This window comes from Ceratotherium simum, chromosome 14, assembly GCF_057802395.1.
Source record: "Ceratotherium simum simum isolate JZ-2026a chromosome 14, ASM5780239v1, whole genome shotgun sequence".
In the NCBI taxonomy this organism is placed as follows: domain Eukaryota; kingdom Metazoa; phylum Chordata; class Mammalia; order Perissodactyla; family Rhinocerotidae; genus Ceratotherium; species Ceratotherium simum.
The window spans coordinates 46,895,936-47,040,114 of record NC_141913.1 but is presented as its reverse complement, the minus strand read 5'-3'; the positions used below and the strand labels follow the sequence as shown (position 1 = coordinate 47,040,114).

General features: G+C 42.5%; 3 protein-coding genes across 3 annotated transcripts; all 3 read left to right on the top strand.

Moving 5' to 3' along the window:
* Nucleotides 1-43,885: 43,885 nt before the first annotated feature.
* On the top strand, nt 43,886-72,898 carry LMAN1 (lectin, mannose binding 1). The gene is made up of 13 exons (XM_004422592.3): nt 43,886-44,129; nt 48,483-48,637; nt 48,721-48,828; nt 49,716-49,777; nt 51,075-51,174; nt 53,943-54,066; nt 55,702-55,760; nt 56,218-56,350; nt 57,977-58,170; nt 58,301-58,371; nt 66,955-67,108; nt 69,174-69,295; nt 69,591-72,898. Exons 1-13 carry the CDS (start codon nt 43,901-43,903, stop codon nt 69,625-69,627), a joined length of 1,548 nt encoding a protein of 515 aa, XP_004422649.1. The 5' UTR covers nt 43,886-43,900; the 3' UTR covers nt 69,628-72,898.
* Nucleotides 72,899-72,959: 61 nt separating this feature from the next.
* On the top strand, nt 72,960-101,449 carry CPLX4 (complexin 4). The gene is made up of 3 exons (XM_004422591.2): nt 72,960-76,091; nt 81,036-81,123; nt 96,241-101,449. Exons 1-3 carry the CDS (start codon nt 75,925-75,927, stop codon nt 96,466-96,468), a joined length of 483 nt encoding a protein of 160 aa, XP_004422648.1. The 5' UTR covers nt 72,960-75,924; the 3' UTR covers nt 96,469-101,449.
* An 11,241-nt stretch (nt 101,450-112,690) lies between these two features.
* Nucleotides 112,691-117,478, top strand: RAX (retina and anterior neural fold homeobox). Its single transcript, XM_087438831.1, has 3 exons — nt 112,691-113,142; nt 113,430-113,683; nt 116,518-117,478. The coding sequence occupies exons 1-3, from the start codon at nt 112,854-112,856 to the stop codon at nt 117,007-117,009; spliced, it is 1,035 nt and encodes a 344-aa protein (XP_087294957.1). The 5' UTR covers nt 112,691-112,853; the 3' UTR covers nt 117,010-117,478.
* The last annotated feature ends 26,701 nt before the right edge of the window (nt 117,479-144,179 follow it).

Genomic DNA, 144,179 nt, shown 5'->3' with positions numbered 1-144,179 from the left:
GAGGGGTGGGAGCCCAATGCCAGGGATCCCTCCCCATCTGACATGTGGTGGTGACCAAAGCCGGCCCTCACACCTCTGCCTCTCTCCAGCCCTCCGGAGCTTGAGTTAGTAGAGGCAGAGGGTAGAGGACTCGGCATGAGACCCCTGCTCCCTTCCAAGCAGCTGGGCCCACAGCCCTAGCCTCCACTGGAGTCGGGGAACAGAGAAAAACCAAGATTTAAATCAAGTTCAAGGTTAAAGTGTTTTAAATGAACGGGATTTTGTCTTAATTCCCAAAGGTGACTAGAAAGGTAGAATTTGGTCAGGATTTAACAAAAGGAGCCACGACCAAAAAAGAGGAGATTCACCAAAAGTTAAAAACCACTTTTTATCCCCAACAAATTTAAACTTTTCAATAAACCGGGTATAGATGAGATGCATTTTTTAATTAGTACTTTCAAGTCCACTTTATAGGTGCTTACTCGGGGTTCTACTTCAGTTATTTTTATTTATACATGGAGATCATCTTTTTTTATCTTTTAAGTCTGCAAAGGTCCAATCACGGTCCAACCCAAGTGCCCCAGAAGCTGTGGATCTGGACATTTAGACATGGTCCCTCATCTTTGTGAGATACAGCATCCTATCACCATCAACACTGTCCTTCAGAACTCTGCATTCTGTGTTCAGAAGAAGAGAGACATCTCTGCTGCATCTGTTCTGGTATTTCACAACTGATGTTGCCTTGGGGAATATGTGAGGAAATCCAGATGTAGGTGGAGATTTCCTTCAAGTGCCTAGGGGTGGGAGGAGTGAAAAATGAAAGATGTGCATGGCAAACCAAATGTTGAGGTCATTTGGTTTCAAAATGGGAGGGAGAAACACATGCATGCACCGATTTGCCTGCAAAGATTCACAATTCTTGGGCCTCAGGCCCATAATTGAGATTATGCTGTTGGCATAGGATGTGTCCAAGTATCTCCATAATTATTCTTTTTTTTTTTTTGAGGAAGATTGGCCCTGTGCTAACATCTGCTGCCAATCTTCCTCTTTTTTTCTTTTTTCTCCCCAAAGCCCCAGTACATAGTTGTATACCATAGTTGTAGAGTTATAGCTCTTCTATGTGGGACGCTGCCTCAGCATGGCTTAATGAGTGGTGAGTAGGTCCGCGCCCAGGATCTCAACTGGGGAACCTCAGGCTGCCGAAGCGGAACGCGCGAACTTAACCACCATGCCACCAGGCCAGCCCCTCCATAATTATTCTTAATTGAGGTGACTCGCTTTGGTGGAAAGTGGATGTAGAGGTAGGAAGAATAAAAGCAAAATGACCAGGTTTGACCAGGTTTATCTAATTCTGATTTGTGAGTTGGTGGAGGTTAGTCTGTGACACCATTGAAACATTTTATATGGATTTTATGACTTTTTAAATCTTTTAAAATTATTTATTTAAAATAGTATGATGTCTATTATATGATAATCTTTAAAATAATCTCAGAGGGTAGAAGGAATGAGTAGCAATATAGATAAAACAAGATTGTCCGTGGATTGATAATTGTGAAAGCTGACTGGGGGGCACATGGATATTCATTATAATATTCCCTCTACTTTTGTGTATGTTTGAAAATGAAAATATGTGTAATAAAAAGTCTTTCAAATTTGCATGAAGATTTAGTAGCTTAAAAAAATCATAGGCTTGCTATCAAATGGCAGCATTATCTATCCTAGGGTGGAGACCACGGTCCAGCATCCACCCAGGCTGCAGGTGCCTGTCCCTTGAGGGGAAGCTCTGCGCTGTGTCCCTTTCTAGAGGAGTCCCCATTTTACAGAATTGGCTCTGTCCCAGAGGAATCAGAGCCATACACTTGGGATGAAATCCCATCTCTCTGTTTTCCTTCCTTACATAGTGGGCCCAATATTTGCAGAAGAAGCCGAGTTGCCCACCCTTCACTACCATTCTGAGCAAGATTCTTCCCCTAGAAATCCCTAGTGGGCTAATCTTCTATTTATTTGGGGATTTGTCACAGTCATTTCCTGACCATCCCCATGGCCATAGGCAAAAGCACTAAGATTAGGTTCAGTCCCTAGTGAAAAGAATTTTTCAAGCCCCAACAAGCTAAAAACCCTTACATGGAATTTGCTTCAGGCCTCCTTCCACACTGCCGGGCCCTACAAATTTTTACCAGCTTTTGTCCACTCCCTTTAGCCCTGGACAACAGGGTGGAGGGGACTCTGGATCTCATGGGAAAAGATTTTCCATTTTTTTTCCTGTCCCATTGGTCAACCTAGTAAATTCTAATTTAAATGAATTTGGAACTTTGATTTTCTGCAAACAAACACAGCACCCACCGTGGTGGAAGGGTATTTCTGTCATTGGTGATCACCCAGCAATTCTTCCTCTTTCTGGTAACAGAATCTGCTTCCCCTTGGAGAACCCATTTGATGTGGTTGGGTATGGCTGACCCCACTTCCACCACAAAGGTGAACTATTCACCTACTGTGTTCTAGGCACCACCTGGTATCTCTGCTGCCAAGCGGTGCCTAGAACACAGTAGGTGAATGGTTATGAAATGAATGGATGAATGAGACTTTCTGTTGTTAGTGAAAGAAATCTTGGCTACAGTGATTGACTCATTAGTAAGTGTGTATCTCAGCAAGTCTCAAGCTTTTTGATCTAAGCACACTTTTATACTTTTAACTGCTATGGAGAACCCCAAAGAACTATCATTTATGGCAGCAAGTCATCTTTTCTGCTGCGTGGAGAAAGCTGGCCTGAGAGCGAAGTCAACGCAGAGGAAAGCAAAGCCAAGAAAGAAAAAAGGACCCAAACAAGATGATTTGAACACCTGGAACGTGACCAAAGTGAGACCTACCCCAAGATTTTTCAGTTGTGTAAGCCAGTGATTTCCCCTGCTGTCTAAAAGATAGTTTAAGCTGGACTTCTGTTGGAATTGTTGGTTAGTGCAGCATAACTTAGGCTGTCAAGTCATGAAGCCTTACGATGCTCAGCTCAAGACTGAATGATCATTAACAAAGGGTCCATAAAGGCTGTAGAACTTACAGTTAAGCAGTGTTTAGAACCTCTAATATACGCTGCCATCAGAAATTTGAGACATTTGTGAGACGTAATATTTGTGAGACGTAATGGTCCAGAAAAAAGGCTTTCGGTAGTGGTGAGACTATACCCCAGAGACAGTTCAAGAATGGGTAGGCTCAGGGACAGAGTGATGATGCTAAGCTACATGAAAGTTCACAAGGCCTCACATTAAGAGTTGTTTTTGGACATAAGGCACAAAGATGGAAGCTTCTGTGCAGAACTGCCTCAATTCCCTGGAACACATCCTTAAACTTGGACCTTTGAGGCAGAGACTGCTAAATGTCCTTAACCTTCCCCTTTAGTCATAAAACTACTGGTTTTTAGCCAGGCTCATGACCATCCAAAGTAAAGACTACACTTCCCAGCCTCTTTTGCAACTGGAGATGTCATGTGACCAGGTCCCAGTCAATGAATGTAAGATTTTCTGTTTAACTTCCAGAACGTGCCCTTAAAGGAAGGGAACATGCTCCTGTCCTCCTTCCTGCTGGCTGGCATTTAGATGTAATGTTGAGAACTTAAGCAGCCATTTTATACCATGAATTGGACCATTAAGGATGGTAAAGCAGAAAGAAAATAGAGCCAGAGTTCTTGATGGTCATGGAGCCATTGCACCAACACTTGGCTGCCTACCTCTGGCCTTGTATGTGAGAGAAAAATGAACTTCCATCTCTTTTAACTGCTGGAATTACTGATATTTTTCAGTTTTCTGGAATATGCAGTCAAACTTAATCTGAACTGACAAAACCCTCAACAGACAAATTCTCTGCAAGTGAAAACTGGCAAATCCTCACACCCAGTTAGGAGACCCTCCAAAACTCTGCCTCAGGTCTGGGAGGGACAACATTCCATGAGGTGTTTCAGTGAAGAGGAGACAGTTGTTCAGCCTCTTGCCTTTTGCCCCAGGGTTGGTGAGACAGATTCTGAAAAGATGGGAACTGGAGATATTTTACTTTCTTTGGCTGTGGCGTTGAGTAGCTTTGAGTGGCTGCTTGCTCTCGGGCTTTTCTTCCCATCCAAAGACTCTAACCTTGCAAGGGAGGCAGTTCAATGCTACAACTTACATGTTTGCAGGCTTGCTCTTGGGGAATCTGCTTTCCCCAGTCCCAGCGTTTGTAAGAAGAGACTCCAACACTTGTTAGCACCTCCAGGGGCGTCTGAAAGGGACTGCACACACCCCTAATAACAGAAGGAAAGTAGAGAAGAGAGACACTAGCCCTCTGGTTCTCAACCGGAGTGTGCATCAGAACCACCTGGAGGACTTGTTAAAGCAGGTGACTGGACCCCATGCCCAGAGCTTGTGATTCAGTAGGTTTGAAATGGGGCCAGAACATTTGCATTTCTAGCAAGTTCTATGAACCACGCTTGCAGAACCCCTGCATTACACCATAAATAGAAATAATATATAGGTGGCTCCTTTCGATATTGGTCTTCTCTTTGACCAGGAGAAGTATAACCAGAAAAAAATAATTAACATGTATCAAGGTACTCTACCCAAAAAACAGAATTGAAGAAGAGAAGGGTGAATGAAAAGAGAAAGAATCCTTCAGAATGCATCTCACTTTAAAAAACAGTGAGAGTGGGAGGAAAAAGATCCTTTCAAGGAGGCTCTGCAGAGGGACAGGGCAGTTCCGGTGAAGGCCAGGCAGTGGGGTTGGGTGGGGAAGAAGGAGTATGGGGGAAAAGGCTAAGGTTTAGCTATCCTATTGTGAAAGAGGTGGGTGGGAAACAAATCAATTTTTTTTAAGAACAGAGTTACTATGAAACTGTTTCGGCAAAAGCAAACACAAATCCTCTGTAATATACACCACTCAGAAAATTAGCATGTGCATCAAGACTTTATAAGCATCAAACTACTTAAGTAAAGTTTATTATTATAATTGGATATGATGTGTGGGCAGATCGTCTTCAATCTGTAGCCCTACACTTTGCTGGTAAGATAGAGAGTTGTTGGAGGATTACTTCCAACTTTTTTTTAAATGTATCAGAGCAAACAAAACTAATTTGACTAGTTCCAAATTTATATTAGCATCTCATTAGTTCAGGCAAGGATACAGAGTACTGCTAAATATTTTCTTTGTCTAAACATAGAATTCCTGCCAGGATGATATTTTGCTTAGTTTTCATTTCTTTCATATCTTGTGCTATTTCAAGATGAGACATGTTTGGAAGGTTTATTCAAAACTGTTGGTCACATTAAATTTAGTCACTTGAAAATTTTCTTTCTTTCCAAGGAGAAGTCATGTAGGACTTCTGCATTCATCTTACACCAAAAGGAGTTCCCATTCCCAGGAATATTTTGGAGTAGATGTTCAGAAAAACCACTCCTTTTGTGAACCTTAACATGTTGGATAAAATTTTTAAAACATCTTTTTCAATGCCTGATTGACCTGGTGGGAAACTAAGGGAATTATCTGGAGGTCAAAAGTGACAAATCCAGAGAGGCAAGTGGGAATTTGAGTTGGCATTTACCCCTGGGTATCTGCTAGTCCCTGGTCACCTGGAAACTCCATTTTAATGGACCATGCACGTGTGGAATACAAACAAAGTCTGGGACAAAATAGAGGAGTACTTTAATCGTGTCCCCTCAAAATTCATATGTTGCAGTGCTAACCCTTGTGACACCAGAATGTAACCTTATTTGGAAATAGGGTCTTTGCAGATGTAAATAGTTAAGTTTTAAGATGAGGTCATTAGGATGAGCCCTACTCCAATATGACTGGTGTTCTCATAAAAAAGAGAAATTAGGACACAGACACGCACACAAGGGAGAATGCCAAATGGAGATGAAGGCAGAGATCAGGGTGATGCTTCTACAAACCCAGAAATGCCAAAGATTGTCAGCAAACCACTGGAAGCTAGGGGAGAGATGTGGAACAGACTCTCCCTCACAGCCCTCAGAAGGAACCAATCCTCCAATGCCTTGATTTTGGGCTTGTATCCTCCAGAATTGTGAGAGAATCAATTTCTGCTATTTAAGCCACCCAGTCTGTGGGATTTGTTATGGCAGCCCTAACAAACTAATACAAGAGGTTGGGGTGGGGGAGGCAACTGGATTGGATGCCCCCACCCAAAGCCTGGACACACAAAGTGTGACATGCTCAGTAGGCAAAAGAAAGGGAGAAAACACCCACAGAGAAACCAGTCAAGATGTAGGCACCACAAACCTGGCTCGACACTACTCCTGAGATGGGAAATACTCTGAAAATTTTGTTTGAAATGATCCCAGGTTGGTAGTGTTCCCGGGCACCTGGCAGAAGCAAACACAAATCCCTCTGGATGAAGATACTTTCAACCCAGACCTCAAAGAAAAATCCCACGGATAGCTTTCCAAGAAACGTGAACCCCTGGTCAAAAATCATTAAACACATAAGGAAATAAGAGTGAGGGTTGATGGAAACAGAAAAGTACTGAAAGAAAACTGCAGAGAACACAGATATGGACATTTTAGATGCAAAGTATAAAATAAGTATTTGTATGATTTAAGAAAAAGTCACTGAAAGTAGGAGGAGGAACATGAGCCTGTCAAATCTGATCAGGGAGATTTGGAAAAGAACCCCAAAAACTTCTACAAATGAAAAGTATAGTCATTATTTTTAAAACGAAATGAATGGTTTAAACAACAGGTAAGATACAGCAGATCTGAGGAACTGGAAGAGAGATCTGAAGAAGTTACACAGAATGTAGACAAAAAGACAAAGATGTGGAGAATATGAGGGAAGAGATGTATGAGGCAATACGACAAAGACTAAGATACGACAAATTGGAATTCTAGATCAAGGTGTTAGAAAGAAAGTGACAGGACAATAGTTGAAGAGCAAATAGCTGAGAAATTTTCCTAAATTGTTGAAAGATGGTGTTTCTCAGATTCAGGAAGCCAAACAAAATGCAATTAAATAGAAAAGAAACTCCCCCTTATATTCACCATAGTAAAACTGAAGAACACCAGGAGATCCAAAAATACAAATATAAGAAAGACTAGACAAAACTACCATTATTTGCAGAATATATAATAATCTATTCAAAAAACCCAAGAGATCATAACAAACACGACTAATAAGAGGTCTCAATAAGGTGAGCAGGTACAGATCAAAATACAAGCATCAGTAGCTTTGCCATGTGCCAGCCATAAGCAATTAGAACATCATTTTTAAAAGATTCTGTTCATCATAGCAACCAACACTGTAAAGGATTCAGGAATAAACCTAACAAGAAAGGTATGTGGCCTTTGTGTAGAAACTATAAAACTTTCCTAACAAACATTTAAAAACAAACGGACAGGGCCTGGCCGGGTGTCATAGTGGTTAAGTTCTCACACTCTGCTTCGGCAGCCCAGGGTTCCCAGGTTCGGATCCTGGGTGCAGACCTACACACCGCTCATCAAATCATGCTGTGGCAGCATCCCATATACAAAAGAAAGGAAGATGGGCACAGATGTTAGTTCAGGGACAATCTTCCTCACCAAAAAATAAATTAAATAAATAAAATAAAATAAAAACAAATGGACAAATAGTGATAAATACCATGTTCATGGATAGGAAGACTCAATATTGTATGGTTTTCTATTTTCCAAAAATTAATATATAGATTCACAACAACCCCAAACAACATTTTAATAGGATTTTCTTTGAACTTGAGAAGCTCATCCTAAAATTCCTAAAGAAAAGTAAAAGCACAAAATTAGCCATGCCAATTTTGAAAACAAAACAAAAAAGAAAAATTTGCCCAATCAAATATTAAAACATATTATAAAGCCACCATAATTAAAAAGGCATAGTATTTTTTACACTAATAGGTGATTAAATGAAAAAACTAAACAAGGAGAGACTAGGTATCAGAAATGGACTTAACGTATATATCGAAATTTAGTACATAATCAAACTGGCACTTCAAATTGTTGGGTAGAAGGTTAATAAATATTGTTAGAATATAGGCTTTCCATTTGGAAAAACCAAGTTTTGTCCTCACTTCGCACAGGGCAATAGTTGAAGAGCAAATGGCTGAGAAATTTTCCTAAATTGTTAAAGACTGTGTTTCTCAGGTTCAGAAAGCCAAACAAAATGCAGCTAACACAAGTTAAATCCAATTAGATTAAATATAAACATAAAAACGCAAAAGAATTAGAAGAAAATGTTATATAAGAATCTATATGTAGTGACCTTACTGTCTGTGAAGCCTTTTTAATCAACCCATAAAAAATTAAAAGCCATAAAGGAAAAGATTTAAATTTGACTGCATCAAAATGTAATACTTTTATTTAAACGGGAAAATTTCTATATAACAATAGGAAAGAAGACAAACAATTTTATAGAAAGAAGGGCATAATGGGCAATTCGGGACAGGACCGTTTGATGAACATGAGATGCCCAGACTCACTAAGAATCAAAGAAATGCTAATTTTTTTAATTGAGATAATCTCACCCAAAAGAATGCCAAAGTTTAAAAGTGATAATAACAAGAGTTGGCAAAGATAATGAGAAAGGAAGATGTTGCTGGTAAGTATATTTTTAATGTGCATACCTACTACCTGGCAATTCGATGTCCTAGTATCTATCCTCTAGAACCTTCCACGTGTGCACTAAAAGGTATATACAAGGATTTTCATTGTGGCATTGTTTTTAATAGAAAAAAAACTGGAAACAAACCAAATGTCCGCTAATAAGGAAACAATTGCGTAAACTATGATATATCCATTCCGCAGAATACTTTAAAAAAACACTGAGGCTGATCTATATACTCTGACATTAAATTATGTTGTTAAGTTGGGGCAGAGGGAGAGAAAGCAATTTGAAGACTTTGTATTGTTTATGTAAAGATACACATAATACAATTACATATTTTCAAGAGAGGAAAGCAAATACACAGGAAAAGTTCTTGACAGATACACACCATTTACTTCTGGGGAGTGTACTTGGAACGCATGGAGGGAAAAGTTGGAGAAGTGAGTCAAATGACTTTATCTGTCATTTTTTCATTTGTATAAGGAGAACATATACATGAGTTAATGTGAAATTTGTCTTTTTAATTGGAATTTATCCAATTTATCTTTTTAATTTAATTTAATTTATGTTTTTAATTATCTTTTAATTGGAAGCAAATGCAACGTATGAAAACCCATTCCTTACAAAAAGCTAAATTACAGATTTATTCTTCTCTGCAACAAAAGAATTTGCAATGAAATCTATTTTGGTCAGGAGCTTCCTTTCCAAAGTGTTCAGTTTACCAAGATTCTATTCATGCATCTTTGCTCATCTCTCTGTGCTGTGCAAAACAAAGTATATCAGCGCACTAGAAATGGTGAGAATGGCAGTAAATCCAGCATTAATATAGTGGTGTGCTCCTTGTTTACAGGTGTAATATTATTCTAGCTCTCTTTGTCCACCTTCAACTCTCTGTTTATGAGGGGCAAGCTTTGGAACCAGGCAGAATTCTGCCATTCATTGACTTTGGGACCTCGCATAAATTACCTAATGTCCTAAGTTTCAGGTTCCACTTTTCTAAAACTCAGAATAACACCTGCTTCAACAGCTTGCTGTACGAAATAAGACAGAAAATGTGAAATTATTTAACGCAGTGCCTGACCAGCAACATCAGCTTTCCTACTGTAGTCAGTGGAAGGCCTTGAAAAGTCAAAGCATGCCGCCTAGCAACTGTGAACGTGAGCAAAGTGATTCAGCCTCTCTGAGTCTCAGTTTCCTCATCTGTGAAATGGGCATAACAACATTTTCCTTGTACGTGCTTCTCTGAATCATAAATGTAGTGAACAACAAGCTCAACACGTGGACCATAGTAGTTGTCATGTCAGTCTTTGCTTCCCTTCCTCTCTGCCTCTTCCTTCCCAAGCGTCATCTGCATTTCCTGGCTGACTCGGCAGATGGAGCAATTGAATTGCACAGTGACCCTCAGCGCAGCTGGCCTGAGTCACATCCCCATGAAGCAGCTGCCCTGTGCTGCTTTCGTTGGGGCAAACCTACATTCCTTCTTGACTGTTCGTCAGACGAGGGCAGCGGTCCTGGCAGGAGGCGGCGACAGTGGTGTCGCAATACTCTAAGGTTTCACTTAACACCAAGCCACCTGGAGGCCACAACAGATGCAAAGTCTGTCATTTTTCATGCCTACTGCAGTTAAGCCAAATATCTATTACTTTTCTGCTGGCTCTTGGGCATGCTTTAGAGGCACTTTCTTAGGGGCCAACTTCTTATCAATTAATATTCTGTCTATAAGGGACACTTTGTTAATTACCTGGGTTTAATGAAGTTTTTTTTTCAGCTTTTGGAAACAAGGAAAATATGTTGACTCTCCATTTTTGGTCTGCTTGGGGGAGGGGACTTTGATGTTCTAGGTTGGGTACAAGACTGGAATAGGATATTCGGAGGCAGCTTCTTATATGGGGCCACCTTTCCTACGCCAATCTTCAGAAGTTTGTGAGCTTGAATCCAGCACCTGACTTTCCAGGATCCAACAAACATCACCTGGTCTGCCCTGCTCCGAGAAGCCGGGTTAGCGCTGGACCGACATAATGAGTGGGGGACTGAGGTCAGGGCACCTGTGTTACAGCAGCAGAATGTCCAGCATGTGAGCAGTCACCAAAGCGAGCCAGGGCAGAGCCCATAGCAGTAACATCCCAGAGCACAATTAATTTCCACATTATTCCAGCACAGCAGAATTGTGGGGGCCACAAGTGCCATATGAACAGCACATCTCAACCCTATCAGACGCAATGCCCCTCTTTTATAACAAATATTTTGTAACTCTCCCCTATACTCTCCTAAAGTGAAATGTACAGATATAACTTATCTACACGATTATTATTTTAGTCACTCTAATGTCCTAACAGTGATATAAAGAATAAAGGTGAAGTCATTATAATAAATTAATATGTATTTCAATATGTGAATACTCAGACAGCTACAGCTAGAAGAGAGAAAGTAGTCCGACGCTTGTGTCTGTTCATAGAATTGCCCTAAATATGACGGCACAAACACAGAGTTAGAGCTGGTGACTCAAATACCACAAGCTGTGTTATATTGGTGAAGAACTCTCACTAAAGTTCCAACCAAATGTTAAGTATAATCATTCCTTAATTTACATAGAATTATTGTAGATTACAGCCATAAAAGATAAATTGTGGTTTTTTTGTAAAACAGAGTTAGGCTCTAGGCTCCTCATTCTTTGTGACAACAACCCGTCCATCACACACACACACACACACACACACGCAAACAATTTCCTAAACAACCCTTAGGGGGCAGTATTGCCACTGTTGGGAACTACTGGTGTCGGAGGCCAGGGAGTGGCCTGGGGAATGCCTTTAGCTGCCTTCCAGAATCCCTAGGAAGCATCAGATTCCCCAGGTAATTACCTAACACCTCTCCCAACTGCCAACTCCAAGACTTTTACACACCTGGTACCAGATTTGATTACAACACAGAGTAGAGACCTATCGCTGGTGGCTCTGCCTTAGATTTCTGTATGATGATGCCACTATCATCTCCGACCTCGGATGGAACAACACTGCAGCCCACCACAACTAGCTTGGGAAATGCAGGCGAAAAAGGATGCCTGGTTCATTCCCCCGAGCCACCTTCCACCCCACCCCTCCTGCCGGGCTACCTAAGGAAGGCCCGGAAGCTAGGCCCACAGCAGAGCCCCACAGAACAAGGCTGGCCCAGCTCTGCACCAGCCTCCGGGATTATTTGGCAATCTGGGGTGTATAGGGGCTCCTGGTTTGGTCTCTAGTTAATTGAATGTTCTGGTTCCTTGACAGATAATTCACAATCCTATTTGCTTTGATCCTTATAAAACTTTTCTAAAATTCATAAATTCACCCTTCACCCAAACAATGGTTTAGTTAGTAGGCAAGATTTGTTTTTCTTTCCTCTCTTTTCCATTTTCCCGTAATGAGGTTATAATATTTCTATTTAATAGAAATGCATTTAGTAAACACACAAGTCCAGTTTCCTGGTTTAATAAATAGTACATACTAGAGAACTGAGTTTTTGTTTTATGTTTAAGAATACTGCAACATTTCAGGTTCCTCTGTCTGAACAGTGTTCATCACGAAAGGTGCCTGTGTAGGCATCAGATTGTGTTTAATGTGGATTCTGATCTCAGGAAATCTCCTGAAAGCTTAATTGATTTTTTGTTTCAGTTGCTATGTGTTTTTCTATTACAGTAACTTTTTTTCTACAATAAATGTATTGTGTTCTGTGTCGGTTGGGAGTCTTCCAAGAAGCAGATGCAAAAATGGAATTCTACATCCATAAATTCCACTGGAGGAAAGGCCTGAGAGAGAAAGTGGGCAGGAGCCAGGACCGGGCGAGAGCTGTAAGTGTAATCCCAAGTACCTGTTGGTGTAACTGTGTAACTAACTAAATATTCACTAAATCTCTGCACAACTGACTACACGAAAAAAGAAAACAAATTGAATACTTTGAAGAGACTTGGTAAAAACAAATAGTCACTAAAACCTATTTTTAACCAAATCAGATATGGGTAAGATCACTATAAAAGTTTAAGGGAAATTTGTTAATATTTAATAGCATCCTACACTTCTATGGTGTTGTAGCGTCTCTTCAGTTTAAAGAAAGCAAAACTGAAAATCATTGTCAATGCGTTAAGGATGTGATTTGTGCAAAACAAATGATAAAGAGCTCTAATCAATGGATCCTATGGAAAGAAAAGACGATAGTTTTACATCATAAGATTGGTGTGAATATACATTTCCATGCTTTAAGCGAAATGAAAATGTTTACTTTTTAGGTCTATGATTTAATGGACTGTCTCAACTAATCAGCCAGCTACTCCGACCATGGGAGGCTTCCACATTTGTTAAACACAGTGCAACTGCATTTACCACTAATTTTTACATGTGAGATAATGAAGAACAAGATGTGCCTAGGAAGGAGAGAGTATGTGAAGGTCAATTTAAGATCATGGTTAGGTCCTTTCGTTCCATAAATAGTTGTTAAGAATGGTTTTAGAACTTGGACAAAATCATAGATGGCCTACTTTGATTTCACATCTATAATTTACAGACCTATATATAGTAAATGGCCTAAATATCTAGACCCCAAGAGATAGAGATCAGTCAAAGGGTTCTTATACTCTCCCACCTACCCTCTACCCAAGACATGCTAGGGATTATTCAGCTATCACCTACATTACATTTCAGCTCTCTGCTGAAGGAAGCATTAGTTTGAAAATTTGATTAATTCACCTTCAACCCAGGATTTTGTGTGGTTAATTTATTTATGCAGAATTGCCTGCAAACCCTTAACTGCCCCCCCCCAGGGTGGCATGGGGAAAGCATACGCTCTGAAGCCACACAGCTCTAAGCTCCACCACCTCTGCCTGCCGCCCACGGGCAGTGTGGTCTGGGCAAGCCCTTTGCCTACCTGAGGCTCCAGCTCCTCAGCTCTAAATAAAGGTCCTAATACCCACTTTGAGGTCTTGTCATGAGGCTCAGAGGAGACAGGTCATTAAAGCTCCTGGGTTACACTGGACGCCAGCAGTGGACACTCCCTCCCAGCTAGTTGAATCCTCACAGCACTGCAAAGTTGTGTTCTGGAAGAACCTTGGTCATTGTCCCCTTTGTAGACCTCTATTCTCAACACTCATCGTGCAAATACCATATTTAATCAACTCTTTAATGACATACACATTATTTCCCACTTCAACATCTACAAAATTGGATGTGTTACAAATCAAAAGTATTTTATAACTGCTGTCAACCAGGTGACAGTCTTCATGTATTTGTCATCACCTGTGCATCTGCCAACTTACTCATAGCTGTTCATATCATCTTCACTTCCATTGAGCTATATGAATTCTTGGTACTCACATGCCTTTTAAGATGGCTTCAAAAAAATTCCACTCTGATTCAACACTGAAACAAAAAATTATTGTGTCCACAAAAAGGCACAGAACTAGAACAGCTGGGCATGAATTTGCTATTAGTAAAGCCAATATTCTTTGATGGTAGTATGACGTCTATATTTTCTTGCAAATCACTTTAAAAGATTTAAGAAACGTAGATACCCACAAGCAAGTGAAGCAGTGTCACCTTTTGTTTACTGAGATACATGAAAAAGGATTGCCTACCAGGCTCCAAGAAATGCAGCAGAAGGCAGAAGAAAGGATGAAATGCCTCAGAATGGATGAAAGAAATGTCAAAGCAATGAGAGGCCAGTGACATCAATTCACGCATTGCAAAGGACTATTGTTAAGATGGTGTCAGGGCTTAAAGGGCGGTGGTTTTTCTTTTTTAGTGGTAGTTAAATTAATGGTGGGTCTTATAATGTAACATGGTATTTTCTCTTTCTTAAAGAAAATAAGTGAAATCAGCGTAATGTGAGTGTTGTCTCTGTTCTGAAGTCACATGGATATCCAAAGACCACATGAGAGGCACAGTTATAGACCACGGCGCCCCAGAAGGAGTGGTGGGTGGACGAGGGCCCTCTGCCTGCCTTCCTGATGGCTTTGCCTTTCATGGTTCCTCTTCCTTGCAAGGCCTAGCTGCTCCTCCTGCTCTGAGACACCCTTTTGTCCTGGTAATAACTCACCCCACCTTTTTTACTTTCCTTGCTGATTGGGTTCTGCCTCGTACAATCATAACTGTGTTGCTAAGGCACGATTGCTGCGTGCATATCCCCACCCATTAGGCTGCTTCTCCAGTTCAGACTTAGCTTCTTTCTCAAGGTGTGATCATGAGTTTTACTGACTCACCCACACCCTCTTGTCCAGGCTTCTAACAGCACAAGATACACATGCGGTGGTAGGGAGGGAGCAAGAATCTTCTGGGTGAGAGATCTGCGTGCGTGCTCTACAGCAACCATTCAGACCCTCCCCCTTGACTGGCCTATGGTTTGGGGTAAGATACTTAGATTTAGCATTTAAATAATCATTCAATATAAGGCAAGGGCAATAAGTTATCTGAAGTGACTGAGTGTGAGGCAGTCAACTTAGATAAATATTTTGATTATTAGATAAATATCATACACACTGCAAACAGATTTAAAAAATATACAGAGAACTACACAGGACACTATTCTGAGAACAACTTAGCACTGCAGGATGTTCTTTGTTCTGAACAGCAATTGTCTTCATCCAATAGGGTTAAAACTCCAGGTTTCATCAAGAGGCCCGGTTAAACAGAATGCCAAATAAACCAACAGTTCATAACTGGGTTTTTCAAATTCCTGACAGGTTAATTGTATATTCAGTGTGCCTTTCACTGGTTTCGGGCTTTATATCCCCTCTAAAAATGACATGAGGCCAAGTCGTTTGCCTTAGCCTGCTCTCCATGAAGCTGACCACACTCAGGACAGCCGCATGCCCCTCCTCCATGAAGCACATTACCATCCTCAGGATTGCAGGCTGGAGGCAGACTCTTCATGTCCAAGGAGTGAACCCTGGGTGCCCAATGATCCTCTCCAGCTCCCCCAAGTTCAGCTAAGCTCTGAGTACTGGGGCACAAGCTGTTGCTCCGTCTTACCGCTGGCCCCTGCAATTCCAAGGGTAGGGGAGCAAGCCCGGGAAAGACCGTGGGAACAGCAGAGGGCTCTTTGCCCAGTCACAGCTCACTGGGGGTTTTCACAGAAGAGCTTGGGGGAGAGTGGGCTAGACCTGCAGAGGGATTTGGGGGGCAATGCGAAGAAAGCTAAGTTTTTTGGTGAAGTCGGAGATGGGGGTTTCTGACCCTTTTAGGAGGAAGAGGATGTGGCTGAGAGTGGCACTAAGACACATTAATGCCCACATGCAGAGTGGATGCTTGAGAATTAAACCATCCATGAAGCAAGGCATTATAAATGGGCTGTGACTGTGGCCAGCATTTACTTTGGGCCACAGAGGTCTGGACTTGCTGAGCGTCATGGGTGAGTGGACGCCGGGGGTTGGAGCCAAGGAGGTTTCCAGGGGAGCCTCAGTGCTCTGGAGTGTTTTCAAGTTAATAAAAACTACCGCAGGGTCATCTGATGGCTGAACAGGACAATATAAAAAACCAGGCCAGATTCCAGGCCTAATTCTCTTTTTAAGTAAAGTTGGGTGGGCAGAGGCAGGGGAATTCCTATTAGTAAGTTTCATGGCACTTTCATAGTGAATTATGAATTTCACTTTGGAACCAAACAAAACAGTTTGAACCTACGGCTTTCTGAAGCTAGGATAACAGGCTGCCAGTGCTGGCTTTGCTCACCTCCTGAGCTGAGCCACCTACCCCCTTGTGGAAGAGACAAGGCGCCCCGGGGGTCTTGTTGCCCTGGCTCACCCCTTGAGGACCTCCTTTCTTCTCTTTCCTTCTTTTATGCACATTTAGTTCCCACAGGCTTTCTTTATCAATATTTCAATTGGTTGCTGCTGACCTATACTTGAATCCAAATATTTGCCCTATTCAGTGTGAATTGTGCATTCAGCCAAGCGCTTGATTATGTCTGTGTTCTTTTGAGCAAACTGAATAGGCTACTTGACTAGGTAATGCCGATATAGCCTGGTCATTAGTAGTTGTTAGAATTGACCAGATGCAACAGGGAAGGAAGGGGAGAGAAGAAGGGGTTTGTGTTCAGTTTTCCTTCCAGTGCAGCCATGGGGAGGAAAATGAAATTGTGCGCTTTCCAGGGCATAATTACAGACCGTCTCCATATTCTTCAAAACGGACACTTAGTCTGGATGAATCAAATGGGCCAGTAATCAAAAGATATCCCTTAAGGCTCACAATTTTGTTTTTTCATTAGATAATTATCTCCTGTGTATGAATATGGTATTTTTTTAATGGCAGCTAACACTCTTATTTTCATTGTTTAGATGAGGACACAAGAAATGTAATAAAGCCGCACACATCACTTGCCCTCCATTAATCACTCTCTATAGTGTCACAACGAGGGCAAGTTTCTTCCTATACAACCTGACCTTTTATGAGGGTTAAATGTCACAGGACTGCACAATTTATAACTATAATACACTGAACCGTAATTCATACAATCATGTGTCGACCTACAATGTGCCCGGTACTGAGTGGCTTAAGAAACACTGCATGTGAAATAAGAGTTAAAGTTCTTGGCCTTGATCCAAGGGAGGAAACCAGCAGAGGTCCAGGCAGATTTTGTCAGAAACGAGAGTGGATTTGAGATGGACATGAGTTTGGGCAGTGCCCCAGAACAGGATGTGGTAATAAGAATGCACCTGTGTGTTTGTGCTCGCCCTTGAGGAGTTCATAGGTCGTTGGAGAAGGCAGATGTGTGAACAGTGTAGAAAAGGTAGGAATGAGAATACCTGAGGCAAGATACCACGTGAATTAATTGTAATTATGGACCAAAACAAAATATGAACAAAAGGGCCCCCGCCCTCTGGGAGCTACAGTCCGCTGGAGGAGATAATTCATGGACACAAATAGATAGTGTCCAAGGCAGACTGTGTGCTTACAGGAACAACAGGTGACATGGGTATTCAGAGCTGGACGAGGTCGAGTCCAAGTGCACTGGGTATGTCTAAGCTTTTTTCTCTAAAGCCTTGCTTGAAGCTCATGGCTCTGACGTACCTGCAAGCTCACACCGTGTGTATGTTCAATTTAGCTAAAGAGTTTCCAAAATTCTTTAAGCCTGTCCCACGTAGCACTTTGATTACAGGTGGATTTGCTGCTTTACTCCTCTGTTTCTAATACGCTGATTGAAATGCCCTCTTATATAAAAGAGGAGCCGGAGGGAGGGACGTGGGTACTTACGTACCACTCATTGAACTAGACACTTCCAACTTTGTTTCTCACTTGATGATGAAGAAGATTTTCACTTACTCTTTGGTTCTTGGTTCTGTCAATGTTGTAAATATGTAATTCCTTCTGTAATTTTTGAAATGTATGTATTAGCTTCATTTTAACAATGAGAGATGAAAATGGCTTCCTGTTAGTGAGGTCGTCTTGACATCTGGTGTTTCTCTATGGTCAAGAACACCGCAGACTATAGGCAAGACGTTGAACGAGGCTGTATGTTTGACATTGGATTTGGGGGCGGGAGGTGGGGAAGGGGAGAGTGTCAGAGGAGTGTCTCAGAAACATTTTTTTCTAATAAATATCTAACAATGATGAAACTGTTATTGCTTGAAGATCTTCGGAAGAAAGGGATCATATGTATAAATAAAAAATAAATATTGCTCTAATAAGAGCATATTAGCATGACATATAATAAGTCACTATATTACTAATAATCATGATTGCATAAGAGTAAGGCTCATTACTTACAACGAGGTTAAATAATCAATTCGGAAAATATTTGTATCACACCTGTGTTAGTTTCCTACGGCTGCCAAAACAAAGTACCACAAAATATGCAGCTTATAAAACAGAAACTTATTATCTTGCAGTTCTGGAGGCTAGAAGTCCAAAATCAATGTGTTGGCAGGGCCGTGCTCCCTCTGAGGGCTATAGGTCTCTTTCCTAGCTTCTGGTTGTTTGCCCCCAATCTTTGGTGCTTATAGATGCATCACTCTAATCCTCCGTCTTCACATGACGTTCTCCCTATATGTCTTCACGTCGTCTTCCCTGCACGCATGTCTGTCTCTATGCCCTAATTTCTCCTTTTTATAAGGGCACGGTCATATTGGATTAAGGCCCACCCTATTCTGGTATGACCTCATGCCTGGCCGCACGCCCAGGTGGGTGAACAGCGCGAGATAGGTTGCTGAGAGACCGAAGAGAAGCCCCGGAGACGGCGAACGAGACATGTAGGTTTATTGGGAGTTACTTAACAAGGAGGTCCAGTGGCAGCCGGCTGGACAGCAACATGCGCCCGCCAACCATGGGCGGGGAGGGGGTTGCTTATGTAGGCGGGGGACACAAAGGCTATATGCTTGCAGGGAGGGGCTGTCCCTGGTACAACCAGCATTCCCAGGAAGAGTGGCTCACGTGGAGGGGCTCTGTGTCCCGTTAAGACATGATGTTCTTTGAGTGAGATAAGTTAAGATCCGGGCTGGCCAGGCCACGGATTGTTACACATCCCAGCAGCTGGGCGTCCTGCCCAGAAGGAAGCCAGAAGGACACATGGTTGCAGTGGGCTTGTGGGCTCTTGCTGAGCAAGCGAGGCCCAGGCCCTATACCTCATCTTAACTAGTTATGTCTGCAATAACCCTGTTTCCAAATAAGGTCATATTCTGAGATACTGGAGGTTAGGACTTCAACATATCTTTTGGGGAGGTAACACAAATCAACTCACAACAGTGCCTATTTTCCAATGGCCTTCAAGCAATTTGAAATCTTATGTGGCATGCATTGCCAATATATGTTTATAATTCTGGAACTAAATCCCACTGGTGTAATAATTTATTGATATTAGTGATGTGACAACAGACAGTCCCAAATTAAGAGGGAGTGCATAAAAAGATTCTTCACAAATCTTTCTCCTTTAGTTTCAAAAGCCCAAGGCCATGTCTAAAAGCTGCGCCATTGGAGGGAGGCAAGGCGAGCAGGACTCACGGAGGTGCTGTTACACATAACACTGCATTTAATGACGCGTGTTGTCCACATCACTGTGTCTGACATGTCAGGAGGACAGGAGGGCTCACAAGCTGAGCCAGCTGAGGCTGTAACCTTTTTCAGTATCTCTCTCTCTCTCTCTCTCACACACACACACACACACACACACACACACACACACACACAGACTCTGTAACCATAAATAGGGAAGGAGCAGGACACACTGCTGATTTAAGTAAAAGAATTCAGCAGCCAACACAGGAGAAACTTTCCCTGAGAAGTTAGCATAGAAGATCTGGTGTTCCCCAGCTATTCCAAAACCTGAGTGTGTTTCATGTTTTCAAGTCAAAAAAATAAAGGTCTTGATCAAGAACACACAGTGGCCATTTCAACAACAACCAAGCCCAGTAAATTATAATGAAAGGCCAGAAAAATATTGGTTGTCATATTGGCATGACGAAGTATTTACTAAAACAACTAATGTATTAATTAAGGGAGATATTTGCTTTGTTGATGAAGAAAAAAATTTTCTTACAAATAACATGCTTGGCTGTGACAACAAAGCTGAGGTTGAATATGTACAAATTATCTGATGGAGTTACATAGAGCTGATGTAGAAAACACATTTTTTTCCCCATTCCTGGTATTTTCTACAAGGTCAGAACTACTTGTATTTGATATTTGTTGCCCAAATATTTTGTAATCTCAAGGGCTCAGAAATGTATAAAGTATTATAATAGCACGCTTAAAATCTGGTGGTGATATTAATATTAAAATCTTTAATATCAAATATTAAATATATGAATTAATGCAAAATATATGAATTGATGCATCTTGGGACTTTTCCAAGGTATGGAAGGCATTTAGCTTGGTTCAATAAATGGTTATTAATAATACCATCCTTTCCTTATGAAGAGGTCCAGAATAAGCCACAGTGGCATAAAAATTATTTTGAGCTGAGAGCATTTAAGTTCCTGAAATCCTTTGTTTGCCTGAAAGTAGAGTCTTCTAAAAGAACTCAGTTGTCCTAAATCCTTTTCCCTGGAGCAACTCTAATCTCCTCTTGGAGAGAAGTCTACATCGCACTCAAACGCCACGACACTATCACACCTCCTATCTATTCTCCTAAGGACCCATTTATCTTTCCAAAAAGTCATTTGTTTTTCTTAAATGCCCTCTCTCGTTCTTCCCCGAACCTGTTTCTAAGAACTCATTTGTTTTCCCAAAATTACCCCTCCCCAGCCCCTATTAAAATGGTATATAAGTCCCCGATTCCTACTTGAGGCAATTTTCTGTGAATAAAAATCTGTCTTTTCTCATGCTCATCTATCTTTTGTCAGTTTTATTTGCAGGCCTCAATGACAGAACCTAAGAGGGTAGAAGAAAAGTTTTTCCTTCTCAACACTTACTCTCTGAAACTTGCAAGGCACTGTTTATATGTTTATTGTTTTCATGTGTTATCTCATCCTCACAAATGGGCTTTATTATCCTCATTGAACAAATGAGGGAAGTCACACTGAGAAAATGGAAGTAACCTGTTCATAGCAGAGGTGGGATTTTTAAAGCAGATCTATCTGACCCCAAGTCCCATACTCTTTCCATGGAGCCTCGATGTTGTTCTGAGGGTTGTTTCACATAATTTCAAGTTTTGAAGAACAAACTACGTGGTCTCATTTGGGTCTCTCTCTCTCTCTCTCGTTACTTGTGCTTAATGATTGAACACCACTTTGCATCCAGGAAGGCCTGCTTCGTCCATTTGTGAGTCACTGACATGTAATGAACCATGTACTATATGATTCTACATACCTATAGATATATACTCCAGCTAGGATAGGATTTAGTATGGCCTGGTGATGCAGACTGTCTTCCTTATATACAGATTGATACTGAGCCAATGTAAACACACTTGATGCTCTGGATGTCACCAAAAAGCAGGTCTGTCCTCGAAACCGCAGTACTGTGTGTTGCCTAAGCTCGCAGGATAGTGGCCGCTGGTCCTGCACTCGCTGCTAACCGCGACTTTTGAGTAAATTCCTCAGACTCGCTGAACCTCCGCTTTTTCACCAGGCACTTTACATCTGAGTCTTATCTCATAGGATTGTTGTTATCAAATGAGAAAATGTCAAGGAAAGAATATTTAGAGATTAAATCCCCAAAATGCTGTCACTTTAAAAATCCTTAGGAAGTGTGTTATTAGAGCTCACGGATCTGGTGCTGCCCTAGCCGAGGTGTTAGGTCAACCACGCGCTTGCTCCGTCCATGCACTTAACGGTTTATTTTCCCCTAGAAACAGGGACAAGCCTGGTGCCCTTCAAAACTCATGTTAGAAAGCACGAATAATAAATTATTAAGGGAACAAAGGCTGAGCTCATCAAAAAGCTATTGCTCTGTGGGTAAATACAACCCCACTGTGTATTAAACAAAAATTAAACCCCATTTTCTTTTTTATAGTTAAGTTGCCATCAATTCAAATAGAGAGAACAAGGCACTGGACACAGTTAATAGTCTGCAGAGCGGCCAGGCACGGCTTTGAAAGCATTTAAGCTTCCCTGAAGAGCTGCTTGTGCCCAATTATAACTCACTACTTACCATCTTCATAATTTAAATCTGTCCGCCCCTTAGGGGGGAAAATTTTTTGCTAATCAAAGCCATGAATGCACCTTTTTCCTTTTGACAGCATTAAATTAAAGCTAAATGGTCGGTTTTGAATGAGTTACTATGAAGAATAAAGGCATTAATGAGGTAATTTCATTATGGAGACTCATCCAGGCCTGTGTGAAAGCGAGGGAAGTGGAGAGGAAGGCGGGGGAGGAAATTAGGGTTCCTTCCACCCTAATTAATGTTTGGGGGCATTTAGTACAGGCACCAAATTAACTGCTCCAAAGAACTCTCATTGAAAAAAAATACATTGTTGCCCTCTCGTGTAATTAGAAGACAGTCCAAGAAGAACGCTGTGAGTATAAAGCCGGCCTTTAACCGCTTTGGCTGGTCCCAGAGAACTCGCCATTAGGGAGGCTGAAGTTGAAGGAAGCACTGGGCAGACAATATAGGATTGTTTAGGTGCTGGGCTCTGTGAGCGTAAACAGGTAGCCTCTGAATAAGGAATTATGAGACTCCTGGGAGGCCCGTCTTCCCAGCAAAACAGTCTTAAATGCACCCAAAAGGAAGAAAGAAAGGTGAATAGGCCCAGCAAAGAGAATGCTCAATGCTTGTCTTAAGTGATTACGTGAGGTTGTGCCGGCCTCTCTCATTGAGTTATCTTTACACTGCTTTTGTCTCCCCTAATTGGAGCTGATGAGGTGCTAATTGGAGGCCTTTTTTAAAAGCCCACTACTTTAATCATTGGAAAATCTGGGGAGACTGAGAGAGTGGAGTTAATGAGACAAAAAAAAAAAGAAAGAAAGAAAGAATATAAGTGTAGCTTGACAAAAAATAAAGCTGTCATTTGTGTGTGTCCAGGAGGCTGAAAGGGAAGGGTTTGATGGGAGAGAAAGCGGAGTGACTGAGATATTTTATTTTAAAATCTTTCCAGAGCATCTTCCCAGGTTAGCTAGAGTAGAATAATCCGGTTAGTCCAGCTATTTCTGCCCTTTAATTCCCATATTGGGCCTATATTCAGGCTGAACCCTTTATGTTCCCACTCTCTGGCTCCTTTTCAAAACTGAAGGGAGAGATTGTACAGAGACAGGCATGTGTCGTGCTAATCTTCGTCCCTCCTCTCAGAGTTCAGAGTGACAGTTCTCGAGCCCATTGGATGAGATTTGCCATTTCTTTTGGCTTTGGAGAGGACGCTTCAATTCAGACTGTCCTCTATATCACAGGCATGGACTGAAACACGGTTATGAAAATGTCTTCAAGGACTATGACTTGGGGAAAAGAAGGCAGAATTGACTTACCAACAGTGCTTCTAAGAGTTGAATGTATTCTGATTATTTGGGGGGAGGGGGCTTCTCCTGTATACTTTTTTGCGCTTTCCAAATCTTTAGAATAAGCTCGTATAACTTTTATCATCAGAAAAGTAACATTTTAATATCTTCATTCAAGGTAACTGTTTAAATTTTTAGGTAGCAAAGGAATCAGAACGGAGTGTGTGGCAGGGAGGCGAGGCTTGCTGTGGAAGGGTGGGCTTCCAGAAACACCTTCCCGAGAGCACTGGCCTGGCTCGCCTGCTCTTGCTGTGTAACAGGACTCTGCGGAAAGTAAGGACGCCATGGAGATTTGGAAATAAGCCTCAAGCAAGTGGGTTACAAGGCTCCCATTCAACTCTTCCTTCCCTGACCTCTTGGAGGATTTATAAAGTATACCAAGGATTGAGCACTTTATATATCATCTCATGTTGTTGTCAAACACTTCTCGAAGATTAATTTCCTGACACATTGTATCTTACTTTAGGGCAGTGACCCTGCAGTTTGTCTTCCATTCCCTCCTAAGTATTCATGTGCGGGTTACCTTTTCCAGGCTGCCTTAATGTAAAATCCAGCCCCGCTATAGCCTATCAGTCAAAGAAATATGAAATTGGCATGCCACAGGTCGGCCTGTAAATAGGAGCATGTGATGTGTGCAAAACCTAGTGGGATCGCATTTTATCCTTGTGAAATGAGTTGATACACGTCAAGTGCTTGGAACACTGCCTGGCACGCAGTTAGGGGCCAGTAATTGAAAGTCAACACAAGGAGACCGAGAATGAGAGAGGTAAACCTGGGAAGCAGACAGAGTCCTACAAGGCAAAAATGATTATGCAAGGAAAGAGATGCAGCAATTGGTTCGAAAACTGTAAGTGGGAGGAAGAGTTTGGTTGGGAGGAAGAGTTTGTTTGGGGGGAGATATGTAGAATTAACATCATTTGTGTTATTTATGGGCTGAGAAGGCAGCCTGCCAGTAGTATCTTGGCTCTAGGTCAGTGAGACAAGACTCCCCACGGGGAGAATCTTAGGATCGCAGTGCTGGAAACAGCCTTACAGGTGCCACTGTTCTGCAGATGAAGACATGATGTGCTCACAATCACTCAGGTCAGCGAGAGTGGCCAAGTCTGCACCAGACTCCAGATCTTAGATCTACCAGGTCGGTGCTTTTTTTCCCTAATAACATGCACCCCCACAGGACCAGGAACTGGCCAGGCTTCTCCTCCGAAGCTCCTGAGCATGTTAGATTAGAACAGAAGAGCTCTGCTGTCCTTTGCGTACACACGCATGCATTTATACCTGTACACTGACACCTAGATCTACAAGTCAGCCCCAATTTGGGGAAAAATCCTTCTTTAATCTTACACTGACAATTTGAACATCAAGAGGAAAGTCTCCACATGTCTGGGTGGCTCCCCCTCAAACTGACGCATTCAGTCACTCATGCACCCATGCATTCAGCATCCAGCAAATACTGGGATGCCTGCAAATTGCCATACATACCCTGAGCTGAGTGATGGGGATACGACAGTGAGCGAAATCGGACACAGCCTACCCTCATGGAGCTTATTGTCCAGTGCAGGAGGCAGGCATTACACGAAGATTTACACAAGGAATGCTTTGATTGCTAATGCTGTGATGAATGCTATGGAGGAAAAGTACAGTGTGTGATGCCAGAGTAGATGGACCTTGTAGGACACAGTCATTTACCAAGATCTCCAGGTGACGCTGAGCCAGGTGCTTCAAAAACCCTGAGCTACAGTCAGCAGACAGCAGCACCTCCCCCACAGCTGCCATTAAAGGAGCTTCTAATGAGTTAATGAGCAGTCTGAGGATGGATGGCGACTACGTTGGGGGAGGCGGGGCACACGGCAATCTGCAGAGCCTTAGCAGATGCTTCAGCAGGAGGCTGGGGATGCTGTTTGCCAGTTGGCTGCAGCTTCGGAAAGAGCAAGCAGAAGGGTTCATCAATGTGGCGTCTATCAGTTTAGTGACCATATTTTTTAAATAATAATTTTAAAAAACCAGAACAGGTACTCTAACAATTTTTTTGTCTTACAAATTAATTTGATAAAATAACTTGCACAGACACCAAAATTGAATTGAACCTAGTTACACAATTATTTAATTGACTTTATTGGAAAAATACCTTTACACGAGGTCTGCGGCATATGAGAACCAGGAATTAAGATCTTAGCATTTTAGCTTGAGTGGGGAATTTGAAGATTTTAGAGGCACACCCCCTATTTTGTTCGGGAGGAAGTGAAGATCAAGAAAGATAAGTGACTTCCTTAGAGTTCATGCCAATGGCAAGATTAGAGAAGAGGGCTCCTGGTTTACAACTCAGTGCCTCTTGAGTACATCCTGCCACCTGCCTGGCCCATGTATTGGTCAGCTGCAAACGTAAAATACACCCAATTAAACACATGAAAAGCTACACGTTACTACTAATGAAAGAAATGCAAATTAAGGCTCTATGAGGTACCACTTCTCACCTATTGGATTGGAAATATCTAAAAGATCTCATTAGAAGGCAAGAAAACTATCAAAGATTACTGGGATTGTATCAATAGGACTCAGGAGGCAACTTGAAGAGGCTCCCACAGGAATGATTTGAGCATCGTTGAAGATGATATTCAAGTGGATTAAAACGCATCAAATATGTTCAAAGCCATGAGTTATAAATGATAACAAGCAAACAAACAAATAGAAAAACAATGGTAGCCAACAACAAAAACATATAGGTCACTTTTGGAGGATGCCTGGGAACTAACTCTTCAGTTTAAAACTGGGTTAAAAAAAAAAAAGAATCAAGTGTTTTTTCCCTGCCCTGTGAGAACTGTAGATCAAAGTAAATAGATAGTTGATGAGAGGAAGCTTCTTTTTATAGAATCATCCAACTAATAAACGAAGAATAAACAATGGAATTAGAATATTGCCCTTTTATCAAACCTAATGCAATAATGGATCTAGGAAATGATCGTCATTGAATGCTCAGAACCAGATATTATGTGTCTCCTAAAGGACGTACACATTCCCCACTGCCCATGAACTATTCTTGCCAACAGTTCTGGCTGGGTTGGCCAGTGCTTCTGATGGCTCAGCATTCTCAGACATGGCCTGTGTTCAGGCCCCAGCAGTTCTCACTTACTCTTTTGCAATAAAATCCTAACTGATCCTCTAGCATCCCATGGTCCTCCAGTCTCCTCACTTCAAACCTCCCAAGTGATCCATGTAAAATGTATATTTGTGTGCATCTCTCCTCTGCTTTAACTGGTCAGTCCCTGTTGTGGGTTGAATTGTATCCCCCCAAAAGATATGTTCTACTCCTAACCTCCAGTACCTAAGTACGTGACCTGACTTGGAAATAGGGTCTTTGCGGATGTAATTAGTTAAGATGAGGTCACACTGGATTAAAGTAAACCCTAATCAATGACTAGTGTCTTTAAAAGAAGAAGAAAATTTAGACACAGAAACACAGAGGGAAGGTGTGAACACAGAGACAGAAATTGGAGTGATAGGGCCAGCCCCGTGGCTTAGCGGTTAAGTGCGCGCGCTCTGCTGCAGGTGGCCCGGGTTCAGATCCCAGGCGAGCACCGACGCACCGCTTCTCCGGCCATGCTGAGGCCGCGTCCCACATACAGCAACTAGAAGGATGTGCAGCTATGACATACAACTATCTGCTGGGGCTTTGGGGGAAAAAAATAAATAAATAAAAATTATAAAAAAAAAAAAAAAGAAACTGGAGTGATGTATCTGCATGCCAAGAAATGCCAAGGATTACTAGCAACCACCAGAAGCTAGGAGAGCAGCCTTTGCAGCTCATCTGCAGAGATCCCTCCCTCACACCCTATGTCAACTGCACCAAACCAGTCACAGCTCCTCAAGGGAGCCAGGTCTTGCACACCTCCAACCTTTCACATATTGTTCCATTTGGCTACAATAACTGTCATCGGTCTCCTGATCTCCTCAGATACCCCCTGATCTTTGGAGCCTCCCACTTTCTCCTGAGCAGACTTAAAGTCCTTCTGGACCTCAAAGCACTTTGTGCCCACCTCTTCCTTCATGTTTGCAGGCAGCATTGCAGATGATTCCCCAGCAGACGTGAGCTCTGCCATCACAGGGAAGACGTCTTACTCTCTCCATAATCCCAGTGCCCAGTAGAGTAATAATAATAGCAGCTAATTGGATTGAGTGATTCCTAAATTCCAAGCATTGTTACAAGTCTTTTCCATGTATTGACTCAGTTAATTCTCACAACTCTCTATCATTATCCCCATTTTACAGATGAAAAAACAGAGGCATGAAAGGTTAAGTGATTTGCTTAGTATCACACATAATAAATGGTGGTGGCATGATTCAAGACCACTCTCAACCCAGAGCTCTCATGCTCTACTGCCTCTGAGGACATGGGATAGTGGTGGGTGACCAGGAGACTCGACTCGAGTTGGGGGATGGGGAGCTGGGATGAACAAATGAACGAATATACAATAACTTCTCTTCATAGGTGTTTGTAATCTAAATCTAACAATTCATGGTTTTCCTATGTTTCCCAAGTTACCAACCCCAGAATTGGAAGCACAATTTGAGAATGTGTCTGAGTGATGCTGAATGGAATGGTAAGGGACCCGGTGGTTTCTATCTCATCTTCGGTTCACGAATATATGAATCCAGTTACCAAAATGGACTTTCTGTCCACCGTGTTCCCTCTGGCCTCGCTCTCTGACCCTCGATTTTTCTCTTGTACCTTTTTTCAGCTTCCAGACCTTAGCAACTGTTCATTTCCTCTGCTTGACCTTGTTGAACTGCATTCTACTTGATTCTGACCTAATTTAGCCAAGATCATTTTAATTTTAGCTTTCAACAAGGTACTACTGGGTCTCAAAGCAATGTATGTGCATTTTCAAGTTTTAGTATCCAGGTCATTGATGAAATGTTACAAAATTAAAACACAATTAGCAACCACCCACTAAACCCACAAATATCCCTTGAGGAAATACCATTTGGTGTATTTGCCACTCTTCTCCTTTACAATTTTTTTTTTGTAATTATGATACAATACACATATAAAGTTAACGATTAGTGACAGTTAGTACATTTATAACGTTTTACAACCATCACCACTATCTGGTTCCTGAGTGTTTTCATCATTCCTAAAGGAAACGCTGCACCCATTAAGCAGTCACTCTCCCTTCTCCCTCCCCCTGCCCCTGGCGACCACCAATCTGGTTTCTGTCTCTGTAGATTAACCTATTCTGGATATTACGTATAAATGGAATCACGCAATATGTGACCTTTTGTGTCTGGCTTCTTTCACTGAGTATGTGTTTTCAGGTTTCATCCATATTATAACATGTATCAGTACTTCATTCCTTTTATGACTAATGTCCCATTATATGGACATACCACATTTTGTTTACCCTTATCAGTTAGTGGAGATTTGAGTTGTTCCCACCTTTGGCTATTGTGAATAGTGCTGCTATGAACATTCATGTACAAGTTCTTCTTTGAACACCTATTTCCAATTCTTTTGGGTGTGTACCTGGGGGTGGAATTGCTGGGTCATGCGATAACTTATGTTTAAGTTATTGAAGAATAGCCAAACTGGTTTCCACAGCGACTGCACTGTTTCACATTCCCATCAGCAATGTACGAGGGTTCCTATTTCTCCACATCCTCACCAATACTTACTTTCCTTTTAAAAAAAAATTATAACCATCTTAGTAGGTGTTCCTTCGAGTCTTTTTAAAGCCCAAATGTGATTATAGCAGTGCTTCTCAAAGTTTCGTTACACCTGCAGCACTTGGGGATCTTGTTAAAATATATTTTCTGATCCAGTTGGTCTGGAGTGGGATCTGAGATCTGTGTTTCTAACAAACTCCCAGAGGACGCTGGTGCTGCTGGTCCATGAGATTCATTTATTGGCAGAGATCACAGAGAAGGATTACAGTAGTCACTTGCTGGAAACTCTCCAGTAGCTGCCATCTATGATTAGAATAAAATTTAAACTCCTCGCCATGTTCAGAAGTCCCCTGCAATCCTTCCAGCCTCCTCGTCTACTGTTCTCCAACTTCTGACCACATTCCAGTTATTCTGAGTTTCTCTTCTCCTCCTTAAACAAGCCACGGCTTTCCTGCCCCAGGGACTTTGCACTTTCTGTCTCCTCTGCCTGGGACGCTCTGCCCCTGATCCTTACTTGGCTGCCTCTTTATCTCACAGGCCTCAGATCAAATGCCTCCCCCATAGGGACGCTTTTCCAGAGCTCTCTCACCAAAGTGCCAGGTCCCCCTGCCCACCCAACCCCACCAGTCACTTTCAATCCCATCTCTCTGTTTGTTTTGTTGTTGTTTGTTTTTGCAGCATTTATCAACATCACAATTTGAAATTTTCTCTTTAAAAATTTGTTGATAGTTTTATCGCTTATCTCCCCCCCAATAGCACATAAAACACTGTGAGACCAAGGCCTCCTCCGTCTGGTTCATTGTCCCATCACTAACGCTTAGAGCAGTGCTCGGCACATATAGGTGCATAATAACTGCTTATTAAATGAATTCATGAGTTGATTACACTTTTAGGCCCTCCTCGCACATCTCTGTGGTTTTCAGATGTGGCCATGCATATCTGAAATTTAACCCAGAGAAGGTTGTAAATTACTACCATTATCATAGGCACGGAGCACCTTCCTGCCTACTTCCAGACCATTTCAACAGTCATCAGACAAAAGGCTTCAGTTTATCTCTGCCTCCGGATTGGCTTGTTCATTGTCTCTGCTCCCAAATCTACTGCCCTCCCCACCCCTGTACTTTCATATCTGTTTACAAACACTCAGAGAAAGGAAATAAGATGTCCCCTTACCTCTGCCTGCTCCAGTTCCCTTTGTAAACGCACGCAGCAGTGTGAACATCTCAGCCGAGTGTCATCTATCTCCAATATGAGCTTTCCCTTCCCCGTCTAATAAAATGGCCCGTTTTCCTGGCTCGAGTGCCTTCACTATACAAGGAAGTGTTTTGAGTTTTCCTGGGTGAAGCTGGCATGTCATTTTCTTTTTTTGCCTTTGGGCGTGAAGACTCTTCAGACCTTCTTCTGCGCCCAGCTTCACACTTGGTGATCTTATTTGGGTCTCAACTCCCCAGAGCATTTTGAGCTTTAGTCTCTCAGATAGGTTTCCTTTTGTCTTTCTCGGGGTTTTTTGTTTTTTTGTTGTTGTTGTTGTTGTTAACATTAGGCATTTGTTCCTTTATCATTAACACAGTTTCCTAAATAGACATCCAATCTTCATAAATCCCATCAGCCTTTACGTCTCTGTCTCACGGACTATTAAGACTATTTCCCTAAGACTGTGAAATCTGTCCTTTTCCAATTTAGTGTCATGTTTAAAGTGAATTATCTTTCCATTTCCTGTTATCTAAACCTGATCACTTTTGGATCACTTTCCTCTCTCACACACTCAAATCTGTCCTGATGGAAGAATTACCTCGGAAGGGTGTCTACCTTGGCAGATGCTAAAAACACATCCTGCTGGTCTTATTTTCCTGGTAAGGAGGTTGCAGTAGATCTTTACCAAAATATCCTTGCTTTTTATCCTTTCCTACCTTAACCCAGAAGTTCACTACCCTCTGCTTTTCATCTGTTTCTTGACTTGGTGATTATGAGCTAAAAATTTTCACTACCAATATTTCCTAAAAATCTGTCTTCTAGTGCTGTGTTTTAGTCAACCACGCCATTGGCCTTGGTGATAACTCATCTTTCTTATTACTAGCTCTCTTTCTTTTTACTGAATATCCAAGAACATATGGCACCAGACGTGTGTCCAGCTGTGTTTGTATCTCTCTGGGTTTTATGGCACGTCTCTGCTTGCTTAACTGTCTCCTTCACCAGTCTGAGCTCCTGCTGTCAGACACCATAGTTGTTCATCTTTGTGTCTCCAGCATCTAGCACAGTGCCCACCTCACAATTGATTCGTAGTAAATGTGTATAGAATACTGAATAAATATACCGTGACTTACAAACCAAGAGACACAAAACCAAGGCGGGTGAGACTATTAATGAACACTGAACGAGAACATACAGCTGAGTGTGAAATGCGTTTCAGTCAGTGTTCAAAGAAGGGAAGTGAATAAGGGTGCTCATAGAGTCGTAGAAAGCTTTGTGGAGAATGTAAGACCCAAACTTGGCCACTGGAAAAAAAGAGAAGCATTAAGGAATCAGCAAGGGTGCTTGAATTTTCCACCTGTCCCTCTTAGGTTTCCACGCGGGGCTGCCTTTGTTTTCTTCTCATCTCATCCCAGCAATGGCTCTTTAGGTCGTCTGCACTCTACGCTTCCACCTTTACCAACCTGGCCTAAAATCCTCTTATGCTGCTTATCTGTGCAACCTTATCTTACTTTTTAGCCCAGCGTGAGATATCAAAGACTGATGGACAATGCCACTTTTGTGTCCCCTTCCAAAGGTCTCTTGGGCCAACCTCCTAGCCTGGTGTGGTTACTGAGGCTGCAGTTCAGGAGAAACTAGGCTGTGGGGTAATAGGTCATAGGAAGCACTGAAACCAGAGGATTCAGCTGGAGACTAGGCTAAACTCATAAAGATTGGCAGAGCTTGAATTCAGGATAAGCTAATTTTAGATCCATAGGCTTGGTAGCAGAACAGTGACAATTATATCCTTTTTCTAAATGTTTTGCCTCTGCTGGCTTTGGAAGCATTTATTTTCTATCACTGAATCATTCAATAACAATATAATTGTTATTTCCATCTCCCTGGCTCGAACAGGCCTGGGAGCCAGTTACCATTCCCAGTTCATTAACCGACTGGCCTTCGCATTAACAGCCCCTCCATCAGGGGTTGCCTTGGAGACAAAGCTTCCTGTGGGTAATCCAAGATTATCTAGCTCTTTATCCTGCATGTGACCCTTAATTACTTGCTAAATTAGAATGGTTTTCTGAAAATCACAAGCGGAGGTTAATATGTTCTTCCAGAGCTGGTCAAGCTAAGATGACACTGAATTCACAGGGAATTCAAGTTACATGATCCCTGAAGGCGTCTCTTTGAGTAAGAAGATGAACTCTCCCCCTGGGAGGCACTGCCCCCCCATAAAGGCCCTGTCACTCACTGTTCCTCCGCCTGCTTTTCTAGTTGCGGTTTAATCCTCTCAGGACAATTCACTATGTCAACATGGAGCAGATTCATTCTGGTGCAGGATCCTGCATCCATTTGTCTTTGATAACTAACTGCTTTAAATTTAAGTACATATTTTTTATCGTAATTGCAGGATTTTGCTCTATGCATTTACTCAATTACAAGGCTTCATGTACCAATTTTGAACAAGCAAAGGAACTGAAGAAACTATTTAAAAAACCAGAAAGTAAACACTTTGGGGGAAAAAGTTTGAGCACCAGAGTGTCCTCCCTAACATTAGATAGGCCTCAAAGGGAGATTAGTGGGAAGGAGGGACTCTGAGAATGCATCTAATGAGATGCCTCTTCAAATGGTTTTTGCAAGTAAGTAAAATATGAGTAAAGGAGAATTATCATGAGAGCAGACATTTAGCATTACTAGGTTTTTATTCATCTAGACTATGATGAAATTATTGAGTGTAGTTCCAGAAGTTAAAAAAAAGAACTCTTAAAATTTTAAATATTATGAATAGTTCTCAACATTAAAGGATCAAACTAGAAATAATAGAGAGCCTAGAATCTCATAGGCTCCCATCCAAAAAGTAGTTAGGAAACTGAACTGAATTGAATGTGTTAGAAATAAACACCATTGGTGATTCAACATCTCAAATTATTCATTGAGATTTCTGAAGGAGTTGTTGGCAAATTGCTCAAGTCCTGTTGAATCAGAATGCTTGACTGGTTACATATAAAGCTGTCTGTATTCATGATTATATTCCTCAGCTGTGTACCACCTTTAAAAATATTTAAGTATCTATGTATATAAGGCACTGTGCAGCCTTCATTCTGTTCAACTGTGGTGGCCAGGGTAGGAATTCGCAGAGAAGTTATATGAAAATCATTTTGTTACATTTGTTCATAGCTAATTATGGTTTGTGTGAAACAACAGGAAATTGACTTTATGATACGCTTAGATTAGCTATCAGAGTGAATTGTGTTTAGAGAGAAGTTTGGTACATCTTGGAGTGGTTACCAAGGGAAACTGAGATTTTCTTTGACAGTGTTTTAAAGTAGTTTTGTTCAACATTTCTTGAAGTGTGTTCCACAAGACAGAAGTCCTGCAGTCTATTAATAAATGTTGTGCAAAAAGGATTCTGTGATCAAATAACCTTGGGAAATGTTGTGTTAAAATTAATTGGGCTTCACCACTAGACAACTTCTATGAACTTTCAACACTTTAATGTGCATATGAAAATTCAAGTCTCCTAAATTTATTTGCTTACAGAATTCTTATTTTCATAGTAATATTTATTATTTGGGAACTTACAGTTTTTGTTCTTATTACAAATGGCATTTTTTCGTATTTTCTAATTGGTTATTACTGGGTGTAAAGGAAGGCAACTCTCATATTTCTTCTGATAGTTTGTCTCTGAATTCTCTTGGATTGTCTGTGACGACAATAATATAATAGTATAATGTGCAAATACAGACAGTTTTGTCCCTCTCATTCCAATTCTTTTTTTTTTTTTCATTTTCTTGGACTATTGCATTAGCTAAGACCATCAGTACAATACTAAATAATATTAATTAATAAAAGTAATATAAGAATATTATTTCTGACTTTCGTAAAAATGGCTTCTAAAATTTTATCATTAAGAATAGTGTTTGCTGTAGATTTTTGATCAATTTTATCAGGTTAAGGAATTCTCTTTTATTCTTAAATCGCTAAAACTTCTTGCCATTAATGAATATTATTTTATAGAATTCTTTTCTGCATCTACTGAAATATTATCATTATTTGATGTGGTGTATTACATTAACAAATTTCCTAATATTGAAGCATCCTTGAATTCTGAGATGACATAGATGATTTCATAAATGATTTATACTCATGCTTTAAAACTCATAGTAAAACTTTACTCAGCATAACAAATTGGGTGAAAACCACTTTGATTTAGTGGAAAGGTTAAAGCAGCATCGTTTCTCATGAAATATTAATTTACACATTGGTCAGCACTGTCAGGGATTTTTTTTTTAATAAAGTTTTATTTACTTCAATTACATACTGTAACTGTGATAACAAGTGCAAGTACAATGTTGTTTTAACAACCAAGCCAACTAATCTGTAATTAGCAGCATATATTTCTCTTGAATAATTAATGAGCTAAAATCTCTAAAAACTTTTGCTTTTTGAAGCTTTCATGTACGGCTATGATTTTGCTTAGCAAACCTTTCCCCCTTAAATTATATAGTGGTCAACTTCAGCCCAACTCCGATTCGAGCAAAATATCCGCTGTTCCAAGTTATTAGAGTTTTACTGTATGCTTGCTGTTTTGGGGAGAGGAGAGGAAGAAACCCCTAATTCTGACCTAAATTGCTTGAAGCATTATTTGTCTGATGAGAGATTCACATTGCTGGAGGTTCATTGTTGACAAATTGCTCTCTTTCCAGAGTCATCTTGCCATGAGTGTCACAACTTGGAACATTCTGAAAGAATTCGATAGAAAAATCCTTTGCTTACTGAGCTAGCCAGTAGCTGACAAGAAGTTTTTATTATTGCCTCATGTCACCGAGATTTCTTTGAGCTTCCATATTGAAAATGCTCCAGCATTCCAAATATGTGCAAAAGATGTTGTCTCTAGGAAATGGATGAAAAAGCTCCTAAAAGCTCTGATGCAATTCTTCTTTAACATAGTGGAGGGGAGCGACTGTTCCCTATCTATGTGCACGTCCTCTTTCTTTAGATCTACCTTTGATTCTCAGTTTAAACGTTTTGCGTACTTTCCCTTTGACTGTCCTTTGTCATTTTGCGTTGGGAAATCAATATCTACAAATATTTATTCTGTGGTCAAATGGTGCAGGATATCACAGCTCAGATAAGAACATTTTCTGCCGCTCTCCAAACACTTCTTTCTCTCTTATTTTGCTTTCTGTTCTCCTGCCTACTTTTATTTCCTTTTTTTCCCCTCCTAACTGTGCCTTGAATTTGTCAAAGGATGAAAGATAATGTTTTGTCCCGATGGAGGTATAAAGGGTCATTGCTGACCTCTCATATGACAAAAAGTTAAACAATTCTTTTTTATAGTAAACAACAAATCCTCTTTCAAATGTCAGCCCTAATTTTACATTTACCAAATGTAAACGTAATTTACATTTTACCAACACTTTACATTTTGGGAAAATTCCAAATTTAAAAAATATATTAAAGATTGGAATGGGGTCAATTAGTCTATCTCAACATAGCAAGACCAAGAAAAGTATCTTCACCTACATTGACTACATAAGACAAATATTATTTGATAGCTTATGGATACCTAACCCACATACAACACGTTGGTACATAGGCAACCGATAGTAATACCTACTGTGTCAAATATAGCATCATTCTCCCTTCTCCTTCCTAACCTAAAATGCATCCAAACTAATCTTACCTATATTTTATTCATTGACTAAAAGGTAAACATGAAGAAATTAAATTGCAAATTTAGTTATAATTGGCAAATTCTTTAGCACTAACTACCATAACATATATAATATCATTAAAATATACCAAACTAATCATATTAGTTCTGCTCTTTCCAAATCTGTGGGATGACCCTTAGCCTATTCATAAAATGTCTGCTACTTACCTAAAAGAAGCTGGGCAGGTTTTGTTAACATAAAGTCAGCAAATAACTTCGGAGTTCACTGTCCAAATCTGACTGCACTGGGCATGTTTTCTTATCTTAAGGAGAAAATAGGAGATGGGAAGAACAGATGGACTATGTGTTCTGATGAGTGCAACCACGATGTGACTGATTTATTGGGGCTGAGATAGGCTTCTCTTTGCCATCAGTGGAAGAGTGAAGAAATGTCACTAGAATAGCTCATGTTTATTGGGAGCTTACTGGGTACCGGGGACTGAATTCTTTCTAAAATGGAATGGCATAGGTACTATTATTAATCTCCCTTATCTAGATGAGGAAAGCAGCTATAGAGAGGTTAATGCCTTACCCAAGACCACACGCTGGGAAAACCAGGAGTCACCCCCAGCCAGTTGACTCCAAAGTTTTCGTGCTTCATCACTAATTTATAATTGGTGAAAACTTGGAGAAGAGCTTTTAAGATGTCCAACATATTATTTTAGGGAGAGTAGACGTGTGGTTTGAGAAAGAGGACTGTTTCTTGAAAACGAAACAGCTAGAGCAAAGCCTTTATGTTAAATGAAACATTGGGTTAATTTCCTCTTAAATAAGCGAATGTGTGTTTATCACCCAGAACAGTGCCTGATACATAGTAGCACTCACACATGTGAGCTATCGTATCAGGATTGCAGGTGACAAAATCTGGAAACAATGGCTTAAATGAGTGAGAGGCTTATCTCAGAAAACAGAAATCTGGAGATAGGCTGACCTGGCTTGCCAGAGGGTTTCAAGGAAATCATTAAAGATAGGAGCTCCTCTGGCTTCCTGGGCCATCATTCTTAGTGGTCACAAGATGGCTGCCACTCTCCAGGCATTGCATACGCATTTCAGGCAGGAAGAAAGACAAACAAGGAAAAGAAAAGCCTTCACCTAGTGAGGTTTCACTTTTTTATTTGGTGAGCGACTCCCTCCTCAGGCATTTCTACCTACCTCTCATTAGATGCCCAGCAGGCTGGAGAAACGCATATTTCAGTTGGACACGTTGCCACCCTGACCAAAATGGGGTTCTGTTCATTGGGACAGAAGGAGGAATGGATATTGCGTGGGTGTTTAGCTATATCCACTCAGGCCATCATTACCTCAACTGAAAGTCAAGCCTAAGGAAATAAAAGATGGAGGATGGGATGTGGTGGGATGAGGGGAGAGACAAGAGAAGGTAATGCCTCACATTTTGAAGTTATTTTACTGTGTTGAGTTCTCTTTTCTTTTCTCTCTATTGCCCCAGCTCCTGTCTCACTCCAAGTACCAATCACCTGTCACCTACGTGTTCTCTTTCAACAAGAACCTGCCCCGTTTTTTCTCCTTTGAGACTACTATAGACACTTCTTATTTTTTAGGGCACTATCCAAACTCCTTAGGTTAGTATTCATGGCCCTCTGGAATCTCACTCCTTCCTAGCCATCCACATTTTCCTCCTACTGTTCCCCTACACGGATCGTGGGATCCAGTCAAATTCGTCTTCTCATTGTTCCCTAGAAAGAAATTGTGCTTTCCTGCCGCCATGTTCAGGACATTACTAATGCAGAGAAAGCCTTGTCCACCTTTATAAAAACTTTCCCCTCAAGGCACAACTAACATCTCACAGCACCTAAGAAGCCTTATCAAACCACTGAGTTTTGTAATTTTTCCTGACCTCAGATTTCAGAAGTACTGAAGTTCTGACATTTCTCTAGGATGAATCCTGAGAGGTTCTCCAGTCCCCACGTTCTGGAATACTTCCCTGCATAAATCACCTTTATGAATATTTGACAATAAGGAAATCAAAAAGGAATGTTAGTGTGTATACTGGACAGATAGCTACACTTATGTTAAGTGGTTTGCTCTCAAAACTCAGTCTGAAACAGACATGGAGGGACCATTTTGGAACTATTTTTATTATGCAAGCATAACCAGGATTCCAAAACCTGGCAAGAACTTTACAAGAAAGGAAAAATTACAGACTAATTTCTCCCATGAACCTAGATGCAAAACTCCTAAATAAAATATTAGCAAATGAAATCCAGAGATCTATTTAAAAAAAAAGACAATACATTCCAACCAATTGGGTTTATTCAGAATGCAAAGTTGGCTTAACATTTAAAAATCAACCAATGGAATTCACCAAATGGACAGGAAAAAATGAGAAAAATAAGGAGATCATGTCAATAGATACCGAGAGAAATTTAACAAGAGTTAACACTTATTCATAATGTTTTTAAAAACTTCTTAGCAAACTAGGAATCTAAGTGCAATCCTTCAATCTGATTTTTAAAAATCTTCAAAAACCTACAGCAAACATCATACTCAATGGTGAAATATTGAAAGCTTCTCCCCAGAAATCAGATATAAGATAATGATAATCATGATTATTACTTCTATTCAACATTATACTGGAAGTCTTAGCCACTGCATTAAAGCAAGAAAAAGAAATAAAAGCATAAGAGAAATAAAATCATAAAGAAATATAAAAAAATAAAAAGCAAACATATTACACTGTCATTATTCACAGAAAATATGAGATTGTATATGTAGAAAATCTAAAGAATCTATAGACTATTAGAATTAATAAATTATGTCAGAAGATTGCTGGATATAATATCAATATTCAAAAATCAATTGCATTTCGATATACCAGCAACAAACAAATATAAAAGAAACAAAAATAAGCAAAAAGAAATCATTTACATTAGCATAAAGAAACATCAAATAACTGGGAATAAATCTAACAAAAGATGTACAAGATCTCTACATGGAAAACTACAAAACATTACTGAAAAACTTTTTTTTTTTGGTGAGGAAGATTAGCACTGAGCTAACATCTGTTGCCAATCCTCCTCTTTTGCTGAGGAAGATTGGCCCTGGGCTAACATCCGTGCCCATCTTCCTCTACTTTATATGCGAGACACCTGCCACAGCGTGGCTTAATGAGAGGTGCATAGGGCTGCGCCCAGGATCTGAACCCCAGGCCACTGAAGCGGAGCATGCGAACTTAAACACTACGCCACCAGGCCAGCTCCTGAAAATTTTAAAGAAAACCCAAATAAATGGAGGGATCTATCATACTCATGGATCAGAACATTCTATCTTGTAAAGATGTCAGTTTTTACTCAATTGACCTAGAAATTTAATGCAATCCCCATCTCAAACTGACTAGGTTTTTTGTTCCCCCAGAAGTTGACAAACTGATTCTAAAATTCATATGGAAATTAAAGGGCCAAGAATAGCCTAGGCAGAAGGAAAAGGGATAGACTGGAGTCTTTCCACTATCACATATCATAGCCTTTTATAACACTTCAGTAGTTAAGATGCAGTATTGGTACAAGGATAGACAAAATGACCCACAGAACTGAATAAGGAGTTCAGAAATAGACCCACACATCTCTATGTTACGAGAGGTTCGGGGATTCGATCGGAGACGTAAAAGACACTCTGCATTCCAAACAAATGAACTGAAGGTATATTTTATTATATAGAGGATAGTAAAGGTGATAGTCTGCAAATAGATCCGAATAGGTCAAATATTAAGAGGGAAAAAACATCAGCTTGACTGGAAAGGGAAAACATCCACATCGACTGAAGGGAAATGACACAAATCAACCGGAAAGAGAAATACCAGGTTGACCGAAAAGAGAACACATCAAATCAATTACTTCACATCAGATCAATGACTCACAATATCCACACCCCACTGCTGGGAGAGTCCTGTCAATCGACGCGGCTGGGTAAGGATCACACATCTTGGGCAAGGTGTCCCTTCCATAGGTGGAACTCTCACCAGGTCTCAGTTTCCAGCAGTTTTTATACCATCAATAATTTTCAGAGTAAGCAATTACAGAGTTTGCAGAGCAAGCATTTAGTGTTTCCATGCACAAATGGTTATCAGTGGCGTACGTGCATTGAGCCCCCTGGCTAATGTCCCAGCCCAGTAATTGTGTACGTGCATTGTTCTCTCTGGTTATCGTCCTAGCCCGGCACAGATGGCCAGTCCATCCCGTGCTACGACGCTCCAAGAGCCTTGAAATGTTACAACTTGCAACTCTCTCCGTGGGAGAAAGGCCAGTTCCCGGGGAAAAGGCCAGTTCCCACCACACAGAAAGCAGCTTTATATTTCTTTGTGTGCTGGTGGCCATAGGTCAATGGAATGGCCAAACACGGCTGTACTTGGGCCGGCCCCGTGGCTTAGCAGTTAAGTGCGTGCGCTCTGCTGCTGGCAGCCTGGGTTTGGATCCCGGGCGCGCTCTGACGCACCGCTTCTCCGGCCATGCTGAGGCCGCGTCCCACATACAGCAACTAGAAGGATGTGCAGCTATGACATACAACTATCTACTGGGGCTTTGGGGGGAAAAATGAATAAATAAATAAAATTACAAACATGGCTGTACTCATGTTAAGACACTCTGTCACCTGATTTATGACAAAGAAGACAAAGCAATGAGGAAAGGATGGTATTTTCAGTAAATGATGCTGAGTCAACTGACTATCCATACAGAAAAAAAAGTGTACCTTGATGTCTACTTCATATTACACAGAAAATCAATTTACACAGATTGCAGATTTAAATGTTAAGGGTAAAACAATAAAACTTTCAAAGGAGAACATTGTTGTGACTTCAGAATAGGCAAAGATTTCCAAAACAGGAGACAAAGCCCTAACCACAAAGGGGGAAAAATGATAAATTGAACTATACTAAAATTATAAACTTCTATTTATTAAAAGACAACATTAAGAGAGTGAAAAGTCATCCCACGGAATGGTAGAAAACATTCACAATACATACATATACCCAACCAGGACTGGTATCCAGAATAAAGAATTTCTATCAATTAGTAAGAAAAAGTCAGACAGCGGGAGCTCTCACACACTGCTGATTGGAATATAAATTAGCACAACCACTTTGAAAAGTTGATCACCGGTATCTACTATGACCCAGCAGCTCTACTCCTAGGTATACACCCAACAGAAATGTGTTCAATTTTTTTTTGTCTGCATACAAGTAACATGGGATGTATTCATTTGTGAAGAACTCATTGTGCTGTATTCTTGGGGCTTGGGTACTTTTCTATGTTTATATTATGATTCAATAAATTTTTTGAAGGAAAAGCCTCACAGAACACAAGGATTTATAGCTATGGTTCAGCAAAATGACAAACTATTACTTGTACTTGAAATCCAAGTCTCTCATGAAGAATCGAAACCATATAAATAGAGTAATAAATAGAAAATATTCACTGTACTTATTGTCTAATATGGAATAGTTCTTAAGATTGAGGGCTTTAGTAATATATGCCTAGAACTGAAACCCATCTCTGCCACACACTTAATCTGTGTGACATTGGGCGAATTACTTAACCTTTCTATACCTCTGTTTGCTCATCTGAAAAATGGAGATGCTAATAATGGCACCTACCTTAAAAGACAGCTATGAGAATTCAATAAGCTAATATTTATAGAGAGCTTAGTACAGTTTCTAGCACACAGTAAGCAGCCAATGTGTGTTTGCCATTATTATTAACATTAATGTTTCTTTAACAGATATTTACTGATTCCTTACTCTGTGCAAGGCATAAAGTTAGTTCCCTCAGAGATAAAAGAACTGAAGAAGATAAAGCGATTAAATCCTATGGTTGAAAACCCTGGAGAGGGCCGGCCCCATGGCTTGGCGGTTGAGTGCACGTGCTCCGCTGCTGGCAGCCCGGGTTCGGATCCCCGGCGCGCACCGCTTCTCCGGCCATGCTGGGGCCGTGTCCCACATACAGCAACTGGAAGGATGTGCAGCTATGACATACAACTATCTACTGGGGCTTTGGGGGGGGAAATAAATAAATAAAATCTTAAAAAAAAAAAAAAGAAAACCCTGGAGAGCCTAGGGCAATGACCCACACATATTATACAGTGGATAAATGTTTATTACTGCTGTTGCTCAGATGGTAATGAGTATTGTACTTTCATTTATGTTACATCTGGAGACTGGCAGGTAGAGAGCCATAAATTCATATTTGACTTAAAGATTTGATTTGAGCACTAGAGATTTAACAGTGATGAATAAATGAAGAGCAATATGATATATTGGAGTACATGAGGGAGCCATTTGGTTGAAAACTAATTTGGCTCGAACTTGTTCTTGCAGAAAGGCCTGACATGGCCTGTTAAGCATGCATTGTACATCTGCTTTAAACATTTACAATGTCCCAAAGCCAAGAATGATGTCCTTAAAGATAGCCTCCCCCATATCAGCAATTCTTTAAGGATAAGCATTTCTTCTCAGAAACTAAGGATTAATTAGAGACCTGCTTTAATTCATCTCACGACCACTGACCTGCTGACCACCGACGTGCTGTGCTCACCTTGTGACCACCTACCTACTGTGCTAGCAAACCATCTCATGACAGCAGTAAAAGAGATATTCCAGTTATACGTGATGTACGTTCTTTGTTCCAAGACAAAGAATACATGTATAACCAATATATAACCACTCTGTATACCCCGCTTCTTTGGAGAGCTTCCTTCCTTGTGGAAAAGTTCTCCAGGGCTATAGTCCTCAAACTGGCTCATAATAAACTCACCCCAATTTTGATTTATAGATTGATTACAAATTATTTGCATTGACAACAGTAAAGGTCCATGAGTTTGGAGATAAGAAGTCGAGAGGTCGATGAAAAATATGTTAAAATAATGTGGTGCTCATAGCCCAGATGAACAGAGCTAATGAAATAAATCATACTGATTATTATCAGATTTTTAAAAAATTCATTATAAGACATTTATGAGGAAAAAAACTCTGGATGACCATGAATATTTTGACAATATTTTTCCTAAGGGAAAGAAGATTCGCTTTTAAAATGCAGAACTTATTTGTTGAGTCAAAGACCAATACTACCTCAAATGTCCAGGTTCTATTGACTCCTTCCTCCATAGCACATAATCCCTCTTACCAAAACTAAACAAAACTCGGTTTCATTTGAAGGCACTATTGCTATGGTTTCAAAATTTGGAAAGCTCTTGGAAGTAAATTTTGAGAGAGGTAAAAGTTGAGTGACAAATGCATCGAAACCCCCGATTCAACAACAACAAAAAGATCTTAGGGCTGTACCGCCCTGTGGATTGCTGGTTCCCAGTTTGAAATGCCCTAACACAGGTTGGTAGAGCTCAGTGGGCTGGTACCCTTAGTATTTGTGATGACGCCTTGTTTCTGGAAAGGCTTGTTTCTGCAAAGTCCACCTAATGAAAACTAGCTACTGAATAATCAGTATCACATCAAAAGAAATGCCTTTCTTCTAATACTGGAGAGCTTTACTACAGCCAGGGAGAATTGATATGGTGGGTCCACAGGTGTTAGGGCTAGCGAATTCCACCAATAAGGTATGTTAAGAGGCAGGAGAAAGCTTCTGGCAGGAGGACATTGGGTCGGCTCCTCTAACGCTCCACGTCACGTGGGGACGGAATGTTCGAGTCCCTTTCCCGCCCTGGGAAAGGACTGGAGGAGCGCGCGACCCTTGCCGCCTCCAGGCCCCGCCCCCTCTCGCGTGGCCCCGCCCATAGATGCTCGGGGTCCAGCGGCTGCCAGGATAGCAAAGGCTGGGGGAGGGGCTCACCCTTGCCCTCGGGGTCCCTCGGGCTCCGCCAATCAGCGAGCGCCCTGTTGGCTGTCCGCGGGGCCCCGCGCCCCGCCCCCTGGCGCCGGCCTCCGCTTCCCAGAATCCAAGATGGCGGGATCCAGGCAAAGGGGTGCTCAGGCCAGAGCTCGGCGGCTCTTCTGCGCTTTGCTGCTCTCGCTTAGTCGCTTCGTCGGGGGCGACGGCATGGGAGGCGACCCCGCGGCCGCAGGCACCCCAGCGGCGCTGCCACATCGCCGTTTCGAATACAAATACAGCTTCAAAGGGCCGCACCTGGTGCAGAGCGACGGGACCGTGCCCTTCTGGGCCCACGCGGGGAGTAAGCCGGGGCGGAGGGCGGGGGGCCCGGGTCCCCTCCCCGCCTTGTGCCTCCTCCTCTTCACCTTCTCTCCGCTGCACGCCATATGCGCGGGGGTGGGGACGCTTCTCAGCAGTCCCGCCTGCAGGTCGCCTCTGGTCCGCAAGGTTCCCTCCGCCTGCCCCTGAGCCTTGCCCCCCATTCTGTCTACCTGCCCTTCCTGCTGTCCTCCCTCCTTTGATCTCATCGGTTCTTTCTGTTTGATCTAGAGGTGTTTTGTTACTTCCTACACTTCCAAGCACTCACTTCAACTCGCTTCTAGGCATCACGTTTCACCCTAACGCCACGTCTCAAGAGGAGACCTCCCGCACCCCCCACCCCCAGCCATCCCAACCTGAGACCTGTTAAAGCAGCCCCCCTATTTCCTTTCCCGCTTCCCCTCGGCTCTCCCCTGCTTTTTTCCCTCCAGTGTTAGCAATGTAAGTTAATGCTCCAGTTTGTACCTGATGCCCCCTGACGGATCCAGAGATGGCACATGTTGGTTTTAGAGTAGTTTTTAAGTCTATGTCAGAGGACATTCTTCTCACCCTATTGGAACTGTATCTTAAATTTGCCTCTCTCAGTAACTTCGTGTGGTCTTTGATCTTTTCTCTTGTATTAACACATTATGTAATAGTCACACTCGTTCCTTTAGTAGAAGAAGCGATATAGTTTTTGGTATTGTTTCAGAACTTGAGGCTAAGAATAGCATTATATCTGCAGCTTTTCTCTTTTTTAGTTTTTTTGAAAAGTTAGAATAATCTGTGCTCCATGTTTTAGTCACTCTGTGTGTTTGGCACTGTTAGTTGATAAGAGAGCCTTGCTAGACATTTACATATGTGAAAGAAAACGTATCTGTACTTTAGTGCTGATGTGTCACTGCTGACTAAGGAATCGGCCATAGCACTTGGCATGCTGTAAGCTCTGTTCAGTGACCATCAGGTGCACCCTTTGAAGCAGTGGCAAATGCCTTTATATGGGGTGAGAAGCTCTGGCAATTTGAATTCCATCTTTATGTGTAAGCAGTCAGTTATATTAGGTTTGTATACGTCATTTTAGATTGTCTGATGCTTGAAACAAAATGTTCCATTTCTAGAAAGTAATTATGGAATAGAAAGCACACTTTTAGGAAGGGCCATTTCACTGAAATTAATATATAATTAAAAGGTATAAATTTCAATTTGAGTTAATGACCAAGTTACTAGGTATTTGAAATAGGGTGCAATTATTTTGTTACTCAGCAGACATTTATTATGTGCCCACTCATCAAGGGTGTATTGCTGGGTATTTGTTATCAAGGTAACATTGTTTTTAATACACAAAGGTGATGCAGATATACCAAACACAAGTTTTGGGGTTTTTTGTTTTTCTTTTTGGAACGATGATGAAATTTTCAGCAGTGGTGATGAATTTATTCACACTTTTTCACTTCTGCATCTCTCCATTGCTTGCTTGCTCTTCTGTCTTTTTCTTACACTTAACACCGCATACCTCAGCCAGTTAGCAATATTAATCAATTACCCAAATTAGTTACTTTGACTTTCTTTATAGAGCCTATAAGCAGCTCAGCTTGTCTGCTGCAGAAATGTCAGATAACATACCTGGGTGAATTAAAGTTTCATGGCTAGACTGAATTTGAAATAAAAGGATTACTATTTTTTTTTTTAAATTTTTTATTATTTATTTATTAGGGTTCTCTTTTCTTTTTTTTTGGTGGGGAAGATTCGCCTTAAGCTAACGTCTGTTACCAGTCTTCATTTTTTCCTCCCCAAAGTGCCAATACATAGTTGTATATTCTAGTTGTAGGTCCTTCTAGTTCTTCTATGTGAGCTGCTGCCACAGCATGGCTACTCACAGACGAGTGATGTGGTTCCATGACCCGGAACCGAACCTGGGTGGCCAAAACGGAGAGCACTGAACTTAAACAGCTAGGCCATGGGGCTGGTTTAGGATTACTATTTTAGCTGTGACTTTTCTACCTGCTGACTCTGGGAATCACTGCTGTGGGTATCCCTTGCTTTCATTATCACTGTAATTTTTACACCCTCACTGTTTTCTTTACTCCATTGATCGTTTTTTTCCTTTTCGTTTTGCCCTGAGATCCATTATATAAAACAGTTTTTAAAAATAGGGAAATTTAAGATTTAGTTTAAACATGTCCCTTTACATTCATACCCAAATTAAGACGAAATCTATGGTGTTTCTTTTTCTTACCTCTAATGTCCTTTTATACTGTCACTGTACATCCTTGGGTGGTTAAAGGCAAAAGATGATAACAATTTGCAACTCTTTTTAGCTCTCAGATCTCTTTCACCTTCATTCTCTGGTTTGATCCTTAGTAGGCAAGGCAAGCATTATCTATTTTATAGATGGAAAAACTAATGTTCAGAAAGGTTAAGCTTCTTGGAAAAGGTTACATAGCTAGTGTCAGTAGACTAGAACTCAAATCCAGGTCTTCTGATTCTGTGTCTAGTACTCTTTCTTTTTTTTTTTTTTTCTTTTTTTTTTCAATTTTATTTTTATATTTATTTTTCCCCCAAAGCCCCAGTAGATAGTTGTATGTCATAGCTGCACATCCTTCTAGTTGCTGTATGTGGGACGCGGCCTCAGCATGGCCGGAGAAGCAGTGCATCGGTGCGCGCCCGGGATCCGAACCCGGGCCGCCAGCAGCGGAGTGCGCGCACTTAACCGCTAAGCCACGGGGCCGGCCCTGTCTAGTACTCTTTCCATGATACCTGCCCCCAACCTTTAAGTGTTTGAAAGTGATGATGACAAATAGTAGCTGATCTTACTAAAGTATCTTAACTTGTCTTTTTGTCAGTTTTTCCTACCTAAAGAGATAATACAGTTGTTTCCCAGTGTGGATGTCAGAACTGGTTAATATCTGAGAGGGTGCTAAAATTGTTCCTATTTACACCTTTAATAATTATCTAGTCCAGTAATAGGAATAGCTGACATTTATTTAAACATTTATGTGCGCTTATATAGGCCCATATATGCCTGTGAGGTTGTTAGAGAAGTAGATTAACGTCAACAAACAGCTACTAAGTGGTGGAGCTGGGTCTTGAACCTAGTTTGGAAATGGAAACCACCATTCTCTCTGAGAATCTGCTGATCCTGAAGAACTGTTTATCGACTTAAAATTCAGTGGACCCTCTTCCTAAAAGAATGTATATATGCACAAAATTTTGCATATAACTTTTGGGGTGTTTATAGAAGTGATTGAGCCCAGCCCCTTCATTTTTTATTATTTTATTTTATTTTATTTTTTTATTGCTGTCTTAATAGTTTATAACATTGTGAAATTTTGGTTGTACATTGTTGTTTCCCAATCACCATATACATGTCTCCCTTCACCCCTTGTGCCCACCCCCCACCCCCATTGCCTCTGGTAACCACAATACAGTTTTCTCTGTCCACGTGTTGGTTTTTATTCCACATATGAGTGGGATCCTGCGGTGTTTGTCTTTCTCTCTCTGGCTTATTTCACTTAACATAGTACCCTCCAGGTCCATCCATGTTGTTGCAAATGGGACGATTTTTTCTTTTCTTGTGGCTGAGTAGTAGTCCATTGTATATATATACCACATCTTCTTTATCCAGTCATCAGTCGAGGGACATTTGGGTTGCTTCCACTTCTTGGCTATAGTGAATAATGCTTCAGTGAACATAGGGCTGCATAAGCCTCTTTGGATTGTTGGTTTCAGGTTCGTTGGATAGATTCCTAGTAGTGGGATAGCTGGATCATAGGGTATTTCTATTTTTAATTTTTTGAGGAATCTCCATACTGTTTTCCATAGAGCCAGCTCCTTCATGTTACAGGTAAACATATGGTGAACCCAAGAGAGTAAGAAAGTTATTTGCTCAAAGTCACACAGCTGAACTGAGACTAGGAATAAGTCTCTTGATTTCCAGTGGTATGTTCTTTTCACACTGTTTGAGCTTTCTAACATTTGTTAACTGGTAAAATAAATCACAGTTTTAAAAAAATAACATGCAAATTTTTGATGTATTTGAAAAAGAATACTATGAGGGAAACAAATAATTGGTTTGCCTGTTAAGCCATAATTTCCTTCTTCCTCCCCTTGAATTTTTAGTGTATGGTTTCAGCTTTAATTTTTTTTGCAGTATTTCACTATTCAAAAGATAAGAGGGGAGGGTGTTAGAAAGCCCTAAAATTTAGAGTTGAAACTATCAACATGAAATTTTTTCCTAGCAAAATTATTATACAGGTTACTGGGTTAAAATTAGATCTCTATAGGTTTGTGTAACAGTTTAATGATGATTTATTGAGTTTTACCTAATTGTAACTTGCTTCCCTGATTTTTGTTCTAGATGCTATTCCAAGTTCAGATCAAATTCGAATAACACCATCTTTAAAAAGCCAAAGAGGATCAGTGTGGACAAAGACAAAAGCAGCTTTTGAGAACTGGGAAGTTGAGGTGACATTTCGAGTGACTGGAAGAGGTCGAATTGGAGCTGATGGCCTGGTATGATAATTTCTGTAACTTAGAAAATGTATATAAATGCATATACCACTAGCCTCTAAATGTTCCCTCTTATATATTTACAGGCAATTTGGTATACAGAAAATCAAGGCTTGGAGGGTCCTGTGTTTGGATCAGCTGATATGTGGAATGGTGTTGGAGTATTTTTTGATTCTTTTGACAATGATGGAAAGGTATATTTGTTGTTAGCACTATTACTCACTTTAATATACTTGCTAACAAGGTTAGGCTTGAGAAATAGAGCTTATTTAACACTTTTGTCAGTTTAATAGTAGAGAACTCTCCAAGCTATATTTTTAGTATGATGGTTAGTCTTGATGTAGCTGGGAATTTACAAATATAAAGCTACGAGTACATGATCTGTCATACACCAACTTGAGGCCATAGTGCAGCCCTAACTCTGACAATTTGGCAGTGACCCCCCCCGCCCCCACCGTATGTGCTTAGTAACTTTGATGGAAAAGTGTGAGTCGTTTAGATGTACGCAGTAAAACCAGTAGTGTTAAGAAAACTTTAACAATTTTCATGAAAATAACCGTGTGCATTACTACTGCCAGCTCACTTATTAATATCTTTTCATATGTGAATCACTTTTTTTGATCAGCCAGTTTCTCTAATGATCTCTCCTAAAACAGTTAAGAACAAAATGTGCTTACAAATTGGAAACATTAACTTGTGCTTTAGTAGCCTTAAGAATGATGATCTTTGTTTCAGTTGGTTGTTTCTCTACTGACTGTCAGAGGTCATTAATAATTTAAAGGGGAACTGTAATAACTCTGTGAATGCTGAGGCCGTGTTAGTCCTGTTCCTAAGCTCCCATAAGCCCACACTTGTGCCGTGTTCTCGGTGTGTCCTCAGATATTTGTTGAGGTTGATGATTCAAAGACAGGGAGCATCAGTCTTTATTGAGGTGTTAAGTAACTGTTTTTGAATGATTATAAGAGTTTACTAAATATTTTCTAAATAAGTAGAAGTCTCTTCTAGAGAAGTAATCATCCAGAATGATCTAGAATTCTTTGATCTAAGGACTTTAGAACAAATACATTCTTTTTGTTTTTAGAAAAATAATCCTGCTGTAGTAATTATAGGCAACAATGGACAAATCCATTATGACCATCAAAAGTAAGTATGTGTTTTTTTACATTATTCCTGATTTCAGCTTCTTTTTGGAAACCTTATAAAATATATTGTTTCAGATCTGATCATTTTCCAGATGAAATAAGATTATTCCTTTTCTTGAGATGTATTTTGTAAGTTGGTGGAAAAGTCTTATTTTAATTTGGTTCTGTTTTAAAGTTCTTTCTGTGAACCACCTCAGATTTCAAAAATAAAAATGTGTTGTTTTATTTAATCTAAAATTATATAAGACTTGTGAAGGCTTATAAAACATTCCTGGTGGCTGGTCCAGTGGTGTAGTGGTTAAGTTCGCGCACTGCGCATCAGTGGCCCGGGGTTCGCAGGTTCAGATCCCTGGCGCGGACCTATGCACCGCTTGTCAAGCCATACAGTGGCAGGCGTCCCATATAAAATAGAGGAAGATGGGCACAGCTTTTAGCTCAGGGCCAATCTTCCTCAGCAGAAAGAGGAGGCTTGGCAACAGATGTTAGCTCGGGACTAATCTTCCTCACCAAAAACAAAACAAAACAAACAAACATTCCAGGCTTTTAGTGATGCCACTAGTCATGTTTTTTCGTCTTTATTAAAAGGGATCTTTCAAAAAGTTCGGAGCCTTGACCAAACTAATGACTAAGCAGTTTATGCCACCTACCCAACCTTAGTATTGCTTTACTTAAAGATGCTCAGTGGGCTACAAAGCTTCTCAGTGTTTAGTTTATTTATAATGTGTATGAATTAGGTATGTATAATTCTTATTTTTACATGTTTGTTGTGGGAGGAATTACATTTTAGCCAATCAGTGAACTGTAAAAAAATTACTTATCCACACTCCTTTTACTGTTTCCTACCTTAGTGATTTTTCTACTCTGGTAGTTCATCACAACTACCTGTGGAGCTGTTTAAAATAGAGGTGCCTAGGCCTCTTTGTGATTCTGCTTCAGTTGATTCAGGGTGGGATCTAGGAATCTGCATTTTTAAAAGCTCCATATATTGATTCTGATTCTGCCGTGGCATAGAGGACCACTGCCCTAGTCTCATGTAGAAGAGTATAACTTTCCCTGCCATCAGTGCATTTTAACATCGGGCTCCTGCTGTTATCCAGGGTCCTTACAGGAGTCACAGGGAAAACTCGTGGGTCAACTTTGTATCTTCTGAATAAATAACTTCAGATATCCCAAGACTGTGTCACAACTTGATATTATTTTAATCTTCCTGAACATTAATAATTTTAAATAGTGAGTTTTTAAATACTGAAAAGTTTTCTTAAGTTTCTTGTTTGTTTTCCTTTTCCCTCTTACTGTAGTGATGGTGCTAATCAAGCTTTAGCAAGTTGCCAGAGGGACTTTCGTAATAAACCCTATCCTGTCCGGGCAAAGGTTATCTATTACCAGAAAACATTGACAGTAAGTAACATGCATTTAGAGATAATCAAATGAACAATATTCTAGAAAGACTTTTCATTTTGAATCCTTAATAGAAATTAAATGCATTTAAATTTGGATATTGTTCATCAGTGTTAGTTTCAGAGAACCGAAGTGGCTTCAGAGCTCCATGTAAGTGGTAGTATATGGTAAAACCTTGCCAGTAGGTTTGCATTTAGTCAGTAAATGTTTAAGCATCCTGCTAAATGCCATACATTATGTACTTATCCAAGCCTTCAACATACAAATACGACTAAGACAGAGGTCATTTTCTCCAAAGAGCTGTAGTGTGATGGAGGAGACATTTATGTTATATTACTGTGCTTTGTGATAAATGCTACAACACAGATAATACTAAGGGATCAAGGGTTTAGAATCCTGTAATTCTAACAGGTGGGAAAGGGGAAGGTCAGGAAGTTCTTAGAGTTGAGCTGCACCTTGAAGGAGAAGTAGGAATTTCCTCAATGGAGTGCATATTCCAGGCAGAAGAAACAGGCATAGGGACTAGAGAGAAGTTGAAAGATTTGGGACAGGCAAGAAGTCTGGTATGGCTGGAGGATAGAGGAGATCATGGGAAGTGAGGTTGAAAGGTTGGCAGTAGTGGGTCTTGCAGGCCCCATGTAGTTTATTCTATAAGGAACTGTTAAAAGAGTTTTAAGCAGGAAAGTGAAATGGTCAGATTTGCAATTTAGGAAGATGGCTTAGGCAGCAGTGTTTTTATAATGGTATTTGTGAAAGGAGCAAAGGGTAAGGTGATTTAGACTCCTTGACTCTTAATGGGCTACACCCTGTGCCTGGTACTTATATGCAGTTTCTCATTTTTTCTTTCCAACAGCCTTGTGGGGTAGGCAGTGCCATTTTATACACAGGAAAAGTGAATATGGGAGATTTGAAGTAACTTGGACAGAATCATACCAAATAAGTAACAGAACTGTGATTTGAACTCAGCACTAATTTAACTGCAAGACTCCACTTGTGGTCTGAACTAAGGTAGAGGAAAGATAGAGGAGAGGTGATTAGGATGTGGAGACTACAGGACTTAGTTCTAGTTTGTTTGGGGGTGGGAGGGTGAATACAGATGTGGAGTCAAAGATAGTTTATGAATTTCTGGCCAGTTGTACAGCTAAGTGGTTCCATTAACTAGCCAAGAAGCAGCACATTTGTTTTTGTTTGTTTGAGGGAGGAGTGGGAAAGCAGAAGGTTGATAATGAGTTTAGTTGTAGACAGATTGAGTTTAGGGTAATATGTAGGTAGATATATCCAGCTGGCAGTTAGAATAACTAAGATCACTAATGCAGTGTCAACTTTGCTTTTTAAAGACACCATCCATACCTGGTTATACAATATTTATAAGTAAAAAATATTTTGTGTGAGTTTTTATATTTCCCCTAAATCATGAGCTAGCATTGTACTCCTATGTATAAAACTCTGAAAAAACCAGTTCTTTGGGGCTGGCCCCCCGGCTTAGCAGTTAAGTGCGCGTGCTCCGCTGCTGGGGGCCCGGGTTCGGATCCCGGGTGCACACCGACGCACCGCCTCTCCGGCCATGCTGAGGCCGCGTCCCACATACAGCAACTAGAAGGATGTGCAGCTATGACATGTGACTATCTACTGGGGTTTTGGGGGGAAAAAGATAAATAAATAAAATCTTAAAAAAAAAAAAACAAAAAAACAGTTCTTTGGAAAAGTTTGTATTGGCTCATTCTTAAATTCCACGCTAATTTAGAGAGCTCAGAATAGAGGAAGTGTCCAGTCTAGTATGATTGACTTGGATTTGAACTCCACTGTAATGATACATCTTGTACAGTTTCATCAGAGTCATCAGTAAATCCAACTTGCCTTCATGTAGCAGAATGCAGACACCAGCCATGGAGAGTGCAGACACACACTTGAGTTCACAGATTGCAGTGAGGCCTTGAGCCCTACTGGCAGTTCCCAAAATAATAGTCCTGCAAAACGTACTCCCAGGGGAGTTCCGTAGTCGGATGAGATTGGGCATGACTGCATATTAGCACATTAAAGATTGTGAGGAGTCCTGAAATAAAGAAACCTTTATTAAATTCCATGTTCTTCAAACTTACTTGACCATGGAGTTCTTTTTTCACCTAGTGTCTATGAATGTCTGTAGAGCTAGTGTTCTGAAGGATACATTTTAGAGAGACTTGGCAGGACGCATGACTGTGACTTAATAATTCTAGTCTTTGTTTGCCCAGTCCGTTGTCCCTGTAATTAATGAGTTACCTCATTAATTTAATAAAGAGAAGCTCACTACTTGTTAAGGCACTCTATTTAATTTTCAACTAGCTGTAGTGAAAATTGTAAATTCAACCTACTGGTTTTAGCTCTGTCACTGAGATTTCAGAACAAGTCTGGTCCCTCTTCTGTATGAACCATTCAGAGAAAGTAATCATGGTTCCCTGAGTCTTCTTGAGAGAAGGTGAACCATATTCTATTTTAGAAAGATTTTCATGGAAAGGTATCAGATTTTTCTCTTTAAAGCTTTGACACATAGTAAGGCAAAAACCATTTTCATAAGTGAAATAACTTGTAGTATAATGATACTGAATAAGTGAGGTTATTTAATGGACAAAGGATTACCCTTTATAATAACGAGAGAAAGCTGATAGCTTTTTGACAGTTGGATATTAGACCAAATATAAAGATCAGATAGTATTAGTCATACATTGACTATTTGGAATTCATTTTACAGTGTCTGTTGTAAAAGCTATAGCTACAGTATGTCTTTCTAGGTAATGATCAATAATGGCTTCACACCAGATAAAAATGATTATGAGTTTTGTGCCAAAGTGGAAAATATGATTATCCCCGCACAAGGGCATTTTGGAATATCTGCTGCAACTGGGGGTCTTGCAGGTAAATCTTGCTATATTTTAATATTGAGTTTGTGAATTGAGTTTTATTGGGAATAGTATATTTTGGAGCTGTGTAGACTTGTTTACTTTTAACCTTTTAAAACTAGTTGTAACCTTCCCCTAGTCTGTGGCGCAGGTCATTTGGTCTCTTGGGACTGCTAATTCTCTACTTATATTCTGTAGGTATACAGCTGGCTAGAACTACAGAAAGTTGGCTGGGGCTGTATACAGTTGCCTGGGGCTGCATACAGTTATGTCAATTAGAGCTTCCGTTTGGCTGCTGCTTCATAGTGGAGACATATTTAAAGTCAAGGCTGTAAATGGTTCATTGCCAAGTGTTTTAGGATCCTAAGATTTATCACAGCACATTTAAATGAATGTGGTAGCCTGAGGAAATATTACTGGGGACTAAACTTTAAACCAGATATATTTACTCTTTTTTTCCATATGTGATGATAAATGAACTTATATTTGGTATTAATACCATCTTGTGTTTATATGATGCATTGTATATTTTTATTATTTTCAAATATATGAATTGTTCATTACAGCAACACAGGGTGGGAGGGAAAGAGGATAGATTGTATTTACCCTATTCTTAGATGAGTTTGCCAAATCTGGACTTTCTAAAGATCACAGGCCAGTAATGGTCAGACCAGGCAGGACTTGGTTTAGGTTTCTGACTCCTGGGTTCAGTGCTCTTTTATACTGCATGACTTTTCCTAAAGTTACTTAACCAACACTGTAGTAATACAGTTTTCTCTTTAATCTGGCTACATATATAGATCTCTATAATAGTGACAGAAAGCACAGAGATTGCCGCACAGTTGAAATTAATTGCTCTTGCTTTGTGGATGTGACTAGCCGGGATTGGTATTTTGGTTCAATGTTATGAGGTTTGAACTGGTAGGTCCCTGTTTTCAGCTTAAACAGCTTGAAATTAACTTTGTTTTTTAATATGATTTTAGATAAAACTGTTAATGTCTACTGTGTGAGGGGAATAAATATGAATAATGTATAGATAAAGTAATCATATTATCGAAATCAGGATGCTTTGGGAGTAAAAGGAGAAGTTGCTAGAAATGGCAGGACAACATGGGTAAATCAGGACTGTCCTGCTAAGCCAGGACAGAGCAGTGTCGTATTTGTAACAAGAAAGTAAGGCAAGAAGTGATAAGTGCTATAAGAGAGGTTTAGATACACATCGGTACAGGAAGTACATGAAGGAGAAGGTTTTGTCTTATTTGGCTGGGACATAGTCCCTGAAGATTTGTGAGAAAACGTGGGAGCATCTTGGTTCCAGGATTAGGAGTTTGGGCTTGTTTTGACCCTTCATTTGTTTGTTCATTCCCTTATCAGACATTTATTAAACATCTGTTACATGTTAAACATTGCTAAGTGTTCTGGTTTAGAATTTAAGTAAGTGAATTTTAGCTTATTTCTAATGTAAATCTTTTAGATGAATTTTTATCCCTAAGCCCGCAGAACACCATTGCCTTTACTAAATTAGAGCTAATTTTTGTTATTTCTCTTAGTGATTATTATTTTTTAAAGCAGTAGATATCTATAAAGTAAATTCACAACCATAAAAATAATCTATTATGGAACTTTTTCAGATTTTTTTTTTAATTTGTAGATGACCATGATGTCCTTTCTTTTCTGACTTTCCAATTGACTGAGCCTGGGAAAGAGCCAGTAAGTATACACATTTTTTTCAAATAATATATTTTCAATTCAGTGGTATTGCCTCATAGTTGAAAACTTGGGAAGACTGACTTAGATTCGGATCTCGTTTCTGCCAGTTCCTGCCGCGTGACCTTGTGCAAGTTACTTAACCTCTGTAACGCTCCATCTCTTCAGTGGTAAAACTGAGATGTTTGTACTGGCCCCCTCTTGACATTGTAAGCCTTAAATGAGACGTGCACTTCTAACAAGCCCTCAAAAAATGGTAGTGGCTGCTGTTATTTTTTGTTGTAATTATTAGTAGCAAGAGTAAATTGGCTATGATTTAAATAAGAAGTAACATTTTTATGTTAACCTTTCAACTCGTGATGGAGTAGTTAAAATGAGAAAAAGAACATATATTGAGGTTTATTGTTTTCTTACTTTTTTAATTTTTTTTTTAATGATCTATTCTTAAACTCCAAAAAAGCCTACAATGGATATAGAAATTTCAGTAAAAGAAAAAGAAAAGTATCAGGAGGAATTTGAGCACTTTCAACAAGAACTGGATAAAAAAAAAGAGGAGTTCCAGAAGGACCACCCTGACCTTCAGGGGCATCCTGGTGAGTTGTAGAAAGCTGCCCTCAGAGCAGCAGCAGTAGTCGTGGCCTTTGTGTGTCACTTTCATTCATCTCATCCTCGCTCTCTTACCTGGCACGTTCCAAGTCCCTTCTGGAAACAATGTAGGAGCAAATCTTCAGTCTTTAAAGGGCTTGGAGATTGATGTTTTTAGCAGTAAGAGAGTGGCTTAGTGCTGTGTGCAGTGATGAGTACCGTGGGTGAACAGTGGACCACTGGAGGGTGAGCTCTGTTAGGATGGGGATTTTGTTTGTTGTGTTTACTGCTATGTCCCCTAAACCTAAAAAAAAAAAAGAAAAAAAAAGAGAACAACAACAGTGCTAACCTAGGAGTTGAGACTTAGTAAATATTTTTTTCAATGAAATCATTCAAGGCTTATTTCTTTCCTTTTAGTGGCACACAGTTACCTTATTAATGTAGAGTTAATACTTGAAAACTATCAGACTATCGTGAGAGTAATGTGAAGTGATTGTCTGGCTCTCCTTCTCTTACTACTCAATAGAATTCTGGACTTTAAAGGTTGAAAATTTTAAAATATTAGTTTAAGCCAGTGTAATTAGGAACGTAAGGGTGCTACGTGTCAAAAATAAAACCTGTTAAGGCCAAATGGAGTGACTTTATATCATCTGCTAACTTTTATTGTCCGGGTCGTTTCCCATCAGCACAGTGTTCAGGGCTGTACTTCATGAGCCTGGGGCTAGCTTTCGAACTCTCCGTGTAGTACGTGATTCTCTAAATTATCAACAGTCTGATTCAGAGTTAATGAAGATAAAAATGAAAGATAAGTTTCATTCTTTGATTTGTTTTAAACATCACGTATGATTTGTGAATATATCCTGAAGTTTATTGCAGTAAGTGTTTGAATGAAATGCTCTATTTTCAGCGTGGTCAGGTATAAAAAGAAAATCAGCTGTTCTCAACTCCATTTCTTAGTCTTTTACGTAAGTAAAATGCACAAATTTTAAGAGTATAGTTTGATGAATTTTGACAAATGTGTATACCCATTTAAACCATCACTCAGATCAGTACACAGAATATTTTTATCACCCCACAAAGTTCCCTCACACCTCTTTCAAGTCAAGCCCCCCTCCACAGAGGCAACAACTATTCTGATTTCTATTACCATAGACTAGTTCATAGAGTTCATATAAGTAGAATATATTTGGAGGAGAAAATGATTTTTAGGTGAAAAAATTCAGACCTAATTTATCATAAGTGTTCAGCCACCAGAGATGGCAAAAACAAACAGTAATTTGGTGGGGGTAGGGCAGAAGGAGTAAAGGGGCGCATATGTATGGTGACAGATATAAACTAGACTATTGGTGGTGAACACAATGCAGTCTATACAGAAAATGATATATAATAATGTCCACCTGAAATTTGCGCAATGTTATAAGCCAATATGACCTTAATAAAATAATTTTTAAAAATCCAGTAATTTAATCATGATTGAATTAATTATTTGCATGTTTACTCTTGGGGAGATCATGGCACTGTGTTGATGATTTTCTAATTTTAGTATATGTTAATACTTTGGTCACTTATGGTATTTCAAAAGCTACATATGTGTAGATGATTCTAAAAATTTTAATTTGTAATTTCCATTTCAGCGGATGAAATATTTGAGAGTGTAGGAGATCGTGAGCTGAGACAAATCTTTGAAGGACAGAATCGTATTCATCTTGAAATCAAGCAGCTGAACCGACAGTTAGATATGATTCTTGATGAACAGCGAAGATATGTGTCTTCCTTGACAGAGGAAATCTCTAAAAGAGGAGCAGGAATCCCAGGGCAGCATGGACAGGTGAGTTTTGAAATGTGAAAATATGCCTTAGTTAGCCTTTGATGGAGAAGAAGTAGAAAAGAATAGGTACTGTGCTAAATGTTCCTGTAGAGTGTGAATTATTGAATGTCATCTTTTGTTTTTCCTCCAGATCACTCAACAAGAGCTGGATACTGTTGTGAACACTCAGCATGAGATTCTGAGACAAGTAAATGAAATGAAGTAAGTATACAAAAGTAGTGTCTGTTATGTGATATCTTTCTCCTAAATTCATGACTTCTGTAGATATGCAAGCATGTTCTTATAAGATTCCTGCATGAGAGTAAGAATCACGTTCTAGAATCATTTTATAAATAGGGGAATATAAAGTACAGGAACTTTTGATAATTTAGAAACTGCAAACATGTCTAAATTTTTTAATTGTTCTAAACTATAAAAGAAAAAAATGCTTTAGCATCTTTAAGAAAATAGGTTTGTCACAGTTACTTGACAGCCAGGAATATTCATACATTTCTTAAATATAAAAAGAATGTGGATAATATATAACAATTCTATAAAAAATACTAGGAGAATAAGCGTGCATAGCGTTGTAGGAGTGTAATACAAGCATACCTGATGCAGGAACTTCTTTTTGATGGAATGAAATCATTTTGAAGGAAATAGACTATGTGTGACTATCTCCTTTTCATTCCATCTTATACCCCAAGAGAGACTGAGACAAAGAATTGGAGCAGAGAGGAGATACTATGTCCTTGGAACATTGATAAGTTTCTAAAAAGGCTTCAATTATGCAGATAATTAACAGCTTTCAATGCCTGGAGCAGAGAAACAGCCCAAGTGTCACATTTCATAAGCTAATACTTGAGAGCACTGCCCAACCAATACAACCCTTGACAAATAAGAACGTCAAGGTGAGTTCTTTAGGACTGGAATATTAAACAGCATTAGGTTAAACAGAAGGTGATAATATGTAACACCTAGTGATTAAGGCAAGCCAACTTGTAACTGCAAATTTCTATTTCTTTCAGTTGTACTGTTTGGCATATTTAAAAGTCTTAAGGTTGTAAACTCATGATTAAAATATTTATGATACTAAATGAATAGTTAAATTCTTTTAGAAATAGCCTGGATCTTGTAACATTATTTTTTTAAATCTTTATTTTGATCTAATTTTAGACTTCAGATGTTGTAAAAACAGTACAGTTTCCATATATCCCTCACTCATCTTTCCCTAATGTTAACATCTTACATAACCATAGTACGATTGTCGGAAACAAGTAATTAACATTGGTATAGGACTATTAATTAAGCTAAAGATCTTATTCAGATTTCACCAGTTTTCTACCAGTGCGTTTTTTCTGTTCCAAGATCCTATCCAGGATCACACATTGCATTTAGTTATTTCTCGTGAGACTTCTGCAGTCTGAAATCTTTCCTTGTCTTTCATGACCATGACAATTTCCAAGAGTGCTGATCAGTTATTTGGTCCAGTGTCTCTCAATTTGGGTTTGTCTGGTGTTTGCTCTTATCACGAGTACAACAGTGTATCGTGTTCATGATGTCGATATGTCTTGTTACAGGTGATGTTGGCTGTGATCACTTGGTTATGGTGGTTTCTTTGTTGTTTCTGTACTTTAAAGTTACTGTCTTTCCCTTGGTGGTTAATAAATATTTTGGGAAGGATACTTTGAGACTATGTAAATATCCTGTTTCACTTTAAACTTTTGCTCACTAATTTTTAGCATCCATTCATGTCTTTTCTGAAACAAGAATATAGTGTTTACCAAATGCTTATTTTCCATTCCTTCTACATTTATTTATTGTAATTCTATAAGGATCAGCTATCCCTTCTCCCCTATCAGTGTGGACTCACGGATATTTATTATATGAGTTACAGTCCAATACTGTCGTTATGTATTTTGTTGCTCAAATCGTTCCAGCTCTGGTCATTAGGAACTCCTCCAGGGTGGCTTCTGTGTTCTTTCGGCAAGCCCCATCTTTTTTTAAACATTTCTTTACTTTCTGGTACTACCCTATGGTTCAGTCTCATCTTGTATTTTCTCTGCCTTCCCTCTAGAATCAACCACTTCTCCAGTGAGCCCTCATTCCTTTTATTGGAGAAAGGTGTTAAGAAACCAAGATCTGGGCACTAGATCTGCTCCTTACTACTGGGGTGCCACTGCTTCTAGGCCCTCTCAGTGGACAGACCTGGGGAATACATGAATGTATACTAACCCACACATATTTATATTTTTGTAGCCCTCAATCTACATTTGTATTAAAAAACCATGATTTATCCAGATACTTTGGATTCCAGTTGGACTGGGCTGGACTGAACACTACAGGGTTGATTTTAGCCTTACTCCTTTCCCTATTTGAAAATTCTTTCTCCAACAGGGTCAAACCTGGTTTTTATTATCTATAATGTATTTACTTATTGGTTCAATTTTAGTGTGCAAATAAAGTACACACAAAGTGGTTTCAAATTGTTAACCTGTATTCCTGTGAGAAACACGTTTACTGACAGATTTATGTAAAGTTCCTTTTTGTAAAGTTTCTTTTGCCTCTAGCCTTACAATATCTAGCTCAGACACCATTTTGCAGATAGTTTAGTTCTCTTCTTCCCCACTCATTTCAGTCTGGTTAGGGTATTCATTTATAATACAGTTAGGTTCTTTGTTAGTGTTTGTATTCCTCCTACATCCCAGTTGATTTTGATTGTTGATATTTTGGGTATATGAAGGGTGTGTGAATACTGTGGTTCTAAGAGCCAAAATATGTATATTCATTGAAGTATTACTCCTTCATAACTACTACCCCATTCCCATGGTAACCCATCCCATTAATTTCTGGTTTGTTCTTCCTGTATTTATTCTGCACACGTGTATTTTCTTAGATCCCTTCTTTCTCATGTGAATGGCAGCATGCTCTAGATGCTCTTTTGTGCTTTCTTGTTTCTCTTAACAGTAATACCAGAACATCTTAAGATTCAGTTAGTGGTTAGTAAATCCTAGCTATCCAGTTGCATTATCCGTGAAAGCAGTTACTTAGGGTAGTTAGCAATCCTTGTAAGCTCCCACTTATTAATTGAGAACAAATGTCATGCATACAATAAGTTAGTGTAAAAACTGAACTCACATTTCTGAATTTATCCTCTAGAACTTTTTCTTCAGGATTAAGCTTCAGAAAAAAATGTAAAAAGATAAGAAATATTTGCCTTTGATGGAAAAGGTGGTTTGTGTCTTTATGAATTTTCATATTCTTAGGGAATCATAGAATTTTTTTTAGCAGAAACATGTAGTTCAATCCCCTTCAGTTTACAAAAAGAGAAAAAAAAAGGCCCTGAATGATAAAAGATCACAATATGAAAACAGTCAGAACTAGTTCTCATTATCTCCTCACTTTCAGGGCTGTTTCTAGCAAACCATAAAGCCTTGCCAGTTTTGGTTTTCATTATAGCAATTTTCAAACATACAAAAAAGTTGAGAATGATATAAGAGCCCTCCCTCATATCCCCATCGCCCACTTTCAACAGTTATTAGTAACCAGATGTTGTCAGCCTGAACCGTTCATTATAAAGTGCCCCCATCAGTCTCTCCAAGTTTTAGTAGCCCATGATGGCCATGCCTGAATCCATTTCGTTAGAGGTTGAAGAAGAGTTGACACTCTCTTTCTAAAATTCCCTCTCCAGGGCCGGCCCCGTGGCTTAGTGGTTAAGTGCGCGCGCTCCACTGCTGGCGGCCCAGGTTCGGATCCCGGGCGCGCACAGATACACCACTTCTCTGGCCATGCTGAGGCCGTGTCCCACATACAGCAACTAGAAGGATGTGCACCTATGACATACAACTATCTACTGGGGCTTTGGGGAAGGAAAAAAGGAGGAGGATTGGCAATAGATGTTAGCTCAGAGCCAGTCTTCCTCAGCAAAAAGAGGAGGATTAGCACGGATGTTAGCTCAGGGCTGATCTCCCTCACAAAAAAATAAATAAATAAATAAAAAAAATAAAATTCCCTCTCCGTTTAAAAAGAAGAATTTCTCTCATTACTTGTCTGTTATCCCTAAATAGTTCAGGAAAGGCAGAATAAATACTTGATTCTTTCTCCTTGTTTTTCAGAATAATGAGTTGGGCCCCTGGCAACCTCCAGTGTTAAATGATGAGGTAGTGAGAGGTGATTTTTTTTTTTTCAACTCATGGATTTTAATGTATTTTGCTATTTTGATCCACTAGTCTTTATAATTGATGTTCAAGTTGTTTGCTCTTTGGCCTCTAGCAGCCCCTACCAGTTAGCTTATGTGCCCTTTTGACACAACGCCAGTAGTCGCTGGCAGCTTCCTTCCTCTCAGGTGTGAGATTTTTCAGGCTTCTCTTGTACATTTCTGTCCCACACGTGGCAAAAGGCATTTTTCTTTGGACCCTGATCTTCTAGTGGGAAACGGTATTTGTAGACAGTCTAGTGCTTATTGCTACTGGATTGTCATTGCTTCTAGGCCTTTTCAGTGGGCAGAGTTACAGATGCTGTTTGAGCTTTGCCATTCGTATATGTTGGCTTGTGTCGTTTGTTAATTGGTTATATTTTTTAAATGTTGAATTCAAAGTATAAATGTTCTTTTTGGTGAGTAGGCAGCATTTAGCATTTCATGTTTACCTTCACCTAATTAATGAGTACCTATTGCATTCTAGGTACTGTGCGAGGCATTTTCACATGAATATTTTCATATTCTTCTGGGACCTTGCTCTTAGTAATCCTCTTCTGTACCTCCAGCCTATCCCTGTAATGTAATATTTAAGCTGCTTAGCAATTTTTATTCACTCTTGATCATCACTTATATCATTCAAAATATACAACACTCTCCTCAAGCCCCATAACCCAGCCCACCAGTGCCAGTCTGCCTGGGAGATGACCTTGTCTCCTCCTCTCCGTTCTGTGCTCCACCCTCCCTCCCCACACTGTCTCCATCCACTCAGCTGTGTCCAGGCCAGTCCTGAGCTCTGGATCAGATTCTCTCTGCTTCTCTGACCCTTGCTCTGTCAGTGGTGCTCTCTCCATCTTCTACCTAAACTTATCCTTCAGTGCTACTTCTTCCATTTATAAAAGGGCTTGCTCTTCCGTTATTTAAAACTAATCAAAACACACCAACCTTTAACAGACCCTTTATATTCCTTTTCCTGTTGCTTCTCTTTTTCTTTCCTTTTTAGCTAAGTTTCTAAAAAGGTAGACCAAACTACCTCTCTCCACTTCCAGATCACTGTAATTTGTCCTCATACCACTAAACCATTCTTTGTGTAGTCACTCGTGCCCTAGTAATGAATACCTTTCAGTCCTCATCTTTCTGGACTTTCTGTAACAGTTGACACTTGTCCTCACTCCCCCTGTCTTGAGACATTTTCCTTTCAAGGCTTCGAGCATACCTTACACCGTTAGTGCTCTTTGGCCTCTCAGCTTCAATTGCGTTTTCTTCATTTATTGCTCTTCCTTCCATCATCCCTTAAAAGGTGTTTTTCTCTAGGGTTCTCTCCAGCCCTCTTTTCACTTGACCTATTCCCTAAGCTAGGTATCCCCTCTTTCCACCACAATCCCATCCCTGTAGGACCCTCCTTATTCTTGAACAGCTCAGCTCTCGGGGCCTGGCTAAGTGAAATGCATCTTTCTTTGTAGAACTCTACATGTGCCTCTATCACATTGCTCTCCTGCTGGACTATTTATTAGTTTCAGCGGGGCAGGAATTATATTTTTCTCACACTGTTTATATCCCTAAAAGTTGCCTGGCTCGTAACATGTACCAGATAAATGTTAGCAGAATCAACAGGCAAATGAATAAATTAATTAATAGGCACTCTTTAAGTGACTCAATCTTTATATATTAAAAAGACATTTATAATTAAGCAAGTTCATGCTTCTGGGAAGCAATATTTTTAAATGCAGATATGTGAGAAAGTTATATATTCTGGGATGCTTCATTCTTGGTAAGTATTTTAGGTATATTAAAATGTAATTCTTAATTTGGATTGTGGTGGAAAAGCTTAGACTCGCATGAATTGTTTTGAGCATGTGCGCCATTAAAAGAAACTTCAATCAACACAGGTCGTTTATTCAGACAGCACTTGAGATATTTTGTAGCAAATTTTAAAATATTCATTGCTCATATGACTCAAATATAATTTTTTAAAACTTTTATTATACTTAACATTCGGCCTGACATACTGTTATTTCTAAGTAATTCTAATATTTGAGTTCCTTTTTTTGTTTTCTTCCAGCAAAGCTTTTACTTTTTAAGCTAAATTTTACTGTAAGGAAATAAGTTAGATAACTTATTTATTCATTCATAGAATTGAACTATAACTGTTGAAGGCACTGTCAGGAAATCAGAGACATCCCCATTCTCCGGGAGCTTATGTTCTATGAGGGAGATACTCCATATGTACAGATACCAAGGAGAAAAGTGTGTATTCGTGTGTGTATGTATGTTTAGGGAGTGGTTGCTTTTGGCAGGAGAGGCTTAGGGAAAGGAAAATGTAGAGGAAGGGCAGCCATTTGAACTGGGCTTTCCATTTTAGACCATTGCTCTTGGAAGCAGGGGTCGGGACCAGAAGGAACATCACAGACACAGAGGCTTAAAGTGAAGGATATTTTCAGGGAATGGTAGGAGCCAAGACAGATAAAAGAGAGTAGTAGGAGACAGAGTTAGAAAGATGAGCTGCAAAGAGATTATGGAGACCCTTAGGATTTTTAAAGACCTGTCGCCATTTTCAAACAGAAACAGAAGTAGAGAGAATAGTATAGTGAACCTCTGCTTATCCATCAGTCACTTAACACTTGTGAACTTTTTACCAGTCCATCTTATTTTATCTACCTCGCCAAAAAATCCCCAGACTTGAAGATATTTCATAATATAAATGTTAATAACGTAAACTATTTGCCATTTATAGAGCTTTTTTTTTAAGTACTCCTAGGTAAAATAACCTGACATTTTCAGGTAAATTGAAATTCAGATACATTCCTTTCTTTCTTAAGGTTATTTTTCTACCATTATTTAAAGATTTTATTTATTTGATTTTTTCCCCCCAAAGCCCCAGTAGATAGTTGTATGTCATAGCTGCACATCCTTCTAGTTGCTGTATGTGGGACTCGGCCTCAGGATGGACGGAGAAGTGGTGCCTCGATGCACACCCGGGATCCGAACCCGGGCCACCAGCATTGCAGCGCGCGCACTTAACCACCAAGCCACAGGGCCGGCCCGTCTACCATTATTTAAAAAAATATTTGTGGGGCTGGACCGGTGTGTAACGGTTAAGTGTGTGCGCTCCACTGCTGGCAGCCTGGGTTCAGGTCCTGGGCGCGCACTGATGCCCCGCTTGTCAGGCCATGCTGCGACGGCATCCCATATAAAGTAGAGGAAGATGGGCACGGATGTTAGCCCAGGGCCAGTCTTCCTCAGCAAAAAAAGAGGAGGATTGGCATGGATGTTAGCTCAGGGCTGATCTTCCTCAAAAAAAAACAACAAAAAAATATGAGTAGTCTCTTACTGTCATGCTTACAGACTCATCTCCAAAGGGCATACTCAGGCTAGAGCTCTTTATTCTTTCATCTGAATCGTGGAATCACACTTGACGTGCAGATTATGTTCTGAAGTCAGTGTGTAAGGTAAAACGTTGTATAATGTCAAAATTACTCTTCAGAAAGATACCACCTTGGAGACTTCCACACCATTGCTCAGTATGACAACCAACCAGTTTTTCCTTCATATTTGCAATGGATAGATGCTTCTTTAGTTGGGTTCTAGTTGAAGCACTAGGTTTGTATATAGGGGCTATCTGATAGAACTGCAAGGAGAAATAGAATTACATTTGTCTTAGGGGTCCTCAAGACCACCCCTGGGTTCTGTGATTTGCTAGAAGTACTCACAAATCTCAAAAGCTGCTACACTCACAGTTATGGTTTATTACCCAAAAAAGGATATAGAATAAAATCAGCAGAGAAAAAAGTGCACGGGGTGGAGTTGGAGAACCAGGCCCAAGCTTCCAGTAGTCCCTCCCAGTGGAGTCGCTCACATAGTCCTAGTTCCTCTCAGCAGTCATGTGTGACAACATGCGCAGTGTTGCCAACCAAGGAAGCACACCCAAGCCTTAGTTCCTGGGATTTATCAGGGGTCAGTCACACAGGCATGGAGCACCCATGTGACTGTCCTTAACTACTCAGTCTCCAGTCCCCCTAGAGGTCAAACTGATACAGCACCCTCGGCCCCAGCCAAACAAAAACATATGTCACATTGTTAGCGTAAACGGTCTGGTGTGGCCCAAGGCCCTATGTAGACAAAGACACTCTTAACAGGTGGGGTATTTCAGGGGCTTCGAGTTTACCTCCAAGGGGTCAAGGGCCAGTCCTGAAAACCTTTGGAATGTGCAGGGTTTGGGCATCCCAGGCCTAATGGGTTAATCCTTTATTGTACTTCATTAAACACCTAGAAAGGTTTAAGTTCATTGATAGTATCATCCATTATGTTATTCAATATCCGTTTATAATGTCGGTTTTAACACAAATTATTTAACGTTATTTTCTTATGTGGTTATTCTTATGTAGTTAGATGACCTTTAGTGAAAGATAAAAGCATAATGTTAAGTTGTAGTTTTATCAATTATTTTCCAATCTTGAAGACAATTCAGTTTTTTAAAATATAGATTTTCTTTATCTTTTTTTTATGATCTGATATATTGGGCTTAGAAATGTATCTAACCATTTGAAATCTGTGACTGAAAAAATCATCCTTCTGGTGATTCCATTGTCTAAAGGGATTTCCTATTTCAGGAATTCCATGAGTGAAACTGTCAGACTGGTCAGTGGCATACAGCATCCCGGCTCTGTAGGGGGAGTTTATGAGACAACCCAGCACTTCAACGACATCAAGGAGCACCTTCACTTAGTGAAGCGGGACATAGATAACTTAGTGCAGCGGAATCTGGTGAGCTTTTCCCTCTAGTTTTCTGGTTATCACTGTCTTCTTTAGGAAAGGAAGAACACATATTGTACTGACAATATTGTGATTTTTTAGTTAATCCTAATGCTCATTTTTAATATTCAAGGTAGAATTATTCCATATGATCCAAATGTCTGTATGTTCCCCATCATGCTTCCATAGTCTGTTGAATAGATTTTTTTTTAATTGTTATGCCAATTAGTGGAGCTATCACAGTCTCAGACTTTTTTTCCCCTTGATTCTTTCTTTTTTAACTTTTTATTTATTTTTTTTATTTTTATTTTTATTTTTTTGTGAGGAAGATCAGCCCTGAGCTAACATCCATGCTAATCCTCTTTTTGCTGAGGAAGACTGGCCCTGAGCTAACATCTATTGCCAATCCTCCTCCTTTTTTTCCCCCAAAGCCCCAATAGATAGTTGTATGTCATAGTTGCACATCCTTCTAGTTGCTGTATGTGGGACGCAGCCTCAGCATGGCCGGACAAGCGGTGCGTCGGTGCACGCCCAGGATCTGAACCTGGGCTGCCAGTAGTGGAGTGTGTGCACTTAACCGCTAAGCCACCGGGCCAGCCCTCCCTTGATTCTTTTCTCTAAGTTTTCTTCAAAAAAAAACAAACAAACATGGCTCTTGTTATTAGTAATGATATCTTTAAACAGCTTTGAAAAAGGTAAACGTCTCTCTTGACAAACCCTTTTGTTAAATAAACGCTGGGTAACTCATATTTCTGTCTAGGCTGTTAAGGAAGGGCAGATCTAACTGTGCTGACTGATAGCAGCTTTCTTTAGGCAATATTCTTTTTTCCAGCTACTTTTCCTGTCTCACTTGGTTCATTTTTTTAAAAAGTGTTTTTTGTTTATCTGTTTTTTGACTTTAGTAGGTCTTCTTTTTAGTGTAAGCCCTATCTACATTTTTGGAGATTGGTGATAAATATTAAAAATAGGTAACATTTTTTCAAAGTTTAACATGCGTAAGAGGCAGTATTAGAAGACAGACTCCTGATACTTTTAAATTTTTTAAGTTTTAAGTTTTTCCTTAACTTATTCCCTTAGTTCTGTTTGAGGTTATTTCCCCCCAACATCAGCCTTTGTTGCAATGGCCAAGTTGATGCTGTGGGTGGTATATATGTCCTGAAGAACTTGGTCTTAAAAGCCATTCTGTCTGGATACCTTGATAAAAATCTTTGTCCTTGGTATTTAATTGCCTCCTTGTAGTAGAAGGAATACTCATGGAAATAGGAAAAGAAACATTTTTGAAAATACTCATTACCGGGGGCCAGCCCAGTGGTGTAAAGGTAAAGTTCTCGAGCTCTGCTTTGCCGGCCTGGGGTTCACTATTTCGGATCCTGGGTGCTGACCTACTCACCTCTCATCAACCCATGCTGAGGCAGCATCCCACGTAGAAGAGCTACAACTCTACAACTATGATATACAACTATGTACTGGGGCTTTGGGGAGAAAAAAAAAAAAAGAGGAAGATTGGCAACAGATGTTAGCTCAGGGCCAATCTTCCTCGACAAAAAAGGTTCGAGTTTGTTAATTAGAAAGGCTTAAAAAAAAAAAAAGCTAATTACCAATGTTGAATGCTGGGAGATTGGGGAGGATGAGAGCTGAGAAAAAGCCATTATATTTGTCATGTAGTTCATTGGTAGGGTAACCATGTAGTTGGCTGCACCAGAACGCTTTTGAGAGTGAAAGTGATGCTATTAATAATAATTACTCTAATACAGCAAGTGTAAACTGGAAGTGTCCAGGGAATTCATGGTCTGTGACCTTCAGTGACACTAAAATCATTGTCACTGGTGAAGATAGGAGCCAGATGACAATGAGTTAGTGACTGGACAGTGAAAAGGTGGAGGCTTTCCAGTGTCAACTACTCTTTCAAAAAGTTTGGTAGTAAAAGTTTAAGGGGGTGGAAGATATTTATGGGATGAATAAATGAAAATGCTTGAGTTTAGACAATAGACCGTGAGTTTTATAAAGATTTCACATTTATTTCTTTTTCTAAAATACTGATTTGACTATTTGTAATAGAAAGTTCTTTGCCTTACAGCCATCAAATGAGAGAGCGAGATGCCCAGAACTACCACCATTTCCATCATGTCTATCTACGGTGCACTTTGTTATATTTGTAGTGGTACAAACGGTGTTATTCATTGGTTATGTCATGTATAGGTAAGTCTCTAAAATTTAACCCAACATTTTTCTGTATTTAATTTTAAATACTCAGTGAGTTATCTATGTCCATAATAGAACTTTTGGTACATATAAAATTAGGTTTATACAAAGCAAATATTATTTCTAGTCTCTGTCAGTTGACACAGGAGTGGATGTATAGAATGTATGCTTATCTTAATGTGTTTTATACTTCAAAAGGCATTGCATATTTTAATTTTAAGCAATCCTGTTTTCTTTCTGAAGTAAAGTCTATAGGGCTTCTTTCAGACTTTTTCTTTCTCTTTTCCCTTAGGTCTCAGCAAGAAGCAGCTGCCAAAAAATTCTTTTGACCACCATTTTCGTATGTGTACATCATGTATGTATGTACAAAATGTTGTCTTTTTGAGGGAATTTAAGTATTTAAATTGCTTCATAGTCTAAATTATTAAATTTTGTATAAAAGAACTGTCTAAACATTGATTTGCAGTGAGAATAAACCTTGAAGACAGCCACATGTAAATTTGTGCATAGTACATAAATCTATTTAAATTTCAGTGAATTTCTGGCCAGTAAAATATAGCCACTGAACAGAATATTGATAAATAAGAGGGTAAATAATAGAAAGTGGGGGCCACCCCCAGATGTGAAATTTACCCCTAAGTCTTTGATGTTGGAGGTTTCTTTATGCAACATAAACACTTGCCCTCCTGCCACCAAAAATCTGACATCTAAAGCTCCCCATCATGCTTATTTTGTAACCAAAGTGTTTTTTGAGAGGTCAGAATTTCCTACTCTAAGACCTAATCCTGCAATCCTTTAATATAACTCCCTTTGAAATCAAAGAATATTTTGTCTGAGAGCATAAGGATCTGGAAAACAGACTTCAGAATGTTTATTGAAGTATTTTTTCCCTCTGATTATCAGTGATATATTTCACTTTTAAAGGAAATTTTGGGGGAAAATTAAGAGCTGCTCTTTGCCTAAAAAACCATTTAGGTGAAAACATTCCTCTGATAATGGTTTTTATGGGTATTTTGCCTCGTAATGTACTTATGTCATGATTGCTCATATTCTTGAATGTCTTCATTCCAACAGTGTCAGTTCAATATTATGAAAATAATTTTTGCATTTATATTTGTAATTTAAGGAACTTATTTCTTCCATTTTGTGCAGCATGTAAATTCAGCTCAGGTTGCATGTTCTGAGGATATTTTAGGTTCTCAAAACCTACCACTACCTTCTGCTTTACATCACTCCATGCGACCTGGTGTTGTGACTGCATACTCGTTTAAATCAAGGAGGCTGCAGTAGAAGCAGTGTTAGGATTTTTGAAGGCGAAATTTGAAAAATAGAGTTAATACTTCTGATTTTTCTTTTAATGCTAGAACTAAGGATATTGTGAAGGACTTGCTAGTAAGCTTAACCTTGAAATGTCAGACTGGAAGGAGTTGTTATAGTCTTTGTACATGTTGTTCTAGGTATTATAGCAACAGTCTGTAAATGACATTTAAAAATGCAGACTTCATTTTGTTTTCACAGCTGATGTAGACTTATTTTTGTTGGCTTCAAAATACTCTCTTACCTCTTTTAAAAGGCTAAAGTAGTTATCTTTCATTTGTCATAGAATCCAAAATAATACTGTTTTATAAGATAGTACTGTTTAATTCTTCCAAGCCTTGATGAATTTGCTCTCAAATATCCTTTACAGATTGGGCTAATGGCCCAAAATCTATACCAAGACTATGAAGAACTCTGCATTATAGCAATGCCTAACTAGTACTATGTATGCAAACAGTCCAAGCATTGCTTTTTAACATTAGCGTTTATCCTAGAACACTGAACGAGAATATTCTAATGATTACTTACTCGACTTCAGTCACTTCAACAGAGAAAATACTTCTCCGGTATTTTTCTTTTGTAGTGTTAACATTTTGAAATTCGTGTTTCAGAGACATCATCATCACAGAATTTACTCTTAATCTATGAAAAAAAATTAATACCTTCAGAAAAATGTTTAAGTTGTAAACAATGAAACTTGGAAAATCCTCTTGAGATAAAAGGCTGCAAAATACCCACTATTATAAAACCCAAGGTCACGTGTGCCTGACCTTATTAAAGGAATACCAGATCTATACAGTGTACTTTTTTCAGGCTAAAATTCAAGAGGAAACATTCTCATCATTCCTAGTACAAGTGGAGATCTCGGCTCTTATGAAAGAGCATGAATCTTTTTCCTTTGTTACTTAGTAATTTAATTTGTGTGAAAATCCCTCAGTAAAGCAGTTTGCATAGCGTGTTTATCATATCATTTGACTTTTGATTTATTTTCCTCAAAGTTATTTAAGTAGCTCATTTCTGAAGAAAATGTTTGCTCTGTGGAAAAATCAATCACTGCCAGGATTCTTTCATTTCTGTACTATTTTGTATAATGGAATTTGTTGACTTCTCTCACACCAGCAAGTATTTTACAGGTGCCTTGGATGAGAACAAAATTGATTTTAAAATTTTAGTGTAAGTCATTGTGCTTTTGATGCCACTTTTTAAAAGAAATGCAATTACATAATGGCTAACACCCTTATTTAATGTACCTATTTGTGTTCTAATTGTATGAATGTTTGATTCAGCTTGAAACTTGACTGTAAAGCCACAAACGATAAACAATATTTTGTTATGTATTAAAGGGATATCAGTGATTCTCAAAGTGTGGTCCTAGACCAGCTGGGTCACAGAGTGCTTGTTAAGAAGACAGGTTCTGGACTCTATTCCCATCCACCCAAGTCAGAATTCAGGGCTGGGGCTTCAGAATATCAGTTTTCAACTGGCACCTCAGGTGGTTCTGAGCACACTGATGTTTGAGAACCACTAAGATGGGGAGTGAAAAAAGTGTTTTGCTTTGTTGGTTTAAAGCTGAGCTGAGAGCATAATATAACATTTTCATTGTCAATGACATTAGCACATGTGCACTGATTCTTTCATACTTAAAATTTACTTAATGTTCTTTTTACTAAAACTCATGTTTATTAGCAACTACAAACTAAACCCAGATTGTTGCCTATAGCCTACTCTTGGTACTTGGATTGATGGCTTTTAAACTTACTAAATTATCCCAGATCATGGTCAAGCCATAAAAACTCCCATCTTCCAGTCTGCCTGCTAAAGCCTTTTGCTTTCTTGATTGTGATTTTTGTGACATTTTATCTCAGACAGTTGTACTTTTTGATAATTTGGGGAAAACAGAAATTACTTGAATAAGGGATTGCGTGACCCGCTGCATCGCGGAGATACAGTCTTTGCAAAGAACATAAGTAACAGTTGTGAATATTAAGGTGTGTTTATCTTTTCCTGTCCATGTGCTTTTCACAGGGAGATCATGAACAAATGATTATATTGGGGATTTTTTAATTTATAAGATCTAATGTAAAATCACCACTTGCAACTTTTTAGATCTGTATGTTGCCTGTTTAATGTATTTCTTTTAAAAGTTTAAAAAGATTTTCTATCCACTGTTAATTTCAATTGGACAACATTTTGTCAAGTGTTTTTTTCTGATTGTTATTTGATGCTAGCTGGAATTCAAGAAATGACATTGACCTTATTCAAATAAAGAAATATTTTAGTAAATTTCCTTTTTCCTTCATTGATCTTGGATAATACATAGTTTATTTTCCAAATAGGCCAGGATTTGTGATAGTATTTCATTTATCGTGCTATGTGCTCTGCCCTAGGTGGCTTACCACCTGTGGAGTCAGCACATGGAAGCATAAAAAGAGAAGTAGAAATGATAGGGATGAATGCTTTACCCTTGCTGATAATGAAAAATACAAATTAATTAAAACAATGTATTTGATATTCTTACCTTTAATAACCAAATACTGGTAAAAGTATAGTTAAGCTGGAACTCTTTGTCATTACTAATAGCAATTAAAAAAAATCTTTTAATCTCTTTGGCAAGCACCACTCAACCAAGTAATTCCAATTCTGAGAGTACACGTAGCATAAAAAGGAAAGAGTAGAGTTTTGGTGTCAGACAAATCTGGGTTTGAATCTTGGCTCTGCCGCTCACTAACGATGACCTTCGGGTTCGTCATGATACTTACCTCACGGGGTTGGTAGCATTGTAAAAGAGAGAAAGTGTTTTCAGAGAATGGTAGACTAAGGTAATGGAGCCCTCTTCTGCTATAAACACACAAAAACTGGATAAAAGATTTAAATAAATTAGATGAGTTTGAAAGAAATCAGAGGAAACTTAAAGCCTGATCAGTGAGCCTGCTGGGGGAGGGGTGTTAAAAACTAGACGGTAGTTAGGCCCTAGACACTAGTTGGACGTTATCAAGTTCATTTGGGGCAGTGGGGACATGGCGTTGCAGGCTGTAGTCAAGATTGGGGATTTTGTTCAGGTATGATAAGCGTTTGGAGGGGTAGCACCTAGTGGTTCCATTTCACAAATCGTGGGGTATTTATTTTCCCTTTCTGGAGGAATGAAAGATTCTACACAAAACAGCAAATAGTTTACTGGATGTCCAAGTGGAAAGACCATTGTAATAAATGAGGAATAAAAAGTTGTTAAAGATATGATCCCATTTTCAATGGAATTACCTGTTGGGGAGACGATGAGAGATTTGATTTCATAAAACAAAGCAATATCAGGGAGTATTCAGTTGCCACACTGGTGTAGTTACCACCTAACAGTCTCTGTAATGCTTGACATCCTCCCCCCACACACACACACATACACACACTCATAGTCACACTCACATACATGCGGAAAAGGACTGGACAGGCTGCTTTACAAACTGGCTTTGGAGTTTAGAATTGACACTCTCACCATTAATAGTAGTTCCTAATTCCTAATAAAATGGAATTTTAGTAATAGATTTTGTAATACACCTAAATCATTTAAGTAATAACATAATAAAATGGATTTTTATTTTTATTTGGTTTTTTGTTACTTTGTTTTGTTCTTTAAGAAATAATATTAATCCTCTGATTCAGACCTGCCAAATCCAAGTTGGCTGTAAGTGTAGCCTTGGAGATTTCACTTTCTGACCAAAATATTATATAGGACAGATCTTCAACAGATTGTCCTTTTCTTTGGCAAATAAAAGTGTTTTTTAATATCATGAAATACCTCTGCAGTATTTTCTAAAGGAGAGTTGTGCTGAACTGAGAAAACAAAACAACAACAGTGAAACATAGGCTATAGCTTTTACTTTATCATCTGAGAAGTTCTATAAGACCTTATTAGTAACCCTCCTCAGTGGAGATGAAATATAGTTGATTGTAGATGGTAATTGAGAGATAATGGTTTGAATGTAGTAAGTTCCAGGCAGCACATCTAAAAGTGAAAGGAGCTAAGTATTAATGTACGTTCTCAACCAGAGCTCTGAGTAGTTTCTATTTCACCCTAAATCTTTGTCAGTCGTTCAGACTGAGACCATTTTAGCAATGTTTTTAAATAGTTTAGTAAAAGAGAAGGCAGATCTTAAAATATATAAAACTAGCATTTTAGGCAAAAATCCAGATTATATAGTTCTGTATAATCTGAGGGATAGTCATCATCTTCTGAGAGGGCTTATGCCTACAGATAAAACAATAAGCATTGGTTACAGTAGCCTACATCTCTTCCCTCTGCCCCACCCCCTCCTGGCGTGCTTTAATTAGAAAGATACGTAGATTAAAGTCTTAGCCATACTCAATTCCTCCCTTGACCTGAAGGAAACCACGGCAATTGAGAATCTGCTGTATTGCAAAACATTGTCAAAACCTTTATCCAAGTACACCAGTGAGCTTAAGGAGAGCTCCCAGGAGGTGGACTGTATGTAAGAGAAAAAGGTGACCCCATTACACATCGGTGATTTAACTCACATTGTTCTTACCTTCTCGAGCGGAGCATTGACAGTGTCCAGCGCATCATTTCCACACAGAAGTGTAGCAGGTCAGTGCAGGAGAAGGCTGAGGTCATCTTCCACGTGTAAATTAAGGACCCGCTGGCTGGCCCTTCACACTTACCTCCGTTGGATATTTATGTATGGGACATGGTAACCACTGAACCAGTACAGAATTCAGACAAACCAAAAGGCAAATCCTTGCCTAGTGCTTAGAGTCCAATGAGATAAAATGATAGATCAAAGGATTATTTTTGCTTAATGAAGCATTTTGGGTTTGACTCTCACTAGACTCGGTTTTCAACAGGATGTTGTGCTCAAGGGCTGGAATTTGGAAATGCCACTACAGCCATATAATCAGTCAACTCTGGTTAATTTAATTGAAACAGGACTCTTGATGAAGCCCTGCTGTGCTTATAATTTAAAATTTAGAAATGGGTAGGGAGAGTAGTAGATAATGTGAGGGATTTTTTTCCCTCTGAAATTAGCTTAGTGTATTAATTCAGAAAGTAGTCAGTCGCATCTGATTGTATGCCTTAGTAATCTGAACCATCTGCCTCTCTGTACTAAGGAGTTCTCCTCTAATCCAGCTTACAGCCCAGAGACCACTCTTCTCTATCATTATGCCCTTGAATAGATGAGGCTGTGCAAAGTCCTTTGCTCTTAAATGTGTTGCTGTCGTTGAGGATATTTGGAGATTTTGTCTTTTTTTTTTCCTTCAGGTTTTGTCTGCGTTGGTTTTATTTTTCGGGGGCAGACACAATGGCTTTCTTTATGAAAACTATGATAAGTAACCAGGTAAAGAATTTAGGATTTGGTGGCGGGTCTGAAGAAAAAAAAGAAGAAGGAGGTACCTCTGATCCTGCAGCAGCTCATGGGATGACTAGAGAGGAATATGAGGAATATCAAAAGCAAATGATTGAGGAGAAGTGAGTACATGCGACTTCGTTTCCCTTTAAAGCAAGAAGAAATTAATGCTGGCCCTGCCTTCTTCAGCTCCCTGACTTCTTTCTCTTTGCTCTTTTGATGCCTTTCCTAATGTGCTCTTGGCCTCTAACCTTAGGGCAGCGTGTTCTGCGAAAGGGAACAATTTCCTAGCCTCAGCAGTGACTATGTCCTACTTGTACGAATGGAAATGAAAAATAATAGGTGAATCTGTATGTTGTTCTTAAAGCAGCTTAACACTTTCTGGTCTAGGCACATTTTCACAGACCTCAATTTAATTGTTCTGACGAAAATTTGTGAGCCTATCCTTACGGTCTTGCCGAAATTCACCCTCCTAGCAAGTAGAAAACTTTCAAATTGTAAGAATTCAGACTTTGCACCTGGAAGAGGGCCTTAAAGAATCTACAGTGCAGCCTTTTTGATCTTACACGTGTGAGAAAAAGCCTAGAAAGCACAATGGTGTCATAAGACTTGGCTTCTCCCAGACTATGAATAAATTAGTGGACTGTTTATCGTGAACATTTTAAAGATACAGAAATGTAGAACAGTATAATGAAGCTACCTATGACATAAAGTCGACAGCCAACATGTTGCCATGTTTGCTTATAGATACATTAGTTGTATAGAAGATAGGCAGATATCGTGAACCATTTTTAAAGTGAGTTACAGACATCATGATACTTCACCCCTAAATATTTCAGCCATGTACTTCCAAAAAATAGACATTCTCCTAGCTATGTAAAATGTAAGAAAAGAAATATTTGTACCATTGTAGTTGGGTATTATGGAATGTGAATATCACCAACAATTTTTCACTGCTGAGACTGCACTTTAAATAAGTGTAATCTATATATAATTTTTTTAAGTTTAAGGGAAAATTAATTTGAGTCTTTTAATAATCAACTAAGAATTGAAGCATGAATCTTGAGATTAAATGTTCATCATATGTTACAAAGGAAAAGTATTTCTTTTTGCCGCCATGGCTGTTTTGCTCACGATCAGTTAGGTAGCAGTTGCCTAAGTCCTGCTGCTAAGATAGGTGAAAAGGTTAATGACCTGGAGGAAACAAAGAAAGTGCAAAGGCCTACATTTAATGGAAACCTTGTCTAGTGTATTTTTTCTGAAAGAAATTATGGCTTATAAACTACCTAGGATGTATTACGCTTGGCTCTGCAGTAAATTAAAGTCAGTGGGAAAAAAAAAAAAAGTAAATGCAACTACAAAAATGATGTTGGTGCTAAGGTAATACTTGGGCAAAAAAAGCAGCATTCCTTGAATATTGACTAGTTTTGCCTATGACATGTAAAACACAGCAACTATCGTGAAGCGACAGAAGTAGAACGATAGCACCAAATGATAGCTCAAGTGGGCTAAGAAAAAGAAAATGGCCAGAGATTTAGACTATGCACTTGATCATGTAAAATATCATTTAATATGTCCAAGCAATAAATCTGGTCGCAGATATGGCATCTGTTTGATTAATTAATGTCCTAGTTTTCCTTATTTTTCTGTCTGGGCAGATCAAAGACCAAAATGCCCAAATGGTGTGGTCAAGCAGTGGACTGGAGTATTTGCCAACTACTCGGCTGTGTGTGTGTGTGTGTGTGTGTGTGTGTGTGTGTGTGTGTGTGTGTGTGTATGAATACTATAAATTACGTAGTCACTCAATTTAAGAACTAACAGGACAATGGGGCCAGCCTGCTTCCCCATGGCAAGTGGCAGGATTTCTGGTCCATTGCTTGAGTTTTCAAGAGCTTCATCACCTAGAATGCAACATAAAGAAGTAGGCATCAAAAATAGTTCATCACAAGTTACTTGTAGAGAGAGCTATGGACATTATAGTATATATAATAATTAATATTAGCAAATAGAAACCTCCCAAACCTGTCCTCATCATTTTAGAAAAGTTGTGGGATTGACTCTACTAATTGTAAACTAAAAACTACCTAATAATGCACTCTACCACACATTTGTTTTTATTTTACTTCTGTGTTCAGATTTTTTTTTTCACTAGTGGTAACATTAGCACTGAAAGAGGTCTATACCTAAATAGAATATTGTCTAACTAAAACAATAGTCTGTTTATCCCTCCATTTCTCTCAATTATATTAAAATGTCCCTTTACCCTAGTTACGGTACAGCAATTGCTACCATACCATTTGTAACTTGAACTTTGATATACATCACAGACCTAAATATAAAAGTTAAAATTATAAAGCATTTAGAAAAAAAACATAGAATATCTTTGCAAGTTGGAAGTATGCAAAGATTTCTTAAACATGACTCTGAAAGCAATAACTATAAAATTTTAAAATGATAAATTAGACATTGTCAAAATTAAAAACTTTCATGCGTCAAAAGACATCGTTAAGAAAATAAATAGGCAAGCCACAGCCTGAGAGAATATATTTTTAAAATGTACATCTGACAAAGGACTGGGATCTAGGATATATAAAGAATTCATACAACTCAATAATAAGGGCAAAAAAAGTGGGCAAGAGTTGAACAAATACTTCACAAAGATATACAAATGGCCAATTAGTACATGAAAAAAAAAAGCCTGATCTCATTAGTCATCATGGAAATGAAAATTAAAATCACACTAAAGTACAACTACACGCACATCAGAATGGCTAAAATTAAAAAGATTCAATACCCAATGTGGACCACAATGCGGAACAGTGGAACTCTTGTGCCGGTTGATGAGACGTGAGAGAGTATGACCACTTGGAAAAAGGTCTGACAGTTTCTTACAAAACTACACTGACTCAACCAAATTACCCTGTAACTCCGCAATTCCCTGCCTAGATATTTACCTAGAGGAAATGAGTGTATATGTCCACAAAAAGACTTGTACAAAAATGTTCGTAACAGCTCCCTTCACAGTAGCCCCAAAATGGGGAATAGTCCAGGTGTTCCTCAACAGCAGAATGAAAAAACAAATGTGATATGTTCATATAGTAGAATACACTCAGTAATAAGAAGGAGCAAACTACTGATAAATAACTTGGATAAATCTCAAAAGTTTTTTATGCTGAATGAAAGAAGCCTTATGCAAAAGAATTCATAGTGTATTGTTATATTTATATGAAATTGTAGAACAGGCAAAACCAGTCTAGGGTGGAAAAAAGACAGTGGTTGCCTCTAAGACTGGAGAGCAGGAGTTGATTGGGAATGGGGGGATGAGGGAATTTTCTCAGGTGATAGTAATGGTTTTTATATCTTAATAGGGGTTTGGGAAACACACAGGAACAGAAGCAATAGAAGAAGTATATATATATGTATGTATGTATGCATATGTATATGTATGTATGTAGATGTAGATGTATATATGAGATTTATTATAAGGAATTGGCTCACGTGATTATGGAGGCTGAGAAGTTCCACGATCTGCCATCTGCAGGCTGGAGACCCAGGAAAGTCGTTGGTGTAGTTCTGAGAACTGGAGGACTGACGGCGTAAGTCTCAGTGAAAAACAGGAGAAGACTGATGTCTCAGCTTCTGCAAGCAGAGGGTGAATTCTCCCTTCCTCTGCTTTTCTGTTCTATTCAAACCCTCAAAGGATTGGGTGATGCCCACCCACAGTAGGGAGGGCAGTCTGCCTTACTCAGTCCATCAGTTCAAATGCTGATCTCATCTGGAAACACCCTCCCGGGCATACCCAGAAATAACGTTTAATCTGGGCACCTTGTGTCCCAGTCAAGTTGACACATAAAATTAACCCTCACAGCACATTTAAGGTCTGTGCATTTAATTGTATGCAAAATTTTAGGAACTTTGCAAATTCCTAGGTAGCATGCAAATAATGCTTCATGTAAAGATATTTCGCCAAACCCATGAGCAGAAATCCCACCAGGCCCCGCATGGGGCTACACTAGGAACCAGAAAGCTCTCGGGAAACCACAAGCACTCTTTCCATCTCTTGCCATTGCTTCTGTCTCCATATGGCTGCTTTGTGCTTCTTTCTCAGCAGTCAGCTCTCTCCTGCTCTGTTACCCAGGCCACGTGGCCGATGGAAAATGGCAGCTGATGGCCTCCAAGTTCACCTGTTACAGTTGCAGCCACACTGCGAGTCTCTGGCTTTCTCAGTCCCAATCCCAAATTCCCAGACAATCCAATACAGTGAGAGGGCAGGGATGTGTGTATAAAGTTAGCTCCGAATGGGCAGCTGGGAGGAGAGGCGGTTATTGTGAGCTTCACAGACATCCCCAAAGGTGTCTGCTTCTGTCTGCATCATCATGAGCAAGGGAGTCCATTTCAAGCCAGTATAATCACAAATCCAATTAGGTCATCCCCAGAGCACTATGGAAATCTACCCTACCTTGCCTGGGGATGCCTCTTTCCAAACAGGAAAGGGAACGTTGTACCTAAATTAGGGTCTAGAGGGGGTGACAATGAAAGGAAACAGATTTGTCTTACACCCCCAAACACCATGTGCCTCCAAAGGACCCCGGTCCTGGGGTCTGCGACCTGAATTAGCTCGCCTAAGAATCGCTCAGGGAGCTTATTAGAAATGTAGCTTCCTCTCCCCCAACCCCAGGGATTCTGATGCAGCTGAACTGCGATCAGACCCAGGCAGCTGCATTCTTTACAAGCACTGAGGGTGATTCTGATGCTGGTGGTCCCAGGTCATACTTAGAGCAACACAGTGAGGTCAACTGTACAGTAGGAGTAACTACCCTGCCCCTCTCCTGGGCTGTGTCCTAGATTCCCAGAACCAAGCAGTCTTGGGGATATAGGGGTGTGTCTGAGTTATGAGAGTAGAATGACAGGGAGGCAGATGTTTGGGGACTCTCCCATTTCCCAGGTGTCTGCAGGCAGTGGGGACTCGGGAGGCGTATCACAGGGTCTGGCTCCGCTGAGCAGGGGCTGGAACGTCCTTAGCTTTCTATGTCCTTTGATCCTTTCTTCTATTCTTTTACTTTTAGGATGGAAAGAGATGCTGCGTTTACACAAAAAAAGGCAGAGAGGGCATGCCTCAGAGTTCATCTCAGAGAAAAGTACAGACTCCCGAAGGTGAGACACTTAACACAGTAAACACCCAGTCATTTTTGACATAGTGAAAAATGGAGAATGGTATCAGCAAAATGTCATGCTCTTGAATATCTATATATACACATATATACTCACATATATACATACATATATATGAGTACACATATTGTATACATGTTTGTCTTAATCTTAACTGAGGTGTTTGATGTAGTGAAAAGAGCATTGAACTAGGAGTTCATAAAAACTAGATTCCAGTCATTTAACCTCTATGAACATTTCCACTCAACAAAATGGAGTTAATACCTATAGATAACATTTTTATGTAAATTTATCTAAAGACTATAAAACTTCTATATATCAACACACAGTGCGGGTAATAATCACAGCTGACATTTATTGAGCTCTAAGTGCCTCACGTGTATCAATTCATTTAATCGTCTCAACAGTCCTGTAAGGTCTGTTCTTAACAGTAGAGGAAACAGAGGCACAGAGAAAGTAACCACTCTCCTGCCAAAGGCCACCAGCGGGAAAGGCAGAGTCCAGGGTCGTGACTTCTGTAATGCTCTGCCTCTGTTTCACAGGAGCGATTGGCTCCTTCTTTTTGGAGACGTAGTAGTGATGGTCATCACTGAGCACTGTCTTATCCATCTTGGCGCTGGCTGAGAGGACAAATGCCTGTAGGCAGGCTCTGGTGGAGTAGTTGGTTTAGAAAAGTTGTGGGATTGACTCTACTAACTGTGAACTAAAAACTACTCAACAGCGCATTCTGCTCCACATTCATTTCTATCTCACTGGCTGAGAGGTGGGAAGAGGGTGTGCTGACATGTTCTGGTGGGGCTTGGCTACACTGTTCCAGGGCTGGCGTCCCGGGGTGACAGGGGGCGCGGCACTTGGCTCCTCTGGCTCACCTCTCATTTCCCCCTACCTGGGGATCCGCTCAGCTCCACTAAATGACTCCACCTGCACCCTCTGGGCTGGGTGTTCAACTTCATATGGCAGAGGTGCACCCTCCCTTAGAGAACATTTTCCACCTGGGGAAGCCAAAGAAGAGCCCTCCCAAGTACATGATCCTTTCCTAAGGATGTGCCCATCTCCAAGTCAGCTGGGTGGTTTAGAAAGTGCTGCTAAACCAATTCCTTCACTGGGTCGCCTGCACATCCCAGAAAAGTTGACTTCAGGAGCTACAAGCACTAAATAAAGGGAGAGAGCCCGCTGTCCATGCAAGGTCACTGCTGAAGTCACCAAAGAATTAAACGGCCCCGCCCTGTGGGAGAGATTGATCCCTAAGACCCAGAAACCCGGGTCTGCCCTCAGTGAGGGGAGGAAAACTCACAATGAAATTTAAACTCACTTTCTTTTGCGACCAATGAACATTGAAAAGAATGCCCTGCTTTTTGTGCCCCTTATCCAGTCCAGTACTTTCTCCCACTGTGCTTGCATTTTGGAAGAGGAGAGCACTTCTGAACCCTGTCCCTTCCACTCCTGTTGTCTGGTGGATTTCCTGAAGTCCCTAGGGTGTCACTGGCTATCCTCAGCAATGTGGCTTCCCCCAGGCAGGACGCCTGACTCAGACTTATGCTCCTGCCTCCCGCCTTGGGTGCATCTGATTAAAGCACCACAGATCTTGTTGGGAATGAAGCAGAAATTAAATACACACACGCACACCGGACCACCAGGCCATGTCTCTTCCACAGAGGTGGGGCCTTTAAGGATTTATTTTTGACAACTGTTCTGTTGTCCTTCTGTGGGGTGTAAGGAAAACTGGGTTTTATTTCTGGCTCTGCCTCTCAGACATGGTACAAACTCAGATGGCTTTTTAAAATATCTGAGCCTCAGTTTCCTTATCTATAAAATGGGGGCAGTGATACCTACTTCATAACGTCTTTGTCTAAGATAATATAAAGAACCTAGTACAGGGCCTGACTAATGGAAAGAGCTCAGAAGATGGTAGTTCTAATTTCTGTTATTATATCTATTCACAGAAGTCTTATTTCTTGATAGTAACAACCAGGAGTCTTAAAGACCTTGGGTAAGCACGCTGATGTGTGTAAACGATGCAACAACTCGAGGTCCCTGAATCTCAAGCATCTGAGCTTTTGGTTGTTTTCTTCCTTAACGGCGAGTCAGTGGTCTTGCTCCTTTCCAGATCCTCAGGGGTGAACCTTCAGGCTTAGCAGCAAGGTTTTGATGCTCTTCAGAGAAAAAATAATTCCCTAATGTCTGAGCCAAGCTATGCTTTGGGGACAAGTCTTCCCAGCAGAAACTAGGGAAAGAAGAAAGACTTATAGCCATGAAATGTGCACATTCATATCCTCCCTGGAGAGGGACAGGCCCTGGAGAGTGACAGTGACTATATCTGCAGCAGCTCCTGCTCCCTAAAGCCAGCTGGGAAGGGGGCATGAAAAAGTCAATGAATTGTTAACAGTGGAGCCCAGGATTTTGCATTGCATGGGTTACCGATGCTTATATACCCCCTTTTCTGTAGCTGTTTCAAATGCGTGGTGCGTATGAGACCTCACCTGATGTTTTCACGGGCCCTGAAAGAGACCTTTGAGTTCATCTAAGACTCTAATGCCTCTGCCTCATTTTAGACATGAAATCGCAGCCAGGGGCTGGGGGAGGGGGTTGGGGGGCATTAAATAGCTCTGCAAAAACCCACAGCTATTGAGTGACACAACCAGGATTGGAACTTAGGCCTCTCAACCATGAAAGAGTGACTTACTCACAAACGGATTTGAACACAGCTCCCTCTGGCCCAGGTCTCTGCTCTTTCTACTCTTAATATTAAAGGTGTCCCAAAAGTTTTAGTGCAGTTTTGAGCTCCATGTGGCTTCAAACTGCACGAAAACTTTGGGGACAACCTGTACTGCTCACTATTTCAGTGAAGTGTCACAGAATCCCACCCCCGGCAGCACGGGGACGTTGCTTTTCTCTCTCCTGTGTTGTCTGATGGCTGGACCGCAGACCTGTGAGTCGCTGACTAAATTCCAAATACAATCCAAATAAACAGATGAGAATGTCACTTGAGAGCGTTCTACACTGAATCCTTCACTGCAGAGTGGACTTTCAGATGGGGGCCTCCCTCGGGCGCTTTTAGACTATGGCTGCATTTTGAAAAAACAGACTCTACATACAGTGTTTTAAGAATTTGCCTCTGGTGGGAAAAAATACTAAAAATACATACTAATAATACTACAGGCTGCTTTTTGTAAAGCACATGGAAATTCTATTCCAATGCACACTATCCATAAAACAATAATTAATAGAAAGTATACCACAAAAAATCAACTGGACCATATTCCACTGTGTCCAGTTGTCACCAGATGTGGCTAAGGCACCCACCTCAATGCAGCACCTTGCATTTAAAGTCCAGCCCCACCCTTGGGCACCACCTCCACCTCCCACGGCTGTCACAGGTTACATGTTCCCCTCCCACTGCCCCATCGAGGCTCTGGGTGCAGCTGGCCTTTGATAGGCCCCGGTGCTAGAAAGGGGCGCTGGGAGACAGACGCATTTCCCAGGCCAAGATCAGCCCCCAGCCGGCGGCCTCCTCTTTCCTCAAAATAGTCACTCATTTTCAAGGCGGACTCTGGTGTCGCTGTGGAGCGCACAGCAGCAGCCGCCTGTGTGGGGACAGGAATCTGCGTCCCTCGCGCCCCCTGGTGTCCCCAGATGCAGTGGGCGCTGGCAGCCCCAGGGAAATGCACTGTCGCTGCCCCAGCAGAACTGCCCCGCGGGTGTTCTCAGCTCCTCGGGGGGCACTGTGGGTTGTAGCAGGGAGAGTGGTGGTGGCGGGGAACAGAAATAAATGCCTGGAGGTGATTTGTTTTTCTTTTGAAGCCCATTCTTCAGACGTTAAGGACCAGATTGTGCATTTTATTCTAAAGTGGTCGCTGTGCTAGTGAGCCTGGAAGGGCCTGCTGGGCCCTCCTAGAAGCAGCTGTCACAAAGCAGGGGTTGGCAGTGCCCCGGAGGGATAGGGCTGGGAGGGGAGCATCTGAGCAGCAGATCTTCCCATGGTGCGCCGGGAGGGAGAGCTAGAAAACAAACCGGTGTTAGCTGTCTCTGCAACAACCAGGATGGTGAGGGATTTTGAAATGACTGGCAGTGATTGAGGGAGAGTTGAAGGGATGGGAACATTCAGCCTTGAGAGGAAGTGACGTTGGGGAAGGTCATTTCCCAGGCCTGAATGCCATGCTTTGTTTCTCATACTGTATCAAGCCAACTTATCTGGAGGGGCTCATGCTGCTGGCTGTTATGAAATTGTATGTAACTCTGAGGTCTTTCTTTGATGAGGCAGAAGAACCCTTCATAGTGGAACCTTTAGAATGCCATCCGAAAACCACAATGGGAATTTAAGTTGTACAGGTTTTCTTCTCCTAGAGGCTCCAGTAGGGACCAAGGAGGCCCGGAAAGCTGGGCACTGCCATGTGCATCACTGTGATTGGGAAAGCTCAAGGCCATGGCAGTGTGTCCAGTGAATTGGAGGGAGAGGAATGAGGGGTGGGCTGGCCAGTGCTACACCCTTAGAGCGGCAGGGGAGGGCTGCCGGAGGCCTGGGCCAGCGAGGAACTGCTAGGCTAAAGATGGGGCCGCAATTCCCAAGTCGGTATGTACATCTCCTTCGTGGGGCTTGGCATCTTGATTACCGCACTTAATTGATTACTTATCTGATTACTGCAATTAAAAATAGTCATCATCAATTATTCAGCCATAAAAAAGAAGGAAATCCTACCATCTGTGACAACATGGATGGACCTTGAAGGCATTATGCTAAGTGAAGTAAGTCAGACAGAGAAAGACAAATACTTATGATCTCACTTATATGTGGAATCTAAAACAAATGGAACTCATAGATACAGAGAACAGATTGGTGGTTGCTAGAGGTGGGGGGTAGGGGGCGAGCGAAATGTGTGGAGGTGACCAAAAATACAGACTTCCAGTTAGAAGGTAAATAAACCCTGGGGGTGTAATGTACAGCATGGTGACTATTAAAAAAAGGTCATCAGAAGGCATCGGTAGGACAAATCATATTGTCCTTAACAGTTAGCAATAACCTGGGGATAGGCGGGGTCATCTGAGGAGCACACTGACTGCCCCTCCTCCCACCTCCCTGAGCTCTCTTCCTGGAGCAGGTGTGGGTTCCTGGGCTGCCATGGCGCTCAGGGTCCTTGACCCCAGTGTCTGAGTGGTATTTCTCTTTGTTAAGCTTATTTTTTATTTACAGAAAAGCCCATGTTGGAGGTGTACACTCAATGCACCATCGTAAAACTCATGTAAATCAAGGGACTTGCCCAAGGTCACAAAGCTACTGTGACAGATGGGGCCTCAAGCCTCCTTATTCTTCACCCAGTTCTTTTCCATGCCCCACTCTCCCCACAGCCCTCTAAACTGTGATCTCCACTCAGAATGGTAGACTTGAGAACTGAACACAACTGTCTAACAAAGAAGTGGTGCTGGGCAGAAAGCAAGGGTCACCAGGACCTTATTGGGCTCCTCATAACAACCTCCCTCTCCCCTCGTGGTTTGCAGAATTCTTAGCCCTGTGCCGTCTTATAAAATCCCTGTATGGTAAGCAGCCATACTAATAGTATTAACAGTCCACAGGGAGTTGGACACATTCACCATGTCCTCCAGCTAATGAGGGATGACCCCCTGGGTCCCTCATTCACAATTCCCCAGGGTCACCGTCACAGCGGTTACATAACCAGCAGGAGGCGATTCTGGGCCCTTCCCCTCACCGAGGCCCAACGGAGAGCAGATTTGAGGAAGATGTCTTCCCGGGAGCTGTCAGGTCTAATGAGGATAACTATGTCACATTTTGGAATTAGAACTGTATTTTCTAAAGAAATTATTTGGCTGGTGTTTCCTGTGAAAAAGAGTTTCACTGGATTGCTGACTGGGGGAAGGAAATTTGGACTCTGAAAAGGAGCAATGTTGGCCCTAGCCCCCTAGCAAACAAGCCCTCCTCTCCTGAGTGTACTGTTCACTGCCAATGACAATACCATTGTCGTACTCGTGTCTTTTGATGGCCACTTGTAATTGCGGCGATGACATAAGGAGTCAAATAAGTGCAGCAATCAAATGAGCTTAATAATCTGAAGGACATACAGGAAAGTATATCAGTCATTACGATGTTCGTGTACACACGTCCGCTCTACCTTCTGGTTTTCAAATTACAGGTAATTAGAGGACTTCACATGCCTAAAGCAATCCATGATGCTCATGTTAGATTTGGACCCCACTCCGCTAATCATCCCCTGTCCTGTGTTTTCAGTTTTTCCTCTCTATTGCCCTCTTCTTTATAGAGGAAGTCAAATCTCTCCCAACTAAAACAAACAAGCAGCACTTTCTGAGTAAACGTGCCTTTCTGGGTATCTTCCCTGAATGACTGGTTCCCACTGCTGTGCTGAAACCTTCCTTCAGATGCTCAGCCAGATGGTTCTGTTGTTTTCTTTTGGGACCTCTTTGTTTCTCATTGTTTCCTCTGGCTCTGGTCACGGCTTCCTCCCGGAAGACCTCTCTCTCCTTGGCTTCTGGACACCACCCTTCTGGTTCTCATTCTCCTCGAACTGTTTCTTCTCTGTCTTCTTCATGGGTTACTCCCCCCCAAATTCTGGAATATTCCAGGGTGCTCCCTCAGTGTGCTCTTTTTCCCACTCAAGTCTCACATTCTCCCTGGATGGCTGTACCTTGCTGTTGCTTTCAGCTACCACCAATTGTGTGCTGATGACTCTCAAATCTATACCCCAACCCACGCCTTCTTCCTAAATTTCCCTGCTGCATCTACCTCTACTTGGGTACCTTGTAGTTCATATCCAGAACAGACTCCCTCATTATCCCCCTAAACCTGCTCCTCCTGTAGGCTCCACCTCCACTGATGGCTCCCAGGGCCAGCCCCTCCCCCAGGCTGGCAACCGGGTCAACCTTGACTTTTCCCTCCTCCTCCAGCCTCACATCCAGTAAATCACCAAGTCACCCTAATTTCACCTCCTAAATAATTCTCAACTCATCCCCAACTGCAGGCCTCGTCATTTCTCACCTCTTTTACTACGACAGCTGTTAAGTAGCTTTTCAACTTTGAGTCTTGCTCCCCTCAAAACTGCAGAGTAAGGTTTCCAAAATGCACATCTGATCCTGTTCCTTCCCTGTTTAAAAAAAAGGAAAAAAGACTTAACATGACTTTTAGAGTAAAGTCCAAACCCCTTGGCCTGTACGCCATGATGTGGCTCCTATCTTTCTAGCCTCACCTCTTGCCAGTCCCTGCCTGGACTGTCCCTTCCTCCCACTTTATCTCCTACACCCTGCTCCCCATGGCTCCTTTCCTTCCTGTAAGACTTTGTGATCTGGTGCGACTTCTTCCAGAAACTTCCATGACCTCCTTGGCCCCACCTAAGGCTGCGTTGGGTCACCCTTCTCCATTCTCCTCTAATACCTGAGTGCATGTCTCTTACATCATCTTATCACTCTGAATATTCTCACCTACTAGACTGTGCTCCTTACTCAGGGGCTGGGTTTTCCTCTTTGTCGTCAGTGCCTTGCACGGTGCCTGGCATGTGGAAGTCACACACACACACACACACACACACACATACAAGAGGTCTGCTGAATGATCAGTGTTTGGGGAAAAAGAAAAAAAATCACATATCCAAAAGACAAAGTCTCAAAAACAGCAGAAAGAATCTACCTGCCCTAAAACTTATATTAAAATAAATTTTCATGAAAGAACAAATCTGGATTCAACATTATAATTTTGTATGAAATACAAAGGCTACTTTGTATTATAATTAAGATGTCACATTTCTTCAAATAGAGGAAGCAATACATTGTAAATAAAGCCACAAGATTATTTCTAAAAATAAAGGTGCCCCTCTTCCTTGACAATTCAAAATGTATATGTAAGTCAAGCCAAATTAATAAGAGAAAACAGTTCCACAGTGAACCCTAATCCTATTAACGGAGTTGTCAATCTAGGTTAGTCATTGAAAAATAATGTCATGCCCCCTGCTGAGCTATATGATTTAGTTACACCTGGTGTTTTTCTGCTGTATTAAGGGCATCATTCATTTAGAATAAAGATGAAGATAGAAGAAAATCTATCAATAGAGTTGTCTTTAGACATGTCACACTGAAAGCGCTGTTAGAATTTAATTTAAAATTTGCCTCTTAAAAACAGATATGATTCCCTGAACCTTTCTTTGCCCGCCTCGCCTCCTTCAGATGAGGAGCTCTGGGGACTGCCCAGCAGGGTTGGAGACTGAAACCTCCTGCTTCCGAGCAGCTGTGTCTGGTGGCAGGGCAGTGAGGCCATCAGAGGCCCTACCAGGGGCCTTCTCTTCCTTCTCCTCCCCATCCTGCCCAGTTCAGTTTGCTTCTTCTCCTCACACCCTTGATAGGGCCGTGGACCGAATGTTCTGAGGAGGCGTGGGGAAGGGAGGAAAGAGAGGTTGCCCACTAGTATAGCAGGAATGCAATATGTGTAGCTTAGCCACACTAGCTTGCTCAGTTAATCCTCACAACCACCCTTAAAGGTAGATAGATATTATTTCCCCTCATAGATAAGAACACCGGCTGAGAGAGGGAAAGTGACTTCTCTCGGTCACACAGCCTGTAAATGGCAAGGCAAGACCCCAAACCAATCTGACCCCACTAGCCATATTTTCCTGCTAGACCCTGCAGGTGTGCTGGGTTCTTGCCCCTAATAAACTGAATGACATTTATGCAAGAATCTTCAGCTGACCTGGGTTTGCTCATCTGTAAATGAGAAGCTTAGATAAGTGACCTCTAAGAGCTTCTTGAGTCCCTATGGAATGCCTATCTAAAGGAGAGAAGATGTGCACAGCTGGTTCTAGAAATTCTCATTCCACGTAGGGCCCTATACGTGCACACTCTCAATCAACATTAAAAACTGACGCCTATTATTGGAGAAGTCAAATCCACACCGTCTGTCATATTCTGGGTGCGCGGAGGGCTCTTTGAGTAGCTAAAGAGGGAAGAACAGTGTGGTGTCACAGAAGGAGCAGCTAGCAAGCCCCAGACAAAGATCTCAACATCGCTCACACGTTAGAATCACCGGGGAAGCTTTTTAAATATTCTACTGCCTGGGCCCCCACCACGGACCACTGGAACCAAATCTCTGAGGGTGGGGCCTGGCTATCAGTATTTTTCTATGCTTTATAGGGAGTCAGAGGCACAGAGAGGGTTGAGCACCACTGTCCCAGGGGAGAGAACATAAACTTGGCTCGGTGCTTCAGTAGCAACTGGGCAGAATGAGGATGAGTGTCTGCCGCATCCTGGTCCCCCAGGCCTCACGCCTACACCCTCCTGGTCTGGCCCAGATACCCCCTTACTTTGGGCATAGCAGGCCGTGCTCACTTTGACTTTCTACGGAGGTGTTTGTGGACTGGCTTTGTTCCTCGATCCGTGTCCCCGCTCCAGCAATGTCTTGTAAGCTCCGGCCAGACGGGAACCAGGGGTTGCTGTCGCCTTGCCTAGAGGCCGGTGCAGCACCCCTACTCGTGACCAGGACAGTGAGGAGGGGTTTGTGAAGACAAGTGACTGCTGACATCGACGATCCTCACAAATAAGTAAAGATCGAATGTTAGAGCAACTTGTCACAGTGAAGAAATCCATTAATCTAGCTGTTTGGTGTCATGTAGGCCAAAAATGAACAAACCAACCCAAAACAAACTCAGTTCTACCTAGTATCAAACAAACTGGTGTGTGCTTATACCGGTCTCTAATGAAACTCAAACAAGTGGTGAACGCTGGGCGTTTTAAAGATATAACCATCTAAAACAGTTGGTCATCGTACCTCAAGTTTGGCACAAGAGGAGGGCAGTTGATCAAGATCTGGGGCGGAGGAAGTCTGAATCCAGGGTCGTGCTTACCGTTCAGTAAAGGTCAGAAATCAGTCACAGGGAATAACAACGAGGGGATATGGGGCTATTTAAATAATGGGGCATTCAGCACTGGCAATTAAGATTATAAATCTGGTTAAAAACCAAGAGATTAAAACTGATTCTGGTCAGCCGGCATAAAAATAATTAGCTCTTAACTGCATTAAACAATATCGCAGATTGATAAGATTTCTGGAAATGAGAAGACCTCCAAAACAGAACCTCTAAGAATAAAGTATAGCCTGTAAGTCCCCTGATTATATGCCGGGTCACTTCACTCACTCACTCACTCATTCATTCATTCATTCATGCCATAGGCCTCAGGAGTAAACTTCCCCTCGTCCCTGGGCTTGATTCATATTGGCTGTAACTGCACTTGTATTTGTGGAGGGTAGTGAGGCATTACTGCCCTCCCTTGATGTGTGAACTGTGTCAAAATATTCCCGGTCTCCCCAACCCAAGATTTGTCAGTGGGCAGCAGAGAGTCTGGACAAGACATTCATTGTTTGCATTGTAGACAAGGTCCTATCAGCAGGGCAGTTCATTAGGCCAGGAGGAGGCGGGGCTGCACAGGGTCTGCTGTATAAACCCCACTTATGCTCCTTAATTGCTTGCTCCGTCCTGGATCTTCCTCTTTTGGGCCGATGCTCCCCAACACTCTGTTTCCCTGTCCATGCCTCCTCCGTAATCCCAGGGATCCCTTCAGCAGGGATCCTGACATCAAGCTGCCCTTTTTCCTCAAAAATATTAGCAACTACAGCTACATTTGTCCAGGGCTTAGAAGCTTACAAGGCCCTTCCACACCGTGTCTCCTTCAGTCTGTTCCACAGTCCTCTGAGGGGCCCCCTCTGAGTGGGCATGAGAAGTTTTTGGCCAAAAAACTTGCTGACTTGGCCAAAGTCATGCGGTGGGTGAATAACAGACTGGGACTCGAACCAGGTCTCCTGACTCCAGATCCCACAGTCTTTCCACTGTCATTGGCTACCTCTGCAGGATAACAGTCAGGGCTGACTGTAGCTTTTTGTAAACAGGACACTTACCCTTGGCCTGTCCTGCGTCCGGGGCTAGCTCACTTGGTTAGGACAGTGTTCATGAGGCCAGTGGTCCAGGTTTGGTCCAAGAGGGTTTTGTCTTTGTCCTCTAGACACTCACTGGCCCTGTCTGGTTGTCCTACCCTTAGTCATAAGGTGTCCATAGCATAGGCTGCAGCCCAGGAAAACTGATTCCAGTACTAGAATCCTCACCTGAAGCAACTCTGCTGCTGATGGGCAGTAGGATTGTCCTTCTAGAAGGATGGTGATTGTAGGACTCGCTGACCACAGCCATTGACCACACCTAACACTGCCTTTAGACTGGACAACTGGGGCCACCTGCCTTGGGCCCCATGCTCTAGAGGGCTCCCCTCTGTCCCTCTGGCCGCACTCCTTCACATGGGGCAAAAAGTCCAGGGCCAAAGGGGCAGGCCTACCCAGAGCCCACCCCTCCTCTAGACCACACTCAGGCTGCCCAGGACCCTGAGTTCCCTGCCTGAATGCCTTCAGCACCTGCCCAGGCCTCTGCACTAGGTCTGTCCTCCTGAGGGTGCGCTGAGCTGCTGGCCTGGGTACTGCTAAGCCTGAAGAGTAGAGAGGGTATATATATATAGAGAGAGAGAGAGAGGGTATATGTATATATACTGGGAACTCTCTATATATGTATATATATAGGGTTCCCAGGAGGGATGGAGCCAGGGACCAGGAAAAAAGAGGACCAGCTCATGAGCCAGGGACCTCTATCCATACTCATCCTCCGGGTCCCACAGACATTAGAGTGGGCCTGACAAGCGGTAAGGGATGCCTGGGTCCTCGAGGTAGCTTTCTTGCAGAATTGAGGGCCTAGAGCCAAAAGGGAAATGAATAGGCCCAGCTTGCTAGGAAAGCCCATGAAATCAGGGGCCACCCTAGGCCGGAGGTAAGGTGTAAAGAGAGCAAGGCCTTCTGAAGAGGCTGACACCATGTGCAGGAGCCACGATTACTCAGTGCAAATCCCCCGCCCACCTCTGAGGGTTATTATGTTTATGAATAGCTACCCTTGGTTGACTGCTTAATCTACTCCAAATAATTAGTTATTGTCTAGTTAATCCTCTACAACTCTAAGGCAAATAATATAATCTCAATTTATAGACAAGGAAATAAAGATCAGAGAGGTTGTATAAGGTGCCCAAGGTCACACAGCCTGTAAGTCCTGGAGGTAACCGTCATACTCAGGCAATCTGATTCTCAAGCCAACGCTTGACCTCTAGGCTGCACTGCCCCAACAGGAATGTGAAGAGAAATTTCAGTAGCTATGAAAACAGAGCTCGTGACAGCAAAGAGGACCTGCACATTTAAGTATTGTTAAGCCTGTAGTAGTCTGTGACAATAGGCTCATTGAATCATTCAATAAGCAAGCACTGTCCATGTCTACATGGCAGACACTCCGCTGGGTTCTGAGACTGATAGATGAGTAAGCTCCCATCTTCAAGGAATGTGGAGCAGTGGCTCTCAGACTTTAGCAAGCACCAGAAGTGCCAGGACGGGTGTTAAATCACAGATTGCTGGGCCCAGCCCCACAGCTTCTGAATCAGCAGGTCTGAATGAGGCCTGAGAATGTGCATTTCTGACAATGTCCCAGGAGATGCCCATGCTGCTGGCCTGGGGACCCCACTTTGAGAACCACTTTGGTAGAAGTTGTGCCCATCAAGAGTCTCTCTGTGAGTTGTGAGGCAAAGTGGAACCCCACTGCTCTCCCTTCCCTGTGGAATGAGGAGATAATAAACCTCAAAGTCCTCCTTGAAGGAGGAAACGGTTCCAAAGCTTCTTCAGAGGCAGCAGGCTGAGGTCGCTGGTGAAGGGGAGGTGGGTGCATCGGCCCCGAGCCCTGTGGGTGGATCAGGTCTCTGAGCACCAGCTGGTGGCTCACTTCCCGTTGGCCCCTCCAACTGCCTGTCCCTCCAGGCCCACAGCAGCTAGTCCGTCCAGGTTTGAACCTGGTGATATCTGCAGAGATCTTATCACCAACCAGAGGGGCAGGGGTGCCGGAATTCCCAGGAAGGCCTTTTCAAATCGTGCACATTGTATTTCGGGGAGCGTAAGGGAGGGCAGGTGTCCTGCACCTACATGAACTAAGAATCGCCGGGCTGCAGTCCTGCTTCTCTCCTCCCTACAAAGACGCCCAGAGGATGATCAGCAAGGAAAGCAGCCTAGAGGGTAGGTAAATAAAAAATAAATAGAAATGGAGGGTTGGCTGGGAGCCCCTGGGGATTAACTAACTAATTAATCCCCACACCAGTTTGACGAGGAACTAATTAATCCGTTAAGCGCCTTGAGGGGCCAAGGCCTGGCCAAGTGCAGGGCAAGGCTCCTCTCACCTGGGGAGGCTGAAGCCCAGTGTGGCCCCTGTCCGAGCTCTTCAGGGAGGACCTGCCTCCCAGGGCACTCGTCTCCTCTGCATCGGAAGGCTGCCTCTCAAGCTGTTTCTGGAGCCAGGCTCGCTGTCACTCTGCCCAGAGAATCGAATAAGAGAGCTCCTGGGAAAGGCTGTGGCCTCCAGCTTCTCGAAGGATCAGAGAAGTGTGGAGCCACAGAGCCTCAGAACTGGAAAAGCTCTCGGAGATCCACTTTCCAGATGCAGAGTAAAGTTTACACACTACCCTGGCTCACTGTTTGGACATAGACACAGCTCAGATGTTTGTTGATAATCATTTCTACTGAGCACCCAGGCAAGGGGAATTCGTATCTCCCATAGGTCTTGCTTGAACTCCACCTGGGAACTCAGCAGGGGGCAAAATCTTTCTAAAATCGAACCTATGTGGTCTGATTTAGACTAAGATGATCGTTTTATCTTTATGTGATTTTTCATGCACTTTGGTAACAAATTCCAGGCTAGTCACAACCTATTGAGTTGGGCCCTGAAGTCTGCTTAGATCTTTCCTATCGTTCACTTTTGTGATGCTCTTTTTAATCTTCTGTGCCCTCGAAGTGCAGTTTGCCTCTTGTTACAACCTGATGTCAGAAAATTATCCGATAGCAGCCATCCGGGAATGTGAATGACCCTTACCTTTCCCAGAGAAACTTTTTCTTTCGATTCTTCTGTCTTGTTACAAAAGAAGAGGCTCTACAGCCAAAGGGGTAAAGGGCTTTCTAAGACCAGGCAGCATGCACCAAGAAATTTGGAACAACCACACCTAGAATCACAAAGTGAAATGTGTGAGGCAAGCTGCGGTGATAGCATCAGCGTCACAGAAGGCTAGCTGGTGGGGATGCTGAACGGGAGCCGTGCCATCGAGGATTCATTTATTTATTTATTTTTTGTGAGGAAGATCAGCCCTGAGCTAACATCCATGCCAATCCTCCTCTTTTTGCTGAGGAAGACTGGCCCTGAGCTAACATCCGTGCTGATCTTCCTCCACTTTATGTGGGACGCTACCACAGCATGGCCTGACAAGCAGTGGGTCAGTGCACAGCGGGATCCGAACCCGGGCCGCCAGCAGCGGAGCATGCGCGCTTAACCGCTACACTGCAGGGCCGGCCCCCGAGGATTTGTTTAATCAACAAGTGTTGTGTGTCAAGGATGTAAGTTGAATTTGGATGATTCTGTGTCCATGGGGGCCCCCTGTCTAGTAGAAGAGAGGGCAGGGGCAATGGTTAAGCAGAAGTTTCCACTAAAGAGTGATGCCTGAAATGACTGAGCACTGTCTGGGCTCTGTGAACCCAAAACCCACCCTTCAGAGTGGATCCGCCAGGGCCCCTGAGTCCCAGCCTGGAGCTGAGACTGCAAATCTTGCAAAGCTGCCCTGAGCCGGTGTTGGTGTCTGATTCTCAAGCTTTGCAGGACTCAGCAAGACAGAGAGGGCTTCTTAAGACACGGATTGCTGGGACCCACCCCAGAGGTTCTGATTCAGTATGTCTGGGGTGAGGCCAGAGAATTTGTCTTTCTAATGTGTTCCTTAGATGATGCTAATGCTACTGGGTCAAGGGACTACACATTGAGAACCACTGTGCTAGAAGGTTCTGATCCACCCAAGGTGCAGTGAAAGAGGGACATGCCAACCAGGACGTCTGGCCTCCAAGACTGCTCCCAGGCCCAGGCTCTGCTGAGAGATGGCCAAGCATGCCATTCACTTCATTCATCCTCGACAGAGGATTTTCCGGCTGCCTTTAATATTTGTTTGTTTGTTTTTAGAGTGGTTTATCTGTCTCTGTATTTCTTTTTCCAATAGAGTGAAATGGATGAGAACCAAATCCAGATGGCTGGAGATGATGTGGATTTGCCTGAAGATCTCCAGAAAATGGTAGATGAAGATCAAGAAGAGGAAGAAGATAAGGATACTATTCTTGGGCAGTTCCAGAATCTTCAGAACATGGACTTGGACACCATCAAAGAAAAAGCCCAGGCCACCTTCACAGAAATCAAGCAGACAGCAGAGCAGAAGTGTTCTGTGATGTGAGGGGCGGGGCAGGGATGGAGGAGGGAACGAGGTCAAGGCGGAAGTGACCACTCTCCCATGGAGCGTTTTGAGCAGCGTATACTTTAACCTAGTGAACACAGTTAGAAACACCATGATGATAAAGCTCTCTACAAACATGAAGACACCAACTTGATGTTCTAAATGTTCCTGGTAGAGCATTTATCTAGCACCTTGCAACAGGAAACATACTTTCCTTTTAGTTATAAACGTGGCTAAGTATGAAATTTCACCTGTGAGTGATGCAGAAGACATCTGCTTAAAGACCACAGGACAGCCAGGAAGAAACAAAAGCAAAGGCATTTCCTTTCTGACTTCCTTCCTTAGGGGGCAAGGTCTCACCCTGTCCAACTGTTAGCATGATTCCAGGTCCCTTCAGAGAAAGATGGGAAAGGTCAGGGTGCCCATTGGGAGCCCCGGCTGCAGGCTCAAGGGCAAGTAAAGACCACACCACGTCTTGCTCCCAGGATCCTTGATGTCATTGATGCTTCTCATCAAGTTTGGCACTTAGTTCAAAGCCAAGGGAAAGTAGCAAGATTGTGGTAAATGATGAGAAATGATGGCGGAGAATAGACTTGACCAGCCCTTTGCATTGTAGCTCATCATTCTAGAGGCCACGTGAAGAATGGATTTGAGCGGGGTGAGACTAGAGGCAGGGGGCAACTGGGAAGGTTATTGCTGTTTCTGCATTCAGCATCATCTCCTCTTGTCTGAACTTGGTGACAGCAATGGGAACAAAAGGGGTGGACAAATAGAGAGCATTGAGAGTTAAGTCAATCTCTCTGTGTGTCTCTTTCTCTCTCTCTTCCCCTGTTTCTCTCTCATCCTGTCCTCCTCTTCTTGCCCTCTCTCCCTACCTCTCCTCCTTTTTCCTCTCCTGTCCCACTCCATCCCACCCCTTCAGACTAGCTTCCAATAAATCATGCTGTCATTCCATGCTACAGTCTTCCAGGGTGTACATGGATTTCTTTTTCTTGACATTTGCTCTCTTTGAAAAGGAATTATTCACAAGACATAGAATATTTACCTCTGAAATACTTAGAGCTGTTTAGCCAAAGCCAGCCAAACCAAAACAAAATACTGGTTTTTCAATGAATGTTCATAGAATAAATAATTCTCAAAGACAAATTTTATCAAGAAGAACTACTCGATCAGAGGAAAAGGAAACTAATACCAAAAAGTGAGAGGCTAACCTGTTCTATACCCAGAGTTCCTGAATGTGTTGTCCAAGAAGTTTCACGCTATGAAAATATGCAAATAAAACAAATTATTAGGGGTCCAGAACTTACAGTCCTTGGCAAAGTTTAGCCCCTCTTGGAAGTTCCTGGGAGAATATGGATGCAATGTTTGAGGGTAATTAGCCTTGAAGTCCACTTTCTTAGTCCCTTCAGGTTGCTGTAACAAAATACCATAGACTTATAAACAAGAAACATTTATTTCTCATAATTCTGGAGGCTGGAAGGCTGAGATCAGCCTGCCAACATGGTGGGGGGAAGGACCTCTCTGGGTTGCAGAATTCTCGTTTTACCCTAACATGGCAGAAGGGGCAAGGGAGCTCTGTGGGTCTCTTTTATAAAAGCACTAATCTCATTCACGAGGGCTCCACCCTCATGACCTAATCACCTTCCAAAGACCCCGCCTCCTAATACTCTCACCTTGGAGGTTAGGATTCAACATATGAATTTGGAGGGGACAGAAATTCAGGCCAGAGCATCCACGAACCCCAGATACATTGGACATAGTTTAAAATCATGCTTGTCTTTGATCAGAACTGGCATATGAGTTGTGATTTGTTTTATAGCTGGAACTTTAAAATATTCACAATTTTAACAGCTATAAAATAATGGATAAGATTTATTTTCAGTTCAGTGCCTGAGTCTGCCCTATAATTATCAGCCCGGGTGGGATGGATGGGTGATGCACGTGGTCTTGTGTTTGTACACTTTGTTGTGACACAAAATACTGTGGCTGCCAAATTATTCCACAGACTAGCTGCAGGAGGACATAGAAGGCTTGCTTTCTTGTAAAAGATGCAGCCAATGCTGCTAAGGAAATCACTAAATTAGCGCTTCGTCTTGACAACCAACGTGCTCCAGTACCATTTGGTCCCTGTCCCAGTGGAGCTGCACACCTGCTGGAGGACTCTGGCCGTGGTGATCTGACTCTTCTCATATCACAACACACCACACCGTGTTACACAACATAACCTCATCCCATAATACACCATATCACACCACAGCACAGCACACCAGACGACACCACCTCCATCAATACACACCACATGTGTATGGGGCTGGGGCAGGGAGGGCCTGTATTAGGGCATTCAGAGGGCCTTTTTCCCTCTCGAGGTAGATAGTGTCTATATCATGTGATGGACACAAAAGGATCTCCCTTCACCAAAACAAAGAGTCTAACAATTGTAAAGGACTAGAAAGGAATCTATTCTAAACACCCATAAATAAGAAAACCTCTGCTACAACACACCAGTTGAGCCTCATCTGAAAGCCTCCAGTGGTACAGAGTTCACCCTCTGCTGCTCCTGCTCTGAGGGAATTCAGCCACTGCTGCTTCCATTTGTGGACATCTTTAATTGTTAGAAAATGCTTTCTTGTCTTAGGTTGAAATTGGCTGCGTCTTTGACCCATTTGTCATGGTTCCGTTGTGTGGAGCTATACAGATGTGCCCAAATTCCTACTTGGGCCTTGGATGATGTCCCCACTCAGTTTTCTTTTTTCCAGGTAAGACATCCTTAGTTCTTTTCATCAGTTCACAGCACACACTATTGACACCGTTGGCCCACTAGGTAACCCTGCTCTGACTGTCACTGTCCACGAGTGAAGCCAGCCATGCAGTCAAGTGGATGCCATCGCCTTCCACACTCTGCCACTGGACTTGATGCTTGCAGCCATTCCTTTGGGCCAACTGGTAGTAAGGAATGAGGATTCAAGTCCCAATTCCCTTCTGTGTGACCTTGAACAAGTCATTTGTCTTCTCTGGAAATTCATTTTCTCCATAGTAAAAATGAAGGGGCTGGATTCCTTTACATTCTATGATCCATTCTATAGTTTCGGGGTAATCAATATCAGGTGTAGCATTATCTCATGAAAGAGCACATTAGCCCATTGCCACTGTCACGGAATTAGGTTTCTGTCCCTCTACGAACTCCAGCTGAGCAAAGGGACAACAGCCCCCAGGGGTGGAAAGGGACAGAGTTTGGGTAGTTTCTAGAAGGCAGAAGGGCCAGGAACACAGAGGAGTTGCCCATGAAGAGAAAATCTTAGGTCCAGGGAATGTTTTTAGTCAGGAGGAAGGACCTCTAATGACCTTAGGGAGAAATGCTGAAGAATGAATTCCAAGAAGACAAGCGAAATGGACTGCCCAGTTTTGCCTAGAGTTAGTCTAGTCCCCAATTAGATATGCACTCCTACAGCACAATGAAGCAGGCAATCTTCTTTTGAAAGCATATTGACGTAGTGAGCTCAGTTATTCAGAGGCCAACTAATCCAGTTTGTGAGTTACATAAGCACTTCAATTTGCGACCCTGACACTAGAAATCTGGCCAAATTGCCGCTACAAACAGAACCATCAGAGACAGGGAGAGGGGTGAGATTAAAAACGAACCAACAAACCGGGGGTTTGCAGCTTCTGATAACAGGGGATTAGCTCCTATGGATTAACCCTCCTGCAGAAAACAACTATAAACTCTCCACCAAATACAAAGAAACAACTGCCTGAAGGCCCCAGAGAGCAACCCAAAGCAGGTCTACACTGGAGGGGAATCGAATCTACACTTGGAAGAAGGAAAAAGCACTGGTGAGTTTTCTTTTGTTTACAGATTTCATCTGAGGGCAGACCCCAGTCAAGACAAGTAAGCGCTAAAACTCAGATAGAAAACCTGCAGCCCGTTGGCTCGAAGAACCAACAGAGTTTGGGGTGACCACAGTAGCCGTAAAGTGAAAGAGCAATTTCCAGAAGGGAGAGAATCACAGAAGGACAGGCCTAAATTCTGTGTGTAAAGTCTGTTCAAGATCCTGGCTAGTCCCTGACCTGTGTTGTATGAGGCAGACACCAAGCAGCCCAGTGAAGGTTAAACAGCTGAGCCAAGAATTCTGTTGCTGCCCACCCCGGGGAAATATTTGTTTGTATCCCGCCAAGTTTGCTGATTGCTAACCAAACAAAAATACTCTTCATAAAAACATAACTCAGCAAAGTAAGTAGAAGGAAGGCGATAATAAAGATAAGAGCATAGATTAATGAAATAGAAAAAAAAAACGAAAAACAAAAGAAGCCCAAAAATTGATTCTTTAAGAGGATCAACAAAGTTGATAGAGGCAAGGTAGACTGCTCAAGAAAAAAAAGAAGAGTGAGAACGTAAATTACCAACATCCAAAACAAAAGGGAGGATACACTACAGATCCTACAGACATTAAAAGTTTAATAAGGGAATATTGTGGAGAACTTTATGCCGATAAATTTGACAACTTAGTGAATTTGACAAATTCTTTGAAAAAACACACCTTACAAATACTGACACAAGAGGGACAGAATAACCCCATGTTTACTGAAGAACTAGAAGTAATTCTCAAAATCTTATGCACAAAGAAAAATCCAGGCCCCAATGGCTTCACTGGTGAATTATATCACATATTTAAGGAAGAAATATCACCAATATTACACAAACTCTTTCAGAAAATAAAGGAGGAGGGAATTCTTCCAAGTAATTTTATTAGGCAAGTACCCTGACACCAAAATCTGACAAAAACGTTATAAAAACAGAAAATCACAAGCCAATATCCCTGTTGAATAGAGATGAAAAATCCTTAACAACTAACAGCAAATCAAATCCAGCAATATAAAAAGAAAAGATAATGTATCATAAAGAAGATAGGTTTATAACAAGCCATACATAAGTTACAGACTGGAAGAAAATATTTTCAAAATGTACATCTGACAAAAGATTGGAATCTAGGAGATATATATATATATAAAATATATGTAACATATAAATTACACAAATTTATATATATAAATATGAACTAATAATTTATATAAATTACATATATTTACATATATTTGTATCTGACAAGAGACTGGAATCTGAGGTTCCAGTATTTTATCTGATACAAATATATGAAATATATATAATTTATATAAACATATATATTTAAAACTCTTCCAACTCAATAAAATTTTAAAAAACACATAAGAAAAGAAAAGCAAAAGATTTGAGACGATGTTTAACAAAGGAACATGTACAAATGGCCAAGCATATTAAAAGATACTCAAAGTAATTGTCAGGGAAATGAAAATTAAAACCAGTCACAAAATGACATATTACTACAGACCCACTAAAATGTTTAAAATTTAAAAAACTGACAACAACAAGTGTTGGTGAGGATGTGGAGCAATTGGAACTCTCGTATATTACTGGAAGGAGTGTTAAATAGTATAACTACCTTTGGACAAAGTTCTGGCAGTTTCATTTAAAAGTAACATACTAAACTACACTAGACCTAGCATTCCACTCTTAGGATTTGAAAGCACACTTCCTCAAAAAAATAGGTACAAGAATGTTCACAGCAGCTTTATTCAGAATAGCTAGGAAGTAGAAGTAGTTCGGGTATCCATCAACGGATGAACGGATAAACAACTATGGAATATTCACACAATGAAATACTACTCAGCAATAAAAATGAATGCACCTCTGATACATAGAACAACATAGATGAATCTCAAAATCATTAAGCTGAGTGAAAGAAATGCTGCACATAGGAGTATGTGCTATATGACTCCATTTATAAGAAATTCTTAACAGGTAGACTAATCTATGGTGAAAAATACCAGAAGAGTGTTTGCCTCTAGGGGAATGGTGTGAGCGTTGACTGGGAAGGGGCATGCATGATTTTTCATGCATGATAGTAATTCACCGTGTCTTGATAGGGGTTTGCTGTAAAAAAGTATATTAAAGTATATGCTTTTGTCAAACTCGTTTACGCTAAGATTTATGCATTTCACCTTATGTATACTCTACTGGAAAAGAAAAAGAGAATCCTGAAAAAATATTGAACTCTAGCCAATATTATGTATGCCCTTGTGTTTTGGGGGGTAAAATGCACTGAAATCTGCAACTTTCTTTAAGTACAAAAAAACACAAGAGATTGATGGATAGATAGAGAGATGGACAGATGAATAAATAGATATAATAGAGAAATATAGCAAAATATTAATTTTAAAATCTGGTGGGTATATGGTGCTTATAATCCCTTCATCTTTATTACATTTTAAAATTTTCTTTTATTTATTTATTTTTTTTTTAATTTTATTTATTTATTTATTTTTTGGTGAGGAAGATTGGCCCTGAGCTAACATCTGTTGCCAATCTTCCTCTTTTTGCTTGAGGAAGACTGTTGCCCAGCTAACATCTGTGCCAGTCTTCCTCTATTTTGTATGTGGGATGCCGCCACAGCATGGCTTGATGAGCGGTGTGTAGGTCTGCACCCGGGCTCCGAACCTGCAAACCCCGGACTGCAGAAGTGGAGCGCATGAACTTAAACCACTATACCACTGGGATGGCCCCATAAAATTTTCTTAGTATATCTTTTATATTTTATAATTAAATGTTGGGGGCAGAATGAATGAACATCTCCACTTGTTAGAAGCTCTAGTGGAAAAGTTATGATAGCAAGAAAGGCTGAAACAAATGGGTGAAATGAAGTTTGGGATTCCCTATGCATTTTAAGCTCTCATTTTCTTCTCTGCCCAATAGTTCAAATAATGGTCAGATGTGTGTTTCATATTCTTGTGTTCGTGTGTAGGGCTTTCATTTAAGAGTTCAAAACATTTAATAATATATAAAGATCACTTCCACAGCAAATGAAAATTTCTATAAGACTTTCATATTTCTTAATACAATCAAAAATATATAAGTTAAAATGAAATAAATATACTCACTGCCTAACTGCAGGAATTCTGGAAGGACAGTTTGTGTCTTCCAGTTCTCATAGGTATTTAAAAGACTAGTGCTCCCAGGTATTCAAGCCAAAAATAGTGTTTTGTGTGGACTTTCGGATCCAGTGCAAGGCCACACCCAGAATGCTCCGCTGGTCATTGACCTGGGACTACAGGAGTCTTTCTGTCTCCCTCTTCCTCCTCCTCACTCCATGGCCATCCATGTTTTGATCACAATCAGCATCAACAGATGTGACATCCACATGTCTCCCTGAAGATGTTAGAGATATAAGACGTTTTCCCATACAGTCACACAGAAATCCCTAGAAAACCTGAACCAAAAATTCATTTCCCGAGATTATAATGTGGCTCTTTCAAATAATAACAAATTGAAAAAAAAAAAAAAAAGAACGTAAACAGACTTTGAGAGTTTACTGCAGACTTTCCCTAGGTTTTGTTTTTTCTTTTTTTTCTTTTTTAAAAATTCTTATATTATCATTTTTAACTATGGTAAAATACACATAAAATGTACCACTTTAACAATTTTTAGTGTACAGTTCTGTGGCATTAAGTATATTCACATTGTTGTGCAACTATCACCATCATCCATCTCCAGAACTTATTCATCTTCCCAAACAGACACTGTATCCATTAAACAACAACTCCCCATTCTCTCCTCGAATCCTGGCAGCCACCATTCTACTTTCAGTTTCTATGAATTTGACTACTATAGGAACTTCATATAAGTGGATCATACCATATTTGTCCTTTCATGACTGGCTTATTTCACTTAGCATAACGTCCTCAAGTTTCATGCATGTTGTAGCGTGTGTCAGAATTTCTTTCCTTTCATGGATCAATAATATTCCATTGTCTGTATAGACAACGTTTTGTTTATCCATGCATCTGTCAATGGACACTTGGGTTGTTTCCACCTTTTGGCTATTGTGAATAACCCTGCTGTGAACACGAGTGTACAAATATCTGTTCTAGTCCCTGCTTTCAATTTTTTTCAGTGAAATTGGGTGGAATTCCACCCAGAAGTGGAATTGCTGCATCATCCTTAGGTTTTTGTCTGCCCTAGAAAGTGCAGTTTGGGGAGCTACAAAAATTATGCTTGGAGTATGTAAGAAAATTTAGTATCATACAAATTAAATTCAGTTTCAAAAATCTTGGTGTGTTTTTCTTTTGCCTTTTAAAAAAACCTTTTATTATGGAAATGTGTCAAGCCTAACCAAAAGTAGAAATACAAGTGTAACAAATCCACATGTACCTTAGTGTAGTTTCTTTACCCTAAAGTGCTGCTATCTTTGGAAAACTATGTATCGTCACAACTCCATCTATAACCGAAGACATCATCTTAGATGGTGCCTAGTTCCTGGAGCTATAGAAAGACAGCATAAACGTACAAACTGATGCTTTCTTGTCTGCTTAAGTTATTTCAGAAACCTTTAAAGATTTCCAAGTTGTGTGTCTTTAAAGCTCATTCCCTTAACTTATGGCGCACACACCCTGCAGTCTGTGCGGCAAGCTCCTGACATCTGAATGAAGACACTTCTGCGGAGCAGCTTGAAAACCCTATTGAAAGCATCTGGTGGTTAAAAGGGGCTAATTAGATTGGCAAGGACACATAAGATCAGCATTTTTAGGGCTTAAGGGGTCAAAGGACAAAGTACAATAAAAATTGACAAACAAGTGTCGATAAAATTGCAATCAACTGTAAAGATAAACTAAATCTAATAGTCTGTAGCAGAGATGCAGGAGCCACTTTGGAAGAAGAATGGCATTCCCTAAGATGGTGCACCCCGCTACGAGGGAAGCCAGGGTGGGGTGGGCTCTGAGCAGGATGACGGTCGCGTTGCCTGGAGCCCCGTCCCTCTCCTCATTGGATGAACACTCACATCAAAGGCGGTGGCGGAAACCGCAGCCAGCGCTGAGGCTAACAAGACTGGAGTGGACTGAACTGACTTGTGAAAGCGATCAAATGATTTCCGTGGACGGTTTGGGAAGGAAAGCAAAGCACTTTGACATTTTCCCAACACCTGGGAAATAATTAATGTTTTAGAAAAACTCCAGATGACTGATTATAAGAATGTGAAAAAATGTATACTCGTGCTAATTAACAGCTGTGTGAAGTTACTTAAACTGTTTCCTCATCTGTAAAATAGACTTCCTTGCAGTTATTCATTAAATCAACCACCACTATGTGCAACATATGTTCTGGATGCTAGAGATCCAATATACAAGGTCCCTATTCTCATGCAGCTTAGATTCTAATGAGGGGAGACGAGTAACAAACAAGTAAACAAATAATAAATGAGATAGTTTTGGAGAGTGAAAGGTGCTATGAGAAAAATAAAATGACAAGAAGGATCATGTGAACATTTAGGGGAGGGTGTTTCAGGCAGTGAGAATAGTCAGTGCAAAGGTTCTGAGGCAGGAAGAGGCTTAGAGGACTTCAAGACAAAAAGGCCAATGTGGCTATAGCTGAGTGAGCAAGTTGGAGCAGGTAGGAGGGCGGCCGGAAGTGTTCAGTGAGGCTGTTTGAGAAGTGGGCAAGTCTTAGCAGGCAGTGCAAGGAGTTGAATTTTATCCTGAGTATAGCAGTAAACCTTTGGAGAGTTTTATGCAGGGAATGGCATGATCTGACTTACATTTTTGCAAGATTATCTGGCTGCTGAGTGGAAAGTGGAGAGTAGGGAGCTAAGAGTAGCAGGAAGGAGACCAGTTAGAAAGCTAATTCAGAAATCTGTCCAAGCAAGATAAGACAGTGGCCTGCAATGTGGTGGAGAGGGAGAAGAGTGTCCAGTTATGAGAAATATTCCAGAAATAGAGCCAAACGGGCTTATGGAATATGGGTGGTGCGGGAAAGAAAGCATTATAATAATATTGACCTCATAGGGTGCTGTGAAAATGAAATGAGGATTGGCTCCCTGATAACTGTCCTCTCAACAAGAAGAGGGGAGAAGGATCCTGGAGTTGGCCAAACTCTGGGTGGGGGTGGGGTCAAGGCTGCTGCCAATGGGCATCCTCGGATTTGCCTTCTTAGCTCTCTAAGAGGATTGATGCGCTTCAAGACCATCATCCCCTTGAGATAAATGTCTCTTGTGCTTCCCCTAGACACTCTGAATTCAATTAGTTTAATTAGAAAACAAGTAAAGAGGAATTATCTTAATATAGCTTTGCTCCTAACAACTCAAAAAAGCCCATTTCTTTGGCAGAAATCCAAGTTTTTCTCTTTTATTTACATATTCTAAGATATTGTTCCATTTTTTGGCAAAAAAGACCGACCCCTCTTACCCAACAGATCATATTTTAGTTTTAATAATAACAAACACTTTCTGATTCCTTCACTCTTTAATGAATAAGAACACTGATATGCTACTGAATATTTAAAAACAATTAATCAGAGGGAGGGAGAAAGAATGCCCGGATTTTTTTTTTTTTCCAATTTCTGGGTTGAAGTACTCCCCCTATGGCTGATTTCAAACTACTAATGTGACGTCACTGAACTCAGAGCTGGGAAGAGAGGCTAACCAGTAAGAGCTGATTCCGGGACACCAGTGGGTAGGAGGATCAGTCATTTGCCAAAATGCCCTGCATATCTATCCCCAAGGGATTTTTTTTTCTTACATACAGGCTACTTGGATTGGGGTCGGCAGCAAAAGCAAGGCCAGGACTGTGTAATTGGGTTGGTAAATGATTGGGGAGTAGTGTGCAGAGTGCAAACTCCATGGGACACCAGACTGTAGATCCTGAGAGCTCAGCATGGCAGTGGTAAATCTGCAGCCGCCTAACGAGAGTCGGGGGTCCGGAGACTGGCCTCTAGTCCAAAGCCCGCACACACATTCTGTCTCATGTTGGGCAAATTACTTAATTTCTCGGGGCTAACGTTTCCCCATCTACAGAGGAAAGGTCGGGGCTAGAAGTCGAGAGAGCAAACAAGATAATCACCAAGGTTCCTCTTCTAAGTCTTAAACATACGATCCTCTGCAATAACAGAAAACTAAATATGAGACTAGTTTTAAGTGATGTTGTTCTCCAACATGTCGTAACTGGGAAACAGTGGGAATGCCAAAGGAGGACAGACTTGTTAATTACTGGATGGTCTGCATCGAGCTGTGGTCTCTGTTCTAATACAAAAGGAAGTCTTTCAAACAGGGTATTACTGCCGGGAAACACAACAGCCCCCAATTGCCCTTGGTTTCATGTCGTGATTAAATGAAATGTCTGTTTCCATATGCCCATCTGAGAGGGCTCTCAATTCAGCCATAAATGCCTACATGAGGCCTGACTCTTCCTTGGTTTATGTGTTTTAGCCACAATTATGTGATGGGGTTATTATTCACTGCAGTGTCCTTATACCATCAGTTTAGTCTGAAAATACCACAGAATATTCAGATCGTCATTTTGAGGAGTAAATTGACGTATACTTCCAAACACGAAAGCGGCCAAGGATATTCATTATTAGTTGTCTACTTGTAAAAACGGGGTTTCTGATAGGCATCTCTAAGAACGTTTTCCTGATATACCTTCCGTGGTGGTCCAAATAGGAAAATATTTCATCAGTTAGGAAGATTCAGTAGAGAGAGGTGCACAAGCAGAGTGTATTCTATCTCTGGACTCGATACGCCAGTATTGAAGAGAGAGTTTAGCTATTTATTTTTTTGCAAGCATTGTCAGCAGCTTGCAAATTGTGCCCGTGGCATACAATAAACAGTGTAGTAGAGGGGAGAATTCATAGCATCAAAGGCAGACAAAATAAATGACTTGTGGTAGAGGCTCAAAAATACATTGTTCACAAACCAATGATAGTGAATTGGGGTTCTGAGAACAGAAAGAGAATTCCCCAAACTTTATGAGACAGCCTTGGGAAATTGAATGGTATACTTCATTTATATTTTTTAATATATCTCTCATCACTATAATTGACCAAATAAATTATAGACTGCCCTTCACACGTTTTTAACTTCCATGTTACTTAAATTCTGAACCTTATTATTCTTATATCCTTTGACTCCCAAATTTTCTTACTTTACTTTATCTGCTAGTTCTCTTATAGCCACTGGAGAATTAACAGTGCATATGTATATACTCGCACTATATTGAGAGGTAGTACACAGAGTGGTTAGATGGGTGCATTCCTGAGAATGCTAGCTCCACCTGAAGCCAGCTGTGTAACCTTGGGCACGTGACTTAACCTCTCTGTGTCTCAGATTCCTTATCTGTAAAGTGGAGATAATAACAGTGTCTACCTCATAGGGCCATTGTGAGGACTAATTAGGTAATCCACGTAGATATTCAGAATAGTGCCCACTGGCATATACTGTAGTTAGTATCCAATAAATAATAACTGTTGTTACATATTGTTTTTAACTCTTGACAATAGAATTTGTTGAACTGCAGTGTGTGTGTGTATTTAATGATTATATGAGTCACGTTTTGCTCTGGCTATACCTAAAGTTAAGTTGCTGGTCCTCCAGTGCAGTATAAGACAGGTGAAGTTATTCCAGGATTGAAATACATCTACTATTGCATGCAGACAATCAAGTCGATTTTATACACTTTATGAAGTGTTATCACATAGGCACTTGCAATGGACATTTTTTGCCAAACCTAAGACATTGCTTCAGGGTGAAGTTACTAGAGGGTGTGTTCAAATGGCATGGACTCACTTTGTGAACACATGCCCACCCAGCGCACAGGGAATTCACTCTACAGATGCCCATTTCTCTCAGGAGCGTGGTGGGTGAAGCAGCCCACCCAGAATAGTTCCAGAAATGGGACCTCCTGCATACATCCAAGACAAAAGAGTCACCTTATCCCACAACTTCACATGATTGCTGGTTACATTTAGATTTCATTTTCTTCATATTAGCCAGCGTCTATCCCCTTTCTCCTCAAAATCTCTCCCCCAACTTCAATTATCCTTCTATAGTGTCCTTCCCACAACACATTCCTAACACTCCCACAGGCCCCAACCACCTCCTGTCTTCTCACTTCTGGAAATGTTTCTCTGAGTCATGCCAAGTTTAAAGGGGCTTTAGCTGTGTCTAAGTTCAGCTCACATGTGGGGGCTGGGAGGAGGGAGTTTTCTTTGATCCACCTAATGAATTAATGAATTAAACAGGGGTGGAGTTCAGAAGCCAGGCTCCTTACTTTTGCCGAAGCCGGGCTGCTTATGAGCTGGCGTAACTGCTGGAAAAATGCAGCTTCATGCTAGAAGAATTAGGGACATGGCCGAGTCCATTCATCTTCCCTAATCGAGTTCTTGGGAAATACACATGTAGATTAGCCCCTAACAATGACCCCCGGCTGATCGCTGGAGTACCCTCCACGGCGCCCACAATGGTATTGACTAGCTCTTTATGCCCCGCACAAAGGAAGCCCCAACCTCCCCTTGTCCTGCTTTGCCCTGTTTCCCCCTAGTCCCTCGCCAGTGGCCATTGAAGTCTTTTCTGGTTTTCTCCGGAGACTCTGAAATAAACAGTAAATAAAAGCTCACCTCACCTGGACCTATTAGGGAGAGCTGGGCAGTTCCAGAAGGAATTAACTTGGGAAAACAAGGCCATAAGCCCCTTAGCGTGTGGGCAGGAGCTTAAGAAAATGCTGCCAATCTTTGTTTAGTGGTGATTATAGAGATCAATTTAATATTGGAGAAGTTTACATAAAAAGCATCCTCAGAGGGGAAACAACAAATACCAATTAATTACCCCCACGCTGCCCTCTGTCACCGAAGCATCAGCACCTCAGCCACCTGGTCCACATAACTGGTGTGTGGGACCTTATGGGGTGCCATCAGGTCATTTGCAGGGACAGTGCCTTTGACAGCCTAAAAAGCCTGAGGAGGGCCCGGGGCCGGGGGCCGGGGGAGGCTTCTCCTGGACTGTGGTGGGGAACCTCCTGAGGGTTTGTTCAGTCGTCCAGGACACCAGTACCCAAAGGCTGCCGTCCACGGGCTCTGACTCCATTTCTCTGGGGAGCTAGGCTGCCTCTTCCTCAGCCTCTTAGATGCAGGATTCAGTCTCCGGGAAGGATTAACCGTGAACAGCAGGCTAAGATGTACTTTGATTCTTTTCAAAACTATTACACTCTATAATAATAATTACAGATGAGCTGCAGCCAGAACACACTGGACAAGGAGTGAGCTGGTCTGAGTCCTAGTCCGACGCCTCCACTTAATAGCTGTATCACTTTCAGCCTCAGTTTTCTCTTCTGTAAAATGGGGACAAATATAGTTGTCCTGCTCACCTCACAGAGCTGTGAGGATTGGATGATGTGAAGACTGTGAAAGGATTTTGAAAACTCTAAAGTGATATGCAAAAACTAGAAAGTGCGTATTGATGTTCATTAATTTAGGTTTTTCTTAAAAAATAATTTCTCACTTGAATCAGTAGCTCAATTTTCATCTACTGTAAACTCACAAGCTTGCTATTTTAATTTATCTTTTTATAGTTTTATTAAAAATAGAGAATTGTGTAATGACCCCTCCCCATGTGCCCGAATTAACCCTTTAATGATCCTTGATGTAGTTACATATGCTTTCTCATGTCCTTCTATAGTTTAAAGGTGGAGGATCCGAAGAGACATGTTTTCTCTCCTTTCCTTCTTTGTCTTGTCTCCCAGGCTGGACGTTAAGCTCCTCAGGGCCAGCGCCAGGGTTTTCCTTTCTTTGGTGGTGCTGCCATGGCCCACATCAGGGCCAGACTCTCAGTGGGGACACAGTAAACGCTTGTCTGAATGCCACGGGGGATAAACAGAAGGGTAGGGGGAAAAAGACTCCCCACGTGGAGATGAGAGCATCTGCTGCAAAGGCGATTTTGAGTCTCTGTTTTGTTATCTGTATGAGGCCATGGGTGTTAACTAATTGTGGTCATCATTTCACAATTATATAAGTTAAATCGTCATGCTGTACACCTTAAACTTATACAGTGCTGTAGGTCAATTATATCTCAATAAAACTGGGGGAGAAAAGGAAAAGAATCTCTACGTCCTTAGGCTTTTAGGAAAGCGTTTTGGTTTACGTTTCTGGCTGACAGTTCAGTGAAGGCCAGGCGCCCAACACAGGGCTGGCATCAGATTTGAGATGGGCCAGCGTTCACAGCACGGGGGGATGTGAAAAAACGCTGCAGAAACCGTCTTTCCTCTTGGCCTATGACTCACTCTGGGCCACTGAAGCCTTGTGGGGCCCCCAAAGGGAAAGAAATGCAAGGGGATTACGCCTGTAACCCCCAGGGAAGCGCGAGGCCTTCTCCCCCAGACGAAGGTCCTTCCCCACTCAGCCTGAGGGTGGTCATCTCCTTGGCCTGGAGAACTGTTTGGTGGCTAGGGTTCCTGCAGGACAAACAGTCGTCGAGAGTGAGGAACCCCTAGCAGGTCTTCCACGGGGCCTGAGCCCGGCAGCATGTTCGACCCCGGGCCTCCCAGCCTCCTGCTGGGCTGTTGGTCACTTGAGGTCACCGGGCCTGCGGGCACAGAGGGCCCCTCCGCCTCCCGGGGCTGGCGCTGGAGTGAGGGAGCCTGCCCACGCCCGACTCCGAGGGGCCAGGGAGGAGGAGTTGAAACAGATATAGACAAACAAAATAAACACGAAGTCCAGAGATTCGGACTAGGGAGCCGAAAGAGGGGTGCCAGCGGGGGTGAAAAAGAGGGAGAGAGGGGAAAATTCAAACTGGGGAGATGCGTGGCCTGACTTCCGACGCCGTCGAGCCAGGAAGCCTTCTGCTCAGTCTTTCCAAGGGTCGCCCGGGGAGCTCAGCCCCGAGGAGGAAGCGAGTCCGAGGGCAGAGGCGAGTGTGGGGTAGGGGGAGCGGGAGAGAGAGGTGAGCTCAAGGAGGCAGGCAAGCCTGAGTGGGCAGGTGAGACCCAGGTCATCGGCCCCATTGAGGCAGGACTGAGGGGATCGTGCCCCCCCACCCGGGTCCCCAGGCTTGTCAAGCAGGCCACCTCCGATCTCCTGGGCGTGTTTGGAGTGTGTGGAGCGGATCGAGAGATGGGAGGTGGGATGTTCGGGGTGCTAGCCCAGCCTGGGGTGGCAGGGTGAGGACCCTGAGGCTGGGCGAAGGAAAGACCCGCCCCGCTGCGGAGGGAGGGGCCGAGGCAGGAGGCTGGGTCCCGGGCGAGAGGGGAGGAGCCGGGGCGAGCGGGCGCGCAGCCTTTAGCGCCCGGAGCGCCAGCTGCCCTGAGTCCGAACTTCCGATCCTGCAGGGACCCAGGGGCTACGGGCCGAGAGCTCGCCCACCTCTAGCGCGCGCGCGACCGGGCCGGCGTCCCCCGCCGAGCCTGACCTTGGGTCCAGACCCCTCGGGTTGGACCGCCGTACCCGGGAAGAGCCGACTTCGAGCTTCTTCTCTCTGCCTCCAAAGCAGGCGGCGCTCCCGAGAGGGCGGGCCGCGCCCTCCGGCCGCCCGGCGCTCCCCATGCACCTGCCTGGCTGCGCCCCCGCCATGGCCGATGGCAGCTTCTCGCTCGCCGGCCACCTGCTCCGCAGCCCAGGGGGGAGCACCTCGCGGCTGCACAGCATCGAAGCCATCCTGGGATTTACCAAGGACGACGGCATCCTCGGCTCGTTCCCGGCGGAGCGGGGCGCCCGGGGCGCGAAGGAGCGGGATCGGAGGCCGGGCGCGCGGGCCGCCTGCCCCAAGGCGCCCGGGGGAGGCGCTGAGCCCTCCCCGCCGCCCGCCCCGGCGCCGGCTCCCGAGTACGAAGGTGAGCGCGCACCCTCGGGTGCTGCGAGGCCCTTCGGGTGCCCAAAGTTAGGAAAGAGCCCCTGCCGTAACTTTTATTAAGGCATCTGGGCGGCGGGTTGGGGGCTGGGTGTATAGCAGGAGCTGCCAACTTGCGTTAAAAGCTTGAGACCCCCTCGCAGCCCTCACCCCCGACCACCCCGGCTCATCTCGGAGCCCGCGTCCGCTGCCCGCGCCCATGGGTAGGCGGGGTGGCCCCGGGGATACTCCGGAGAGTGTCTCTGACCGTCCGGGGCCTCGTCGTCCCAGCCCCTCGCCCCTACTGCCCCAAGGAGCCCGGGGAGACGCGGCCGAGCCCGGGGCTGCCTCTCGGGCCCGCCGCGGGCGAAGCGAAGCTGTCGGAGGAGGAGCAGCCCAAGAAGAAGCACCGGCGGAACCGCACGACCTTCACCACGTACCAGCTGCACGAGCTGGAGCGCGCGTTCGAGAAGTCCCACTACCCCGACGTGTACAGTCGGGAGGAGCTGGCCGGCAAGGTCAACCTGCCCGAAGTCCGCGTCCAGGTAAAGCGCCCGGATCGGTCCCCGGGAGGGTCCGAGGCCCAAGCTGCGGCCAAAGCTCCCTTGAGTCCCCGGGCGTCCACGCATTTATTATGGTCCTGTTCCCATTGGCATTCCTCGACTTGGCTCGCCCAGATCCCCAAAGATCTTCCCGGTGCCCCACGCACCGCCCCTCGGACAGTCTGTTCCAGCTTGTGGTACGATCTCCCCTTTGGGGTCTCTCTCTTCTAAGCTAAAAAGAGGAGTTGGGACTGGCTGGCAAGACGAGAGGACAGCTCATTAGACGCAGCCAGGATTGGAAGGGTGGGGATCACTGTGTAGAGAGGTAATGTAGGCAGCGGCTCAAGGGTAACCGGATTGGGGCCCCAAATGCCACCCTAGTCACTAGCTTGGAGCCCTATGTTCAAAAGGAAAACCCTGTCTTCTTGCGAGGGGCCTGGCGCCTGTAGTTGAAACTTGGGGTGGATTTGTTTAAGAAGCTGACTTTTGCTTCTCCAGTGCACATCCACGCAAACTTCCCGCTGCTGCAGAGGCCTTTTCTTTTTTATTGTAAAGGGGTTTTTGCTTTAATTAAAGCTGAATTATCCTTAATCCCTGATCATTAAAATATTTGAAAGCCTTAAATATTTGCTAGTCATCTGTGAAAAATCTGGGAGGATTTCCAAATTGGGAGAGTTTACAGAGGCCTGAGAGGGAGACATTGGGAACAAATTTCACTGCTTCTGAAAGGCAGTGGAACGAAGGTGGGATTTGTGTGTGTGTCTAATGAATTAGATTTCCAGGAAGTGAGGATACTCAGATGTTTGGGGGCTTTTAGCTTTGTCTTAAAAATAAAAGAGGACAAACTCTTGCCTTTTGTCTCTTCTGCTTAGTTTAGGGGTTTACGGTAAGGAGTAAATGTCATGGTTCTAAAAATTAGTTTTCTAATGTGACTCAGGATTAACTGGCAAGGACAGTTCAATATCTCCTAATTTGATTGCAATGATTTCATTGAAGGGGTAGGCTTTTTAGCACCTGCTTTTCAGGGAGGGAGGATGGGGTAGGGAGAGAGAAAGAATACAAGAAAGCTGAAGCAAGAGGAGAGGCAAATCCTTCCAGTGCCTTCCAGAATACAGGCACAGCCAACCCAGGGGCTGCCTTCATTCCTGAGGCCACCTCTGTCCCACTTTCCTTCTTCCCTCTTTACTTGTTCAGGGATTTTGGCTTCTCCTCTAAGTTGGGAGCTTCTTGAGAACAGTGTGACTTCTCTGTGACCACAGGGCCAGCACAGTTCTCAGCATATGGCAGGTTCTTAACACATGGCTATGATGTAATCAGATTGGGGTGGGGGAGTGGGCAGGAAGAATCTCCAACTGTGTGGAGGGCAGCAGTAGAGCAGTATAAGAGCTGACTATCCCAGTCGTTAGCCCTCTGCCTCTGGATACCAGATTCGAAAACTCTAGCGGATATTTTGGGGGATGGAGTGGGATATGCAGGGAAACAGAGGAGGCAGTGGAATGGGAGCCCTCACCCACACCAGTGTTTCTCTTTTCTGTATTATCGTCAAATATCTAATGTATCTGGGAAAATCAGGGCCTCAGATATGTAGATGAATCTTTTGTGGGAAGGGGGCAGGAGTACTTACATTTTTGTTCTTTCTCTCTCCCCCCAAATCCCTACACACCCTTGCCCTGCTCTGCCCAGGTGCTAGGTGGCTGTTTTCTCAGCTCTCCTATGTGGTCCCCCCACCTTATTGACTCAGAATGGCTTTCTCCCTTCTGCCTGCGGCTATTCCCTATTTCCCTTCATAAATATAATACTGAAGCCACCAGTTTGGCCAAAGTTTTCTCCACATTCTCTGCTAACCTAGACCAATTCTCTCTGTTCTGTTTCTGAGGGTGGTAACTTGGTGGTGAGACCTTTATTAAACCCTTTCTTGGGCTTTTGTCAAATCAGTCATCGAAGTTAAGAGACCAGACTTCACTCTTGGCGTGGACTTTTCCATATGTAAACAAAAAAAGAAAAACTTAAACTCATTGAACTCATCTTACCGTAATGTCAAAACTAACTCCATAAAGTAAAAGTAGACATAAACTTGAACTATTGTAATCATTGAAAGCCATTGATAAGAAATATCAGAAATACTAAACGGATATCAATTAAATAAAAATGAAAATCTTCTTAAAGCAGCAATTCAAATATGCTCAGGACAAAATAAGCGCACTTTCTTCTACTAATTATTATCACCAGTAATTCGCGGAAATAGCTATATTTTAACACCCAATGTTACCAGTTCCAGTACTTAGAGTATTTGTTTATATATGTTTATAAAAGAGACAACAGGTCGATAAAACACAAAGTCTGAGACAAAAACGCAGCCGCTGCGAGCTGTACCATACAGGGAGGAAGCAAAGTCTGAACGGAAGTGTCAGGAGGGGCTGTCAACCAGCAAGTCACAGAAATTTGGGGAGATCTGGTTTCCAAGTCCTACGGTCCGATTCCAGGGTTAACTTTAGATTTTTGTGAGCACCTGCTACGTGCCAGGAGTGGGAAACAAATACAACCCCAGCTATGGGTGAGATAAACAGGGAAAAGTGTGGAAGGCCACGGAGGACCAGGATGGGACAAAGGGACTTAGAGGAAGCAAGAGAGAAGGAGGGAAGACACCGAAAGGAGAAACGGGACGGAAGCGAAAAGATAATGCGGGTGGGGGCGGGGGTGAAGGAGCAGGTGGGAAACAGTGGAGCCCCAGTTTTGCTTGGGGCTGGGGGAGTGAGCCGGCGGGCTGCACTGGCCTGGGCGGGGGCGCGGCCCCAGCCTCCGCCGCAGCCCGACGGCCGCTGTGCTGCCTTCCGCAGGTGTGGTTCCAGAACCGACGGGCCAAGTGGCGGCGGCAGGAGAAGCTGGAAGTGTCGTCCATGAAGCTGCAGGACTCGCCCCTCCTCTCCTTCAGCCGCTCTCCGCCCTCGGTGGCTCTGGCGCCCCTCGGGGCGGGCCCGGGCGGCGGCGGCGGGCCGCCGGGGGGCGCCCTGCCGCTGGAGTCGTGGCTCGGGCCGCCGCTGCCGGGAGGGGGCGCCACGGCGCTGCAGAGCCTGCCGGGCTTCGGGCCGCCGGCGCAGAGCCTGCCCGCCAGCTACACGCCGCCGCCGCCGCCCTTCCTGAACTCTCCGCCGCTGGGCCCCGGCCTGCAGCCTCTCGGGCCGCCGCCGCCCGCCTACCCGTGCGGACCCGGCTTCGGGGACAAGTTCCCGCTGGACGAGGCGGACCCGCGCAACAGCAGCATCGCCGCGCTGCGCCTCAAGGCCAAGGAGCACATCCAGGCCATCGGGAAGCCGTGGCAGGCCCTCTAGGGGCACCGGGGACCAAATCGGGCCAGAGGACCGTCCCAGGAGGCGAATCCGAGCCGCACGCGCGCATCCCTTCTCCCTGGGTCCCCCCACTCGGCCACTCTTTCCCTGTGCCGCCTGCGAGCTGCGGGCTTGGGTCGCGGACGCGCGTCTGCTCCTGACTCTCGGGGGAGGGCTGACTCTCAGGCCTGCGGAGGTCCTCTGGCCACCTCCAGACCCCCACGGACCCCCAGCCCTGCTGCTGGAGAGGGAGAGGCGGCCCGGCCCCGCCCGCCACGCTGCTCCCACCCCCGCGGGCGCCGGAGCCTCCACGTCGAGAGACCCAAAGCGCCTGACCTCAGCCGCTCCGGGGCCGCGTGGCGACCCCAGATAAAGAAAACTGAAAGGAAGGGGAGGTGGAGAAATAGAGTTTGAGGAACTCTTTGTATAAGTAGTTTCAAAGTACTTGGGAGGAGAATTAAAGATTTACTTATTTGGGCTTGATTCTGGTTAAGCGCGCTCAGGACTGCGTGGGGGGGTGGGCGCGGTGTGCTTGTGAATGGGGGTGCAGGAGGGGCTGCGGTGATGGGCCGGGTGGGTCAGGGAAAGCAGAGGACGCGCAGGAGCTGGGGCTACCTCGTGCGAATCCTCCCACCTTCCCCAAGGTGAGAGCTGAACGTCCTGAAGCCCCTGACAGCCCTGCCTCTCTCTTTCCAGCCCACCGCGGCCCAAGGCCCCTTTCAGATCATTGTCCAGGTTACCGGCTCAGTGCCAGCCCCCGCTACCGAGGATTGATGACATTAGTCCTCCGAACACTAGGGCACAGCGACTTTTCCTTTTCTGAGCCCCGTGCCTCTCTCTGGTCTCCCCAACCCGCTCCGCACCCCCCAACCCAACGGTTCTGTTTAACGCGCGTCAGGTTAGCTGTCGCGCTCGGGGAGAGTGCCCTGGAGCGCTCTGCGCGGCGACCCGGAGGGCACATCTTGAGCGCGTCGGGGACAGTATCTGCAGTTCTCTGGCCCCGGATCCGGGGCGGGGAAGGAATCCAGAGGGCCCCGCCAGCTTCAGAAACTCCCGCGGTCCTCGCGGAGTCCCGGGTGAAGGAGAGCCCGGGACTCCCAGCCTGAGCTGCCGCGGTATCCGCGGTTGACTCTGCAAGCTGGGCCGCCGCCCTAATAGCCCGGATTCCCGCCGCGCAGGTCCTCTGGCCTCCTCGCTGTGAGTGCGCCCCGGAAGATGCGGCCAGAGCCTTAGCATCAACCGGCTACCGTCTATCGGTCGTTAAGTGAACCGCCCCAGCCCCCTTTCCTCGTCTAAATGAACCCTCCTTCCCTGGGAGGTGACAAAGATAGAATGAGATCACCGGCTTTGTGTGAACTACCAAGGACCCGGTTTGAGGCGATGCTCCTGCTTCTCTGACTGCGCAGTGGCCCTGTGCTGCCCTAGGGTTCCTGAGACCTGCTTGGGAAAAGGATGACTATCCCAGGGCCGGGGGTGGAGGGAGTGTCATCCCAGGATTCAGGCCTTCCCATGCGGGTCTGAAGAGGCTATGGCATAACCCGGCTGTGGACCCCTAGCCCCTCACCTGGTGCCTTGCACATAGTAAGCTGGTGGGTAAGAATTGACTGAATCTGCTATTTCCCCCAAGAAGTGGGGAGTAACACCCGCACTTTCCCTCACAAGGATGTTCTGTGGGGAAATATATGGAGTGGCCCAAATGATATCAGCTCTCGGCAAGAAAAAAATAGGTAAACTCAGGCTGAACCTGTAAGTCCATTCCTTTCAGTTTGGCCTATATTCTCTCTCATCTTTTAGAGGCCTCGTTTTACTAAGAATGATTTATTCAGAGAACTCCCAACTTCACTGGCCCTGGTGAGTACCACACTTGCTCTGCCCTCCTCCTTACCACAGTCCTGGGCACCTCTGACCTTGCACATCCCACTGTCAGCATCTTCTTCGCTCCCCTTAGATCATTTCCGCAATTATTCATTTTGTCTCCTTCTCTCTGCCATTTTTCTTTCTGTTGTTTTTTCCACTGTAGCTTTCCACCACTTCCCTCTCCTCTTTTACTATTTAGGTTAGTCTGAGAATGAATATTCTAAACCATCTCTTTAGGTACCAACAGAGTGAGCCATACCTGGATTTTAGGGACAAGTCCTTGGAAAATGATCACAATACTAATAGCTAATGATCACTGAAAGCTTGCTATGTGCCAGCCCTCTTCTAGGCAGTTTACATCTATTGACTCATTTAAGCCTACAAGGACCCTACCAGGAAGATACAATTAGCCCCATTTTATAAATGAGGAAACTGAGGCACAGAGAGATTGCGCCAGTTAACACTGCTTGTAAGCATTGGCGCTGGAATAGCAGAAGCTCTGGTCAGTTCACCATCATAGTGCAGGCTCGGGAAACGTTTGCTGAGTAAGGGCTCTTTATTTCAATTCCCAAGAACAGCTCATTAGGCCACATGGGGAATTGAGATCGTGAAGGGTGGGTGCTAGCTGTGAGTGCTTTCCAGGGCCTCCTGGGGAGGGCTGGACACGGCATCAGCCCCAGCGCCCGCTCCACCCACTCCTAGGGCAGCTCTAAGGGCCGCCGATCATGCTGCCAACTCCAGGAGGAGGGGTGCAGGGGAGGCGGGAAGCCAGGACTCAGGCCGGAGGTGAGACCGGCTTGTGCTACAGAGCGTTAAAGCCCCAAACGACCCTGGAACATTTGGGGCCTCTGCTCAAACTCACGTCTACAGAAAGTGCTTTGCAGAGGCGCCAGCAAAGGTGGGGCACGGGCTTCCGAAACTAGACTGTCCTGGCTCTGGTTTGGGGCGGGCCCAAGCCTTTCAGGGACTCCAGGAGAAAGGACTCCCCAGTCAGCCTGCATCACTTGGGAAATGGTTCTTGCGTCTTCCTTAGTGAGGCTCCAGAAGATGACGTCTGATCCGGCCGGCCGCCTGCGGGAAGCAGGTGAGCGTGTAGAGCCGCTCCTCTGCAGCTCCCGGGGACCGGGCTGGGAAGCGCCCTGGGCCCCGCTCTTGACCGAGGGGGCGGGGCGGGGAAGGATGCGTCGGATTGGACCGCTCCGTGAGAAGGGCGGAGTCAGGCGCTGCCGGGGATGGAGGGGCGCCGACTGTCGGGTGCGCTACGCAGACCCTCCTCTAACCCGGAGATCCCCAGCCCCGCGGAGCGGGCCACCCGGCTACCCTGGCCGCCATCAGCCACCGCTGCCGCCGTGGGGGGGTTTCAACATTCGCGTTTTCCTCTTTATGGAGGAGTCTCTTCCTGCGCACGAGGGTGGCGTGTCCACACTGCGCGCCACGGCTCCCGGCTTCTGGTGGCGATTTTTCTCTCCCTTGGGGACTCTAGGAGACTGAAGGCTCCGCCTCTCCCGGTCCCCCGTTTCCGCAGCCACGGGGTCCAGAGGTGGCCGCTCCTCGCTTGGTGTCCTGAGGCCCCTCGCTGCGGCCCCAGGCCGGTCCAGGCTGTTCATCCTTTGTGGGTTTCCCGCTCTCGGAAACAGGTTCTGCCCCCTGCAGGTCCGAGCTCCCATCTCCGCTGCCCCGGGAGGTTGATCGGGGCTGGTGTGGGTGAGACGGGGTGGGAGGACTGGGAGAGACACCTTGGGGAGGGGCAGGTTTCGGCCAGAGGTCAGCAACTGAGCTGGGGCGGCCCCGCTGTATTTACTTATTTTAAACATATAGCTAATGTTTGGGGGAGATGGGAAACCTCACACCAGGGGAGGCAATCCCTGCCCGTCCCCCACCCCCGCCCCAGGTAATCTGGGATCCGGCGAGGGGAGGGAGGGAATCCCGATCCTTCTTTCTCTCCACCACATTCACTGGTTAATTGAGTCTTTGCAGAGACCTCCGGGAGCCCACGTGCGGAAGCCGGGCAGCCCCGGACTCCGCTTCCCGGGAGCCGCGTCCCGCCGGCGGGCGGTGTATGGTGGGGACATCAAGGGCGCGGGCCCAGCCGTCCTGGCGACTTTTGATGTAATGTCCTCGTCCCACACTCCAGCCGCAGCCCCAGCTCCAGGATGCCGGCAGGAAGCGACTTTTAGGGAAGATAATATTGATGAAAAGTTGGCACTTCCTCTCTGCTCAGGAAGCGCGAGCTCCGCGCCGGGCCTCGGGGCTCCGTCCTAACCCCCCTGGGAAAGGGGGAGCACGGCAGCGCCAGGCCGGCGCCCCCGACCCTTCAAGAGGCCGATGGGGCGCTTTGTGGTCAATGCCATTACCTTAATTGGGAACTGGCTCTAATAATCTGGCCTCAGCTTGTCAACTGTACAATAGTGGGCAGAGTTAATGACTCATTAGTGATTAATTCCTTAACTGTGACTTAATTGCTCACTGTAAAACCCCTTCCGTAAAACTGGATTAAATCATCTAGATCCTTGGCCACATCTCTCACAGCCCTGGAAGACGCAGCAAGTGCCCAGTTCCCTCCACCCTCCTCAGTCGGCTTCTTAAAGGCAGGCGCAGTGGCCTCAGCCCTCAGCCTGGAAGTCGGGAGATCCGTGGTCCAGTCCTGGCTGTGACATTGCCAGGTCGTCTGATCTTAAACAGGCCCCCCTGTAGAGCTAGATCTCCAAGATCTCCCCTCCTCCCTCAGCACCCCTCAGCACCTCTTGATGGATAAACAAGAGTCTCAGCCTCAAGGATCACGGCCCAAGTAGTGGAAATAAGGATGCAACTGCATGTACATATGTTTCCCTATGCCTTCTGGTTTTCTCCACCTGGCGTCACATAGGCTACCCCATAATAGATGTGTTCAAAACCAGAAGTGTTCTTCTGTACTCTATAGCTTCCTAAACACCTTCTTAAAACTCTCCTCCCTCTTCCCGCATTCAGAGCCACTCAATGGATATGATGAGAATCATTCTGGACCCCTTGAGGCAGGTTATTTTCCACTTTCCTTTCTATCTTATTTCTCAGCCATATATTTTCCAAATTTTAGCTGCCCAGAACAAAAACATCGCCCAGCCTCCCTTTCAATTAGATCTGATTCAATAATGCCCACTGTCGTGGAAGGGAAAACATTTTTAGGAGGTAAGTTCTTAGAAGTCACCAGCATGCCCTGCTCTTCTCCCTTTCCTGCGGTCTGTTGGCTAGGGGGCAGGTGTGACGCTGGCGCTGGAGCAGCCGTCTTGGACTGCGTCAAGAAGCCGTGTGTTGAGGATGTTGAGTAGCAGGACAGAGGGACCATATGTCATAAGTCTCTGACACTGGAGCACCGTGCTAGCTCTGGCCTGCTACCTGGGCTCTCTATTTTAAATCTAACTTTTTGGTCACTGTGAGCCAAACCTAACCCTAAGACATTCATTCCTTTCCTTTAACGCCCAGATGCAGTTAAGGTACTTAGCCCATTGATTTTCCTTCAGAATGTTTCTTAAAGTCACATATCCCTGTTTTTCTCTGCCAGTCCGCCAGTTCAGGGCTTTATCATCTCTCCACTATGCTGCACGGCTCCCCAAGGCATACAGCGCTTCTCATATGGCACTTACCACATATGGTCCCGTTTTAAGGTTATTTCTTCATTGATTCATTTACAACCATTTATTGAGTTTTCTCACTCTTTTTTTTTTTGGCTAAGCTCTGGAGCTATAAAGATACAGCCTCCACATTGGTCTCCTTGTCCCCCAATCCTTTCAAGCTATCCTTCACACTGTAGCCAGAATTAGGTGCCTCAAACCATTCCTCTGCTTAAAGCAATTCCTTATGGCCTATGGGACAAAAGCCAAGCTCCTGACGAGTGTGGCGTCTGAGGCTCTTCTGAATCTGACCTGACCCATCTTTCTAGGCTCGCCTCTGGTATCCCTCCTCACCCCTATTTCCCCCCGGCCCTCTGTTCAAACGACACCAGAGTGCCCTGCAGTCCACTGGTCCATCATGTGCTTTTTCCCTTCGTGGCTTTGAGTACGAATGTTCTGCCTGGAAGGACTTCCCACCCCCCACCTCCTGGCAAACTCCTTCAGGACCTGACCCAGATGTCCCTGCCCTCAGTGCATTCCCGCAGCAGTAGCTCCTTGTTCTTCTCCCCACCAGAGCACTTTGTTGATGTCAACTTGAGAGCTATTCCAGCACGCACCCCGTCGTGTTGTCTACAGCCCCCAGTGAGACTGTAGGATCCTCAAAGGCAGCTGTCTGATTCTTCTCCGCATATTTAGTGTCTGACCCAATGGAAGCACCCAGTGACTGATGAGCAATCACTAATACAAGGAGTATGTGATGCCCAGAAAAGGTACGACATTCTACAACAGCTGATAACAAAGAAACCTGCCCCAGCCTGCAAAGTCAATGAAGACTTCCCTGAGGAAGTGACACTCAAACTGAGCCCTGGAAGGAAAACAGAAGTTAGCCAGGCAAGAACTGAGGGGTGGAGAGGTCACCGCATGTCTCTGAGGCTCTGAGACAAGGCTGGTCATGCAGAGGCCAAAAGACAACTTAGAGAAGTAAGAGTCTGTACATGGCTACAATTTTAGGAGGCAAGCTCTATGTCCAACTGATACTCATAAGGAGGAGAATTCTCCAACATAGGAAGGGTGTTCAGGTGCCAGACAGCCAAAAATTCAGTAGTGTCCACTACAGGTGGTGACATGATCATCTCAAATAAATCATGCTGTCTACAGTATGGAGAAGAGCTTGGAAGGAGGTAAAAGAGGGTTCTAGAAGACCAGTTAGAAGGCTATTGCATTAGCTGAACCTATTGTAATTATTTCACAATATATGTAAGTCAAACCGTCATGCTGTACACCTTAAACTTATACAGTGGTGTATGTCAATTATTTCTCAACAAAATTGGGAAAAAAATAAAATAAAATCACAAAGTAAGAAAAAAAAAGAAGGCTATTGTGGTAATTGAAGGAAAAGATTGTGGAAGCTTGGTCTCGTGTGATGACAAGGAGGCCAGGTTTGAGGTTGAACCGGGAGATTGTGAATTCAATCAAATGAGTCTGAGTGGAGATATTGGTAGACAATTCCAAATCCTGGTTTGGAGCTCAGAGAAAAGATCTGGCTGATATGTGAGCTCTGAGATCACTGTACAGATGATAACGAAAGGCGTGGGCATAGATGAGATTGCCCTGAGAGAGGGAGTGTAGAACGAGAAGAGGAGACCTGTGTCAGAGTGTTGAGAAACTCTAGCATTTATGGTGCTGGAGAAGACAGAGGAGAGATGGAAGGAAAATCAGGAAAGGGTGGTAGCATGGAAGGCGAGGAAAGAGAGTTTCAAAAGGGAAAGAATGTGCAATGAAAATGTATTATTTTCAAAACGTAAATATTAGCCAGTGATGAAACAATAAGATAATCCTTGCTTCCTACAGGGGGACAGGGTGCAGCTATTTTGGAAACACTGCCAGTGTTTCCTGCTGCCTGGAAAGTAACCACAGTGGTGGGGGAACCCCCACCAGCCACTTCTCCAAGACTGGGAGGTCAGGGCAGAAGATGCACAGATTTGCCTATTTTTATGTTTGTAATGACCCTATTCCTGTCGTTCCCTAAACTTTCCCCCATCTGTCTTTTGCATCTGCGAAAGTCACTCATTACACATCTAGGAAGAAAGTGAAATAACACGATAGTCCTAGAAGTGGTAACTGGTTATCTGAAATCCATTCAGTATAAACTTCTTAGTCCTTCATACAATATGGCTCCAACTTACCTTTCTCCATCACTCAAACGCTTCTGCACACACCCTCTGCTCTTGCCAGACTCAACTCTCCACCAAACTTGCCCTGTGTGTTCCTACCTCCATGCCTTTACCCAAGCTCTTCCTTCTACCTGGAATATCTTCCTGCACAGAAAATGTGTGGAAAGATGAAATGAATATGAATGAAAATGAGGATGCAACATACCAAAACTTACATGCAGCTAAAGCAGTGCTTAGAGGGAATTTTATAGCTGTAAAGGCCTATATTAAAAAAGAAGAAAAATCTCAAATCAATACCTAACTTTCCACCTTATGGCATTAGAAAAAGAAGGTCAAACTAAACCTGAAATGAGCAGAAGGAAAGAAATAGCAAATATTAGAGTGGAACTTAATGAAATACAGAATAGAAAAACAGTAGGGAAAAATCACATGAAAAAAACACTTGCTGTAATTAGTCATCAGAAAAATGAAAAACAAACCACAATGAGATACCACTTCATATGCATTAGGATGACTAGCACCAGAAAGTCAGTAGTGGGGCCAGCCCAGTGGTGGCCTAGTGGTTAAGTCTGCACATTCCACTTTGGTGGCCCGGGGTTTGCCAGTTCAGATCCTGGGCACGGACCTACTCACCACTCATCAAGCCATGCTGAGGTGGCATTCCTCATAGAAGAACTAGAAGGACCTACAACTAAGATATATAACTATGTACTGGGGCTTTGGGGAGAAAAAAGAGGAAGATTGGCAATAGATGTTAGCTCAGGGCCAATATTTCTCAAAAAAACAAAAAAGATAATCTGTGATCTGAAAAAAACAAAAGCAAGTCAGTAGCAAGAAGTGTTGGCGAGGATGTGGAGAAATCAGAGGGTTCCACCAGAACCCTCATGCGGTGCTGGTGGAAATGTAAAATGGTGCAGCTGCTTTGGAGAACAATCTGCAAGTTCTTCAAATGATTAAATAGAGTTACTGTATGACCCATCAATTCTGGCTAAGAGAAATGAAAATATGTGTCCACACAGAAACTTGTACATGAATGTTCATAACAGCATTCTTCATGATAGCCAAAAGGTGGAAACAACCCAAATGTCCATCAACAGCTGAATTAATAAACAAAATGTGGCATATACATATGATGGAATATTATTCAGCCATAAAAAGGAATGAGGTACCAATACATGCTACAACATGGGTGGACCTTGAAAACGTTATGTTAGGTGAAAGAAGCCAGTTACAAAAGACCACATACTACATGCATGGAAATTCATATGAAAGCCCAGAATAGGGAACTCTATAGAGACAGAAAATAGATTCATGGTTGCTTAGTACTGGAGGACAGGAGGTTGGGGACATAAGGGGTGATAGAGAAAGGATATGGATTTCTTCTTGAGGTGATGAAAATGTTCTAAAATTGGCTGTCTTGACGGATTTTTGCACATCTTTGAATATACTAAAAGCTATTGAATGGTGACTTTAAGTGGGTGAATTGTATGGTATGTGAATTGTATCTCAATAAAGCTGTTAAAACAGTGGTCTCCCCCCCAAGCTCTTGCTGCTTCCATCCATTTCAGGTACTCACGTTGGAATAACTTTCCTAAATATCATTTTCATCACGTTGCTCCCTTGCCAGGTAAGCCTTTTCTGAGTCAATAAAGACATATCAGTTCAGCTACCATATATTGAGTGCCTTCCATCCTAGGCACAGTGATAAATACATCCACACACTTCTTCTGCAATTTCAAATCTCAATGCCTCTTTCTGCCTTTAAGAGTCACTCACCCATTTCCTTTCCCATTGACCTTCTTGGTAGAGAGACCCTCTACTCTAGACAACTGACCTTGACAGCATCTTACTTTCCCCAGTTCCCCCTCTATGCTATTTGTGTGTGCGTGTGTGTGTGTGTGTGTGTGTGTGGAAGATCAGCCCTGAGCTAACATCCACGCTAATCTTCCTCTTTTTGCTGAGGAAGACTGGCTCTGAGCTAACATCTCTTGCCAATCCTCCTCCTTTTTTTCCCCAAAGCCCCAGTAGATAGTTGTATGTCACAGTTGCACACCTTTCTAGTTGCTGTATGTGGGACGCGGCCTCAGCATGGCGGGAGAAGCAGTGCGTCAGTGCGTGCCCGGATCCGAACCCGGGCCGCCAGTAGCAGAGCGTGCAAGCACTTAACCGCTAAGCCACGGGGCCGCCCCCACCCCCTCTATGCTATTGCTCAAGGCGGACAACACCTTTTTATACAAAGTGGGAGACCAGCCTAACACGCCAGCTCTCCTGGGAAAGAAAACAATCGCTTAAATTCGCTCTGTGATGTCAGAGCCTGGCTGGACAACCTTTTCTGCCAGGGATAGTTCAGTCAGGTGGGAATGGAGGTAGGGGGTCCTGTGGGAAGCAAGTATGAAAGGAGAGGCCTCAGGCCCAAGGGGAGCTGGGCTTACGTGCCATTTGCATAGGGCCAGCCCTGCTGCAGTGGTGGGCTTGCTCCTGCCTTTTCACTGGGGGACATACTGAACGTGCTCCCTCTAGGTTGCCTTTTCTCCTCTCCTTGTATCTTTCTGTCTCTAGTTCAAAGCTCGTCTCCTCTGGGATCTCTCTTTGGTTTTCCCTGCCTGCCGTCTTCTTACTTTCCCAGGATCAATCTGTCTTGTTTTATCTATGAATCCCCCTCTTTTATCCTCCTCAGCCCCTGCTCTTTTTTGGAGCAAATAAGCCCTCAGTAAATGTGACTGCCTGACAGTTGACCAAAAATCTGCTCAAGGCTCAACGTTTAGCCTTTGTACTCAAACTCAAACGGCAGCTCCTTCTGTCTTTTCTATACTTTGTTTTGTTTCATTTGGGGTGAGGAGCCCTCCTGTCAGATTACTATCATAGAGAGATGATTGGAGTCCTTATCAGGAGGCCACAGGAACCCCAGTTCTGCTACCAAGTTGATGTGTGGCTTCAAGCAAGGCAGTCTGACTCTGGCTGAAGTTCCTCGGCTGTAAAATAAAGGGGGTAGCCCGGAGGACCCCTGACATCCTCCCAGCGCAAAATTCTGATGCAGCAAATAAACTTACTTCAGTAATTTGGCTGAGGGTGCCATCTGATGGCAATCTTGAGAACTTCACCTGCTGGTGAAGTTTTCTAATTGAATGCTCACTTCCCAGAATCGCCAGCAAACAGAAGGGGCTTTCCTCAGCCAAGCAATAGCTTTCCTTTCTGAGTCTTCCCAATTCCAGGGGCTTCCTGCTTCCCCTTGGATGGAAAGCCCCTCCCTTTCCACTCAAATTCCCACCCAGACCAGGTCAACCCAACCACGGGGATTCTTATATCATTAAAGCCACCCTAAGAGAAACCAGGAGGCCAAGACAGCTTAGGATTTCATGTTCTCATGCTCCTCCGTAATTCAAATTAGGAAGGAATTGGTTCTAACTTAATTTATTCAAAGCATGAGTGCCTTGACCTCCTAAAGCTTTCATGAGGAAATATTTGCATTTTCTATAAAATGAGCCCTGAAGTAGGGCAATTCTTTTTTTTTTATTGAATATATTTGGCATACGACATTGTGTAAATTTCAGCTGCACAATGTGTTAATTGGATGCATTTGTATATTGTGATATGATTGCTGTTGTAGCAATATTTAGCACCTTTATTACATCACATAATTATCCTCTCTTTTTAGTGGTTGGGATAGTTAAGTTTTAGTCTCTTAGCAAGTTTCATAATTGTAGTACAATATTGCTGTCTATATTGAAGTAGGGCAATTCTTTTTTTTTTTTTTTTGTGAGGAGATCAGCCCTGTGGTAACACCTGCCAATCCTCCTCCTTTTTTTGCTGAGGAAGACTGGCCCTGGGATAACATCTGTGCCCACCTTCCTCCACTTTATATGGGACGCCACCACAGAGTGGCTTGACAGGCAGTGTGTCGGTGCGCACCCAGGATCCGAACCAGCAAACCCCGGGCCGCCACAGCCGAGCGTGCGTACTTAACCGCTTGCGCCACTGGGCTGGCCCCTAAGTAGGGCAATTCCTAATTCAAATTTAATTAATTAAAAAATTATACTAAAGGTAGAATTTTAGATGCCTGTGTAGTAAAAATATTTGATACATGGTATCCCCTTCCTGGTATCCTTTATTTATTTATTTAATTTTTAAATTTATTTTTAAATTATTTTATTGAGGTCATATTGTCTTATAACATTGTGTAAATTTCACTTGTACATTATCGTATATCAGTTTCTGTATAGACTACATCATGCTCACCAGCAATAGTCTTTCTATCTGTCACCATACATATGTGCCCCTTTACCCCTTTCACCCAGCCTCCCACCCCCTTCCCCTCTGGTAACCACCAATCTGTTCTCTTTATCCCTGTGTTTGTTAATCTTCCCCATATGAGTGAAATCATACGGTATTTGTCTTTCTCTGTCTGGCTTATTTTGCTTAACATAATACCCTCAAGGTCCATCCATGTCGTTGCAAATGGGACGAGTTTGTCTTTTTTTTATGGCTGAGTAATATTCTGTTGTATATATATGCCACATCTTCTTTATCCATTCATCTGTTGATCAGCACTTAGGTTGCTTCTGCATCTTGGCTATTGTAAATAAGGCTGGAACGAACACAGGACTACATAAATCTTTTTGAATTGTTGACTTCATGTTCTTTGGATAAATACCCAGTAGTGGGATAGCTGGATTGTGTGGTATTTCTATTTTTAATTTTTTTTTTTGAGGAAGATTGGCCTTGAGCTAACATTTATTGCCAATCTTCCTCTTTTTTCTCCTCAAAGCCCCAGGACATAGTTGTATATCCTAGTTGTAGGTCCTTCTAGTTCTTCCATGTGGGATGCTGTCTCAGCATGGCTTGATGAGTGGCGAGTAGGTCCACACCCAGGATCCGAACCCGCAAACTCTGGGCTACTGAAGCAGAGCGTGCAAACTAAACCACTACACCACCAGGCCAGCCCCCTGGGACTGTATTCTTGACTTCTCTTTCCGCCAGTTCATTATTAGTGTATAGACATGCAACTGACTTTTGTAGGTTGATTTTGTACCCTGAAACTTTGCTGTAGTTGTTGATTATTTCTGATAGTTTTCTGAAGGATTCTTTAGGGTTTTCTATATATATAGAATCATGTCGTCCACAAAACAGCAAGAGTTTTATTTCTTCCTTTCCAGTTTGGGTACCTTTTATTTCTTTTTCTTGCCTAATTGCTCTGGCCAAAACCTTCAGTACTATGTTGAATAGGAGTGGCAAGAGTGGGCACCCTTGTCGTGTTCCTGGTCTCAGAGAGATGGCTTTCAGTTTTTCACCATTAAGTATAATGTTGGCTGTGGGGTTGTCATATATGGCCTTTATTATGTTGAGGTACTTTCCTTCTATGCCTATTTTATTGAGAGTTTTTTATCATAAATGGATGTTGGATCTTGTCAAATGCTTTCTCTGCATCTATTGAGGTGATCATGTGATTTTTATTCCTCATTTTGTTAATGTGGTGTATCAGAATGGTTGATTTGCGCATGCTGAAACATCCCTGCATTCCTGGTATAAATCCCACTTGGTCATGGTGTATGATCCTTTTAATGTATTGCTGTATTTGATTTGCTAACATTTTGTTGAGGATTTTTGCATCTAAGTTCATTTGTGATATTGGCCTGTAATTTTCCATCTTTGTGTTGTCTTTGTCTGGTTTTGGTATCAAGGTAATGTTGGCCTCATAGAATGAGTTAGAAAGTGTTTCATCTTCTTCAATTTTTTGGAATAGTTTGAGAAGAATAGGAATTAACTCTTCTTTGAATGTTTGGTAGAATTCTCCAGAGAAGCCATCTGGTCCTGGACTTTCGTTTTTTGGGAGGTTTTTGATTGCTGTTTCCTGGTATCCTTTAAATCACAGGAAATACTAGGTAATAAGTTTAGTCCTACCATTTGACGTTATATACTAAAAGATTTCCACTCAGGTTAGCCTCTACTACCTGGTATGTAATACCAAGTTATTGATGACAAATATCCTATTTATCACCCACCTAGAAATATTTCCATTTTAAGAGTCAATTTATGGGGGTACAATGACCAGCCCAAAGAATTAATAGTAGAATTAATAGAATTTAGGCATGTAATAAATCTGGTGGGGAGATACTTTGAAGCTGAGTGACCTTTTTGGCCCCCCTCCAATGAATGAGATGCTGGCCATACTTAAGGCTCATAGGTGGAAAAGGGTATTAAGAGTTGCTCTACTCATTCACTTTCTTCCTAGAAGAACAGATGTTAACTGCCCCAGGAAGGGAATTATCTTTTTGATTCTAGGGTATTTGTAGGAGACAGCTGTGGTACAGTAAACTAGAATTTGCCTTGGAGTTAAGAGAGTGAGCTTTATTCCTGTTTTTCCAACTTATAAACCGGGTGCCCTTGAGCTAATTCTTAACCTATATACCTCAAGTTACTAATCTATATAATTTGCATAATATTATCTATGTTAACGGTGGTTCTGAAATACTAAACAAGATAATCTATCTGGATTTCCAGGTATAACTTCTATTTTTGCTAAAGTGGTATCTGCTACCCCTGTTATAAGAAGGTCAACGGCACATCCTTCTATTCTCTCTTTTTTTAAAATTATTTTATTGGGGTCATATTAGCTTACAACATTGTGTAAATTTCAGGTGTACATCACTATATTTCAGTTTCTGTACAGACTGCATCATGTTCACCATTAACAGTCCAGTTTTTATCCATCACCATATATATGTGCCCCTTAACCCCTTTTGCCCACCCCCCACCCCCTTCTCCCCTGGTAACCACTAATCTATTCTCTTTTTCTATGTGTTTGTTTGTTTATCTTCCACATATGAATGAAATCATACAGTATTTGTCTTTCTCTGTCTGACTTACTTCACTTCACATAATTCACTCAAGGTCCATCCATGTTGATGCAAATCGCACAATTTCGTCTTTTTTATGGCTGAGTAGTATCCCATTCTGTGTGTGTGTGTGTGTGTGTGTGTGTATATATATATATATATATATATATATATATATATATATCACCATGCCGTATCTTATTTATCCATTCATCCATTGATGGGCATTTGGTTGCTTCCACATCTTGGCTATTGTGAATAATGCTGCAATGAACATATGGGTGCATAGATCTCTTTTGTATTGTTGATTTCGTGTTCTTGGGTCTATCCTCTTTTTGAAAGAGTCCCCTAGGATAGACCTCCAGTGAGAACACAGTATTGTGAGACTGCGTCTTCCCATTTCCTCACTTCTCTTCCTAGATGTTATGCAAAAGAAACAAACCCTCAAACAAACCCCCAATGTCAGCACAACTAGAAGATAGTTGTGACTTGATGAAGAGAAAATATATAAGTGCTGCCAAAAATAGCTGAGATTGTCACGGAAGCTGTGGAAAAATTGAACATCTTTAAGATACTCAAAAAAAGTTTTGAGTCCAGATGGACTTTTCTTTAAGGATAGAGGCTATAGACAAATAGTTTTGAAAAAGCAAGAATCCAAGGAATATTATTCCTTCTTAAGAGCTCTTTTTAAGATAACTATTAGAGGATGGATTTCAGCTAATCAAGAAATAACTAAGGAAACCACGGCAAAAGAATTGTGGATGAGCATTGAATATACGCAACCTGTAGAACTAAGATGAAACGAATGTGGGCCTTAGTGTGACAGGATAGAAGCAAATGTTATCTGCACTTTATAGAAATGATGCGACTAACAAAACAATGAGAGAGAATGAAGGAAAAAGATCAGAACTAGAGCAAATTTGCTGATTGCCTTATATGCAAGAGCTGGAAGTCAAATAATATCACTTAAAACTGATAAATAAAAGAAGTATATGTATATTTAATACAACAAAGCTAAATACAAAAAAAGGTAACTTTATTGACTAATATTGACAGGGTAAATGGAAAGAGGAAAAGAAAACAATATTATCATTGTTCAGAGCAGGAAATGAGTAGATACTGCCTAGAGAAATAGATGTCTAAAGAGATTATATAGAGGTAGATTATATAGAGGTATATATACACATATTTTGTGTGTGTGAGGAAGATTCGCCCTGAGCTAATATCCATTGGCAATCTTCCTCCTTTTTTGCTTGAGGAAGATTATACCTGAGCTAACATCTGTGCCAATCTTCCTCCATTTTTTTGTATGTGGGTTGCCTCCACGGCGTGGCTGATGAGTGGACTAGGTCCACGCCCAGGATCCGAAACTGTGAACCTGGGCGGCTGAAGCAGAGTGCGCGGGTCTTTAACCACTCAGCCACAGGGTTAGCCCCCAGAGGTATAATTTTTAAAGATAACCACTAAAACAATAATACAAACCTTCCTAAGTATCTGAAAACTATATACACACAGGGAAGAAACAAAGAAAACAGATCACACAGTGAAAGACTTTAAGAAGCAAACCTATAAAAACAAAAACAAAAGGGGGATTTATAATGTTAAAAAGAGAAATTCACAAAAAAGATACAAAAGTTATGAATATCAATGCTCCATGTAACATAGCAGACAGCAACAGTCATAAAGTAGAGACTACAGGAGATTCAAGGAGAAATAGATAGAAACACAATAGGAAAAAAAGTACGGTAATAGTACTCCAAAATAATTATCACTCACCATCAGCAATCTTGATCAGAGTGGTGGTTACACAGGCATATGTATATGTGAAAATTCACTTATTGCACATCTAAAATTCGTGCACTTTATTGTGTGTATATTATAACTCAATAGATTTTTTTGTGTGTGTGAGGAAGACTGGCCCTGAGCTAGCATCTGTGCCAATCTTCCTCTACCTTGTATGTGGGATGCCACCACAGCATGGCTTGATGAACAGTGTGTGTGTCTGTGCCCAGGATCTGAACTCATGAACCCTGGGCTGCTGAAGTGGAGCATGCAAACTTAATCACTAAGCCACTGGGCCGGACCCTAGATTTTTTTAAATAAAAAAAGTTTGCTCCATTAGAAATTAAAAAAAACACCACTTCTGAAGTCATTTAATCTTGATACTCTAACACCATTACAAAAGTATTTTGTAAACTGTAAGGTGCTCACAGATAGTATTTAATTGTCTGCATAGCAGGGTCAAAATGACGAATTTTGAATATAGATGTGCAAAAAAATTTAAAAAGCACGATTCCTTATTTTCTAAAATGGAACTCAATTTCCTCATGAGCAAAAGCAGATTTACCGTGAGGTTAATGAAGCTTATGCTTTAGGGCTTTTCTCGCGAGCAGTCCTCCCCAAGACCCTGCGCGAGGACTGGATTGGTCTGCTAAGGCTGCTGGCACAAAGCACCGCAGACTGGGGGGCCTCAACAATGGAAATTTATTCTCTCACAGTTCTGGAGCCTGCAAGACTGAGAGCAAGATATCGGGGGGCCACTCTCCCTCTGAAGGCACTAGGGAAGGACTTATTCCAGGCATAACTCCAATCTTCACGTGGCATTCTCCCCGTGTCTGTGTGTGTGTGTGTCTATAAGCAAATTTCCCCTTTTTATAAGGGCACAGTCATATTAGATTAGAGGCCCACCCTACTCCAGTATGACTTCATCTTAAGTTCACTAATTAATAATTAATACTATTTCCAAATAAAGTCACAGTCCGAGGTACTGAGGGTTAGGGCTTCAATATATGAATTTTAGGAGGATACAATTCAACCCATAATAAGCCCTAACAATGAGTTTTATACATTTGGTAAAATTTGCCAAAGTAATACATTTGTACCACAGTTGGCTGAGACTGTTGTCGCTTTCCATTCCAACATTCTCTCTGTCAAACTGTCGCTTCACATCAGGGACTGTTGGAGTGGCCACTGGTATCTTTGGGAACTGGCTAAGAGGAAGCTGAGTTGGGGATACACTTAGATCGGAATTTGTGGAACATATTTATTTGGTTTGTGGTTGCTTCCACATGGAGTTAGGTTATTACTGGTGTCTCAGTGTAGGAATGGCATCCCAGAATAGCCCTGCCACTCACTGTGCCAACTCACTTGGCATTGAGATAGGAAAGCATCCCATGGTGCAGCATCAGAAATATATGAGTCATGGAGAAGAAACTTTTTTTTTTTTTTTTTGCTGAGGAAGATTTGCCCTGAGCTTAACATCTGTTATCAATTTTCCTTTTTGCTTGAGGAAGATTTACTCTGAGCTAGCATCTGTGCCCATCTTCCTCTATTTTTTATGTGGGTTGCTGCCACAGCATGGCTGCTGATGAGTGGGGTAGGTCCGTATGCAGGAACCGAACCCGGCTGCCAAAATGGAGTGCTCTGAACTTAACCACTAGGCCACCAGGCCGGCCCAAGGAGAAACTTTTAAAATGTATAGAGCAAGAAGCTAGTCTATGGAAAATTCTTCCAACGGTTACAGCTTATATACATGATCTTATGTAGTGAAGAAACTCAATAGAGTTTTCCCTAATTTAACAATCCTACAATACCTGGATCCACCCTGCCTTGTGCCCTCATTTCTTCTGACCATGGATAGGGAGTCAGGGTGGATATGAAGGGAAGATTTAACCTTGCTGATTAATTTTTTTCCAGTTCAAAATAGTCTCATTCCATTTAAAAGAGAGTTCGGAGGAGAAACCTGGGCTGAGCAGAAATTTGGGATCATTGTGGTGGGACGGAAAGTCATGTGCACAGACTAGATTGCTACGGAGAGGGTCGAAGATGAGAAGAAAGCCTAAGAGGGGGTCTGGGAGAACTCCTAGGACTTAACACAAGCCAGGTGGAGGAGGAGGAGCCTGTAAAGGAGACGGAGAAGAAGGCCTGAGAGGTGGGAAGAACGCCAAGCCGGTGGGGAGACTCAGAAGCCAAGGGGAGGTATTTCATAGTAAAGTGACAAGAAGAAATTAAGTAAGGTGGTCTAGTAATTTAGCGACAGAGGGGACAGGTAGAATGGAGTTAGGAGGGAAAGAAAGAAAAATGGGGAAGGGATCTACGCAGTCGGGTGTGTTGGAGGGAGATGGGAGAGGTGCACAGAAGGCCGGTCCCAGGGCAGCTCCTCCTGGGGGGTCAGGGGTATTGGGAAAGAAAGGTCCCATCAGGGAAGGAACTGGGATGGGGCAGGAGAAGAGAGCAGAGGCAGCTTGTCGCCTGGGCGGCTCTGTACCTTAGCAGCTCTTCTCTGCCTGGGCTATGGGGTTAAAACACGAGGGACAAATAATTTTCTTTCTCAGACTGGTGCTTTTTAATAGGAGGACTCTGGAATACCAGATAGCATTCTGAGGGTCAAGAATTAGGACAGGAATGCCGGAATGACAGGCTATGGCCAACCTCTCAGCTCATGCTTTGGAAGGGGCTGTCCAGACCATGGGAACCAGCTCCATCTGCCTATGCCTTCTTTTTCCTACTGCCCTTCACCCTCCAGCCAAAGCCTATGGTCCTGGAGGGCTAACAGCCCTCAAAAGCTTGTTAAAGCAATCTGGAGATGGGGGTCCTTCAGGGTTCCAACAGGCTGACACTAAGATATGCACCATGAATCATCTCGGATCCCTTTGCAATATCACTCTGGCAAGTGACAAGCAGGCCTTCATGGAAACTCCCCAATCAGGGACAAAAAGTGTTTTGGGAAAACCTTTTTGAACATGGGTATTTTTACAAAGGTACAAATGCTAAACTTACTCCACAGTGCCTGTGGGGCACACAACAGCTCTTGGCTGATGGGATCAGCAAGGGGCACCTGTCTGTGAGCTTCCTTCACTTTGTGACCACTGAGTCCCAGGAGGTGAAGTGGCACTGCAGACGGTGCTCCTGGCCCTGACATCCACATGCCCTGGGAGGAAACCTTACCAATAGATATCCGAGTGCTGCGGCCTGCCAGCCAGAGGTCCAGGTGCCGGGAAAGACTGACAGAGTCCCGACTCCTCAGGAGCTCGTGATCTAGTGTGGAAAACAGACATGCCAGCCAGAAAACTCTGGTACCATACAAACCACGCAGCAAAAAGAAAGATACTAGCTATTTATCTCAGACAATAAGATGAATATACAAGAGGATATGACCAGCTCTCCTTGGTCAGGTCAGGAAAGGTCTTACAGATTGAGCATCGCTTGAGTTGATTCTGCAAAATGTGTAGAAGTGTGACAGTTCAAGTGAGGAGGAGATGGGCATTCCAGGCAGAGGGAACCACGTGGACAAAGGTATAGAGAGAGTAGCATTAGGGACTTGCTGTAGTTTTATGTATTTATATATTTGTGTGGCGTGGAGGAGTGTTGAGCAATAAGGCTAGGTAGTGCTTAATAACTACCCCAAAATGATTTGGCCCTGACTGAGAGCAATGGCACAAAAATCCAGGTTGTACTTGAGGAATGAGGTGTGGTGCTGAAGGCTGCCATGTGATTTGAGAGGCTCTGTTTTGGAAACTTATGCTCACACAAAAACCTATGCAAGAATGTTCATAGCTGCTTAATTTGTAACAGCCAAGAACTGGAATCAGATATCCTTCAACAGGTGAGTGGCTAAACAACTGTGGTACCTACAAACCATGGAATACTATTTGGCAATAAAAAGAATGAACTATTGATAGATGCGGCAATTTGAATGAATTTCCAGGGAACTATGTTGAGGGAAGAAAGCTAACCCAAGAGATTTGTATTCTGTATGATTCCATTTATACAATATTTTTGAAATGACAAATTTGAGAAATGGAGGAGAGATTAGTGGATGCCGGGCCTGAGGGTTGGGGGTGGGGTAGAGAGAGTTATAAAGGGGCAGCAAGAGGGAGACTGTGATGTTGGAACTGCTCAGTATCTTTGACTGTGGTTGTGGATACACGAACCTACACAGGTGAGAAAATGTGTAGAACCTAATACACACACACGCGCACACACGCGCAAATGGATTCAAGTATAACTGGGGAATCTGCATAAAATCAATGGATTATTTCAATGTCAATATCCTGGTTGTAATATTGTACTATAATTTTGCAAAATAATACCATTAAGAGAAATGGGGAAAAGTGTACAAAGCATCTCTGTGTATTATTTCTTACAACTACATGTGAATCTATAATTATCTCAACTTTTTCGATTAAAAAATGGTGGTTAACCTATTTGGGAGCAGTGGTGATGGAGGAGAAGGGTTCTCTGAGGAAGTGACAGTTAAGCCAAGACTTGAAGGTAAAGAGGGGCAGTAGAATGTGCAAAGGCCCCATGGCAGCAAATAGCTGTGGATTCATGGAACTGAAAAAAGTCCAATGAAACCGGAGTGGTGAGAGGTGAGGCTGGAGGCAGGAGTCAGATCAGGCAGGGCAACAGAACGTTTTAAAGATCTGACCTTCTGCTGAGAATAAAGGGAGGCCATGGAAGGGTTTAGGCAGGAGAGTTCTATGATCTCTTATGGACTTCGAAGAGCTCACCTGGGGTGTGTGGCTAATGGGTGGAAAGGCAGCGAGGATGCACACAGCGAGACCATTCAGGCTATGTGGCAGTAGGAAAATGATTTCAACATCTGTCGAGAAGGAGATTCAGGATGATGAGGTTCATTTTGGACTCATTGAGAGGGCACAAGCAGAGGAATATTATACTTTGGACTTGGACTTATCAATACATGAAGGGCTTGTTTTGAGTGTCAGTCTTCTGGTTCAGTAGGAAACATAAAACCAACAGAAAGATCCTTGTTGAGGTTTACTAGAAACTAAATCTGTAAGTCACTCAGCAACCATGTAACTGCCACGGATTTCCTTTCCTTGATTACGTGCTGGAAACCACATGCTTCCCCAGCAGTGCCAGAGATGATGCAGGCTCCGAGTCACTCTGGTAATCCATCAGGGCCACAGTCGACATCTTCTCATCACCTGACTTGCTAGCAGGCTTGTAAAACATTTACTTTAAGGTTCAAGTAATAAATTGCTTCTTAGTTTAAGTGGCAGGTGGTTGGGATTGCATATTTTGCTTTCGGCCGACTCCAAATGAAGAAAGTCAGCTCACATAGTCCAGAGGAGGGGGGATGAGTCAAACTCGAAGCCCAGGCCCCAACTGCTTAACAAGCAGGCAAGAGTTAGGAGGGATGGAGGGAAGCCCCTGCCCCCGCCCCAGGGTCATGATTGGACACAGACATTTATTGGTATCTTCAAAATATGACAAAGGTTTTCTCTTCATATGACTCTTTTTTTTGTAACATTTCACCTATTAAAATCACATGGAATCTCTTGAAGTCTTCATGCAAGTTCAATCTCTTTCTCAATCTCATTATCCAGAGAACAATGAAAATTTCTGTTCGCGAAGTCCAAATCTGTAACTAACAATTGGTTGGTTCTATGAGCATTGTGCCTTCAGTCATCTCACAAATATACAAAGCACCACAAAATCAGGTGAAGCGGAGCAGGAGGCCACACTGGGGGCTGGGCCACACAGACCACAGGAGCTCAGCACGATTCTATGCACGGTCTGCTCTTTGGTCTATGCACGGTCTGCTCTTTGGTTTGTTTCAAGATACAGTCAGAGCTTCAGCCAATGAATCTCTGGAAAGAGATGATCTGACCCCCGGACTCTCCGCTAGATTCCGTTCCGGTTCTGTTCACTTAGCAAGAATTGCTCACCAGTAGCATTTCAGAGTGAATGGCATTGCCTAGCAATTTGGCTGCTTCTTAAACAGGCTTCCTTACTTATTCCTGTGACCAGCTGGGGAAGGAGTGAATCTTCAAAATCAGCCAAGAGTAAGTATTATGTGGTAAACACCCTTCTAAAACAAGGCACATACACCTAGAAAATCACAAGCATGAACAGGAATTTAAACAATATTGTTGAACAAAGCATGGAGTAGTCCCCTTACCCCTGATAAATATAACAGTTAAACTGGGATCATAAACTCAATGCCTAGAGTGGGCAGGCAGGTTATGTAAACAAGCAAAACAGGCAGGGGCATTACTAGGGTGTGGTGGGGACTGTGGCAAAGTGAAGAATATGAGCCCCATGCACAGGGGCAGTGCCAGGCATCGGTTGTCTTCAGGGAAAGCAGGCCCAGTGATAGATCTGATTTTGCAAAAGCTTGCAACCTAGATTTGTTTGTGAAATCCATTGATTTTTAAATGTCTGTGACTAATTCTAATTTTTAAGACACTATCCAGGCAAACAGCACGTCTACTGGCAGTCTCCGACCAGCAGGCTGCCAATTCCCGATTACTAACTTAAATTGTTTTTCCCATTACTCACTTTCCTTTTCTCCCTCCATCCCCAGAAGTTAAGTGGGAAGAAAGGTGCTCCCTCTACTGTCTGGTTTGGGCATGTTTTTTTAAATTCAAGTTCAACCCCAAGTGTGTCCATTTAGATTGTCTCGAGCTAAGGCATCTTGGGGAACTGCCAGGTGGAGGAGAGCACAATTTGAAGCTCTCTATTTCCTTTTCATCTCTGTTTATTTCAGCGGCGGAGTCAGAGGAGCAGTTATGTTGTTACAGTAACGGCCACTTGTCCTGCAAGGTGGAGAAAGGAGGGAAGGATGAGAGAGGCCCAGACAAAGGAGAGGAGAGGCTATCAACTGCAGTCACAACATCAGGGCTTTGAGCAAGAGAAATGGGCTATCGCTTGCTCTTGAGGGCTCATGGGCTTAAAACTATGGAGAGGGACTTTACATGGGCATCTGAGAATGGAATAGAAGCCAGCCTGTTCACACTTAATAGCAGTGACTAATTTTGGAAATTGCTGTATTGCCAGAAGCCGGGTGGTGTGAGGTCACAAGAAATGAAGTTCCTGCTGTTGCAGATGCTGCTGGAGTCCATCCCAAATCAATTCCATGCCCTTTCCGCACTGAGAGAGTCCTGATTTTGTCTGGGTTCTTGCCCCTCTGCCCACTCGACTCATTGGGAAATCCTGATCAGGTGGGGCCATGGTGGTCTGACTCCCTTTAATTATTGGTAGGTTTAGGGCAAGCATGTGACCCAGCTGGTCATTGAGGTGTGAGGGATTTAGAGGCCTCTGGGAAAGGACTTATCACTATTAATAAGGTGAAGCCTAAAAAGAGATGACCTGTCTTCTTCCTTTGAATGTTGTTGCATCTGGAGGTGACACCTGGAACTCCAGCAGCCATTTTGTGGCCATGAGAGAAGTCAGCTCAAGGACAAAGGTGAACCACTGGTGTCAGAGTGGGAAGAGGGAAAGATGCTCATGCTTGAAGATATATTTGAGTCAGTGAATTGAATTGAACTGAACAACCGTGAATCCCACCTCCCTCTGGATTTCTTGTATATGAGACAGTAAATTTTTTTCTCTTTTATTCCAATTTGAGTTGAGAGTTTTCTGCTACTAACGGCCAAAGGTATCCTAACTGATACAATGTTCCTTCCTGAAGGTCTACAAAATAGTCTCTTTTCCATCTAGAATCATGTGGGATCATTCATTCATCATCCCTTAATTAGTTTAATGAGTCTGATCACACGACAAGCAAAAGCAGGGCCATGGGTAGAGATACTACATGATCCAGCAACCCCACTTCTGGGTACCCAAAAGAAATAAAATCAGGATCTTGAAGAGATATCTGCACTCTCATGTTCACTGCAGCATCATTCACAATAGCTAAGATATGGAAACAACCTAAGTGTCTGTCAATAGATGAATGGATAAAGAAAATATGGTATTTACAGACAATGGAATATTATTCAGCCTTAAAAAGAAGGAAATTCTGTCATTTGTGACAACATGGATGAACCTGGAGGACGTTATGCTAAGTGAGATAAGCCAGACACAGAAAGACAAATACTGCATGATCTCACTTATATGTAGAACCTAAAAAAGTTAAACTCACGGAAGCAGAGTAGAATGGTATTTGTCAGGGGCTAGGGGTTGGGGAAAATTGGGAAATGGTCAAATGGTGCAAAGATTCAGTTATGCAGGATGAATAAGTTCTGGAAATCTAAGTAGAGCATAGTGACTATAGTCAATAATATTGTATTGTATACTTGAAATTTGCTAAGAGAGGAGATCTTAACTCTTCTCATCAAAAAAAAGGGTAACCTATGTGAGGTGATGGAGGTGTTAATTAGCTTGATTATGGTAAACATTTTACAACATATACATATATCAAAATGTTATGTTGTACACCTTAAATATACACAATTTTTGTTTGTCAATTATACCTCAATAAAGCTGGAAAAAACAAACAAACAAAAAAACCAACCAAGGGGCCGGCCCTGTGGCATAGTGGTTAAGGGTCATCGTACTCCACTTCAGTGGCCCGGGTTCACAGGTCTGGATCCTGGGCTTGGACCTACACTTGTCAACCATGCTGTGGCAGTGACCCACATACAAAATAGAGAAAGATGGGCACAGTTGTTAGCTCAGGACTAATCTTCCTCAGAAAAACAAACAAACAAACAAACAAACAAAAGCAGGGCCATGGGTTCCCTTCTGCCAGAGTCCAGTTTGTTTTCCAAGACCCTCTGTTCCTGATGGGATGTGGATGGAAAGTGCAAATATGCTCCCACACATACGCATAAACACATGCATCCATATATAAGGACAGGCACGATACAGCATGAAGAGGATTTTTCTGTGCAAATAGACATTTGGAAAGTATCACATCTTGGGTTTACTTTTAGAAATTAAAGATGACATTCAGTCAACAGAACATCATCTCTATTACAGTCCCTTGTTTTCAGAGATGAAGGATGAGTGAGGCCTTGAAGAAATCATCCTGCCTATAAACCATGGTTTTCTGGCACTCGACGTTCAGAAGAGACATGGGGCAGAGCAGCTTCATATGAAACATGGAGACCAGTTGTCTAGGGGTCTTCCAGTCATGTCAGCCTTAAGTCCCACTAGTTCTTGCTTGGTTCCTTCTCAGGTTCCATCTTGTGATAGCTGATGTGGCCAACACTGCCTGCCCAACATTCATCCTCTTCTTCTCTTTATTAAGAGAAACATGGTTTTTTGGGGAGTGTGAAGGGAGAGGGGGTGATAGCAATTTCCCCTGCTGAAAACTACATTTCTCAGCGTCCTTTCCCGCCAGAACTGGTCATGTGACACAGTTCTGACCAAAAGACAGAGGCCGAGGATTTCTGAGAAAGCTTTGCTTTCATGATATAGGTAGGACCCACCTTTTTCTGTTTGCCCTTTTTTTTTCCTGAATGAAGTTAGGGTGTGTTGGCTGGACCTGCAGCAGCCATCCTGTGACTGACCATGAAGGAAAATTTAAGAAAATCACAAAGATATTGGCTCTGAATCCTCGGATCACTGCACTGGCTCTGGACTGCTAGCCCCTAGACTTCTTAGGAGATGAGGGAAAATTAAATCTCTCTCTTCTTTAAGGCATGGATATTTTGTTTTGTTTTGTTATATGTATCTGAGTGCAATCCCTTATCAGTACAGATATAACTGACAAGTGCCCCATTTTCCCAAAGGAGAGGATCTGGGGTTGTCCATCATCTGTATAAATCAATAGGGGAAATTATTTATTTTGAAATAATAAACTAAATAATTAACATTGGAGTAGATGCTTATCTTTAAAAATATACATAAAAACCCTTAGAGTAAAATAAGTTAAGAGGCAAAGAGGATTTTTCAAAATATGAATGATCTAATAATGCTCAGTGTGTAATTTTAATATTTAAATATCTCTTACAAGATGAATTTAAAAATCCAGACAACACTTGTGGGAAAGATGTAAAAAACCTGGAATGATCATGATTTTCAGCTAGATTGCATTGAAGAAGAACTGAATCTCATGGTTCCCATTTTAGAAATGAAGAAACTAAGAAACCAGGAAAGAAAAAACTCAACACTTATACAACACATGCTCTTAGGAAATAAAAATCCAGCTAATTGATAAAAAAAAGAGCAAAGGCTTTAAGATGAAGAAGAGAAGACCCAAGAAAGAACCACTTGTTGTTCAACTGCTTATACATAGAAACATTTCTTCTCACGTGGATGCAGGCTCTGTTTTAACAGTTTGACAATAAAGCAAAAACAGGACTTGGGCCCTCTCCCTTCAGCTGATTCATAAATCCCAGTAGCTCTATAAGAATTAATCTTTGTGACGCCATGAGAATTCATGTCTTTTCAAGGAGAGATCAATGATGGAGGAGGCAGGTATGGAAGAGATGGACTCTTTCAGGCTCTTCTGCGTTTTGCACCTTGAGGTATGGCCTTAAGTGAACCCCTGTAGCCTCAGTTTCCTTGTCTGTGCTATCTCCACCCTCATCCGCAATAATAATTTTTCTCCTTTGTTTGATATCACCAAGTATGCCAAAAGTGGGACATTCTCCAGAGTAATTTAATGATGACAAGAATAAAACAGCAACTCCAAATATCAAGGAATGTGTGTTTTGTGCCCTAATACCACAGCCACTACAGAAGTGTTGCAGAGCGGCATCTGATCCTCCAAGGAGCTAGGGCACAGCCTCACCCAGAGAGGAGAGGCCACCCCGGGGGTCTCTGGAGACAGACTTAGGGGAGAGCCACCAGGTGGAGAAGCCAGGGCAGGGCATGATTACAGTGTCTGAGTGGAAGGATGAAAACACTCTCAATCTCTTCCTGGAGGCTCTCTCAATCCACCTGTGGTTTTGTCATCAGGCTATCTTGTCACATAAAGTATGTGGATGGAGTAGAGTGGAAGGAAAATCAGGGGGAAAATAGAG

Excerpts from the sequence above, each read along its gene's own strand:
- LMAN1 (XM_004422592.3), top strand. The coding sequence starts at position 43,901 with ATGGCGGGATCCAGGCAAAGGGGTGCTCAGGCCAGAGCTCGGCGGCTC. Across the intron at positions 48,829-49,715 it reads CTTTTGACAATGATGGAAAG|AAAAATAATCCTGCTGTAGT; the intron begins GTATATTTGTTG and ends TTTTGTTTTTAG. Across the intron at positions 58,171-58,300 it reads TCCCAGGGCAGCATGGACAG|ATCACTCAACAAGAGCTGGA; the intron begins GTGAGTTTTGAA and ends TTTTTCCTCCAG.
- CPLX4 (XM_004422591.2), top strand. The coding sequence starts at position 75,925 with ATGGCTTTCTTTATGAAAACTATGATAAGTAACCAGGTAAAGAATTTA. Across the intron at positions 76,092-81,035 it reads AAGCAAATGATTGAGGAGAA|GATGGAAAGAGATGCTGCGT; the intron begins GTGAGTACATGC and ends TTTTACTTTTAG. Across the intron at positions 81,124-96,240 it reads AAAAGTACAGACTCCCGAAG|AGTGAAATGGATGAGAACCA; the intron begins GTGAGACACTTA and ends TTTTTCCAATAG.
- RAX (XM_087438831.1), top strand. The coding sequence starts at position 112,854 with ATGCACCTGCCTGGCTGCGCCCCCGCCATGGCCGATGGCAGCTTCTCG. Across the intron at positions 113,143-113,429 it reads GCCGGCTCCCGAGTACGAAG|CCCCTCGCCCCTACTGCCCC; the intron begins GTGAGCGCGCAC and ends TCGTCGTCCCAG. Across the intron at positions 113,684-116,517 it reads TGCCCGAAGTCCGCGTCCAG|GTGTGGTTCCAGAACCGACG; the intron begins GTAAAGCGCCCG and ends TGCCTTCCGCAG.